Here is a 132876-nt window from a genome sequence, read left to right on the forward strand (position 1 = left end):
CAAGCGATATCTCATTCTCACAAAGTTGTTAAATCTATTTCTCTTATGGTCAACACTCTCTTTATGTAAAATTAAAAATTCCGCGAATTGTTGATCTACTTGTTTTGAACATTTCAGTATGAAACATTTGGCAAAAAGAAGATTGTCAGGTGAAAAGTGTGAGTGTTTTGTATATTTTTGAAGAAATCACATATGTCCCTCGACATGGACGAAATGTACATTATCTTACCCTTCTAAAGTCATCATCGAATAATCAATTAAAATGCCTTAAAGTCTAGTGATGCTGGTTAAGTCAATCAAATTAACGCAGTTTTTCGTATCACACTCCATGCAGTGTGAACAAAGAAAATAATATGTATGCAAGAAATCGATCACATGCTACAACCATAAGAGAAAGACTTGCATTGTACGTTCCTCTTACAGATCTCTTAGTTTCTTGTGTATAATTTGGAGTTTAGTATGACGTCCATTATCACTTTTCTAGTATACATATCTGTAAGGGGCCATCTGAAGGACGCCTACGGGTGCGGGAATTTCTCGCTACATTGAAGACCCATTGGTCGCCTTCGGCTGTTGTCTGCTCTAAGGTCGGGTAGTTGTCGCTTTGACACATTCCCCATTTCCTTTCTCAATTTTATTTGTATATAGAGAATGCAAAGAGTGAACATATTATAACGTTTTCGCTCAGTGTTGCTATGGCGTTTTCGTTACCCTGAAGTGAAACTATGACCCACTGACAAAACTAGACAATCCGCCAGACAAAACTAATACTTGGCAATAAATACTGTTTCAAATGAATGCTCCCTTGGGTTAACTCAACCTTGTAATTCAATAGGTATATTAAAAGATGCGTTGTTTCCGAAGATATAAATAAATAATTCTTTTAAAGTTAATGATTTAATGAAGTGTTACTATGAGTTATAGTTATAGATATGTAATTCAGACAATTTCAATATTGTATCTCTTTTTGCATCAGAACAACACAATAAATAACACTTAAATAGTATGCAAGCTAGTGAGTACTCTGGTCAAGTTCTATATACACATGTATTAAATAAAACAATCTTATTAACAAGTAATTATAGAAATCTCTATAATTATATAAGTTATGTCGACTTCTCAAATGTATAAGTTGCGACTCCGGGTTTTACTGTACTTTTTGTGAATATTCGACTTCGTAATATATATGTAAAGAATCGTTAAAAATAACAGTTTCTATACTATTGGTATATCAAGTAAATAATACAAGAATAACTTTAACTGTTACTTTCTCTTAAGAAAAACTATATTGACGTCTTATTTGAATAGCGACTTTAAGACTCGAGACTGCGTCGGTGAGTCTCTGTATAAAATATGGAATATTTTATATTTCTGACTTTTCTGTACTTTTCGGTATATAACTTTTTGTACGTCTAATGATCTCTAATCTTTATAGTCTCTTATAATATAAAATTATAAATATATGTTTTACAAAAAGAAAGGATTTATTATAAGGCATGTGATTGTAAGCAACCTTTTGCCACGGTAGTTCGATCACGACTAATGCGCTCAATGGTAGTGCTATATATATGTAGGACTCTAAAGTGCGATGGGGACGCTAAAGTACGATGGTCACGCTAAAGTGCGATGGTATACGCTAAAGTACGTGGTTCCATACGCTAAAGTGCGATGGTCCGGGAAAATATAGACGTGAAAACGTAGTTCGATAGTGACGTAAACAGTTGTTTATACAAACTAAAATATTAGGAATATTTGATTAACAATTTTTACACCGTATGTCCATGACTTACGAGTACATTTTTTTGTACATGTAATTGATTGAATTTAACCGTTTTTTGTCGGCTGAATCAATGTTTATTTTTTTCGAGTGCTGGAAAAAGGACTTGTGTCCTACAGTCGACCATTTTACTATATAAATACAAAACAGTATACGCATGCTTATCCTGCTTCTATTTGAAGCAAACGGATACATTCTAATCATTGTTTATGTGGCAGTTTACTTTGTGATCCACGTTAAAATTCCATCGATTTTAATGAAAAGTAACGTCGGTAAAATAGAGATACATGTTTGCATGCGTTAACTATAAATTGTCTGCTAAAACATAAGTCCGTACTGTATATTGTAGGAAAATACGGAAAAGGAGAAAGCTCGGCGAACATTGCATTTCTCTCCAATAGATTTAAGTTTATGCAAATAAATGTTGCATTTCCCGACAATGAACGAATTTGGGATTTTTAATTTTCAATGACAAATGTAAGGGAGGTTGTAACATAAGTGTGAACGGCAATCTACACCAATTATCCAAATATTCAAAACGCTCCAAATTGTTAAAAAAAATATTTTACATGAAATATAATTTTAGCAAAACATAAATAACCTTTATAGCAATTATTACTTGGTCGAACTTGTTAATTTAGAAACAATTCCTTACGCCTACCGGTAAATTGTACAGCCTATCACATATGTTATATCTTAGCATAATAGCTTTTGCAAAAAGTCTTTTTAAACCTCTATGTTTTAATACTTCGAATCTTACCCTTTGGACCATCACACTTTAGCGTGATACACCATCGTACTATAAATAAATTTGGTGTTTTTACTGTCTTCTGATTGGTTAAAATCATTAGTTTTATTTTCAATGTTGTCAATTTTGATGGCGACACGCCCACTCTGACGTTACATGTATATTTATACGCCAACATGTGTGTACGTTGTTATTGTTAATATAAATAATATAAAAAGTTCTTTGAGCCTTATTTTTGATAGAAATTTATTTATAATAAATGGCAATAATTTATTTTGATTTTATTGAACCATAAAACTAATTTTTGACTCTTCACATTTTACATAATCCGCTTCGCGGATTATTCAATGTGAAGAGTCAAAAATTAGTTTTATGGTTCAATAAATTCAAAATAAATAATAGCCATTCATTAATTAGCGAACAAACAACCAACGCACTTTAGCGTGAGACACCATCGTACTTTAGCGTAGACCATCGCACTTTAGCGTGACCATCGCACTTTAGAGTACCATCGCACTTTAGAGTCCTACATATATACATCAAAAAGACTTAAAAGACCTCATATTGACGTCAAAAGCGACTCGAAAGACTCTATTTCAACGTAATATTGCCGTTCACGACAGTGCACTTTGACGGTTTACGGTAAAGCGACCCCAGTAAACATGGCGGACATTACAAGGAAAAAGGGAGCCTCTGAGTCTCTAGAAACTTGACCAGGTTAAATAATTCACTCAATATAATTATCTATAGAGATTAAAACAACATAATACAATCATCAACAAATATATAAAGGTAGGTCCAATATAAGAAAATTCTGTATTTACACTGTACAAAAATAAATAGAAAGGCGACTCAGTTTCGAGTGGGACTTGACGTTATTTTTATTTTTGCTCAAGTTACTGTTCATAATAAATATCTAAGATAAGTATCCAATACGGTTTAAACAGAGATTTAACTTGATAAAAAGTGAAAACGGGGAGGGGACACAAACTGTTGAACAACGAGGCCGAAATCCGTTATATTATTTTAAACAAACTAGTTCCCACGCATAGTTGCAACTTTGTATACAAGCAAACTAATTGGGTAATTTTGGTATCAAATTAAGGCTTGAGGACGTGTAATCACTATAGAATCAGCAATGAACGTTTCTTTTGAATACTATATAATAATAGAATAATAAGTACAATTTGAATAGAAGGACATATGTGTCCTGTTGCTCAGATCAGAAGTACCAGATTTTGTACCATAACACTAAGTGTGGTCTTTTTAGATGTATGTAGACCGAGTGCTCATAAATTCATTACCTTTTGTATTCGGATTATATATTATATTCAACTATTTCATTTATTATAGAATAGATAGTAGGGTTGGTTCTTGTGCAATTTGAGTGCACGTCAGTAAGTCATTATTATCTAACCTTTAGCAAGTTGAAATCTCAACATTTTAGAAAATATAATTACTAGAGACAGAACATCAAATTATGTTCATTTCTAAAAACAGAAAAGTGGCCTTTTTAATTAAATTGACAACGGGGGAGGATCTCAGGTGCTCCGGAAGGATAAGCAGATCCTGCTCCACATGTGGCACCCGTCGTGTTGCTTATATGATAACAAATCCGGTAAATAGTCTAATTCGGTAGGTCAAATTCATGAAAGGGAATGGGATTGTAGTTACGACTTAAGGAACATATCCGATATCATTTGTGAAGCGGTTATTCCATTATGGTCAACCAACTCGTGATGGCGTCCGGAAAATTTACGAAGGGATGACTTTAACTTCACCATTTGGAACTCTTGGTTTAATAGCTTCCTTGTGGGCAGCAACCCTCTGTCAAGAAAATCATGATAGGAAATGCAAGCACGGGAATATCGTATCAATTGGGAGATATATACCCCGTATGCAGGTGCTGCTGGAATGTTGCTACTTAGAAATGGAAAGTTCACAATTGGAAAGCTGAAATCATCTCTTTTGTCGTAAAGTTTTGTTTTCAACCGACCCTCATTGTTAATTTCTAGACGTAAGTCAAGATATGAGGCCGACTTAACTGTATCTGTAGTATCCTTTATCTCTAGTTCGATGGGATAGATGCTTTCCATATAGTCATCAAATTTTGAATTATTTAGTGAAAGAACATCATCTATATAGCGGAAAGTAGAGTTAAAGGATATTGCTAACTTCTTTTCTTTCTTCCGAAGAAGTTCCTGCATAAAGTCATCCTCATAATATTAAAGAAACAAGTCGGCAAGTAGACGGGCACAGTTTGTTCCCATTAGAATGCCTACAGTCTGTTGAAAAACACGTCCTCCGAACGTAACAAATATGTTGTCAATCAAGAAATAAAAACCATCTTGATAATATCAGTTTCAGAGAATTTTTTGTTTGAATCAGAGTGATCCATTACAAAGTAGGATTTATCCCTCCCTAAGACAAGATACTTGTATCTACGTTGGCCATTCTTTTTTATGAAGCAAAGCAATACCAACTATTTCAATTTGTCTTTTAGTTTGGAATGTGGAATACTTGTGTAAAGAGTAGAAAAGTCTATACAGTTAAGTCGGCCTCATATCTTGACTTACACCTAGAAATTGACAAGGAGGGTCGGTTAAAAACAAACCTTTACGACAAAAGAGATGATTTAAGCTTCCCAATTGTAAACCTTCCATTTTAAGTAGCTACATAATCATGATTTCCTTGATGGAGATTTGCTGCACACAAGAAGGCTATAAAAACCAAGAGTTCCAAATGGTGAAGTTGAAATCATCCTTTCGCAAATTGTACAGACGCCATGACAAGTTGGATGACCGTTATGGAATGACCATTTCACAGATGATATCGAAAATGTTCCTTCCCTTTTCATGAATGGGACCTAACGAATTAGACTTTTTACCTGGTTTGTAATAACATGAGCAACACGACGGGTGACACATGTGGAGCAGGATCTTCTTACCCTTCCGGTGCACCTGAGATCACCCCGAGTTTTGATGGGGTTCGTGTTGCTTAGTCTTAAGTTATCTTTGTTGTATCACGTTTTCTTTTTTTTGCCTGTGTGTCTTTTTCATTTTTAGCCATGGCGTTGTCAGTTTTTTTTTATCTATGAGTTTGACTGTCTCTCTGGTATCTTTCGCCCTTCTTCTATGCCTAGGATAAGAAAATCCTTAGCATTTTGAATAATTCATACTTTTGCTGACAGTCGCATATGCTAAAATGGTACTCACCAGCAAAATTGGATTTGCACAACACCAGAAGTGCGACTTTATGGGACAGAAACCGAACAGAAATCGATGAATAAGTACTCTACGTAGTTCAACTACTGATTCAATAGCCTGTCAATTCTGATGTTGTAATTTTATTCCTCGCATGGTACTTTCGAATCAAACCTTAATTGACTTGGACTATAAATTTCCTGCCGAATGTCTGTGTATTTTTACAGGCACTCAAAATTGGTCTTTCAATAAAAAAACCACGAAAGAGCAAATATTGATGAAAATAATGTAAAACACCAGCAGAACAACCAATTAATCAATCAATCTTTGACATCGATTTTGATTGCCTCTTGATATCTTCTCTCTGGTTTTGTTGTTTTATTATCAAAATATTTGATTTCTTGATTGACAACATATTTGTTATGTTTGGATGACATGTTTTTCAACAAAATATCGGTATTCCTACGGGTACCAACTGTGTCCCTCTTATTCTGACTCATACTTTGATTTAAACCTAGTAACTGACAATGAGGGTCGGTTAAAAACAAAACTTTACGACAATTGTGAACTTTTCATTTCCATGTAGCAGCAGTCAAGTAGCACCTGCATGCGGAGTATATATGTCCCAATTGATACGTGTATAAGTTGAAATCATTGCTTCGTAAATTTGACGGACGCCATAAGGATTTGGTTGGCCGTTATAGAATATCCGCTTCACAGGTGATAGCAGATATGTTTCTTAAGTCGTAATTACAACCTGTCTCCTTTTCACGAATGTGACCTATCGACTTATTTCCGGATTTGTACAAAGATGAGCAACACGACGGGTTCCACATTTGGAGCATAAACTGCTTACACCAGGAGCACATAAGACCATCTCCAGTTCTTGGTAGGGTTCGTGTTGCTTAGTCTTTATTCGTCTATGTTGTGTTTTATGTTATATTGTTTGTCTGTCTTTTTCCTTTTTTAGCCATGGCGTTGTCATTTTGTTTTCGATTTATGAGTTTATTTGTCCCTCTGACAAATTTTTCCTCTTTTTTTTTATCGTCATCTTGATGATATTTATTTTTCATTAAACAAGAATTCTTTGAATATACTGCCGAAATTGTATCTACAGGAACCTAAATTTAGATATTTCAGTTTTACACCAGAAAATCAACAAAAAATTTACGACAAAAGAGATTTGTTTTTCTTTCTCTGGTCATATTAATTTCTCTTTTTTGTATTCGACCCAGGTAAACTTATCAACATTTTGAATAAATTTATTCTAAAAATTAACCAATTAAACACTGTAATTAGATTTAAATATTGTTTTATTGGTATAGATATTAATTTTCTATCAGTAAATTAAAATCATTACTAAATAGTTTTGTTACACAAAGATATACTTTAACGGTATAACAATCTGTTTATACCTTTATATTAGCCATGTTTTTTCTGACTTATAATGACGTTTTCACACTAAATTCATTGGATGTTGAATCTGTACTGATAGATGTTTTAGTCTTAGAAACAGGATGTTTTTTTTTATATAAGTTGTTATTGGCTTTAAACTAGCTGCCAGTAACTGCAAGTACTCTCAGATCTGTACTTTGTGTCATTTTTGGTGATCAGACTGAAGGAAGGATAAATGCCCTTCCATGTTCGGTTCGTATTCATGTTTGATGTTTTACTACCATGTATTGATCTGATGAGTGAATCCTTTTTTAAGTTATTTTTATAGTTTGTTCTTTTGTTGTGCTGTCATTAACAGTCAGAGAAAGCATGACATCGTACAGTTGCTCAAATAAAGGTATCAACAGGTTATAGATAAACTCATCATAGATACCAGGATCAAGATTTTACATTTACGCCAGACTCGCGTTTCGTCTAAAAAAGACTCACCAGTGACGCTCGAATCAAAAAAATGTTCAAAAGGCCAAATAGAGTACAAAGTTGAAGAGCATTGAGGACCAAATATTCATAAAAGTTTTGCCAAATACGGCTAAGGTATCTATTCCTGAGGTAGAAAAGCCTTAGTTTTATAGAACCGTGAATGTGCATATGTATATGTATAAAACAATTAATTAGTTTGATTTAATGTATTGATAACACAATCAATATTATATCAATAAAAAGAGAATAAAAGAGAAGTGTATTACTAAGATATCAAAGGGACATTCAAACTCAAAAGTATATTATAACTTGACAGATCCATGGCTTAAAAAAAAGAAAAGACAAACTGACAACCAACAGTATACACAACAGAGAAAAGCAAAGATTGGGAAAATGCCTTTGAATATTCAGATTATTGTATTTGGTAACTACGAAAATGTTAAATTGAATTCTGTTAAAATTAAGAATATTCTTCCTACAAAATACACATTATTTTTTTTAAAACAGTTGTTGGCATGACACGGGTTATGTTCTTCTCATATATGTTATGATGGTATGATACTAAACCCCTAACGGGAAGGATTGTGCCTGATGTTCATATGATGAAATCATAATCTTTCAGTCAGTTTAATTGAAGTCTGGAGCTGGCATGTCAGTCAACTGCTAGTAGTCTGTTGTTATTTATGTATTATTGTCATTTTGTTTATTTTCTTTGGTTACATCTTCTGACATCAGACTCGGATTTCTCTTGAACTGAATTTTAATGTGCGTATTGTTATGCGTTTACTTTACTACATTGGTTAGAGGTATAGGGGAGGGTTGAGATCTCACAAACATGTTTAACCCCGCCGCATTTTTGCGCCTGTCCCAAGTCAGGAGCCTCTGGCCTTTGTTAGTCTTGTATTATTTTAATTTTAGTTTCTTGTGTACAATTTGGAAATTAGTATGGCGTTCATTATCACTGGACTAGTATATATTTGTTTAGGGGCCAGCTGAAGGACGCCTCCGGGTGCGGGGATTTCACGCTACATTGAAGACCTGTTGGTGACCCTCTGCTGTTGTTTTTTATTTGGTCGGGTTGTTGTCTCTTTGACACATTCCCCATTTCCATTCTCAATTTTATTCCTACAAAATACTATTTTTACCGAAAAAGTTGCAAGAAGTATTGCCAAATCTAAATGCTTTAAAAATTATTTAAAGGAACACAATGTGTCACCCGTTGTGTTACGCTCATGGTATTATTAACCCAGTGATGCGTATTATTCGGTAGATCACATTCGGGGAAAAGGGGACGTGATTAAAGTTACGACATAAAAACGTAATAGTTGTCAGCTGAGAAACGATAATTCCATAACGGTCAACCAACTAGTAAAGGCGTCCGTTAAATCAACTTTTGCCAATACATCATTAAAACATATTTCAAGATTTACAGTATTGAATAAGTAACAATTTAGTGTAAGTGTATTAAAAGGATATATGGCCTGAGTAAAATTAAGATTTCGGTAAAACATTCTCTGTAACATAAGTTTGTGCTATTCTGCTTAAAATTAATTTTGAACCAAACAAGCTAACCAAATATTAGTTTATATGGGAGGTTAAAGTTATAAGTAACTTCTGGTAACGAAAAACCTTCATAATTTTCCAGTTAAACATAGATAACATTATCGAAATCTAAAAAAATCCTAAAAGTTCATTATAATATAAGAATTAGACTTGTTTTAATCGAAAAACATGTGTGTAATAGATTTTCTTTTCCTACTGCTGACATCCTTCTATTATCAATACTTCATCATTTTGAATTGGCTGTACATTAAAAATAAACTGATACCGCCATGGTTAAAAAAGAAAAAAAGACAAACAGACAAACAAAAGTATAAAAACATAAAAAAAGGAAATATTAAGCAACACGAACCTACGAAAAATTGGGGGGTAGCAGATCCGGCTTCACATGTGTGACATGTTGTGTTACGATCACGTTACTTTTTACCCTTTGATAAGTCTTACTCAGTAGGTCATATTCGGGGAAAAGAGACATAAGGAACATATCAGTTGTCAGCTGTGAAACGATTTTTCCATAACGGTCAATCGACTTGTGATGGCGTCCGTAAAATTAACTAAGGGACAATTTCAACTTCTGCATATAACATCATTAAATCAATATTTCAAGATCTAATCACAGTATTGAATAAGTAACATTTTATAATAAGTGCATCTAAAGGATGGGTTAGTTCACCCATATTGCATCTAAAATTCCGGTATCGGTAAATCATTCTTTGTAAAAATAAGTGTGTGCTATTCTGCTTATAATAAGTTTCCGACAAACAAACGATGACATAATATATAAAAGTACAATGCAGAGGCTTACTTATTAATGAGTTTGTGTTGTAAGAAATGTTAATTGCTCTATTCGTTTTATAATTAGTTTCCTAATGCAGCTTATAAACAACGTTTCATGCATATTATAGAAAATCATTTTGTTAAAAACACTGTTGAATTAGGCATTTTAAAATAGAATAATGGTTACAGAATAAATATGAAAGACAAAACAAACTGATATTTACTCTGCAGAAGTTAATTCTATTTGTTTAAAGGTAACAAACTAAGGTCGTCTCATCATCATTGTTGTCTTCCGACCAATATACGTATTCCCCCGGTAATTATCTAATTGATCAGGGTTTAACCTTGAATCGGAACCACCTTTGTACCACCATGGTCCTATGACTGTATTGGTTCCTCCATCGTTGTCGCGATCTACTGCTGAGAATTGTGCAAATAATTGTCGTTTTAAAGCGTCACCTTAAATTAAAAAATACCTTTATACTTGTTATTCTGTAACATGCCGAACAATATTTATTGGTTTGCTTCATGGTCAGTGTAAAATATTTCATCTACATTCAGAACGGTTAAATAAAAATAGAAGTTTTACAAGGTATGTAGACCGGGATGGAGGGAAATTCAATGGACAATAACCTATAGCGGGACAATAGACCAAGTGAACAACAATAAATATAAGTAAAAAAAAAAAATACCATGACAAAAAGACATACAACAGTCCACAAAACACTACGTAGATATCTAAAGATTAAAAAAAAACCTTACTTATATCAGGAATTAAATCAGGGGCGCAAGAGGGTAGATTAGTTCCACCAGTGGTTGTCTCGTCCTGGAACACAAGACAAGCACGATGATAAGTCGCATTCAGGGGTGTCACAATGGAGAGAAAGGAGGATAGGATTATGGCAACGACATGTGCAAGACATCATTGGGCATCTATGTCACATATTTTACATTACAGTCAACCCAATGAAGGGATGTCATCAACTTAGCGTCTTGTATCTAGAACTCTTTGTTCAAACGCTTCTCCGTACTCATCAACACTCTATAAAGAATATCATGAAACGCAAGCTCTTGATATTGTAGCAAATGTGAGATATGCATTCCATTCGAGGGCCTGCTGAAATATTTTTACACAAAGTTAACAATAACAAATCATCTATTTGCTTGTGTAGGTAATTCTCAAGCTACCACCGTTGTTAATTAATATACAAGCTAAAGAAAACAATAATACTAAGTAATTGATAGTATACATGCGTTCAAAATAGTCACCAAACTTCAAATTATTCATTGCAAGGACTTTATTTTTGTATCGGAACGTAAAGTTAAATGAGAATATCAGCTTCTTTTCATTTTTAGTAGCTTTTGAATAAAGTCTACATCATTTTAATAGCAGTCAGAGGATAGGAACAGTATATTCCAATAATAATAATAATGATAGTCTTCAAGATGTAACAAATGTATTGTTAATGAAAAACAAAGGTTGTCATCATTTCAGATTCAGAGAACCTTCGGCGAAGTTTATAATTAATATTTAATCCAATTATGAGAGTTGATATCAAACGGTAGCCCATTCTTACAAGATGTTAAATCTATTTCTCTTATGGTCAACACTATCATTGTCTTAAATTAAAAAAATCCGCGACTTGTTGATCTTCTTCATTTGCACATTTCAGTATGAAACATTCGGCAAAAAGAAGATAGTCAGGTGAAAAGTAAGAGTGTTTTGTATATTTTTGAAGAAATCACATATGTCCCTCGACATGGACGAAATGTACATTATCTTACCCTTCTTAAGTCATCATTGACCTAACGAATAATCAATTGGAATGCCTTAAAGTCTAGTGATGCTGGTTAAGCCAATCAAATTAACGCAGTTTTTCGTACCACACCCCATGCAGTGTGAACAAAGAAAATAATATGCATGCAAGAAATCGATCACATGCCTCAACCTTATGTGTTCAAGAACATGAAGAGGATTAAGTAAGTAAGTATATTCACCTACTTTATTTATTATAAAATAGATAATTTGGTAGGTTCTTGTTCAATTTGAGTGCACGGTAGTACATCATTATTATCTAACCTTTAAATAAAGGTAACAGTAGTATACCGCTGCTCGAAATTAATAAATCGATAGCGAAAAAACAATTGAGGGAAACGTATCAAATATAAGAGAACTACGACATAACAGAAACACAACACTAAAATGTAACACACACAGAAACTAACTATAATGTAACAATGGCCATTTTCCTGACTGGGTACAGGGCATTTTATGAAAAAATGGTGGGTTGAACCTAGTTTTGTTGCATGCCAAACCTCCCGCTTTCATGGCAATGTTAATTATAGCATTAAAATGACAAAATTACACGACAGGGCTAAAATAAAAAAAAAAAAAACGTGCATTACGTCCACACAAAACTATGCTCAGATGAAAACAGTTTGAAAGCCAAAACAAGTACAAAGTTGTAGATCGTCGAGGACCAGTTGATACCTCAACATTTTAGAAAATATAATTTCTAGAGGCAGAAAGGTAAATTATGTTTATTTCTTAAATCAGAAAAGAGACATTTTTGATTCAATTGATAACGGGGGAGGAACTTTTCTACAGGTAAAGTCAAACTTTCAAACCAAATCTTTATATCTAATTAAAATTAATTTGTGGTAACAAAATTCCTGCCTTTTAATGTTCCATACATACTTAATTATGTTTATTGAAATCTACAACCAAATACAGACACGGACACGGACAAAGCGAGCAACTTGTGAAATATATTATCACACCGTCATACGGGGCTTAAGGAATATGCTTCTTACGGTCACACCTTCATTCAATTTCAGCATATTGTTCATATATATATATATCTTTTATTGAAGAAGATGGTAGATTTACTTAAGATAACAAATACATTACTGGGAAAACAGATGTTAAAACTTGGGAATATGCATCTTAATTTTGAGCACAGCGGAGCGAGGCGAAAAAAGAGTTTTGTACTAAAAGGTTACCCCCTTTTCATTCATAAAATTTTTTAAGACCCCTTTCCTTATTGTCCTCCCACACCCTATGGGTAACATATAAGCAGTTCCCTATCATGTAATCATTTGCACTAACTTAATCAGCGTTATCGAAGATTTTTATTTCTATCAGAATAACACATCCCTCTTTAGCAAAAAAAAAAGATATTCACCCATTTGTACGTACTCTGAGGTTCACTGATCACGTTAAAGTTGCGATTTAATGTGTTTTGCCATAGAGTTGTGGTCGTTCAATTCATTTTTTAAGTTTGAAACTGATGCGCATACTCATTGTAATAAAACCTTAAAACAATTATGCCAAAGAAGGGTTTTGAACTCGATTTCGCTGTTAATTGAAAATAATTATGTGATGATTTTACGGGGCATATGCTGAATGGACACACATTCTTGTTTTCCGTTTCTGAGAAAATTCGTTTTTTATCGGTTTATTACTCCATATGATCAATTATAGGTTGTCTTCTTAAATTATGACGATTGAGTTCGCCGACCAGAACGTTTCGAAGTTTCTTCCATTTATATTGAATTGAAACCTCTTGATAGCTAAAATATAAACCATTTTCTCTACTGAGACTTCTGTTTTGTAAACTTACTGAAAAAAGTATTGTATTGATACCCTGTTTGTACGATAAATCTATATTTACAAGTATATGCCACAGCTTACTCTGTAAAAAGAGTAGCTAATAAAAGTCTGGTAATGGGTCTAATACCGACGATATGAAATCTTCATACAGTGAAAAATACTACTAGTATACAAATGTAAATCTGTATGTAAAGATCATTGTTATAACAGTTCTAAACACTTACTATTTAAAATGAAAGAGATCTTGCTTTACTGAATCAAATTAAAAGGGCATTATTCTATAAAATAAAATAAGTCTAACCCATAATAATGATTGATGAATTAAAACATCGATAAATGGATGGATTTGTGTCTAATATGAACAAGACGAACACAATAAGCTGCATCTTAAACTTGCAAGTATAAATGTAACATCCCAAAGAGAAAATTCAAGCACACGAACACCAACAACAAAAATATTAAATCCAAATCAACACTGCATTTTAAGATAAACACTTACCAAGCCAGTGTTCTCCAGCTACCTTTTTCATATTGGTTCCAAGTTCTCCCAAGTTTGACCTTGCGTTCTGAGCGTCTTTGAATTACTTTTTAAAAGTACAATGTAAATAAAAATAGAAAAAAACAAAAATGCTGAACTCCGAGGTATATTGTAAACGTAAGCCCTTAAGCAAATGACAAAATCAAAAGGTAAATAAACTCATCATAAAACAAATCAAAATTAAACTGTCATATTCTTGACTTCATTTTCTTATTTAAAAAGGTGGTTTAAACCTTGTTTTATAGCTACTAAACCGCTCACTTAAATGTTTTTTTTTTGTTTAAATGTCAAATGATGAAAAACCAATATTACTCTGCCTTATGATGTAATTAGGTTTTTTTGTTTTTTTTTACATTTGCATGCTTTCCATAGCGCCAGTTTAGTTATATTTTATTTTTAAGTTTAGATCGATATACATATATACAAAATCTTTAGTAGAAAACTTTAAATCAGTTAATGAATATAATAAAATAAGAACTGCAAATTGATTTGCATTGATGCGCGTTTCCACACTTTTTGTCCCTTCGATTATTTCCGAGAACAAAATATTTGAAAACCAAAAATCTAATACCTTCTTAATGTGTTTTTTGTTTTTTTTTATCAATATATTGCTGTCTCACTGACGTATACCTTAAATTTCTTTTCATTGACAATATCGGACTGTAAAAAATGATATTCCTTTTAAGAGGGTCCTTAACATCTATAGGAGCTTACTCTTTAAAAATAGCTGAATGTTTTAGTCCTTTACAATAGAGAAATCAAGCGTCTCTAAAATAATAATAGTGGTTTTCAATCTGCTATATAGCATATGAAATTATTCCGATAGATTGTGTAATCCAAATTTCTTGAAATGTTTAAATTTTTGGACAACAGGTCAAAATATATTTTGTGATTTTGTTTTCTCGAAAATTACACGCCAAAGATATTTAAGTCATATTATTGGGTACCCCCCCCCTTAAACCAGTAAACTTTCAACCCATCCACCTCCATATCACAATAGACCTGTTTACCATCAACAGTATCTATAGATATTGTATAAACGCCACTCTTCGAATTACTTTCTTTTATGTTAGTACAGTCTCTTGGTAAATTGATAGGTCTGTTTTTCTCTGTTGGAAAAATACAGTTCCTTAATTTTGCGACAAATATACATACAAATATTGATTTTTTTAAAATAATGTAACGGTACCTTAAATTGAAAATGCGACATTTACTTGTAAAAAGTATAAAATAACAAAAATACCGAACTCCAAGTAAAACTCAAAACAGAAAGTCCTTCGTCAAATGGCAAAATAAAGTTCAAACACGTCAAACGTAACAGCAAATATAACTCCCAAAATTTAACATAAGGACAAATTCTATTGCAATATTAAAAATAACTTTACTTACCAATATAAAAAAATAATTTATCAACTTTAAGGTATTTTAAAAAAGGTCCATAAAAACTTAAAATTTTCTTCTTATTTTTACCTTGGTTTAAAAAACCTTTAAATTGTCTGAATAGTTTCTCATTTTTTTTTCATTATGAAATTCATGAAAGTAGTATGTTCGGTAAGGTCCTAAAATGGCCCCCTTTTTAGCGTAAATTTCAAATTCCGATTTATTGACCAATATCACAAGAATTTATAGCTAATACAGTGACTAGATAGGAAATAACCCATTTTGTTGAAAATTTTACGTTTCTGCGTTTCATTATGACGTCACAAGTTGTACTCATATCGATTTTTCACGAAAAAATCAATGAAAATGGGTAAATTTCCAAAGATTATTGGACAGGAAACATGGAGCGCATACGTCGACAACAAAGATCTTTTAAAATAATGTTTGTGAAGACATTTCACATGTCTTATTTCAATATTAAGTTTGTCGACGTCTGCGCTTTATGTTTCCTGGTCCTTAATTTGGTTGAAATCCAGCTGATTTTGTCAAATTTCACCAAAATCCCTCATCTTGACCTTATTGGGATGTAAAAATCAACGTGTTAGAATTAAACTTTGACAAAAACAGTTCTGTCTTACTTTCTCACATGTCTCTAAGGCAACTTAAAACATTTATTGTCTTGTAACTATGAACTTTATAATTGGGGCCAAATATGACCCTTACCGAACTCACTCCTTTTCAATAGATACAATTGATTTCACGATATCTTCGGAGATGTTTCAACTTATTGTGTATATTCTGACAAATTAGCGAAAAAAAAACTTTACCTGAAATTCTTTGAGTATAGTCTTTCTTCCATTCTTCTAAATTATCTATCAAATCTGTAACGTTTTCCGTCAAATCAATGAATAGACTTTCTAAGCGAGATTTAAATCCGCCAACCAAATGAGCGAAAGTCTCCTCATACACAGCCTTTGATTCCTGTAACCTTTCCTTATAGGTGTTCAACATGGAAGTTTTAAGTTCATCTTGGCTATATTCAACAATGTCCTTAACTTTACCATTAAATGTCTTAGTAATAGCTGTATCTATATAATGCTTAAGTTGTTTGTTTAAAGAGGAAACATCGAGATCCGCCACCAGCGGTGCTTTCAGGCAATTTGTTACTAAAGGCACCTCCACCACAGCGTCATCTGATTTATTTAATGGCATTGTCAGAACAAAATGAAGTGTCGTTAAATGCAAAAAGAAGGTCAGCAATAACGCGACAGTCTTTGACCTCATTTTCTGTTCGTATAAGAACATACTTCTAAAGTAACTATGTGATCAGTTGTTATTTTCTCCTTTTTCTGAATAACCAGTTTCGGCTGAGGATTTAAGGTGACGCCTTCATTTGGCTGATATCCACTTGAATGCCAATTAAATGATATGATTCCTAACCTTTCCATGTTCATGTTGATAACATATCATATCCAATTTAAACCTCCTCGGAGATTTATCTAACATGAATTAAACACATCTTTTTTGTTATTTGATAAGACAATAATAAGTGCAAAGCAATGTTTAAATAGGCTAATCAAATAATTATGTAAATGGTTATTCATGAAAAATTTGTAAAAATAATGAAAGCAACACTTTTTAAAATTTATGCAGTTGAACCATTTTTCTTAATTAACCTTCAACAGGAACGCTCAAAGTCGAATATTTGAATGCCTTCGATGTATAAGAAACACAGCAGTTGAATAGCTTAATGACCGAAAAGAACTTTAAAATAATAGCCAAATCCTGTTATTGGTTGTTACATGAATTTCACTGCACAAATGAGATATTGATATTCAATGTTTAGCTTTAAAAAACCCAATTACAACCATCTGCTCTTTCTGACAACTTAATAACAACATAATTGTCAACATTCACTACTATATCAAATCTTACATTTTAATGGAGCTGAGCCATTTTTTTTTATCCTTTATGTCACTTTGGTTTTTTGTGTTCTCCCACATTTTATATGTGACGTAACTGATGAAGGTTAGTCGAGGTACACATTGTATGCACCTAGAATGGTTCACACTCCGCTTGTGTATGGATTAAAGATTTCTCAAATATCAGTCATAATTACATTTCTTTGTTTGTTAGATAATTGTCGTACACCACTGGTGGTTTATTATGAGCATCAGAGAATAAAGCTACGGTGGAAACAAACCAATCTCATTGAACAATGTAGCCTTTATAAACATAATTTGTCAAGTACATTCTAAGTATATGAAAATGATGATGATCATAATAGTTCTAATATGGAAACCACAAAATTATTTTTACCATCAAGTACCATTGCTCTACAACGATAGAAAACCAAATGATTAAAATAGAATTCTACCTTTCGTAAGTGGTTCAAACCCTTCCACTCAAATATTGATCAATTTCAACAAGGATTTTTCATTTGTTATCCAGAAATCCAGAAACCATATTTAGATTTTTTTCAACAAATAAGATCTATAACTCTTTAAGAGTAATAGTAAAATTCACGAACATTTACAAAACTCTTTTGTGCTGCTAAACATATCCCATTTTCATAAAAATCTTCTTGATCCAAAGATGTATATCAGATAAGTCAGCACTCATTTGAACAAAGATTTCTAGACAATGCCAGCTATATTTCTCTGTTCTTGCAATTATTTGGCCTGTCCCGCGTCGAAAGCTTGTGATTCAGTGGTGAAATTTTTACATTTTTCATTTTAGTGCCTTATATAGCTGATTATGCGGTATGGGCTTTGCACATTGTTGAAGGTCGAACGATGACCTACAGTTGTAACATTTTATATTATTTGGTCTTTGGTAGAGAGTTGTTTCATTGGCAAGCATACCGTATCTACTTATATTACAAATTATTTAGTTTCTATAAATTGAACAAATAAAAACAGTATATAGAGCAGAATGTCTTGTTTCAATTTACTATTGATAACACAAATTGTAGAATACAATTTAAACAAATGTTTGTCCCAGATAAAGAAAATCAATCAAACTTTTCCAGTCAATAGAAGTTGATGGACTTCTGCAAATTATTTGTTAGATTATAGTCCTAGCTAACATGGAACTCCCACATAAGTAGAATTTCAAACGAAGTTCATGCAGCACAATTATTGATCAAGAGAAAAGTAAAAACAAACCAACAGTAAACAAAATAAACGTATGTCAGGTATTGTACTGTTGTCTGGGACCCTTAAAAAACACAAATAAACAGAGAACATCTGTAAATAAAGGCAACAGTAGTATACCGCTTTTCGAAAGTCATAACTCGATTGAAAGAAAACAAATCCGGGTACAAACTAAACCGAGGGAAACACATCAACTATAAGAGGAAAGCAAAAAAATAAGAAAACATTAACACTACCAAGACCTTGTTGATAAATATTTCGTATCAACTTCACAAAAAATACACGATGGTCTTGATGTATAGATTCTGCGTACTGATGTTGTTTATCATCTTAACAACGTGTTTTATAGTTCTTTCATTTGTCTTTGTTTTGTTCTATTATTAATATTACTTTTACTGTTGAATGGTTTTATGTGATATCCGTTTGACGTGGCTCGGTACTTATACATCTCGTCAATGTGTTTGTATTGTCTTTCATTTTTTGGTGGCGTGTTTCGTATATGCGACTTTTTGTATTTCTTTGGTTCTTATAATGTGAATCTGTACTTTAGTATGATATTGTTCTATTTTATGTCATTATGATATATTTCTATTATGAATTACAAAATATGTTGAACCATAAACGTCAAAATCATTCAATCGAGTAGTGGAATCAACTATTTGTGGATTCTTATAAATTCTATATATTACTTTTGGACTGTTTTCAATCTCGGTCTATTTTTGATATGTATTCTTACATACTGTTGATTTTTTACCCCTATTTGCTAACATTGCCTATGTAAATTTTAAAATTGTTTGTATGCACATTGAACAACAAATCTATGTGACGTATACAATTTTCTGACGTCAGACACACAAATCAATGAATGTGTTTGTAGATAGATGTTTTTGTGTTCTGTTAAATTGTTCCTTTTAAAATTGTTATACGATGATGACTGATGTACCCATATTTTGACTGTTTTATTTATTGTGTCTGTTTAGTTAACGCATTAATGTAAATATAACGGAATTTGATGAGACTGTCATCAAAGTGAGAGAGTTAGCGCTTTAAAACCAGGTTTAATCCACAATTTTCTACATTTGAAAATGCCTGTACCAAGTCAGGAATATGACAGTTCTTGTCCATTCGTTTCTGATGCGTTTTGTTATTTGATTTTGCCATGTGATTATGGACTTTCCGAATTGATTTTCCTCAAAGTTCAGTATTTTTGTGATTTTACTTTTTAATGCAACAAAAAAAAAACAAATGACAATGTAACACACACAGACACGAACTTTTAGATAACAAATGGCATTTACTTGACTTGGTGCAGGACATTTTTAAGAAACAATTGTGGGTTGATCCTGGTTTTGTGGCTAGCCAATCCTCGCACTTTTATGGCAATGTTCAATATATTTCACTAAAAGGACAACATTACATGACAGGACTATAGAAATACACAAATAAACATTACAATAATACATTTCATTAGTGACGATCAAATAAAAAAAAAAGTCAGAAAGCCAAACAAGTATAAAGTTATGCAAGTGCATGTCTCAACACTTAGTCTGTCCAACTCTACTATACAAAAGAATAATTCTTACAAAGGTTAATTGTAGGTATGTCTAGTTCTCCTAGAATGTGCCTTTTCACGAGTATAATTTTCATCATAATGAATTAAGAAGTATCTTTTATATGAATGGATACTATAATTTGGTTTTTGCATTTCGCAAAATGATTTAAGAAAATAAGAAAAAATGATACACCGATATTATAACAACAAAAGAATACCATAGGTAAGATAACAATCTTTAAGTAGAAAAAATCGTTTCTGTCTAAGTAAGTTCAAATAGGAACATTACTTTTCCCGATTATCTTTGTTGTTCTGCTTTTTATTTCGAATTTTTCTAAACTAAACTAGCATTTTCTTGAACTATAAAAAAATTTAATTTACACAGATAAACAGAAACGAAAAGATATCTCAATTATCTAAAACCATGTTTATAAAAAAAAACAAGTTTACACAAGTATACACGTTGTGTATTGACAATATTGAACATGCTACTGGTTTGCACTTGATTTGTGTAGTTAACATTTTGGCACCGTAAGCGTAAGGTAAGCTGTGAGTAAACGGGATAACAGAAGTGTAAGATCTATGGTAGTGATATGATTTTATAAGTCAAGTAGTTTATTTATGAAACTCTTCTTATGATCATAGATGTCTTTCGGCCGATATATTTTCCCCAGAAGTTTTCCCTTTGATCATCAAGAAGCCAGGTACTACTACCACTTTTATACCACCAAGGTCCATATTCATCGGCTAAATTGCTGCTTTCACCGTCATTGTCCCGATCACGTGTTGAGAACTTTCCAGATGATCTGTTCTCTAAATAGTTCTCTAGAAAATTTAAAAACCATGATCAATAGTGAGTATAACTTTACTTGCTGAGAAACTATGATTAAAAAAGGTCAACAATGCCCAAGAAAATGCTTTCCAATCTTTTCCAATACATTTTATTTGTTGTCTTTGGGCAAATTTGCTGCCTCTAAAGTGTTTTTAGTTTCTGGTAGTTTTGTTTGTCATCTGTGACAACTATCTTTTAGATCAAATGGATTATGATGACATCCATAAAACATTGAAAAGGGGGGGGGGGGACATTTAGCTTCATAAATCAAAACAAAATATATGTCTTTTTATAAAGTTATTCTACTCTACATTTTGTTGATATTTTGGCATTGCTCAAAGTCATGATGATTGTGGAATACCATATCATTACATATACTTACTTAAATCTCCTGTCTTTTGAGTTGGATGGATAGTTGTCTCATTGGTAATCATGCAACATCTCTTTATTTTCATATCTATCATTTAGATTTCATAGTTCTATAGCCGTCTCACATAAGTAGCAACTTTATATCAAGTAATTCATGATATGAAACGAACGCGATTGGATCTCGTAGTAGTGGTGAAATATGCATGCGCTTATGTGTTTTTGCTACTATGAATTTCAAAAGTCAAATGTATTTACACATTTCAATACAAAACATTGAACGTAAATATCCCTAAACGTAAAAAGGTTATTTAGACGACTATGTTTTAGGATTTTTCCTATAATACTGTAGCCGGTATAGCAATGCAAATTAGAAATATTCTTTGTCATTCTGTGAATTGTTTGTCAGTGTAATTTATACAAATGTATCTTCATAATCCATAAGCATTTATTTTTCACCTACCATTATCCGCTGTTTTATGAACATTTGTCCACAATTCAAAAGTTTAAAAATATATCTCTTTGTTCCATAATAAAATTAAAGTATATAAAAGTATATTAGAAGCAAAAGATTGTAAATTAACTATATTCGAGATTAGTATTGACTGAATTAATGGCTTCAAGGCCGTTGTTAGTTAAAGAAAGCTTTACAAAGGATCGTTTCTTTGTTATATATTTTCCTATGCAAACCTGCCAGAAATGTTTGTGATCGACAATATCCGAGATGATAGCTGAAAGTAAGTTTTTGAAAAAGGGCATATGTATCAGGGGTATTTCATAATGGGCTGGCGGTTTTATATGTTTTCACACTAGCCTAAAACAAAATGTTTTCATCAGCAAAACCTCATTATAAAAAGCAGACAAAAGACGTTGGATATATTTGCATTAAATTCATCAACAACAAATGCTATATAGGTAAAAATATATGTACCGGCTGTCCCACTGTAATTATCGATTGTTATCTGGTACTGAGATGCAGAATCACCAAGTTTGAATGACTTGTATACAGCATAGATTTCCGAACCTCCTTTTGTCTCCATATTCACTCGCAGTTCAAATTTTCCCGAATTCGTAAGAAGATGGATATATTTATTGCCTATAAGGTAATAGAAATTTTAACATAATCAAAATCAGTATCTTAATGAGTATTCTACCCACCACCCGACTATCGATCACTACAAAATACATTCTCGAAATAACTGTTACAGTACATTTACACTACCGAAACAATAATATTTCAGAATACAGTGGCGTAGCTTGGTCATTTTAACGTGTACGCCCGAATCTCGGCGGGGATTCTTAGGACCTTACTTTCATATAGGAGTAAAAAGAGCTGTTGGGCCAAGCATTCTATCAACATCAAAATCGTTAATGAACTTGAAATAATCAATTTTCAGAAATGTTCAGATGCAATATTAAAATTTGCATTTTTAGGGTTCTGTAGAACCCTGGTTCTCGCCTGGGATTTCCTGTAGCAAAAAGTGATTCCATTTATCAGTCCCTGACAACAGTTAAAATGATCAATCATTATTTAAATATGTTTTTTTTTAATCTGGAATACTGACTTCTGCACAGGTATCAAAGTGAAAGAAGCTACCATTTGAATTATAGGCAGGACAGGAGTTTTGAGTAAACAGTTTTGAGATGATCAACTTCATCTTGGCGAAAAATAAGAAGGCAGGATGTCAATTTATGTTTCATCATTAAGCTCTGGATAATCTTTTGATATAAACAGTTTCTGTGCAACTTCCTTAAAATTTCACAAAGATTTGGCAAAGTTATTGATATTTAAAAAAACGAAAACCACATACTCAACCTAAACTGACGCCGCCGACGAAATTTGGGGTCGCTAATATCCCTTTTCGCGACATAAATCATTGACTGGACAAAAATGCAAACCACATAAATGATCGAATCTCATCAGGGTTGCGTTCAATGTTGTAGCAGCTACATAGGGCTACGTAGATTTTTGACTACTGAACGTGTAGCTAGCCTAGCTGCTATCTAGATTAAAAATCTACGTAACCCTATGCAGATTTATGTAGCAGCTACGATATTGAACGCAACCTAGATACATTTTTGTAAATGCATTTTTTTTAGCAAAAGAAAAGTACACAGAACTTACAGTAGATTCAGACTTTTAGTATTACAGAAAATGAACGAATATATTTGATACAATATGATTTGGATAAAAAAGTATATTTCGTCCCTTTTATTCGCATACTTTTGTTTGCTTTTTTTCCATCTAAATTTAAGTGTACGCCCGGGCGTTTTGACGTAAACCATGTAAACGTAGCTACGCGCCTGGAATAATTATAACACAATTATGTTCCATCCTGTTTAGACGAGTTGTATATAAACAAGTCTAAATTGAATGCTACGTTCAAACCTATGATTGCGTTGGATTATACGTGTGCATGTAAAACAAATTTCGTTGTAGAAGGGTCTAAATACAGCACAAACAACATTTTCCAAAAGACAAAAAAAGTGAAAAAGTATATTTTAACAAAACGCATTTGACTAACAGGTCGAACAACTGATGTTCTTAGACCCTACTGACTGCCATTGGCGATTGTCAAATAAATGTAAAAAATTGGATCTTAATTTTAATTTTATATTTATCAGAAAACAATAAACTTGCGGGAAAGATGTTATACCACTAACATGAGGTGTCAAAAAATTTTGTACACCAGATCCGAATTTCGACAATAAATGTTAGGGATCGAAACGGTATTTGCAAGGCCATATAATTCACCTCAATTTAGGAGAGACTGTTGAATTTAAAGAGTCAAAATAGGATGAACGGATTAATTAATTAGGATATATATATATAACGTCATCTTAATTGGCTTATAGCAATCTTGTGATATTCTGAAATTAACTCTCATTTCATAACATTCATGATGGATAAAGTGCACAGGGAAATAAAAGAAAACTTGAAAGAAATTTTGTTTTCATTATCCTAGCCAAAATAAATGAATGAGTCTGATATTAATTTTATAGGGCTGTAAAAGCCTTGACCGTACGCACATTTTAAGTATGAAGCGCTTCGGCGGTTCATACAAAATGTACTTCGGTTTTACGCTTTTATATCCCAATAACTTATCAAAAAGAAGCATTCAATTCTTAAATAAATGCTAGTGTAGCAAATACAGCATAAATTAGTACAACAACCTCACATACTATACATGTATAATTATTAATTCGGGAAACAGACCTTGCCTTCTTCCTTTTTTTTTTAAATTTTAGACCTCTTCTTATCACAAAGACACTACAAAAGTTCAATTGCATATGGCATTTGCACCATATGTCGTACAATGTTCTTCTTTGACTCATATGAAATATATTGATCGCGTATTTTAGAAAAATTTAAATTGAAGATAAATCGTCATTTTTAGGTATCTTTCCAATAATCACTTGATAGAAAAATTTGAAGAAAAAAAAAGAAATGCATTGGTGAAGTGATGTATAGACATAATGTTGTTCTAATATGGTATAGTTGTGGTGGAAACTCATTGCCCCAAGTCTGTTAGAGAGATACAAGTTGTCATAATAGTATTAGAAAGAGGACATACGTGCTATATGCATTGAAATATTTATGTCAATAACGTTAAAAAATAACCGATTTCTGAAGCTTTTTTCTGTTAAAATCAAATCTTACAGATTTTTTTTCGTCCAAATCGTGTTAAGTCAAGCAGAAAACAAAATATGTCTTTACTACGGAAAATTCTTTGAATTACCATTGATAACTTAATGTGGCGCACCCTCGACCGATCCCAATGGAACAAAGAGGAAACTAGGGGGATGCAATTGCGTACACAAACTCTTTTTTATCAGCATAGTAAATATTTTTGTATTTAATTGGTTTTCTTTTTGAAAATAAAAGTTAAGTTAAGTTTAGTTACATTTAATATAGGAATTGATTTTTCCCCCGAGTAGTAAGAATTGAAAAGGCAATATTTGGGTTGGTTCAGCATACCCCTGCACTATTGGCACCCTAAGAGTAATGCACATTTTATTAGTTAAATCTTCTATTGAAGACGTGGGAGAGAAAAAATAGAAGATCGTCAGCCAGCTTGTTTTCTTTTAGTTATTATATGTTGAGCTGATATATTTGTTTCTAAATTCATGAGTTTAGGCAAATAAAGAATGAATAAACACCTTTGTTTGCCAGTTTTTCATTAACATAAACATGTTCTTTTATCTAAACAAAAGTATTTGTAACTTTATTATAAGCAAGCACTTACGAAAAATATTTGATTTCAACTTCGCATTACAATTTCAGGATAATTATGAAAGCGGGTTTTTGTCTCCGTTTCAATTCATTCTGTAAGAGACTACGAATTTTTAGATAAATGTATTTGGTGTTTAACGTCGAGTATCAAAGTTGAAAAAATAACAATTATATTAGTACGAGAATATGTTAATGTGATATAAATTTGAAACTAACTCCCTAAACGGCAAGACTGACACTCTGAGCTGGATCTTCAACTTGCTAGTATAAAGGTACTCGGCAAAGGTAACAGTCTGAAAAAAAGAAGACATGTCGTCCTTCCTGGACATTCTATTTGTTCTAGAGAATCGACCGTCCGCACTCAAAGCGAGCACGCGAACACTAATACAATGCCGAATCCAAATCACAGAATATTTTAAGATAAGGACTTACCCAACCAATGTTCTCCGGCGACATCTCCGAAACCATTTTCATATTCTTTCCAAGTTCTCTCGAATTTCACTTTCCAATTTGACCGTCTTTGTATTACCTTTGAAAACCAAAAGTACAATGTATCAATTGTTTTCTTTAAGTCTAAAATTTGAATAGTGCTTGAAACTATTTTTTACTACTCGGTCTTATGATTTTATCTGGGTATACATGGGTTTTTTATATGTGGATGCATTCCATGATTTGAAGTTTACTTAACTTCTTTCAAATTTAAACATACATACATACATATATAAATAACCTATCAATGTTTTATTAGAACCAGTCAATGCAAACAATATAATTAACGGTGTATTTTATTGATATTGATGTTTCGTTGAGTCGTTTTAATTGAATGTGCATTACCTACTGATTTTATAAAAAAAAGTAAAATAACAAAAACACTGAACTTAATGTAATTGTATAATTTATTATTATTACATTTGAAAATGCCTGTACCAAGTCAGGAATATGACAGTTGTTGTCCATTCGTTTGATGTGATTTATCCTTTGATTTTACCATTTGATTAGAGACTTTCCGTTTTGAATTTTTCTCGGAGTTCAGTATTTTTGTTAATGTCAAAGTTCTTAAGAACGTGTCACTGTTTATTCAGAATCTAGATAAAAGTAAAATCACAAAAATACTGAACTCAAAGGGAAATTCAAAACGGAAAGTCCCTTTAAACCAAATGGCAAAATCAAATGATTAAACACATCAAACGAATGGCCAACAACTGTCATATACAGGTACAGGCATTTACAAATGTAAGAACCTTTGCTGTAACGATTCAAATTTCTCCTTACTTTATGTGTCTATCAGCTGAGAAACAGACTTCTTAACCAGCGAAGTTTGATTTGTAAATATTTGTTTTTAAAATAGATCTTTGATTGTTTCTGTTTACTTTATTCCCAACCTTTTGATTTAAAATAAAGACGATTTTGAGCTTATAATAATGTATCTACACATGTCAATTGTTGAATAACAAACGCATTCTAAAAGTCTTTTCTATTTTATAATATGTGTACGTCGCATTTCCTTTAATTGGCAATATCTGACTGTATAGACGATCATAATTAAGGGTTAAACCTTAGATTACTTACTTTTTGAAAATAGCTGAACATTAGATTCCTTACTTCTAGTACAGAAAACAAGTTTCCCAATGATCAAATTGTGTGGTCTTCAACCTGCTATGTGTCTGATGAAATGATTTCTGTAAATTAAGTGGTTCAAATTTCTTGAAATATTTATATTGTTTTTAACATGTTAAAGCATTTTTTTTTTGTGAAAATCTTTTTGTGAGAACTACACGCCAAATCTATTTCAGTCATGGTATTGGGTGGATAGCCCTTTATACAAATAAACTTACGATCCATCCACCGCCATCCACATCCATGTCACAATAGACTTGTTTACCACCAACAGTATCTATAGATATTGTATAAACGCCACTCCTCGTATTACTTTCTTTTATGTCACTACAGTCTCTTGGGAAATTAATGGGTCTGTGTTTCTCTGTTGAAAAAAATACAGTTATCAAATTTAGTGACAAATATGCATGCAAATACTTTACCTTAAAGGTACCTTAATTTGAAAATGCGAGATTTACTTTAAAAAAGGAAAATAACAAAAATACCAAACTCTAAGGAAAATTAAAAACCGAAATTCCTTCATGAAATGGCTACATCAAACGCCCAAACACATCAAACGCCCAAACACATCAAACGTAAAAGTAAGAGTAAATCTTTAAGTTTATGTTATATTGATACAATAGATAAGCGTTGATTCTTAAAAAAGAAACCGTGATCGAGGCCGATGACTATTGTGTTAATGCTTTTTCAAAATTAAAGCCTGTTCTTAATAAGAAGGTAATGCAAATAAGATTTAAATAGGCATGCTTTCGTGTCCAACGATGCATTTATAAATCTAAGATCACAATAAAATGGATAAGATATACAACTATAAGACAATAAGTTTGCCTTTAAAGATCTTTCTATCATTAGGCATCTTAATATTATCTGTTTTTACATAATAAGACATATTCGAACTTATTTCTAAAATATTGAGAATTGAAATTGGGAATATGTCAAAGAGACAACAACCCAAGCGAAGGAGCATATATAAAATATATAGAATAAGTATGTTACCGAAATTTCTAGCAAGAAGGCTTATTCTAGGCACATCACTATTTTCTCGCATAGGAATTTGCGAATTAACATTTGTAAAATTATGCAGTAAAACATATTTATGAAACAAAAATGAACAAATAAAATGTAATCATTTTCGTTTCAAATATGTGTATATATATAGCCAATAATAACCCAAAAATAAATTGTGAAACTCGCTACTATAACAAAAATATCCACAATAACATACAAAACAAGACAAAAAATCAAGTAAAAAAAAAATAATAGGGACAACAAAGAGAATACATACAGGATTCGAAACTAAACCGACAAGATCAACTCATTGATTTGAATCATGCTAACCTCGCGGTTACCAACTTATATTATACGTTTGCTCATTATGTATATATAAAGTTACAAGCCCTGTGTGTCTGTTTTACCGAGGTATATCATATATTCATATATATATAAAATAGACGTTTAATTGTAACCCGTTTGTAGCCGAGAGGTTTTGTCGATATGTTGATGTCAGTCAAACACAAAACTAATATCAAGGACGAGGTCAATTCTCAGTAAAGGCATAGAGAAATGTCAAGAATTAAAGGTAAGTTTTTAAATTAATTTCATTAGCGAACATAAACCAGTAAATAAGCCAATTTTACGGTGGCAGAATGCGGCCATGTAGAGAAAAAATATGTTGTTCCCTCAAGATACTATGTCGTTCCTCAAGATGCTATGTCGTTCCCACAAGATAGTTATCACGTTCCCTCAAGATACTTTGTCGACATAACATAGCATCTTGAGGGAACGAGATAACTATTTTGTAGAAACGACTTACAATCTTGAGGGAACAAGATTACTATCTTGTGGAAACGACAAAAGGAACAACATATTATATTGAGGGAACGACATATTATCTTGAGGGATTGAGATAGCTATCTTGTGGGAACGACATAGTATCTTGAGACAACGAGATAACTATCTTGTCGAAACGACATAGTATCTTGAGGTAACAACTTATTTTTTCATTGCCGCATTCTGCCACCGAACAATTCAAACTAAATGAAATAAGACACACATAGAAAACAATTGAATATTATTTGGTGAGTCAATTGCATATTATTTGGTGAGTCAATTACTACGGTGGCAGAATGCGTCCATGAAAGTCGTTTAAAAAGTTAGCTAAGTTGTTACAATGAGCTAAATAAGATAAGTCATTATAAAAAGTAAGCTTATTCGTTATAACAAATTAGCTGAGTCGTATTTACGACTTAAAAATAAAATTTCACCATGACACTAACAGGCTTCCGTAAAAAGGTTTATTAAAACTAAATAAATCTTTTTCTAGTAATACATACCTTGGTTTAATTAATTTTCATTTCTTATATTTTCAATAGAAACAACTGCTCCTAAGATTAATTATAAATGCCCTTATGTTCAAACAATTTAGCGAATTAAAAAATCTGTACCTGTAATTGTTTGAGTAACGTTACTGCTCCTTTCTTCTAAATTATCTATCAAATCTGTAACGTTCTCCGCCAAATCACTGAATAGACTCTCGACGCGAGATTTAAATCCACCAACCAAGTGAGCTAAATCCTCCTCATACACAGCCTTTGACTCCTGTAAACTTTCCTTATAGGCGGTCACCATTGTAGTTTTTAGTTCATCTTGGCTGTATTCAACAATGTCCTTAACTTTACTAATAAATGTCTTAGAAATAGCTGTATCTATATAATGTTTAAGTTGTTTGTTTAAAGCAGAAACATCGAGATCAGCCACTAACGGTGCTTTCAGGTTATTTGTAACTAAAGGCATCTCCACCACAGCGTCATCAGAATTATTTAATGGTATTGTCCAAACAAAATTAAGTGTCGTTATATACAAAAAGAAAATCACCAATAACGAGACAGTCTTTTCCCTCATTTTCTGTTCGAATTAGAAAATACTTCTGTAGTAACGTAGCGATCAACTGTTATTGTTTCTCTGCTGTAACACTAGTCGCAGCTGAGGATTTTATGTGACGCACAACGTATTGGCTGATATCCACTAGAATTTCAATGTAAATGACATCATTCCTAACCTCTTCCACGCGCTTGTTGATTGCGTATCTTATCCAGGATAAACCTCTTTGAAGATTTACTACTCACTTATTCATTTTTATTATAAGATAAGACATCAAAAACTTCGAGGCAAAATAGTAAAGGGTATCTAGATAATTATGTAGATGTTTATTTATAAAACATTTGTATGAAAGAAGAAAGCAACACTTTATAAATTTTATGCAACCGATAGCTTTTTTGGATTAACCTTTATCAGGAAAACATAAAGCCGATTTGAAAGCTAAGGATGTATAGGAACTGAAACGTTGAGGAGTTTTATATTACAAAAGAACCCAAAATAATAGCCGAATCCATCTCTGGTCAACATTGCTTCAGGGAGTTGCACATTGAGTAATTGAGTAATTTAGATTAAAATCCGATTAACACAATCTATTTTTGCTGATTATTAACTTAAAACAAAATTGTATATGTTAACAGCTTCGTAAAACCTTTTTTTTTAATTATAATTGAGTAGAGCAAGTTCTTGTAGATCCGTTTATATAAAAAGAAGACGTGGAAGGGTTGACAATGGTTTTTACACTCACTAACTTTGAGTCGGTTTCCGCGCATACCTGGTGAAGATTACGTCAGAAACATATATGTATATGTTCCAGACCGTATGAGTATTTGGACCGTACGCGTACGGTCTGGACCGTATGCGTACTTTTTTAAAATACGCATACGGTCGGACCGTACGCGTACGGTCTGACTGATATTAAGAAGTTGGTCAAGCTTATTAGATACAAATATATATAACAGATCAACATGACTTATATCTCCAATTAATATAAAAAGTTCAACAGCATTTGACATAAAAACTTAATATTTTAACTATTTAAAAAGATCACGCTTATTTAAGGAGGTAGACCTCGGTTAAGGGAAATAACTCTTAAAATCATCAGTACGTTTGTGTCAACCATTTTCAAAAATATATTCTAAGATTCTAGGTTACATAGATTATTTTCAATCTGTTTCAGGTAAATGCTTAGAATACATTGATTATCTTGACTTTTACAAACGCTTAACTGATTTAAAGAACTGAACTAAGGTCTACCCCCTTAATCTGTTAATCTCCTGTATTTTGCAGGCCGGTAATTCATTAATTGCAGCTCAGTATGCTCATTGAAATTGAAGTTTTCGGAAGTAAACATAATGTGGGAGGACAATTGTTTTACAATATTTATGAACTTTACAAAAGAAATGCATACGCAAAGGAACATGCATTAACAAAACATGTAAATGTAAAAAATGCGACGTTCTTATTAGTAGCAAGTGTCACCTTCGGCCAGAGTAACAAAATAAAATTCAATTAAGCAAATATTTAATTTCAATTGTTCGCTTATTCACTTTAGCATCGGCCATCTATTTTGTAATAATAACAATTTGTATAACTAAAAATAAAGATTTTGATAAATGTTTGTTTAAATTTAACCCATATGATCCCAAAACGTATGATCAGCTGGACCGTACGCGTACGGTCCAAATACTCATATGGTCTGGAACATATATAAATAAATATTTATGTGACTGTATCCTTCATTAATTTGTAAGATCCATTATGATAGACAATTCAGCTGATCTGTAGTATTCCATCTGAATGTCTTATATATCATGTACTTTGTAATAACGTTAGATAAAACCTGACATGGAAAGTAACAACCGTTCACCGAAAACTTGATTTTTATCAAGACTTGGTGGTCTGTTAGTCTTGTGCGTTGTGCATAGAACAAAACTTTATCTCAGTAGCATAAGTTCGAATTTCAGACAGGGAAGAACAAAAAAATTGCTTCTGCATATTTACAGATATAACATTGATGGCCTGTTTTTTAGACGAATTATACATACTAGTATATAGTACGTGTGAACCAGTGACAACTCTACGACAGATGTTGTCCATCAGATCACCATTGATGGTGATACAAAGCTGAATATATATTCTGTATATATAATTCGTTTGAAGCAATTTGTTGTCAGCCTTATATATATATAATCCGTCTAAATAACAGCCCAACAATGTAAGATCTGTAAATTTGCGGAAGCAGCTTTTTGTTCTTCACTGGCCCGGATTTGAACTCGAGCTACTGAGATATCTTTGCACAATATCGCTTTACACTATGCACGGCGCTAATCTAGCGATAGAATTTTTATAATCAGATGAGCATTCCACAAAAAAATAGTTTTTTTTATTCTTAAATTATAAAAATGTGATTGTAATAAGTCATTTCCAATATGAATAGTTGCACAAACAGTTTAATATAGAGCACACTTAAGTAAATATTCCAAATGGTTTTACAAAACTCGCTTCGTGTTTATCTTTTGAAACAATACTCTTTATCCAATTCTTTATTCAGAGAAACGAAATCGTTAGTAAATGTCTGAAATTTTGACCCCATTTATTTCTAAAAGTAGCAACTGTAGATGAATGTTATATATTTGAATTAACTAGGTGAAATATAGCTTAAGCGACAACGAACACAAACTATGCCAGTTACTCATTCTAAGCTTTTCGTGTGGCAATAAGTGTATTAATAAATGTACTGCTTTGTTGTCATCTGCCACTCGCGCCTTTAGTGGAATAATAGTCATAATCTTCGTCCTTGCGCCGGCATGACCGACCACAACAAAATCCAGAGACTGCATGATGGATAACTTGATTATTTAGTAGGACTATTTCTCATTATAATCTTTTTAACATTTTGACTGGCATAATGGTACTCTGACCATTTTTACAAAAATACATTGTGGCACCTCTTCTGAGATCATTTTATAGAAAGTATTATTTGTTTTTGTAGATTTTTTCAAACATACACACTTGACAGTATAGACTGTATTTTTGTTTTGACCATTTAATACATTTATGGGACTTGTAGTATTTTTGAACAATGTTCGAGGTGTGTGCCCATGTGAACACAATCTTGTACAATTTTTCATAAGAAAGATTCAACATACGAAATTGTCGTTATCATGCCATTATTACGGTTTAAACATTTTTACCGGGGATATAGGACTTTGTTGTTACTCTCACACCTTAATGAACCATGTGGAAGCAAATTCATTGGTCAGTTGTTAGCAAACCAATCGGTAAATGTATATAAAACGTTTGAAAGACACGAACTGAGGAAGCCTTAAACATAATAATGACAATTCAAAGTTAATTTTTACGACCATTTCAAATGCATTACTCAGCATGTAATTACAATGGTTTTTTTTTTCTAATCATGGGTTCGGGTTTCGGTATATTTCGAGAATCACTATAGCATTAGCATGATAAAGGTCGGAATGAGAATCGTATGTGTAATATTTAATGTTATAAGTCGTCATAGACACACCCGTTGCAGCTCAGTCACTATTACGTATTCGTTTATTTAATTTCATTGGCATAGTATATATATTCATGACATATAATATACGAACAACTGAACTTATTAAACCTAACATGTTACAATTTAAAATCGAATGAAATAAAAGAGATGTATCAGCTAAACTTCTTATTCCTATCATGTTAAAGGGGCTTCGGATATTGAAGGGGCACTAGCTTTGGCTGCATGTCAAATTCATGTTCCCCGATTTTACTCAAATTCTCATATTGGATTCATAACATACTAAAACGTATATCCAAATAAAGGCAACAGTAGTATACCGCTGTTCAAAACTCATAAATCCATGGACAAAAAACAAAATCGGGGTAAAAAACTAAAACCGAGAGAAACGCATTAAATATAAGAGAGCAACGACACAACACTAAAATGTAACACACACAGAAACGGACCAAGCATCAGACAAAATCCCACGAGAATAACAAATATAACATCAAAACCAAATACATGAATTTGGGATAGACAAATACCGTGACACGTCTTATCGCAATGTGAATTTCGCTCAAATATAAGAGAAAACAAACAACGCAACGTTAAAATGTAACACACACAGAAACGAAAAATAATATAACAATGACCATATTCCTGACTTGGTACAGGACATTTTTAAAGGAAAAAATGGTGGGTTGAACCTGGTTTTGTGGCATGCAAAACCGCGCACTTTAATGGCAATGTTGAATATAACATTGAAATGACAACATAATATAACAGGACTACAATACAAATAAATAGGAGAACGTATTAGACAAAGAAACACATGATTAATAGATAATAAAAAGCATCAGGTTTAAAATTCAAAACGTCAAAAACGCGCCTCATCCACACAAGACTCCAATAAAGGCAACAGTAGTATACCGCTGTTCAAAACTCATAAATCCAGGGACAAAAAACAAAATCGGGGTAACAAACTAAAACCGAGGGAAACGCATTAAATATAAGAGGAAAACAACGATATAACACCGAAACGTAACACACACAGAAACGGACCAAGCATCAGACAAAACACCACGAGAATAACAAATATAACATGAAAACCAAATACATAAATTTGGGATAGACAAGTACCGTGCCACGTCTGATCTCAATATCTCAAAAATAAGAGAAAACACAAACGACTCAACGTTAAAATGCAACACACACAGAAACGAACAATAATATAACAATGGCCATCTTCCTGACTTGGTACAGGACACTTTTAAAGGGGAATAAAAGTGGTGGGTTGAACCTGATTTTGTGGCATGCCAAACCTCGCACTTTAATGGCAAAGTTAAATATAACATTGAAATGACAACCTAATATTACAGGACAACAGTGACGCCCAGATATAAATGATGAAAAGATTTACAAGGCATCTGTATGATCGTTTTGTTTCGTCCATCTTATTGACAACTCGAGTTGACCTCCGAAGACTTCTGATGGTTATATATTAGCAAAACAAAGATATAAATAGATAGCGAACTCGTTGTCTGTTTTTCTAGGTCTGTTTAATTTCATAGGATAGTTAAAAAATATAGGTTAATAATCATTTTAACCTTTTTTGAGGATCGAATCAATCAACTATAAAATGATTCACCTTTGTTTCACTTTCAATGTTTACATTCTTTTCTTTTTAATAACTGAACACACCATCTAATTGACTAGTCGAGTTGACACCTAAAGACTCTCGACTGTCATATAAGCAATATAAAGATACATATTGATATGAATAGATAGCAAACTGGTGGAAGTGGGTTTTCTAGGTCTGTTAAATTTCATATAATGGCTTAAAACTAAGTCATGCGTAATTAATCTCTAGCTTATGCGTAATTAGAGGTCACATGAATATGGATATAATGAGGTCGAATCATTCACAGGTAAATAATTAATCATCGATGTTTCTTAGTTTATTTGTTAAAATTGAAGCATAATGGCTGCTAAAAGCAAATTATTATTTCACAATTTCACTTTCATAAATTATTGAATAACAACAATTCACTTTACTACATTGGTTAGAGGTATAGGGGGAGGGTTGAGATCTCACAAACATGTTTAACCCCGCCGCATTTTTGCGCCTGTCCCAAGTCAGGAGCCTCTGACCTTTGTTAGTCTTGTATTATTTTAATTTTAGTTTCTTGTGTACAATTTGGAAATTAGTATGGCGTTCATTATCACTGGACTAGTATATATTTGTTTAGGGGCCAGCTGAAGGACGCCTCCGGGTGCGGGAATTTCTCGCTACATTGAAGACCTGTTGGTGACCCTCTGCTGTTGTTTTTTATTTGGTCGGGTTGTTGTCTCTTTGACACATTCCCCATTTCCATTCTCAATTTTATACTTTTTTTATATATATTTCGTAGGTGTTGCCCTTTAACATTCATAGCAACAAACCACTAGATAAATCACTGGCTGCTAAAAGCAAATTATTATTTCACAATTTCACTTTCATAAATTATTGAATAACAACAATTCATACTTTTTTATATATATTTCGTAGGTGTTGCCCTTTAAAATTAAAAGCAACAAACCGCTAGATAAATCACTGGCTGCTAAAAGCAAATTATTATTTCTCTATTTCACTTTCAATTATGATTGAAAAAAAACATATATTTTTTTATATACATTTCAGTTTAAGTTTGTTACCCCGATTTTGTTTTTTGTCCATGGATTTATTAGTTTTGAACAGCGGTAAACTACTGTTGCCTTTATTCGTAGCTAGTGTCCCTTTAAAATTGAAAGCAACAAACAACCAACAACTAGATTTATTAAGCCTATTAAGTTAAAATTCTTATAATTATCTGTATCCGGGTGTACTTACGCGCTATTAATCAAATTGTACAATAGTTCATCTGTCAAGGTTTGTTGTTTCCCTCTTTCGTGGAATTAGATAATTGTCATAAATACCCTTAGGCATATAAGTGTTGCGTTCAATAGGACTGTAAAAAGTCCCAAAACTCTGAAGTGACAAACCAGAATTTGTTTTGAATCTTTACAATAGTGTTACGGTCCGTGTTACACTTATCAATTCAAAGTTTAAAAAAAATTTAAAACTTTAGATTTTTAGAATTTTTATCAAAGTTTTAAAATATCAAAATTTCAAATTCTATAAAAGTTTTGAATTTTGAAATTTTAACCAAATTATTAAAATCTTAAAATATTAAAATTCTAAATATCGTTTATAAATTTGATAGTTAAGGAATTTGATCAAACTCTTAAAATACTAAACCTAACGTGCAATTTTGATTATTTCACTTTTTGAAAGTTTGATTTTTTAAATATTTAATTAAAATATCAAAAATTGAAAAGGGGCGAAAAGAGGGGTACCTGTAAACACTGATGTAAACACGACTCTGACAACAATCATTCTTAGTTATAAATAAATAGCACGAAATTTATCTAATCATTTTTAATAACAAAATAAATAATGAAAAGAAGAAGGCCTTTTTTTATATATATATTTAAAACATAGACATCACATGGGATAACAGTATCCTGAAATTTTAAGGTTGTGCATCTCTCAAAAAAAAAATTGTTAAAAACTTGACGTTAGATATTGCTACTAACACGAAAAATAGCGTTAAGTAAATATTTGACGGGAATTTTTTTTATAGAAATGCTGAAATAAATATTTCAAATTATACATAAAAATAAAGTTTGATTCTTAGTTTTTCACATTATACTAGAGAGCGCATAAAAATACAATGTTCCTCGGCTAAGGAAGACACAGATTATCCGAAAAACGTTTACTTAGCGTTGTCCCATGTAACAAACTCGAAACATAAAACTCGAACAATTCGCGAAATTTTCACGCAACTCTTCGAAATTTTGCATGAACAATCTATGACGTGATATATTTCAGTATTGGTTAACATGGCTGTCTCCATTTAAAAATTTGCATACATATTTTCAAAAGAATATGATACGGAAATGTCCCATCGCGAATTTAATTTGGAAACTTAAAATATTTCAGTTCAAAAATAAAATTTTGACAGAAAATTCATCAAATTGTAAGCACGATCGTTTTGTACTTTAGTGTAAGCTCTCAAAATTCGAATTGAAAAATAAATTGAGCAACATAATCAATTCAAAACAATAGATTTGCAATGTCATGCGAAAATGTCCAAGTTAAATTTTAATGCCTTCACAAAACTTGTACGGCCAAAAATACAGAGATTTGATTTCGTGAAGATTATTTTTCGGCTTTGATAACTATACCAATAAAAAATACTTTTAAAGTTGAAGTTGGTACACCAAATAACATTAAGATTACAGGGTTATTTATAAAAAAAAAACAACATATTAATGAAAATGTCTTGCAAGTTTGTCCGTTATCATAATTTGACGTCGCCACAATCGTATTATGATATGGACGGCATGAACTGCATTCGCGTGTTCCTTCCTCCACTAAATATGAATGTCCTGCTTTCAACAAAACGAAATGATGCACACAATACAAAAATACACACCTATAAGACGATCAAAAAGTAACTGCACTATCATAACTATAAGCTATTGTATGTCACTGCTTGAATAAAATCATACTCGGGTTGAATATATAATGCAGTAATATTCCTCCAAAAACACATAATTACTAGCAGTAGAATTGAATATCCTATATAATTATAAAATCATATTGGATTGGATTCTCACGGCATTTATACTTATGTGTTATACAGTCAAACCTGATTAAACCGGACCCTGAATAAACCGGTTTCCTGTCCATTCCGGCCGAAAATGAAAGTCCCTTATTTTTCCATTCAAAGTCTTTGTTAAAATACCCTTTGTAAACCGGACCCTGTGTATTCCGAATACCGGTCTAATTATGAAGTCCCAATACTCTTAATTACATTAATTATTACCTGTCAAAACCGGTTTGTCTAATTAATTTCAATGATTGATATGCAATCAAAACATATTTGTTTATACAATATGGCTTTTCGTGATAATCAATTAGTCAGGTGTCAAACTGTGAACCTACAATCGTACAGTAGTGAGCTGTATTATTTATTAAAACATTATAAACGGGTCAATTAAACAAAAATACACACCTAATATATCTCGGATTGAACTTACGTTTTAACTTGGATAAACAAATTAAAATCGCGGAGTAAGAAATTCACATCGTGATTTCGAAATCCTGGGTTCCCTGTTGTGAACCCCTAAACAAATGACCTTGATAATAAAAAAAACACCAGGTTGACAACAATCAATGGATATTGTACACTGTACGACAACGTTTCGAAAGTGCTGAAATTACTTTTGATAATATTCTGGCTTTTTAATCGGCCATTCCAACATTTCAAATTATTGATCATGGGAGTAAATCGAAACTCTCGTCTTACAATTTAAACAACGCGAGCATTATGATGCAGATGCAAACAATGAAAAACGAAGTGAAAGTATTTTAATTTATAAAATATAATTTACAATCAGAGAGAACTTTTACATACAAAATGTCGGACGTCACAAGTCATTAACTTCCGGTCAAAACTGAAACCTGAATACACCGGCTCACTGTCCAAACCGGCCCTTTTTCATAGTCCCGTAACCGGCCGGTTTATACAGGTTTTACTGTACTTTGCAATTACCAAAAAAGGAAAGCAGGAAGAATTAGATAGTGCGCGTTTCTAATTTAACGTCATTTTTTTGTTACACTTAATGGTAGCAATATCTGACGTTGCGTCTATAAACCTATTTAAACCGGAATCAAATAAGTTGATTTAAATCTCTTATATAAGGTTAGCGTTTGAGATAAATAATTCAGAGCTATTTGGTGTTCCCAGTGCTCAACATTTAGAAGTAACAGTGAAAACTGACCAACTCGCAGTAAACCAAATAGTATTATTCGCCTTTTGACGTTCCTGATGAAGGTAGATCCAAAAAGGCGCATCGGTCGCATGCAACGTTATGTTTTCTTTTTTATCGATTGCATGACGAACATATATTGCATTTTATGATTTATTTCAGTTCCAAGAAATGACACGGAAGGAATACTTTAAAAATGTATAGCGTCGCAATGAACAACGGTTGTGCTAGGCGTGCTTCAGCTGGCCCCTAGACAAAAAAGTGTACTGGTTCAGTGATTATAGACGTCATACTAAACTTCGAAATATAACAATGAACTAAAAGTAAAATCATACAAGTTTTAAAGGGACAGAGGCTCCTGAATTGGGACAGGCGCATACAATCGACGGGGTTAGACATGTTTCGTGAGATCACAACCCTCCCATATACCTCTAGCCAATAAAGAATGAAAAACACACAGTAATACGAACAGTAAAACGCACTTGAAAAGGAAATACAAGTCCTATGTCAGAATAGGAAACAAAAGAAACTAATCAAAATGACAATGATTTAAACAAAGGACTACTATATATAAAGCTAGCAGTTACTGCCTACGCCAGCTCCAGACCTTAAATAAACTGATTGAAAGGTTATGTCTTCTTATGTACTCTCCCCTTGTTGTATTTATTGCTAATTTGTTCCTGAACATTCATGGAATATGTGTCACTGGCAACAAAAAAATCGATAATTTAAAATAGGTTGTTTACGTACAAATTTATATCGAGCGTCACTGGTAAGTCTTTTGTAGACGAAACGCACGTCTGGCTCAAAAACCGACAAAAATTATATCCCGGTATCCATCTATGATGAGTTTATGTAGATACCTTGTAACAGTATCTTGGCTCCAATCTACTAATATTTGGTCTTAGTACTCTTAATCTCAGCGTAAATAAGATAGATATATATATAAAAAAAAACTCCCAAATTGTAGACTAGCACAACCTTAATTGGGACACCATGCATTCAGTATTCCTACCGTACCAAAAGAATATTAACTAAAATCATTGATACAAGGCAATATAATTATGATCGTCATACAACCGATAAAAATGAAAACATAACGTTAAAAGTTACGACCGAAGCGCTTTTCTGCATCGACCTTCTTATGGAACACTTAAAGCTGAATATTTAGGGCCAACAACTTACAAAGAACAGATTAAATGATATATTATTTAGCCAACATGATTGCAGAAAGTAAGAAGTCGTAGAGCAAAATGGAAAAATCTGAAATCAAAAGAGATAATGCACCGTGTATTGAGCCTTTCTATTGCTTAGAGTTCAGTAGAATATATATATACATGCTCAACCTAAACATACTATTTGATCTACTGCGAGTTGTTCAGTTTTTTACTGTTACTCCTGTTTCTCCTAACACTGATATTGGTGCTAGAAAAACCAGCAAGTAAAATGGCCAATATCAGATCCGTACGTCTTGTTTTGAAATGAATACTCTTCTTTTGAGAAATATTTATTTTGTCATCCAATTTTTTACCGCTTACAATTGTCTGTCTGTGGTTTTAACTTTTAATTATCAGTATGTTTTCAATTCATATTGTTTCGTTTCGTTCCGCTTTTATTTCGTTTTGCTTTTTACAGGTACCCCTCTTTTTGCCCCTTTTCTATTTTTGATACTGTAATCAAAAATTTAAAACATCAAACATTCAAAAAGTTAAATAATCAACATTGCACGTAAGGTTTAGTATTTTAGAAGTTTGATCAAAATCCTAAACTATCAAATTTAAAAACGATATTTAGAATTTTGATATTTTAATAATTTGGTTAAAATTTCAAAATTTCAAAACTTTTACACAATTTGAAGTTTTGATATTTTAAAACTTTGATCAAAATTCCAAAAATCCAAAATTTCAAAACTTTTCAAAACTTTGAATTGATAAGTGTTACACGGGCCCGTTACGTTTGTAGTTATTTGATCGAAACAAACTCGAGCTAGTGCATGATATAAAAAATAATGCCTTACAAATTGTTTTCTATGTTTAACATATAAACCATAATTGATAATACATACACAAAACTATTAGAATGTCGAGATAGTACTGTGCCATTTTTTTATTTGAAAAAGAAATATCGAATCCCTGCTATATAATGCGGAAGATAGCTTTCTATTAATCTATAGTTTTAAAATTGATCAAGGTCGACAGGTCACATGCAAACTAGTAAACTTGTTCTGGTAAATAGTCTGTGCCTTTAATATAAGATTTGTTAAGAAATGACAAACGCAAATAAAAAAAAACGATCTCATATACTTCTTAAGCAATTTGATCCTAATAGATGTTTATGATCATATTGTTTGTGTATCCATTTTGGTTGAGCATTCAAGATAAAGTTAAACCCAGAACAACGTTGTCTGATGCAACAAATTTTCAAAACTATTTATTTAAGTTGCGTTATCCGGTTGCACGTTTTGTATACAAAAGACTTTTACAGAACATTACAGTCGAAAGGCCAAATCAAATAAATAGTTTAAAAGTATTGAAAACCAATAGTTTCAAAAAGTTGTCCGCAATCTTATTTAGGTTATACACGGATTGTATAAACCAATGGGATCCTTCTGATTTTAATATTTAACAAACCGTTGTTTTACAGAAAATAATTCCATCATTATACTTCATTTTAGCAATGAAGATTTGACCTCTTGGCTAGAACGGAAACGAAAAGTTGAATAATAAAATCATATTTTATTTTTTCCAGGGATGTCAATTGGGTGATATTTTAGAAGTAATTATGACCAATGTATGCTTGCATACAATAAAAAAAATCTAGTAAACAGGAAAAGATAATGCAGACTATAGATTTTTATTTTAAAAGATAATTTTTCAAAAATTTACCTATTAATCATCAAATCATTGTGATCAAACTTTTCCGGAAAACATTTACAACTGTCTGTGATATATGTTACAGTACTTAATTCCGTTAACTTTTCATTTATCATTACTTCAAGTTTGTTTACACCATAATTATCCTTTTTTTTTGGTTATATGTTATTTGTAAACGTTGTGCATATGTTATGTACGAAACAAACGAACTAATTTAAAAGCATTCTATTCGCTGAAAAAAAATGTACTTTTATACTTCATAAAGACCTAGATACATGTAACATCCGTAATCCAATATATATAGTAATATTATTCGACGACAACAGTTCAGAATGAACACGTTTTTCATATTTCTTAGTACCTACCATTTGCTTAGACTTGGACTTGGATTTAATATCTTTACCGTTACACCTGAAAGACATGCTGATTTGGTGGCTACACAACCGCAGAGGAATAATTCTGTTGACACATACAACCATTTTTCAGATGTTATGAACGAGTTTGAAATGCTGGGCAACTGGAGTAACCTTTGTAATATATCACAAACTGGTCGTACTGACTTCAACATTATGTGTATCATTAAACGTAATTCAAGTATAAAGTTATCAGAATTTAGAGATTTTACCTATCGAGTCTCATCAAACATCAGATTTGACATATCCGTCACTTGTGAAGATGGTATAATATACTTTCCCTGGCCATTCAGGGCAGACAAACTACATAGAATTTATATCAAAGACTGCAGAATTAAGGATTACAATACTGAATTCAAGAATTCATTGATAGACCAAATTCCCGACACAATCAAATATCTACAAATGGATAACGTAACAACTATCTTACGAATGGAAGAAGTATACGACTCACTGTCAAAAGTTAACTCCCCTATAACAAGAGCTGCAGAGTGTGGACCAGAGAATGCTATTGTCATAATTCGGAGAGGGACAAAGACAACTTTTGAAGATATGCAAAACAATGGTTTGTTTAACTTCAGCACTGCATTGACGAATGATGAACATTACTTTGACATTCAAAAAAGAACCTGTTTGTACGACAATCTTGAGGTTTTTGAAATCAGTGGAATGAATGTAGACAGACAAGTTGTCGATAAAATAGTTCAAGTAGACGTTGCGGAAAATCTCAAAGTATTGAATTTTTCTGGTAATGGCATGTCTGATACTCTTTATAAACTACAAGGATGGCGACTACGATTCCCAGTGATGGAATATATAGACCTCTCAGATAACAACATACGAGACCTTCCAATGATACGAGATTTTGGAATGACCGTTAAAGAGACAAAATCAGTCGGAATTATAGATCTGAGGCGTAATAAGATAACTTCATTAACAAAAGGTATGATAGACTCGTTCTCAACTCACAGATATCTTAAAGTCGACATTAGTGAGAATCCGTTCTTATGCGACTGTGGAATAATTGAAGTGATGGAATATCTATATTCAAAGACTATGCCAAAAGCCTATGATTATCTAGGGTCAATAGAATGTGCAAATCCCTCAAACGTCTGTGGGCGTAAGCTGAAAAGTCTGTCTCTTACAGACCTTAACTGTAACAATGAAACTGTGTTTTTATCTGTTAATTTATTTCAGAAATATGATCAAGGAAAATTCATTTTCTATACTAAATAAAGACGCTACACTCAAAAACGAAAAAAACCGGAACAATTGTTTTGTTGGAGACAATGTAGGTTGGATTAGGAACCCATTTATAACAACCGTAACAACAACTTTCTGTGTACGGTAACGATATGTTCTTAATGTGTTACAATGTATTCTGGGAATAGTTATATAGTATGTCCCATATGTATGAAATAAATAAAAATACAACTTCAAAACCTTTATTCTTAAAAAAACCAAAAGCAATGATACAATATTGCATACAGATTCTATAATTAATTTACAATGACACTTTCTGCACATCTAGTATAAATGGTTAATTACAATAAAAAACGAGAAACGCCGCAATGTGCATGTCGGTTTTTCAAAATAAACAGTTCGAGTCTGTAGTTCCACTTTGTGAAGTTATACTAGCATTCAATGCCTGCCATGCTCAGAGAAAACAGGTTTGTGATTCCTTAAATATTTATATTGTGTCCCAAATTTTTGTTGGAAATATTTTATGTAATTTTATGTTGTCATTTAAAATTATCTCTTCTCTGCGCCGAAATGGAAAAAAAATAAAACATAAAAATGAGAGTAGAGGACTCATTGTGAAGGCAATTGATTTTAGTATTTGCCGACATGTGTCAACAATAGTAAGCTAGAAATGAATCGATTTCATTGTCATCGTCCAGATGTTTTCTTTTCTGTATCATAATTTCGTTTTAATAGACAATAATAGGTTAACTTTAGAACAGTTCATAAAAAAATCAAGATTCTAGTCAATACATTCTGTTTCAATAACATATATTCATTTTCATCATGTTATCTACATTAAACCATTGATTATAGTTCTGTAACCATAATAAATTTTTTTAAACTTTAATGTACAAGAAAAGCACCAATCTATACTGTATATGGATAGATAAGAAAAATGTGCGAATAAAAGACCTAGAGTGGTCACATTGTTGCAATGGAGGGATACCAGAGAGACAGTCAAACTCATAAATCGAAAATGAACTGACAACGCCATGGCTAAAAATGAAAAAGACAAACAGACAAACAATAGTACACATGACACCACATTTAAACGTAAAGAATAAGCAACACGAACCCCACCAAAAACTAGGGGTGATCTCAGGTGCTCCTAAAATAAGGTTTAATGGGCTAACCTGAATCATATAGAAAATAAATGAAGAAAAAAATTGAAATTTACTGATATATATTCAGTAACATGATAAAAAGACACGATTTAACCAAAAGTAGGAGCAAGTAAGATGTCATAAACGACAAGTTAAGTGATTTGTATAAACAGTTGCTAATACAAAATTGCGTCAATCATGAATCTTCTGATTTTTGTCATTTATGACAACGAAAATGTAGATGTGGCCTTCACCTTTTCACATTAAGTAACTTTTACATTGTTTATATTTTACACCGCAGCTGATATAAAGGTAAAAACAAACATTAGTAAACCCATGTTTAATATTCACATAACAGATTTATTTTCTAAATTGTAAATCACCAATTTTTCGGTGTATTTTAATTATTTTTCTTCTTTAAAAAACCCAAATTGTAACACTTAAATAGTAATCAAAGGAATCAGGCTGATAATTTAATACGCCAGACGTGCGTTTTGTCTACATAAAACTAATCAATGACTCTCAGATCAATACAGTTATTAAGCCAAACAAGTACAAAATTGAAGAGCATTGAGTACCCAAAATACCAAAAAGTTTTGCCAAATACAGCTAAGGTAATCTATGAAACCGTGTTTGTTTTACAAATTGCATACACAAGATGAATATTTTGGAGAATGTGTATGCGGTAATAATTTCACATATATCATTTGATTGATGTCAAAAGATCAGTTATAACCCATATTAAAAAGATGCTCAACTGAGGCAAAATACAAGTGTAAATTGATTTGTTGGATCAGTGTAAAACAAAATTAGTTTTATGTCATGAATTCTTTGTTGGATTACCTGTTACAAATGTATAGTCTCATTATTTTTGTTAGCTAAGTGAATGATTATAAATATTTCTTTGGTAATGATTTTATCTGACAATCGTCAAGACCCTTTTATAACTCGTCTACACTAATTAGCTCTTGTTTTCATCAAAGAGTAATTCATGCTTTACACTAGGAAGTTATATACAAGAACCTCGGCTATACGTAAATCTCCTGGTCCTTGCAACATATAATTGTTCAGATGTTGATCAGTGATTTGAGATGAAACTTTACATCAATAGAATTTGTCAGTCGCTGGTGAGTTTGATATGTTCTTCATCTCATCGTAAGGCATAATGACTAGTTTCATCATGAAAGTTTTTTTTAGGAAGCAGTTTCATTTCAATTCAGCATTTAACTCTGCTCGAATGCAGATTGATTGTTCTTGTGACGAACATTGACACACGATGCATAGTTCAAACTCATATTCATTCGTTCCCTTTTTTGAATATCAAACTTTTCCGGACAACCCAAAGTAGCTTTTATCCAAAGGGTTCGGTTAACTATTATAAAAAGTCAAAATTTACGTCTAACAACCCTGGACATTTGTTGACATCTCAACCGGTAGTTTTGACAAATACCTTTTATAAGCATGATTTATTTGTTTACAAACGGGACGAGAAAAGTAAAATCACAAAAATACTGAACTCCAAAGAAAATTTAAAATGGAAAGTCCCGAATCAAATGGCAAAATCAAATGATAAAACACATCAACTGAATGGACAACAACTGTCATATTCCTGACTTTGTACAGTCATTTTCAAATGTAGAAAATGAACGCAAGATACCAGAGGGACAGTCAAACTCATAGATTATAAATAAACTGACAACGCCATGGCCAAAAATAAAAAGTCAAACAGACAAATCATAGTACAGAAGACACAACATAGAAAACTAAAGACAAAGTATCACGAACCCCACCAAAACCTGTGGGTGATCTCAGGTGCTCCAGAAGAGTAAGCAGTTCCTGCTCCACATATGGTACTCGTCGCGTTGCTTGCGTTATAACAAATCCGGTAAATAGTCTCATTCGGTAGGTCACATTCGTGAAGAGGGAAGAGTATTGTAGAACATATCCGATGTCATCTGTGAATCGGTTATTCCATAACGGTCAACCAACTCCTGGTGGCGTCCGTAAAATTTACGAAGAGATGATTTCAACTTCACCATTTGGAACTCTTGGTTTAATATAACACACCAGCCAAAGTGATGCAATTATTGTCTATCGATTTAACGTTTGATTCGTCATCTTTAAATACTAGTAACTATTCTCCCCATTCCCGTCGTTGTATTTGTCATGACAAATTATAGGAAACACATATGATGAATACATTGTGATTGGGATCCAATAATTCTTAGTCTTTTGATTCTAGTCTACATTCTTCGAAAGATTTAGACATATTGCTAATGCCATGCATTTACCTTTTTTGTCTGTTTATTTTGCTCATAAGTTGTTCTCATTATAATTCATTTTATGCAACTGTCATACAAGTGAAAAGTTTAGCTAGGTATAAATCCAGGGTTAATTCCCCTCTTTCTAAATAAAGAAATACCTGTACCAATTAAGTCAGGATATGACAGTTGCTTTCTATTCGTTTGATGTCCTTTTGATTTTGCAATTATGTAAAGGACTTTCCGTTGGCATTTTATTGTTGTGATATCCTACTTTTAATAGTAATATTGCTAACCGATAAACAAATATTTGCAAGTATGACTATAAATATTCATTCATATACAATATTGATGTCGTTTTTTATCGGAAAAGTTCAGCAAACCAGTTTTGTTTAAAGAAATAGGGTGTTGTTTCTCGTGCATGACTTTGTGATTATATCTTAGAGGAAACCCCTTGTTTTACATGCTGCACGTCTTCCGTTGTTGGTAAAAAATTAAGTAAATGAATATCAATAGAATTGAGATTGGAAATAGGGAATGTGTCAAAGAGACAACAACCAGACCACAGAACAGACAACAGAAGGTCACCAATAGGTCTTCAATGTGGCGAGAAATTACCGCACCCGGAGGCGTCTTTAAGCTGACCCATAAACAAATATATATACTAGTTCAGTGATAATGGACATCATTCTTAACTCCAAATTATACACAAGAAAATACAAGACTAACAAAGGCCAATTGAGGGGACTAGTTAAAAAAGTCAAACTTTAAAAAAAAAATCCAAATTAAATTTTATGACTGTGCATGTAATCTATTTATGTTACTAGAAGCGATTTTGCTCGTTACCAGTATATTTTGGTTAGAACTCTACAACGTTGATTTTGGTTTCAAGTTCCGAATATTTTGGCTTCGAAAATCACTGCATTACAAGGTCGGAATACGAATGTTATCTGTGCTTTTATAATGTTATTAGTTCCATACGCTTTAAAGCAGGTCAATCACCATTAACAGTTTATTTATTTATTTAGTTTTATTGATAAAGAAGGAACACAAATAAAAAATAAATGTGTGTTAAAAAATATATTAAATGTAAGAGCTTGAAAAATATCATAAAATATAAAAGCAACTAAGCTTACTATTTCAAGGATTTTGAAATTAAAGAAATAATTAAATTAACTCTTATGTAAACATATCACTCCTACAATGTTAAAATTCAAATAAACAAGCAACAGGATTAATTATACCTATTATGTTATAATTCTTGGAATCTTCTGTTTCAAATCCGGGACAACTCCTCATGTGCTGTAAATTATGAAAATTATGTTATACAATAGTTTATTTGTCAAGGTCTATTGCTGCACTCTTTCATATAAAAACAGTATTGTAAAGTTTCAGAAAATAACTTACTGCACTTTTTAGGAGCAAATAAAAAAGTTAAAGTTGTCTCTTATATGGTTTTATTATAAATTTTAATCAAAATTGTTATTAAGGGCCGAGTAGTTTCTTGAACTTTATTTCGATACATAGATGCTAAAAATATAGATTCAACAACTGCAACACGAGGATTGCGAGCTTTTTAAATAATTAAAATTTAACTGTCGAGAGCGGAGATATATCGTAACACACGAGTTATAGTGTTGGAATCTGTTTCTATAATAATTTTTATCCTTCCTTTTCAAACATTTGAAGAAAGTTGTGTACTTTTTATGTGACGTCATCAGGCATGGTGGCCTTTTTTCATGACGTCACAATAGGAAATCTCAGAAGAAACAAAAAAAAAGTTCGACCAATCTTTAGCAGAGAACAGATTTTTCACTAGCGAAAAGTAATATTTTTCTCACACCGATCACGAATATTATAACTTCCAACATTAACAGTTTCCCGATTTTGTTTTTTGTCCATGGATTTATGAGTTTTGAACAGTGGTATACTACTGTTGCCTTTCTTTATCCATGTAAAACGCAGCTTTAATTGAGTTAACAGAATTTAACCCTGTCATTTTTCTCCAGGGCCTATCGACAACACCTAGTATAGTGGGTAGTCAATCCCCTTAGACATGGACGCTCCGCCACACAACTGGAATGCAGATGGTTCCAGCTTCGTCTCATGGAAGGGTGCTACGAAACGGGGTTGAAATGACGGTGTGAATAGATGAGAAGTAGTTAATTATCTGGGTAAAAGGAGAGAAATTAACCAGTGGTGAACTTCGTAATGATCCAAAGTAATTGAATAAGAAAGTTGTTGTCAAGGGGTGAACATTTATTTTGTAACACCTTGGACACCTTCAATAATTCACTGATAATGAAAGATAGAAAAAATGAAACATATAGTTAATCACATGAATCATTTTTTTTTAAATAAAGCAAGCAAATACATGATTTTTTTAACTACATAAATGTTTAATATCTACAGGTATGTACACTATAGAATATAAAATAAGAATAATAGCAAACTTTATCGTACACACAATATCAAATAAAAGATAAATACAAGTATTATGATGATACATTATGTTATGCCTTTTGAATTACATTTTACGATTCATTTATAATGAAGTTAGTTAACGCCATGATCATCATTTTGTTTAACTTAATTTTATACTTAATGTATTTGTTATGCAAGAAACAAACAAACTAAAGATTTCTATTCGTAGAAAATATAACGGTCGTTCTGCTATTTTAGCTCATAAGGATTTAGATAACATCCGTTATCCCATATATATAATAATATCATTCCTGGAAAACTGTTCAGAATGAAAACGTATCTAATGTTTCTTTATTTGTACCCCTTGCTTGGAATTGGACTTGCATTTATCGTTACAACTGAAAGGAATAATGATTTGGTGCCAAAACAAACGCAAATAAATAATTCCGTAGACACATTCAACCATTTTTCAGATGTTATGAATGAGTTTGAAAGACTGGAGAACTGGAATAGGCTATGTAATATATCACAAACTGATCATACTGACTTTAACATTGTATGTATCATTAAAGGTAATTCCAGTATAAAGTTTTCCGAATTTAGAAATTTTACCGATAAAGTATCATCAAATATCAGATTGGACTTATCCGTCACTTGTGAACAGGGTATCATACACTTTCCCTGGCCGTTCAGAGCAGACAAACTACATAGTATTTATATAAAAGACTGCCGAATCAAGGATTACAGAACTGATTACAAGAATCAGTTGATAAACAGCATTCCCGACACAATAAAACATCTTCAAATCGACAACGTCACTATTATTCTAAGGAGTGAGGAATTTTATGACTCAATTTCAAAAGCTAACTCTGCTATTACAAGAGCTGCAGAATGTGGACCGGAGAATGCATTTTTCATTATTTGGAGGGGAACAAAGGTGAAATTTGAAGATTTCCAAAACTATCAGTTGTATGACTTCACCACTGCATTCGCGCAGTCAAATCATTACTTCAACATTCAGAAGAGAACCTGTTTGTATAACATCCTTGAGGTTTTTGAAATAAGCGGAATGAAAGATATTACTAGATCTACTATTAGTAAAATAGTTCATACAGACATTGCACAAAATCTCAAAATCTTAAACTTTTCTGGAAACGGTATGTCTGATACTATTTATAAACTACAAGGCTGGCGACTACGATTTCCAGTGATGGAATATATAGACTTTTCCAATAATCACATCAAAGTTATTCCAATGATACGAGATTACGGAATGACCGTTAAAAAGACAAAATCAGTCGGAATAATAGATATTAGGCGTAATGAGATAACTTCATTAACAAAAGGTATGATTGACTCGTTCTCGACTCTCGAATTTGTTAAAGTCGATATCACTGATAATCCGTTATTATGTGACTGTGGAATAATTGAGGTAATGGAATATCTATCTTCAAAGACTATGCCAAAAGCTTATGATTACCTAGGGTCGCTAGGGTGTGCAAATCCCTCAAACGTCCGTGGACGTAAGCTTATAAGTCTGTCTCCTACAGAATTAAATTGTAACAAGGATACAGTCGTGAATATTTCAGTAGTTGTTTTGATCATCATAACAATAACATTGGTCATCATAACTTTGTTGACATTTATCTATTTCAGAAATAAGATCAAGGTAAATTTATTTTCTATACTAAATAAAAACGTGGCAACGTAACAATGGCTTCAGTGGAATCTTATTGGTGGAATGCTTGTTCGAGTTACCAATTTATTCAGAACGTAACAATAAATTTCTACAGTAAAGTAGTGTTATTGTTACGTTAATGCATTTCAATGATGCTTGGAATAGTAAAATAATATTTCCTGTATTTATGCAAAAAATAAAAAATGAAAACTGCAATTCTTAAAAAATTCAATGTAACAATATTATATACAGATAACAGTAACAGCTTATATATTTAACTTGTAATGGCTGATTCTGTATATGAAGTATATACTCAAGTCCGACTCATTTTGGAGCAGCCAAGGCATACGAGTGACGCCGCCATATGCACGTATTTTTTGAAAATAAACATTTTGATTCAGCAATTTATCTTTTTGAAGTTTTATCATTATTAAAAGCCTGCCTTGCTTCAGGTGAAAAGTGTTTTTAGTGTTGTCAACGGTTAACCGTCGGAAGGACCGAATATCGAATACCAAAAACGCTTACCGGTGAATCGGACTTTTTTTCAATTTTAATAGATTTGATATAAATGTGTATTGAAATCATTAAATATTTTTGTTCTATCTAAAAATTATCGTTGAAGTAATTAATTTGACAGATCAATTGTACAGTGTATATACTGATTGCTATTGTTAATAAAAAAAATTATAAAAAAACATAAAATTATTTGAACTTAGACATTCTTGTCAGAAACATCTGATGTTGTTTTATGTTGTCACTAAATATTTTCTCTTTTCCGTCCATTACTGATGTCATGCTCAACTCGGCTTTTCATATCTAAGTGAACATTGCTGAAATGAAAAAAAAATATAAATGAAACATAAAATTTCTAGTCAAGTAGATGACTTTTTGTCAAGGAAATTGATTTATATATTTGCCGTCATTCAGCAATAATTAGCTGAAAATGAACCGTCCAGATGTTTTGTGATCAAATGACATTTGCGTCTGGTGTAAATATAAAATTTCAATCTTGGTATCTATGATGAGTTTATTGAAATATCTTCTTGATTTCGTCGAATTGACAATGTCTGCATACCTGCCAACTTTTCAAAATGCGCATGGGGGTTTTACGTGAAAGATGGTTCTTATAGTCCTACAAAACATTCAAAGGGGCCTTCAAATATATTCTAATGTGGTTTTTTTTGGTTTCTTCGTGCTTTAACAAGCTCATAGCCATTGTTAATTTAATTGTTTTCTTGAAAATAGTGGACAAAATTGCTCTAACAAAATTTCCACTGGGGAGCCTCCATGAGGGAAATCCCCCGCGAATAGTGACAGTTGGCGGGTATGTGTCTGAAACCGTTGATTGTTTCATTTTTCTGATATCTCAAACATGACGTGGAGTGTTCACTGTGAACTAATAATGAATCCATTGGATTTTTTATGTGTACTGATTGATAATTTTGTTGAGATGCACTAGTACCAATTCACGTGCACATGTTATTAGGTCTTTCCACTTTTCGTGGAAAGACCTTTTGATTTTCTTCTGATTATTTTTTTCTTTTTTCTTTTCTTTTTCTTTTGCCGTCTGAGATGCTTTTTTGTCTTACAACATATCGAATGGATTTTTGGCCAATGATGTTGTACAGTAATGGGGGTTTCAAAGCTCACCCTGTGTGACCGAACACTTATTCTTATAAGATTTATCCCCCTTTTTCTTGTTATTGCTATATCTCTAAAACCGTAAAAGATTTTAACGAACTGTTTTCACCAAATTGTTCGTCTACTCTTAAGAATGATTTAGTTAATTTTGACTGGAGTGATCGGAAGACATCTTATGGGAGTTATTTCCCTTTGAAAATTTAAGATAGGCGATATGTTGGATCAATTCATACGTTACAAGTCGGAGAGGTCTACAGTCTTTTGATATGAAGTCCTTGGTCATTTTAAAGGAAATTGAGGTCAAGGTCAAAGGTCAAGGTCATGTTATAAATTTTGCTTGTTATCATTATTCAAAAGAAACTGTTACAGTAAATGATATGATGTGTTTGCCAAATAACTGTTTACAATAAGGCGCAACTTCATCCTATTTAAGTCGAAGAGTTTTGGTTAACCCTTATAGGAGTTTTCTCCCCTTATGTACTTGAAATCAGTATTTCTCCACAAACCAAACAAGTGATTGACCAGGGGTCTTTTGATTTGAGATCACTGACCTATGACCTTAAAATTGAGGTCAAGGTCAAAGGTCAATTTGACGTTCTAGATTTTGACCGTTGCTAAAAATTCTTTCTAGTTCATTATAAAACAATTAAGTCTACTGCATAAACTTATTAATCTTATTTTTTTTATATCAGTTTGATTTACCACATTACATCAACACGGAGTGACATTTTCTAAAATTGTTTTTTAAATTTCATTTTTCTTATCGAGGTGGAAAGACCTTCAATTGTTCTTTGAAGAATTGGTTTTAAAATCTTTTATGAATTTGTTTTCATCAGATTACCCTTTTCAACTGATTTTTTATAGTTTGTTCTTATCTAGTACTGTTTCACCACTGTCCCAGGTAAGGGGGTAAAGTGGGGATCCGCCACATTCTGTGTATATGTTCCAAGTCATGAGCCTGTGTTTCAGTGGTTGTTGTTTGTTGCTGTGTTATAAATTTGGTTTTTGTTCAGTTTTTTTGTACATTAATCAGGCTGTTAGTTTTCTTGTATGAATTGCTTATCATTTCTAATTTCGAGGACTTTTATAGCTGACTATGCCGTATGGGCTTTGCTCATTGTTGAAGGTTTGGTAAACTAGGTGAACTATAACTGTTAATTTCTGTGTCATTTCGTCTCTTGTGGAGAGTTGTACATAAGTGTGATATAATTACGAACAAATTAACCTGATTACCCATTTTGAAATCATTTCTGTAAATCTTTTGTATTAGTGTCATTTTAATGTTATAAATAACATTGCTATTAAAGCAGGAGGTTTGGCATGCCACAAAACCAGATTCAACCCACCATTTGTTACTTAATATGCCCTGTACCAAGTCAGGTAAATGGCCATTGTTATATTATAGTTCGTTTCTGTGTGTTTTACATTTTAATGTTGTGTTTATGTTGTGTCATAGTTATATTTGATACGTTTCCCTCAGTTTTAGTTTGTAACCAAGATTTGTTTTTTCTCTATCGATTAATGAATTTTGAGCAATGGTATACTACTGTTGCATTTATTCAATACCTATTTTGATAACAGAACTATGTTGAACACAAAGTAATGCAAATATCTCCTTAATATTCATCTCTCATATAAGTCATGATGGGCTAAGTAAATAAAAACATACTAAGGTTTTTATCTATTTATTTACCATTCGGTTTGTTCACAAGTACAATAGATTTACAGAAGTTCCTAGAACAAATAGTCACATGATCATAACATGGAGGAAGCATACGATCTGTGTAGTCACATGATATTACAATACAAGTCATATAAGAAATGGTTGATCAGCTGCTACCAACAAAAGTTTAGTCAATTATGTTTGCTCTAATCAACAAAACATTTTCAAAATTTCAAAATGCTTAAAAACTGAATTGTCTACCTTGACAAAGGATGACACTAAATATTTAGTTTGGAACTCTTGTTGATTACAATGACACTAAGTTTCATTTGAACTTTTTTAAGAATCAGCTAATTTTTTCTTCTTCAAATAATGGGGAAAATAGGTTGCCTTTATTTAGGACATGAGGTCATCTTTCCTGTTTAGTTAAACAAAAATGTTTAAAACTATTGACAGAGTTGCTTATTATAAATATATATAAGTTTGGGTCTATGTACTTTATTTATCAAATATTGTGATAATTTAGAAAGTGTTCATACCTACTTGAAATGAATTATATTCATACATTTGCTTACTTGAAATTATGACAATTCTACATTTTATTGATTAATTTTGTTGTAATCAAATAAATAGGCAAAGTAACCAGACTGAGCTGTGCTATGTTTTCTTATAAGGGGAGGATAAATTTTATCATGTTTGTCTTAATTTTTGTCTGAAAAGTCTCTATTAAACTAATACTTAAAATAATCATATGAAAAGAGCTATTTTTCAATATCTTAATAAAATCAAGCCAAATCCTAATAGAAGGCAATAAACCAATAAAAAATATATTAAATAGTTTTAAAATAGGTATACTAATTTCATGTGCAATCAAACCACTAACAATAGATATCATATGTGGAAAATATTAAAGACAGATTCAACTTGGTCCAAAAAGCTTCAAGGAAAGCATAATATCTACAAGCAAAATTAACTTGTCTGTTTGATATGTGACTATTTATAAACCTTATGCAATATGACAATAATGAGACTGTACAAGGATGAGATGCAAGCAAAATATATACATAACATTACCATGACCCATACAGCATGAGACAATGGCCTTGAACTTTGAAGATTAGTGACCTTGGGTCATAGGTATAATTCTTTTTACAACACTAGATTATTTACATATAATGAAGTTTTATACAACAATAATTATCTTTGTTACATGATTTACAACAGATTGTCAATATATTACACCATACAATCCGTTATTAAAAATATTGTTTCTCATCAGAGGCTTTTAAAAATCTAGCACTGAAAAAAATAATCTTTATATGAAGAATTAAATGATTGCTGTTGAAATTGCTTTCCCAAATGAAATATGAACTTGATATTTACTATAAAAATCCTTCTATAAAAGATTTTTACCTAAAAGCTTTGTTTTTTAATGAAGATGGTCAAAAATGAAAATTTGTGCAATGCCATTAAGCTTGTGATTGAAATCAAAATTGGATTCTATTTGTAAAATTAGATTAAATGGCTGCATCCTGAAAGTTTCAATCAACATGCGCACTTTCACAAAGACATTGCTATTTGATAGAGGATCTACCTAAATACTCATTGAGACATAAACATACATAAGAGGCAAAAGACCATTAAACAAATGAAGAAACACTCTTAACAACTAAAATATACCAAACAAAATTAAACAACAGAAAATTAGGAATAGAGAAACCCTGTGCATGTAAAAATATCCTATTTGCTTGTAAATATGCAAAAATATTGTAAATAGCATGGACAAAACACCATTTGGCTGACCACGGCAAACACACCTAGCAGTGCAAAAACCTTGCATTCAATCTAAAAGGTATCAGTCTTTTATTGAAAAAAATTGTGATATTTTCAATATAAATAAAATTGAAGATTTTTACACCTTTGAATCTTATGTATTTTTCTTGTGTTAATTTTATACTGAAGCTTATACAAAGTGTGAGCAGTAATGTCTTACAGAAATATTACCAGACAAAGTTTTCTATGTATCAAATTTATAACAATGTAGTGTATCATTATCAAACATTTAACTCTACATTTGATCAATCTTTGATTTTCACAGTTAATATTGGTAAAGGCTACTACAACTAGTACTTTTCAAGTGTGGCCAAAAAACTGCCATTTTGACCCTTAAGCTTCTTACAAAGAAATTAGGCGAGTACAATACAATAAAGCATTTTAATTCCTGATGTCAAAAGCAATTTTTTCCAATTTTCATTTTTTCTTAATGTTTTTTTTTAAAACTATATAAAATTGAAAGAGAATATAAATAAGCATTAATTCTGTAGATTTTTTACTTGCATACAGGGAAATAGTGCAAGATTTCATATAAAATTTAATGTTTAGGAACAAGGTGTTTTACATTCGTCTTGTCATCATAAAATATAAGTTGAAGGTTCAAATACTCAGAAATCACAACTATAAAATAATGCAAGTCTCTAAAGCAACTCACACAGTGTAGGTACTCAACAAGTACAAAAAAGATTTTAAATTGTCCAAACTATTTTCTTCAAATACAACCTTTGTTTAAGTATTAATGGTGCATACACATTAAATATAAAGTTTAAAGACATATGTAGTACATAGAATGGAGAAAGGAGAAGGTATTATAAATTGGACCCTTGGATTGCCAAAATAGTCAAAATTCTTACATCTTTTCAAATCTGTGTAATTTTATTATGAAACGGACAAGCTGATGTAGTCTGGTCAGTTCATAAATGCCATTAGTGACATCACTGTGACTTATTACCGAGTCTAAATGGATATATTTAATATAGCAAAAATAAGTTGAAGGGTCCGCTACTTTTGTTAAATGGGAGCAACAGCTTTACACAAAAGTATATTTTATTCACTATAACATCTTGGTAAAAACGTCTTTCCACAATTGATCATTTTAGGTATCATTGTTGCTGACATCTAATTATTTAATAACAAGATCTCAAATAGAGGCAAATTCGGTAAATTTTGCATTCAATAAATATGTTTGAAGGCCTAAACGCAGAGGATCTAAGACATTTGTATGTCTTGTAAACATCTTAAATTGTAACTTTTCTAAAACTGTGGGTTTTTTTATTAATATTTTTTAATAATTAGGACAAAGATAGTTTTTTTTATACCTTCCCCTTTATCTTAGTATCTGGTTTTCAGAAATAAGCATGTGCATAAAAAAAACCCCATATATTGGTAAATATATATATGTACCTTAACTAACAAATGTTTTATTTTGAGTGTTCATGGCTCACAAAATGAGTAATTTTTACAAGCAAAAACGCACATAAAATTAAAACATGTGAAATAAATAAAACTCTGTAAAGATATAGCACTGAGAAAGAAGTAAGTTATTACAATAGGCCCTATAGCATGTATAGACACATTCAGTAAATGTTTTTATTACAATAGGCCCTATAGCATATATAGACACATTCAGTAATGTTTTTTTTTTAGCAAAGGATCAATTTTCACATCCTATCCGAGTGGTTACTTAAAATATCTGTAGTGCTGTACAAAACTGATATAAAATTTTCCAAATTTAATTTCAAATCATGTACTGGAAGAACATTTTGAATAAAAAATTTCCAAATAATCAAATCGCCTATTAATTTTGCAATGGAAACTTAATTTTCGATTTTTAAATTATCTCCCTTTGTCTCAATTAGTAGGAAAAACCATTTCTAAAAAATCAAAGGCCTTTTAATTTTGCAATGTGAACTTAATTTATATTTTTAAAATTATCTCCCTTTGTCACAATTAGTAGGAAAAAAACTTTTGTTTAATTTTTATAATTATGGTTATTTTCACAAGTATGTGGAACAGGTGATGTGGAATATCTAAGTGTCTTTTGACAATTAATTGCTTCAAAGGGGTATGGATAGGATCTAAAGGATATGCACTTCATTGCATTATGAAGGTAAGGTAGATGGCTGAAATTATCTAACATTTCGAGGACTACAGAGATTTTATTGCACTTGTGCTATCTTTATCTCAATAAAACAGAGATTAAAATTAAACTGTCAAAAAACATTTACTGAATGTTCAATGTATTACACTAACAAGTAACATAAGACTATGAAGGCAACAATTCAAAATCATCATTAACTTGGACCATGGGAACATGAAGTTCCTCTACAACAGGCAGTCTATTCTTGTCACAAAGTCCAAACTCTTTCATTTTACATTCCCAGTCCATCTTCTGTACAGCAAATAAAGATTCAGCCTCATTATGGTGTCGTAGTAATAATGCGTTCTGAAATAATCAATGTGAATAACATTATCTATCTATCCTCTTATTTTTTATGAAATAATATTGATAAAGTTTTAAATGATCGATTGTAGGTTGCAAATATTTCATGCATGTTCAGGACCACATATAGTTAACAAGTATAATTAGAAGCAATAGGGTCAATAAGGTAACCTATTTTCAAATGATATAAAAGTTTGCAACAGCAGCATGTGGTGTGTATTTCAGTCACCTTTATTTGTAAATCAGAAAGTGGGTGTTGGACAGATCTGAAAACAAAATTGAGAATGGAAAAGGAGAATATGTCAAAAAGCATGGTACAGCTATTCACTGTGAAGCTGCTGTAAATATATATCTAATCATTGTGTTTAGTAATTTCTTAGAAAAGTGTGAAGAAAAATATTTGTTGGACAAAGGACAGATTATGTGATTGCAGTATAACCTCTACTTTTAGAGTGTGTGCATAATATACTATCAAATAAAACACAGAAACACTTAAACATGGAATACAACAGTTTTTAACTTTACCTTAATTTTTTCAAATTTGTCCTCGACATCTTTAATCCATGACAAAAATTGTCTACCATTATATCTTGAGCGTGATGTCTTTTCCTTTTCATCAGACTGTAAGAAAATTACATTTTTATAAGTTGAAAATGCAGATTGTGTTACTTTTTTGTCCTAAAATTACACAGAAGCAAACTAAATATTATATTCTCCTAGTTGCCTAATAACAGTCTTAATTGAGTGCCAGTGACAGCAAGTAACACCTTCTTAAAAACCGTCATACAATTCAGAAAAATGCATGAGGACAAGTTTCCATTACTCTCATATTTGTTTTTAGTGAATTGTTTTGTTAAACATTCTACAGTTAGTTTTCTCAATTTAATTTTTTTCATATTTTTCATGTATTGCTGACCATCGTATGTTTTTTCCTCATAGTTGAAGGCTGTACCATTGACTTCAGCTGTTGGGAAGCACTCAACTTGACTTTTTTTATTAAAGAACCAGGTGCTCCGCAGGGCGCAGCTTTATACGACCGCAGAGATCGAACCCTGAACAGTTGGGGCAAGTATGGACAAAACATTCTAGCGTGATACAGCTCTGAATTTGGATTGTGATCAAATTTTTGACATTACATGGTTTTTTTTTACACAAAACAAATGTCAAGATTTTACAAATTTTACAATTAAAGATTTCTTCTTCAAACTTTTTAAATCTAAAATTAAATAGTTGACACAGCATAGGTTTCTGACACAGAATGAATGTGGTCTAATGAACTTAAAAGTTTGTTTTTGCCTTTTAGCAATTCACTATGCTGTTGAATATTAATCCTCTCCAAAAAATGTTTGAAGAAATTTTCTTTTTATTTATGAAATCTGAAATGAGAAAAATTTAACCCCCCCCCCCCCTTTTTTTCACATCCCCGTTTCCCTTTTTCCAAAACTGATATCAATTCAAATTTCTAATGGAGTTTGCAACAATAACTACTCTTTTAAATACATCATAAAATATTAAAATGTAAAATAAAGTGCTTGTTATCACTGAATGGTAAAGATTGGTTGGTAGTAAAAGTGAATATACATTGTTTATTGTATAAAACAATAAAAAAAACTTCATCAGCAACATTTTATATTGGCAAATTTCCAATGAAGTTATTTACATAAAGTTATTAGCAAATAAAAATAGAAAATGACATCATAGTCATGTCTGGCAAATGTCCAACATACATTATCTAAAAACATTTTAGATAAGATAAGGAAATAAGATGTAAAAAAACTGCTTGTTATCACTGAATGGTAAAGATTATTTTAATTTATCAGTTGGTAGTAAAAAGTGAATATACATTGTATATTGTATATAACAAAGATTTAAGTTGATTCTGGACAAAGAAAGATAACTCCAATTAAAAAAAAATCTTGCTATTGCACAATATTTTGCAATTAGATATTTCTTGCTTACTATTCTGGACAAAGAAAGGTAACTCTAATTAAAAAAAAATTTGCTATTTCACAATATTGTGCAATTAGATATTTCTTGCCATTGCGCAATACTGTGCAATTGAAAAGACTTGCTATTGCACAATACTTAATATAATAATTTTAGATCCTGATTTGGACCAACTTGAAAACTGGGCCCATAATAAAAAATCTAAGTACATTTTTGGATTCAGCATATCAAAGAACCCCGAGATTTCAATTTTTGTTAAAATCAGACTAAGTTTAATTTTGGACCCTTTGGACTTTAGTGTAGACCAATTTGAAAACAGGACCAACCAGATGCTCCGCAGGGCGTAGCTTTATACGACCGCAGAGGTTGAACCCTGAACGGTTAGGGCAAGTATGGACACAACATTCAAGCTGGATTCAGCTCTAAATTTGGATTGTGATTAAATAGTTGACACAGCATAGGTTTCTGACACAGAATGAATGTGTTCTAATGAACTTAAAATTTTTGTTTCTCTTAGAGCAATTCACTATGCTGTTGAATATTAATCCTCTCAAAAAAATGTTTGAAGAAATTTTCTTTTTTATTTATGAAATTTCAAATGAGAAAAATTGAACCCAATTTTTTTAATCACATCCCCCTTTCCCTTATTCCAAAACTAATCTCAATTAAAATTTCTAATGGAGTTTGCAACAATAACTACTCATTTAAATACATCATAAAATATTAAGATGTAAAAAAACTGCTTGTTATCACTGAATGGTAAAGATTATTTTAATTTATCAGTTGGTAGTAAAAAGTGAATATACATTGTATATTGTATATAACAAAGATTTAAGTTGATTCTGGACAAAGAAAGATAACTCCAATTAAAAAAAAATCTTGCTATTGCACAATATTTTGCAATTAGATATTTCTTGCTTACTATTCTGGACAAAGAAAGGTAACTCTAATTAAAAAAAAATTTGCTATTTCACAATATTGTGCAATTAGATATTTCTTGCCATTGCGCAATACTGTGCAATTGAAAAGACTTGCTATTGCACAATACTTAATATAATAATTTTAGATCCTGATTTGGACCAACTTGAAAACTGGGCCCATAATAAAAAATCTAAGTACATTTTTGAATTCGGCATATCAAAGAACTTCAAGATTTCAATTTTTGTTAAAATCAGACTAAGTTTAATTTTGGACCCTTTGGACTTTAGTGTAGACCAATTTGAAAACAGGACCAAAAATGAAGAATCTACATACACAGTTATATTTGGTATATCAAAGAACCCCATTTATTCAATTTTTGATGAAATCAAACAAAGTTTAATTTTGGACCCCGATTTGGACCAACTTGAAAACTGGGCCAATAATCAAGAATCTAAGTACATTTTTAGATTCAGCATATCAAAGAACCTAACTGATTCATTTTTTGTCAAAATCAAACTAAGTTTAATTTTGGACCCTTTGGACCTTAATGTAGACCAATTTGAAAACGGGACCAAAAGTTAAGAATCTACATACACAGTCATGACAGTTAGATTCAGCATATCAAAGAACCCCAATTATTCAATTTTGATGAAATCAAACAAAAGTTTAATTTTGGACCCTTTGGGCCCCTTATTCTGTTGGGACCAAAACTCCCAAAATCAAACCCAACTTTCTTTTATGGTCATAAACCTTGTGTTTAAATTTCATAGATTTCTATTTACTTATACTAACGTTATGGTGCGAAAACCAAGAAAAATGCTTATTTGGGTCCCTTTTTGGCCCCTAATTCCTAAACTGTTGGGACCTAAACTCCCAAAATCAATACCAACCTTCCTTTTGTAGTCATTAACATTGTGTTTAAATTTCATTGATTTCTATTTACTTAAACTAATGTTATTGTGCGAAAACCAAGAATAATGCTTATTTGGGCCCTTTTTTGGCCCCTAATTCCTAAACTGTTGAGACCAAAACTCCCAAAATCAATCCCAACCGTTCTTTTGTGGTCATAAACCTTGTGTCAAAATTTCATAGATTTCTATTAACTTAAACTAAAGTTATAGTGCGAAAACCAAGAAAATGCTTATTTGGGCCCTTTTTGGCCCCTAATTCCTAAAATGTTGGGACCAAAACTCCCAAAATCAATACCAACCTTCCTTTTGTGGTCATAAACCTTGTGTTAAAATTTCATAGATTTCCATTCACTTTTACTAAAGTTAGAGTGCGAAAACTAAAAGTATTCGGACGCCGGACGACGACGACGACGACGACGACGACGCCAATGTGATAGCAATATACGACGAAAATTTTTTCAAAATTTGCGGTCGTATAAAAATGAAGAATCTACATACACAGTTAGATTTGGTATATCAAAGAACCCCATTTATTCAATTTTTGATGAAATCAAACAAAGTTTAATTTTGGACCCCGATTTGGACCAACTTGAAAACTGGGCCAATAATGAAGAATCTAAGTACATTTTTAGATTCAGCATATCAAAGAACCTAACTGATTCATTTTTTGTCAAAATCAAACTAAGTTTAATTTTGGACCCTTTGGACCTTAATGTAGACCAATTTGAAAACGGGACCAAAAGTTAAGAATCTACATACACAGTCATGACAGTTAGATTCGGCATATCAAAGAACCCCAATTATTCAATTTTGATGAAATCAAACAAAGTTTAATTTTGGACCCTTTGGGCCCCTTATTCTGTTGGGACCAAAACTCCCAAAATCAATACCAACCTTCCTTTTATGGTCATAAACCTTGTGTTTAAATTTCATGGATTTCTATTTACTTATACTAACGTAATGGTGCGAAAACCAAGAAAAATGCTTATTTGGGTCCCTTTTTGGCCCCTAATTCCTAAACTGTTGGGACCTAAACTCCCAAAATCAATACCAACCTTCCTTTTGTAGTCATTAACATTGTGTTTAAATTTCATTGATTTCTATTTACTTAAACTAAAGTTATTGTGCGAAAACCAAGAATAATGCTTATTTGGGCCTTTTTTTGGCCCCTAATTCCTAAACTGTTGAAACCAAAACTCCCAAAATCAATCCCAACCGTTCTTTTGTGGTCATAAACCTTGTGTCAAAATTTCATAGATTTCTATTAACTTAAACTAAAGTTATAGTGCGAAAACCAAGAAAATGCTTATTTGGGCCCTTTTTGGCCCCTAATTCCTAAAATGTTGGGACCAAAACTCCCAAAATCAATACCAACCCTTCTTTTGTGGTCATAAACCTTGTGTTAAAATTTCATAGATTTCCATTCACTTTTACTAAAGTTAGAGTGCGAAAACTAAAAGTATTCAAACGACGACGACGACGCCAACGTGATAGCAATATACGACGAAAATTTTTTCAAATTTTGCGGTCGTATAAAAATCCATTTAAAAGTGTTACAAACCTGATCGAAGTCATTGATGTTACACGTGTCATCGTATTTCATCAATGTACATACACTAAGTGGTAAATTTTGATTACTAGATGCTCGTGCTGCGCGACCATGTTCTCTTATCTTTTCTTGTTCTAAGGCCAACCTTAGTTTCTCCTAAAAAATAAGATCAACATGTTATAGTGATTTTTTCCTCTTTAAAAGGTCGTTTTAAGTTTCACTGCATTTAATAACATGCATTAAGAATTTTCAGAAAATATTAGGTCTTCCCACGCTTCTGCTTTTACTTTTGTTCAGATTTTTATTCTTCTGATTTTTTTGTTTTTTTTTGTCTAGCACTGTATTGATATTGCAAAAGACAAAGATTTAATTTATGGTATATGCTATTGTATAGTTTATAAGCTTTTGAAACTGGTCCTGTTTAACCAAACACTTTGTAAGATTTATCTCCACAATCACTGTTTTCCTTGTTATGATTCTCGTTAGCAACCGTAGGAAAGTGTTATATCTTCAGAACATTACATCTAATTTTGACCAAACCGTTCCGCAGACTCCACATGAGTTATTTCCCTTTCTATATTTTAAATAAGTGAAATGTTATAGTAACTTATAAACTATAAGTCATAGGGACTTAGGGACTTTTTATCCACTTATTTCACTTATTGTCAGAAACCTTATATGATTGTGACAAAATATTTTTACAATTTTTTTTATAAATGAGGTCAAGGTCATAAGATTTGTTAAGACAGGAACTTTTTCAAAATATTTCTCTAGTCAGAATATAGTTAATCTTTTACTCATATATGCATTATAACCAAAAAGTATAAAACTACTATGGTCTATTTTGATAAATCAACCATGAAAATCAGTCTAATGAGGTCAAGGTCAGGTGTTTCCTTTCCGTGTACACACAACAATTATGCCTATATTGTTAATCTACTGTACACTTTATAAATACAAACCCTTTCTGTCAGATGCTGCAGCCTAAGTTTGTAGCGTGCCTTTTCTTGTTCTATAAATAAATCACGCATCTTCTCAGTAACAGAGTTAGGAGGTGAAAGCTGAAAATGTGTAAAAATAGAGTCTGAATTAATACAAAATACCTCATGTTATCAATACAATATACTTTTACATTTTTATTAATTCTTTTCTGATTTTGTTATCTAGCCAACAAAATAGAGTGGTCAGATCATTGTTTGTGTTTAAAAGATAAAGTGTATGAGAAAATCTGAATCAATAAGTGACTTTCAAAAATATAAATATCATTCATTGTTTACACTGTGATTTAAATAAAAAGAGATTTAATTCTTCAGCTGTTTGGAACTTTTGGTTATTAGATATACCCACCATTGGTACAGACAGAGTACTGGCTGAATTCCCCTGAAGAACATAACTACAGTTCACTAGAAGATAATCTTTAAAACCTTGGGGTGGCTTTGGTTGTACAACTGATAAACTCTTCTGTTGAAATATTATCTTCTGTAATATAGAATGATACAGTCATCATCATGAAGTTATAATAGTTGTTTTATACATTAATGCAAGTCTGCAATGCACAAGTTGAACTGTGAACTATTCCTGCAAACAGGAAGTTGATGTGAGAAGGATGCAAAAAAGCATATTCACATGAACATGATGAAGATTGGTTCCCAATTTTGGAAGCCCTTATAAAATGTACTTAATAATGTTTAAGAATATACAAACATTCAGTAAATCAGAAGTTGGTATGTATCGTATGGATTAGGTGTTTTTTTCATGCTCGACCCCATTTTTTACCCATCTTCAGATAGACAGTTATGTTTGGTATGGATTAGGTGGTTTTTCATGCTTGACCCCTTTATTTATCTGTTTTAAGAAAGCCAGGTATGTTTCGTACGAATTTGATGTTTTTTTTGACCCCATTATTTACCTGTCTTCTGATAGCCAGGTATGTTTCGTATGGATTAGGTAATAGGTAATTTTTTGACCACATTATTTACCTGTCTTCTGATAGCCAGGTATGTTTCGTATGGATTAGATGGTTTTTCGATTTCAATATTTACCCGTCTTCTGATAGCCAGATATGTTTGGTTTGGATGAGATGGTTTTTCCACCCTAATACTTACCTGTTTTCTGATAGCCAGGTATGTTTTGTATGGATTAGGGTTTTTTTTCATAGTCAACCACATTATTTACCTGTCTTCTGATAGCCAGATATGTTTGGTAGGGATGAGGTGGTTTTTCAAACCCATTATTTACCTGTCTTCTGATAGCCAGATATGTTTGGTAGGGATGAGGTGGTTTTTCAAACCCATTATTTACCTGTCTTCTGATAGCCAGGTATGTTTCGTATGGATTAGGGATTTTTTTTCATGCTCAACCCTATTATTTACCTGTCTTCTGATAGCCAGGTATGTTTCGTATGGATTAGGTTGGGTTTTTTTCATGCTCAACCCCATTATTTACCTGTCTTCTGATAGCCAGGTATGTTTCGTATGGATTAGGTTTTTTTTTTTCAGACATGACCCTATTATTAACCGTCTTCTGATAGCCAGGTATGTTTCGTATGGATTAGGGATTTTTTTTCATGCTAAACCCCATTATTTACCTGTCTTCTGATAGCCAGGTATGTTTCGTATGGATTAGGTTTTTTTTTTTCAGACATGACCCTATTATTAACCGTCTTCTGATAGCCAGGTATGTTTCGTATGGATTAGGGATTTTTTTTTCATGCTCAACCCCATTATTTACCTGTTTTCTGATAGCCAGGTATGTTTCGTATGGATTAGGTTGTTTTTTTTTCAGACATGACCCTATTATTAACCGTCTTCTGATAGCAAGGTATGTTTCGTATGGATTAGGGATTTTTTTTCATGCTCAACCCCATTATTTACCTGTCTTCTGATAGCCAGGTATGTTTCGTATGGATTAGGTTTTTTTTTTAGACATGACCCTATTATTAACCGTCTTCTGATAGCAAGGTATGTTTCGTATGGATTAGGGATTTTTTTTTCAGACATGACCCTATTATTAACCGTCTTCTGATAGCCAGGTATGTTTCGTATGGATTAGGTTTTTTTTTTTCAGACATGACCCTATTATTAACCGTCTTCTGATAGCCAGGTATGTTTCGCATGGATTAGGGATTTTTTTCACGCTCAACCCCATTATTTAACTGTCTTCTGATAGCCAGGTATGTTCCGTATGGATTAGGTTTTTTTTTTTCAGACATGACCCTATTATTAACCAACTTCTGATAGCAAGGTAAGTTTGATATGGATTAGATGGTTTTTCGACCCCATATTTACCAGTGTTTTGATAGCCAGATATGTTTGGTATGGATGAGGTGGTTTTTCAACCCCATTATTTACCTGTCTTCTGATAGCAAGGTATGTTTTGTATGGATTAGGGATTTTTTTCATAGTCAACCACATTATTTACCTGTCTTCTGATAGCCAGATATGTTTGGTAGGGATAAGGTGGTTTTTCAAACCCATTATTTACCTGTCTTCTGATAGCCAGGTATGTTTTGTATGGATTAGGGTTTTTTTTCATAGTCAACCACATTATTTACCTGTCTTCTGATAGCCAGATATGTTTGGTAGGGATTAGGTGGTTTTTCAAACCCATTATTTACCTGTCTTCTGATAGCCAGATATGTTTGGTAGGGATGAGGTGGTTTTTCAAACCCATTATTTACCTGTCTTCTGATAGCCAGGTATGTTTCGTATGGATTAGGGATTTTTTTTTCATGCTCAACCCCATTATTTACCTGTCTTCTGATAGCCAGGTATGTTTCGTATGGATTAGGTTGGGTTTTTTTCATGCTCAACCCCATTATTTACCTGTCTTCTGATAGCCAGGTATGTTTCGTATGGATTAGGTTTTTTTTTTCAGACATGACCCTATTATTAACCGTCTTCTGATAGCCAGGTATGTTTCGTATGGATTAGGGATTTTTTTTCATGCTAAGCCCCATTATTTACCTGTCTTCTGATAGCCAGGTATGTTTCGTATGGATTAGGTTGTTTTTTTTTCAGACATGACCCTATTATTAACCGTCTTCTGATAGCCAGGTATGTTTCGTATGGATTAGGGATTTTTTTTCATGCTCAACCCCATTATTTACCTGTCTTCTGATAGCCAGGTATGTTTCGTATGGATTAGGTTTTTTTTTTTCAGACATGACCCTATTATTAACCGTCTTCTGATAGCCAGGTATGTTTCGTATGGATTAGGGATTTTTTTTCATGCTCAACCCCATTATTTACCTGTCTTCTGATAGCCAGGTATGTTTCGTATGGATTAGGTTTTTTTTTCAGACATGACCCTATTATTAACCGTCTTCTGATAGCCAGGTATGTTTCGTATGGATTAGGGATTTTTTTTCATGCTCAACCCCATTATTTACCTGTCTTCTGATAGCCAGGTATGTTTCGTATGGATTAGGTTTTTTTTTTAGACATGACCCTATTATTAACCGTCTTCTGATAGCAAGGTATGTTTCATATGGATTAGGGATTTTTTTTTCAGACATGACCCTATTATTAACCGTCTTCTGATAGCCAGGTATGTTTCGTATGGATTAGGTTTTTTTTTTTCAGACATGACCCTATTATTAACCGTCTTCTGATAGCCAGGTATGTTTCGCATGGATTAGGGATTTTTTTTCATGCTCAACCCCATTATTTACCTGTCTTCTGATAGCCAGGTATGTTTCGTATGGATTAGTTTTTTTTTTTCAGACATGACCCTATTATTAACCGTCTTCTGATAGCAAGGTAAGTTTGATATGGATTAGATGGTTTTTCGACCCCATATTTACCTGTCTTCTGATAGCCAGGTATGTCTCGTATGGATTAGGTGGTTTTTCATAAGTAACTGGAGGTAAGGTTGGAACAGGAGGAGGTTCTGTTGGTTCTATTTTCGGTCGCAAGTTACGTTTCCGTAGCTGCACTGAAGACTGTGTTTCATCCTCATCACCTTTGCCCGTCTTTGAGGAAACTGATACATCGTCTCTCATAGACTGATCTGTATTTAAAATTGCTGAAATAACACAAAGTTTATAGAATATACGCAAGTAAAACATGAATGATTGTTGATTAAATCCAAAACAGAATATTTATATTTTCAAACAATTACGTACATATTCATTAATTGCCAAATGTTGCTTGATAAAAATGTCATTTGTGTTGTTATTTTCAACTTGCTAGCCTGTGTCTATGAAAATCTTCAATAATGGAAACTCTCAAACATTAATTGTAGACAAGAAAAGAATTCATGTCTTTTGCTTTGATCTAGCAATGCTGCATTGCTGGGAATTTTTCTTTTTTTTACTGTTTTTCTCAAACTTGTTAATATTAGTTTATGCCAAAAACACAAAAAAAAGGGTAAAAAAATTTGACATCAAAAGGCATTCATACATTATCGGCCCAAATTTGTAAAGATCATCATCAAAGAGCAAGAAGTCACATTCTGACCTTTTCAGCCATGTTGACTTTTTTGTTAATCTTGTCAAACTTTTTTAACCTGCCACTTGCTGTATGTGCCTGTCTGAAATCAGAAGCCTATGATTCAGTGGTTATGGTTTGTTCCTGTACGTGTGTATACATCATGTGTGTTTATTGTTTTGTACATAAATTTAAGCCTATAGTTTTCTCATTTGAATTGTTTAGTATTTGTCATTTCGTGGCCTTTTATAGCTTACTATATATTGATAAAACGTCTAGAATATATATTTTTTAGAAAAATACAGAAGTCATATTATAGCTTGTCCTTTATCATGTGTATATGGGTAACCAATATAACAGCAAGGGCAGATAATAATATGCCAGTAAAACCTGAAAAAGTGAATCAAATAGGCATTTATTTCAATAATGCATATGAAAATTGATAGGCCCAATCATAGGGGTCAAATTTCAATGGAAAATCAACAACAGATCTCTTCTGTATACATTGTACATGGTATAAGGTCAAAATGAATGTGTATTGTATGGTCCAAAGCTGATGCAGGCTGTTATAACAATATACATGTATAATAAAAACAAAAAACAAAATTCTACAAAATATTTAAAGTATCAATTTTTCTTTAATATTGTAGTCTTATAACCCTTTAATGCTTGCTGTTCTATGACCAAGGCTCCATGTTGAAGCATGTACTTTGGTTTACTTTTACAAATTGTGACTTGGATGGAGAGTTGTCTCATTGACACTCATGTCCCATCTTCTAATCTAGTTAAGCTTATATCCTCATGATCTTTGTACAAAGACTTCATCAAATCAACAACATCAAATATACACAAATAAATGAAACCTCATCATCAGTAGCTATATATAGAACATTTTTCATTGTAATATATATATATATATATATATACCAAACTTACGTATTTTGTTAGTTCTCTTAGTTGATCCTTCATCATTTATTGAGAACATTTGCACGGACTTACTTTGAAAGTGTTAGTTAGTAACAATAAAGTTTTTATGACGGTTATAGTAACAGACAAGTAATATTGCAGTTTTGGCAAAAAACAATAAGTAGATGTAAACATGGTAAATGTCTATTTCTTTCATAATAACAATTGCCTGATATTTTATGTAATCAACTCTATACAAGTATGTATGCACGCTACTCATGCTTCTGTTTATGCAGAAAACACTTTATTGTTAAAACTATTTGTTTAAATAGTTCAGCATCATTGTGCCAGGTTAGTTAAATAACGGCATTGGAGGGAAAAAAATGACTCATGTGCTAATTGTTTTTTTTATTTAACAGCTTTGACGTCATGTGTGTCCTTTAAAAAATACTGCTAAAAAGGTCGTCATGAATTTGTCTGTTTATGGTAATAAACCGAATTCCAAAATCAAATAAATATTTTAGTATACACTAAAACTTTGACATTTGGTTTGTTGTACATGTTGTATGCAATGTACATGATGTAGGTCTATAAATAAGGGTGTGGCCTTACTTTTTTTTAAGTCAGCACTAAGAACAACAGAATGTACATTAATAAATACATGTACAGTGTATGTAGAATCATGTTGATTCATCAAACCAACTTTCTTATACACTTCTGTATTGGTTTGTTAAATCAAACCTACATTGATACTTACATAGTTTTTCTTTCTCTCTTTCTTTGTCCTTTTCTTTGTCAATTTTATCCTTCTCCCCCTTCTCTTTTGGTTTTTCCTGTGCTTTCTGTTGTTCTTTTGTATGTGACCTCAAGGTCCGTGTAGACTTTTGATTTGCTTCATCTTTTTTCTCCTCCTCCTTGCCTTTTTCTGCTTCCTTTTCCTCTTCTGTCATTTCTGGTTTTCCAAGTGTATCCTCATCCGTCAGTCCATCTTCTTCCTCTTTTATAACTTTATCGTTTTCTTTTGATACAGAGGCTGTGTTACTCCCCCTTGAGGATGGTCGTGATGATGTCGGACTGGATGGTCGCAGTGATTCCTGTGATAAGAGTGACAACACAGGGCCACCGACAGCAGACGACACTTGTGTTGTCTCCCCTGGGTTTAACACGTATGGCAAAGCTGCCTTTGACACATGAATTTTTAATGATTCTGATTCACTAGAAGATGAGGATGAACTTTTTTGTGGAATAATAATTTTTAATGGTGGAACTTTTGGTGAGCAAGAGCGACTGTCTTTCTCTTTATCACTTCTTGGTGAATTTCTAATGTCTTTGTCTAACCGTGCAGGGGACGATACCCTATCACTATCAGACTTCCCAGATAGATTACTATCATCTTCAAGACGGGGTGAAGAAGCAGACCTCAATTCCCACTTCAATCCACTGGTTGTCACTAATGATTCAGAGCTATTATCACCAGAAGCCCCGTTACTAGGTCCAACATTTGAAGAGACTACATTACTAGAAATACTATTTCGTCGAGGAAAATTTGAGAAACATTGTAAATTGTTACTTGTATTAGTCCGTTCTGTTGAAGTAAAAGGTAGAACTGAAGTTAAACTATTCACTGAATTAGTAGTGACAGACTGAGATATAGATGAAGACAACGTTCTATGATTTGATGAATTTTGACTGTATAATTTATCTTCTTTTAATCGAGTTGAATCAACAACACTTGGAATGTAATCCCATTTATCACTATTACTTTTAACGTCTGCTGAATCACGATTATTTCCTTGCGCAGTAAACGATTCCTGTTTTGGCATCTCTGATGTAAAAAAGTTCCTAGAGGAATCCATGCTTTGACTGTCTGGCTCTAAGTTATCAAGCCGTTCAAAACTTTGAAATTCCAAATTAGGATTAATCACAGATGATGTCACATTATTTTTTGTTAGCACATTTGTTGATGAAATATCACTTTCATTTTCAACTTGACATGTTTTTGTATTGTTTATTTTTGCCTCAAGGTGAGGGTCATAAAGGTCACTATCCACACTTGAAACATTGCTATCAGCTGGAGAAAAAGATCGCTTGTCACTCATTCCCATAATAACACTGTATGAGGTCACTTCCTTTTGTTTGTCACTTACTTCATCCCCTGTTTCTCGATGAAATTTTAAAAAGAGTCTTGGGGATTCCTGTGCCTTTGGAATTAACATCCTGCGACTACTTGGTCCCTGTGAGCTTCCAAAACCATAAGTTCCATCAGATTTAGCAAGCCTTGATGTGATCAGATCTGTGAAGATATAAGAATTACATTTTAACAGTGTTACTATGATTCTATATTCACAAACATATATATAAGGGCTGTTTCATGAAAAAACATACCTTGGACTTTGAAATCTCTACTTTGGAGAGTGTCAAATACATAATGTACATAATGTATGTATATAAAGTGAAAATGTGTTTTAAAACCCCCATTTTCTACTTGAGATTGGCTATACCAAGTCAGGAATATGGCAGTTGTTTTCCACTAGTTTGATGTGCATGATGTGTTTTTGATTTTGTCAGCAGCCATTTGATAAAGGACTTTCCATTTAAATGATTTTGAATTTTCCTTGGAGTTCAGTATTTTTGCTATTTCACTTTTAATTTCTGTACAGATGTCTCCTTAGGCATGTTATCACATTTATTAGTTGTTTGTACACTTTCATTTTTGCTTGAAAGCCTTTGGAGCTCAATTTAGATAGAATAAGAATTAGTTCAAGAGCCCTTTCACACCAGCCTATCTAGAGGAGATTTTCAAAGATTTAGGAAATATATATTCTATCACTGCAGCAAGTGTTTTGTGATATTCCTTCACTAGGGACATTTAAATTTTAAAATTTAAAGCACAAGGCTTTCCAAGCTTTTTAAATAATTCAAATTTAACTGTTTAGAGTGGAGAAACATCGTAATACATCAGTTATAGTGGTGGAATCTGTTTCTTTAATGAACTTTATCCTTCCTTTTCAAACATTTGCAGAAAGTTAAGTTCCTTTTATTTGACTTCATACCGCAAGGTCACTTTTTTTTAAGACATCACAATCATGACAATAGGAAAGTAAGTGATCTTTTCAAGGAGTGTTCACTCATAATTTAAACATGTTAAATATAATATCATTACAACATTAATTGGAAAATAATGAAAAAATCTTTGATAAATGTAACTAAGGCTATATAGCTACTTTGATCATTTCTCATCTTTTAAATCAAATACTTCTGTTCACTAAATCTTCCTAATTTTTAGTAAGACTGTAATAACTTGTTCATTTTCAGTAGGAAGGTGTCATAAATGACAGACAGTTATAGTGTAATTAACCTTTAACACGTAAAAAATAAAGGTCAGGTAAAATATCAATTTTCCTTTCTTTTCTGGTATTAAATATATTAACAAATTTATATTGTCACTTTCTCACTTGGCTTATTAATAAAGCAAATCTCTCTAAAAGTCTGCTGATGTAAAACAGATCTATTATTATTATTTTTTTTAAAAGTGATACTGAAACTGATTATCATCATCAACACCTTAGTCATCATTTTAAAATATATTAGTTCTCAATCTTTTTCTTCTAATATAGAACTAGAGCTCTTACAACATCCAATAAAATGTTTGCTTTACATGCCTATAATATCTGTAGCTATTAAAATTTGATTTACTAATGTACATGTATACATAATATAATATTATGAGCATGCATGTAAAGTTTACATGTATGCTCATTATATTATGGTATGTATACATGTATATTAGTGTTATAAACAAAACTTCATTTAAGAATTGAATGCTTCTTTTTGTAACTTCATTGGGGTGTAAAAGCATTGACCGAAGTACATTTTGAATGATGCGCTGAAGCGCTTCATTCTAAAAATGTGCGCACGGTCAACGCTTTTACAACCCAATGAAGGTACAAAAAGAAGCATTCAATACTTATAATTACATTTTTTTAGATATGATCATGAAAATACGAATTTTATATTTTTTTATATTTAATTCACCTGTACACTTTATTATGGGACCATGTGTTATCATGAATGAAAAGTTTTATTGAGTAATGCAATTGCATAAGGAATAACACGTGATGTACAATTAGCCAATCAGAATAAAGTATTATAATGAAACATACATCTGATGTAATTATAAGTATGATTAACTTGTGTCTCATCGATTTTGCTTTAATTTAGCAAATAAAATATGTTTAAACTAAACATGTCTTTTTATACAAGTTATATATGTACTGTTTCATAATAAGCATTTTACCCCATAACCTATCTTTTGAAAGAACTACAGCTGATTCCATTAAGTGTGTAGGGAAAGGAAGAATCCTTGGTTAGCTGAATTGTGAAGTCATTATTAGGTAAGGTATACAACCCTCCTTTCAAAGTAGTCTAGTCTTACAGACAGATCCATTAGTTATCTGTCGGACTAGTCCACTATTAAAGGAGGATAGTTTACCTAGCATAATAATGACTTTACAGTTCAGATAACTGAAAGTTAACAAAGGATTTTAACTTTCCCGACTGTAATAACTTGAATATGTGTTTTGTGTCCTTTCATTAAATATATAAGTATAAGTCTTGTACCTTTTTCTTCATTATCAGAGTTCCTGAAATCCTCCTCTTTTAACGAGGAAATACTTTCGGGTGAGGCAGGAGACCTCATATCATCCAGACTGGAACTATCACTACTTGATGTTATGATCTCCTTCCTCAGTAACTTGCCCATATCAAGTGAGCTAGCCAAGTCAACCGGTGACTTCCCAGTAATGTTCTGTTGAAGTGGATTAGCTCCATGTTTCAACAGTAACTCCACAAGCTATAAAAAGAAAATACTAGTTATTTTATAGAGGAACTAAAGCACTTTAATTATTATTCATCTAGCAGGGATTACAATAGACCAAAAAAAAATGTACTGATAAATTCTTATTTTAGCAATAACTTATCAATGTTTTCAGTCAATTAAATTCTAACCTGAGGCATGGTTAGCAAAAAAAAAGTCAATACTAGTACTAGTAATTACCAGACCAGCAATAAATACAAGTAACAAGTGGTAAACGTGGTAAATACTGGTCAATTGAAATTTTGATTGGACATTTTTTTATAATAACCAAAGCATGCCTGGTTAAATGGAAAAGTTTCGTAACAGAACAGAAAGTTACTTGCAACATGTGTTACTACACTTTACACTGTCAACTTTATGATGATGCAATACCAATGGTATCTTTATCAACAAAATCGCTGACAATCGTTGACAATTTTCTAGTGAAGGTAGAAATAATTGTATCTTTAATAACTAAATCACTGACAATTGTTGGACAATAATAATTTTATCAACTGCTATATAAAATCATTTTCATTCTTCAAATAATTTTGAAAATTTGAATCTATGTTAATTGATCAAATTCAGCAGCAACAGCCAGCTGTCTACAAAAATGTTCAGATTTTTTTAAATGATTTACAATACCACAACCAGGCCACTTACTTTATTATGAGCATTAATGACAGCATCATGTAATGGTGTGTCATTTTCTAGACCCTGAACATTGACATTCGCACCAGCTTTCAACAGCTGCTTAGCAACTTGTACCCATCCTCTATTACAAGCTTCATGTAATGGGGTCCAACCTGAATTGGAAAATTGTACATGTACAATGTAACTTTCAATGATAAGTGTGATTAAATAATAAAATGGAGAATGGGGACACATATGATGCCCACGCTTCCATAAAATATTATAAAGGGACATAACTCAAAACAATAATAGTGACACTATCAAAATTTGAACTTGATCTGAGTTTTGTGGTAATAAGTATTGTGTATAAGTTTCTTAAGATTTGGTTGAGGTAACTGAAGTAAGAGAACAAAAACTTTTGCATTTTTATTCTATTTATAAAGATGCATAACTTGAGAAGGGTTAAAGTAACACCACCAAAACTCAAACTTGATCTGTATGTTGTGGTAATAAGCATTGTGTATAAGTTTCATAACATATGGTTGAGGCAAACTTATGTTAGAGAACGATAACTTAACATTTTGCAATTTTTCCATTTATAAAGGGGCATAACTCTAAAATTGTTAAAGTGACACCACCAAAACTCAAAACATGATCAGTGTTTTGTGGTAACAAGCATTGTGTATAAGTTTCATAATATTTGGTTAAGGCAAACTTAGGTTAGAGAATGGTAACTAAACATTTTGCAAATTTTTCAATTTAAAAAGGGGCATAACTCTAAAATTGTTAAAGTGACACCATCAAAACTCAAACTTGATCAGTGTTTTGCGGTAATAAGCATTGTGTATAAGTTTCATAACATTTGGTTCAGGCAAACTCAAGTAAGAGAACAAAAACCAATTTGGAAAGTACTTACATGGGTAAAACTTAATGCCCCCTCAGCTACAGTGGGGGCATAATAATCAAAACAATTTTCTTATGCTTAAAGTATGAAGTCATATTAAATTAATTACCTTTAAAATGAGAAGATCAGAGGCTTTAGTTGAGTTTTCGTTGCTGAAGGCAGTATGGTAGCCTGCCGTTAAGGATGTTGTCTGTTGTTTGTTTAGAGAATTTGTTGATGATGGCATAACTTTGTCTCAGTTTTTTTTAATTAAAGATGTATTCTGGTCATAATCAATTAATATTAACACGATGTACTTAAATGATGTACTAAGCAAGTTAAAAGTGACAAAAACTGAATCCATAACTAAATTGTTCTACCTTCATAATACTTTTTTCATTGAAGCATAAACAAATCTTATGTATGTAATATATGTGTGAGGTCTCTTGTTAAACAAGTTTATTACCTGCGAAATCAGCCACATTAACATCAGCCCCAGCCTTGATAAGTTTCTTTATCTGTTTGACATCTCCTTTAATAGCTGCTATATGTAGAGGTGTCTCTCCTCTCTCATTTCTTTTGTGTACTTTCTTATCTATAGGTGTTCTTTTTGGTACTGGGATGTTTGGCTGTGGAGAGGCTGGTTTATTTGTTGTTGAATCTGAAATTCAATTTAAGATTATTAATTTTAAATGCCAGTTTGCGCTAAGAGTACCCAACTCTATTGCTTTATAAGCTTTTCTTATAAAGTGTTGACATAAACATCCTAAATAGGCCAGAGTCAGTCAACCACATTTATGCCTGGGAAACCATAAGCCCATGGTTTGTCAATCTAAATATTCAAGTGACATATGTTATTTGTTTTACCTTAACAATAATAATAATAATAATTCTTTATTTAAAGAGGGTTACACAGTTAGCTGTAAAGCTAATCTTCCCTGAGGCCCTCATGAAATACAAAGAAATATAACAAACAATTACAAAATATCAAACAGACACACATACATGAATAATGAAATAAAAAATTGTTAATATGAAATATACAATTTTCAAAACAGGTAAAAGTTACAAATTCATATATGACATGTATAGTATTGGCATCAACAATATCATAAGTTTGAGTGAGTGTATGAAAATTATTATGCATATAAAAAACGCACAGCTTCTTAATATTCCATCAAGTAATTTTTTAAATCTTTTTTGAATGAGCTTGTACTTGAGTTTGATTTTTTCAGGGATATTGGTAAGTTATTCCATAGAAGAAAAGATTGATGGAGTAAATGCTTTATCATGTAAAGATCTGCTAAGTACCACTTTAAGTATGTATTGATTGATAGACAGAAAGTGTGTCAAAAGAACTTATTTAACCATTCATGCTTTTTTCTCAAACTTTTGGTAAAAACAATAAACATGTGTATCCAAAAATGTGCAAAACATGTATTCTGCTTATATGAAATTATTTGAAAAAGAAAGAAAACAAGACTTTTTATCCTTTGAAAATGGCTCTCAATAATCTAACTGTATATATAATTCGTCTAAACTTCAGCCAAACAATGTAAGATCTGTAAAGGAGTAAGTTCGGTAAGGGCCATATTTGGCCCCAATTATAGTCCATAGTTACTAGACAATAAATGTTTCAAGTTGCCGTAAAGACATGAGAGAAAGTTGAACAGAAGTGTTTTTGTCAAAGTTTAATTCTAACACGTTGATTTTTACATCAACATAAGGGATGTAGGTGAAATTTGACAAAATCAGCTGGATTTCAACCCAATAAAGGACCAGGAAACATAGAGTGCAGGCGTCGACAAGCTTAATATTCAAATAAGACATGTGAAATGTCTTCATAAACATTATTTTAAAAGATCTTTGTTGTCAACGTATGCGCTCTATGTTTCCTGTCCAATAATCTATGGAAATTTACTCATTTTCATTGATTTTTTAGTGAAAAATCAATATGAGTACAACTTGTGACGTCATAATGAAACGCAGAAACGTAAAATTTTCGACAAAATGGCTTATATCCTATCGAGTCAATGTATTAGCTATAATTTATCGTGATATTGGTCAATGAATCCGAATTTGAAAGGAGTAGGTCCGGTAAGGGCCGATTTCGGCCTCAATTTTCAAGTTCATCTAACGAAAGATTTTAGACACTTTCTAAACACTTAAGTGTCTATTTCAATTGATTCAATTAGTTAATGGGGAAGATTTTAACTTAATAAGTCATTTAAAACGCTCCGATTCAAGCTTAAATGCGAAAAATCTATCAAATATGCCAAAAATCGTCACTTTTCAGATGATTTTTGTCAAAAATGAAAGTGGCCGCATCCGTGTTCATCCTCAACCTTTATATATATTATGTATTATCATCAAATACAACTTACATTTCAATATTATGAATGAACACGAATGCGGCCACTTTCATTTCAGACGGAAACCGTTTAAAAGTTAACTAAAATGCTACAATTGTGAAGATTTCAGTAATTTAGCATGACTTAATGATGCTAGTACCGGATATATGTGCATTGTTTTGTCAAAAACAGTCCATATTTATGTAGTAGAAGCATTCTACTTCGCAATAAATATCTAAACGATTACATTTTCACAATTTTCTAAAACTGCTATATTTTGAGGCCAAAAAGGGGTCTTACTGAACCTACTCCTTTACGCTAAAAAGGGGGCCATTTTAGGACCTTATCGAACATACTCCTTTGCTTTTGCAATTTTTTTTGTTCTTCCCTTGCCAGGATTTGAACCCCTGCTACTGAGATTTAGTGACACCAAATCGCCTTGTACTGTATCCGACATGCTAGACCACTCCGCCACCTAGGCTTCATATATATATATATATATATATATATATATTTTTTATCAATATTAAACCATGAGACTTCAATACATTTAAACTATTCTGTTTAGAAATATTAAAGCTAAACAAAATCATATTGCTCAGTTTTGCCAATTTCTAGGAATATGTCACAGCCTAAGGAAGACTTTTGACTATATTGTTGGATGACTGTCCTCGACATACAGTTTTGATTGCCCCCTTGATATCATATGTAAGTTTTTTGGTTCACCAACGTAGAAACCTGTTTTTACCTTGTGAGTTTTCATCTGTCATACGCATTAGGATCAACATCTGTTGCCTCTCAGACAGAGGGCCTGTACGTGGTGATGTTATCCCACTGGTGGGGGTTTTTGGTAGCTGGACAATCCCCTGGGGTGGTGAGATGTCAGAGTTAAAAGTCTTCTTTCTCTTTGGTGTAACTTTTTTATCTGTAACAAAAATGTACAACATCATTTAAAGGATAGAAATGACAAAAATAACTAGAGGTTCAGTGATTTCCTCTTTATATGATTATCAAGTCCAAAAGTCTGATATTTTCTCCCCAAACATCATGTTTCATAATTTTACTCTGATCTTCATAAATTCTATTTATTTGGCTCTGGATGTTAAGCAACCAACAAACAATCAATCAGATTTAATTAACTGTCATGTCTTTCTATTTTCAAAAATTTGCTGAATTTTAATCCTTTCAGAGAGTGTTCAATGAGTAACAGATGTATGTAATTATCAAATCTTAGGTCAACCAAAGCAATGATCAGAACTAGCTGAATGACAATATATATATTTTCTTAGTTTAAGTACTGACAATATGTTTTTTCTAAGTCTAGGAACTAGCATTATATAATTACTATGTTTAAGAACTGACAAATGTATAGGTACTAACAACATACATGTCATATTTACAAAGTTTAGGCCACAATTAAAAATATTTCACTTTGCCCAAACCGGACCCATGATGACTGGGTGTGGGTAGGTAGGTAGGCAAATTCCTTTTTTTTTTTTATCAGAATTTGCATGAAAATATTAAAAGATCTTAAAACAGTATATCTTTCTGTCCGTCAAACCTTTGTAGAGACAACCAAAAGCCATGAATTTAAAACCTCTATAAATAAATTAGTCTACTATATGATTTGTATCCTGAGATGTTTATAACCCTAACAATTGCTAAATGTGTGAAAGGGCTGGTGGATATATGAAGTGATTTTCAACAGTTACATCAACACGATGCAAGTGTAAACAACGTGATACCAATATACGACCAAAAAAAATTCATTTTTTGCGGTCATATAAAAATATATCAGCTGATTATGTAATGATTAAAATTTGTTTGCAGTTTTTAAATCCTATATCTATTAAAATAGATTAAATGTCCTAAAATATTTATATGAATCATTATCTACCATCCAAAGTTTGTGACTTTTTTATGTTTTGAAAACATATCTTATATTTTATATTTATCACACAGGTAAACTAATTTGGCTATAAATAGATCAAAGCATGTTCTGTAGAATCTCCAATCAAAAAATGTATTTGTTATAATTTTATTTCTTTAAATAATCAAGTTTAAATTTTTGAAAATAATCATTATTGATAAAATATAATTGCATGAAGTTAATGTTTTCTGAAGACTATTTATTTTTAAAAATAAGGTCATGGTTCTAGAGGCTTCCTCACAAATTTGAATAAAAATCCAATATGGCGTCCATAACATGTGTTTACTTTTGCACATGTGAAAAAAATATTTCTGACAAAAGTCAGATTTCTCTTGTCAAAAGGGATTTATATTTATATTGCAATACATTATTCAGAAGGAGTTACATTCAGTTAAGATTATATTTCTGATTCTGTGAGCAATTATAGTTTTATCAAATTCTCCCCAACAGCAACTACTGATCTTGTCTAATGAGACTTGTAAATTAGAACTATTTGAATAAAAGGGCATCTAATTTACATGATAAAGGAAGATTATAATTAAAGACAACAATTTATCAAGAAATAATTCCTTTTTATTCAGTAAAAACAAAATCTTCTTGCAAGAATGTAAATTCGCAACTTCCGAATCCATTTCCAGTCAGAATAACATTGAAAATATTTGATTGCACATGGTTTTGAACAAATCTACCTGAATATTCTTATCAGATATTTGATAACACGATGAAATTAACATTGAGCATATAGGTAAGGGTTTGGTAGTACAGACAACTACAGCGTAAAAAAACTGTGCCACTTCACATGTTTTACTTCTTTACGTTTGCTAAACAGTTAAATCAGAAGATAAAAACAGAATATCAATTAACTGTGTGTCTTATACGGTTTCTTTTATTCTTACTCACAGTTACTTTCAAACGCAAAGACGACAAACATTAAGTTTTATACGATGACTGAGTGGACACGAAAAAAAAAATTTCTTCAAAAAAACGTCAAAAAAAGAATTTGAGTCGGCGGGTTTATTTTGGGTCGGTCGCGTTTGGGCAAACATACAATCTTTTTATTTTGGTCTTAGGTACTGACAGGACCATGATGACTTACAACATATGTTTCCAAATTATATTTAAATCTGACTATCAAATTTATGTTATAACTAGTTCTGGTTACATGTAGTTACCCAAATAAGCCCTAGTCCTCAGCAGAAAGAGTAAGAGATGATAATTATGGACCGACTTAAAAGTCTTTCATATCACAACCTACCTTCTTCGTCGTGTGGGGGTGATTCTGATGATAAGATCTTTCTCTTCAGCGATTTGTTTTCTGACTGTGGTGTCCGTACAAAAATAGGCTTCTCCTTCAAGAAAAAGTTTTTAAGCTTCATAAACATTTTGTAATTTCAGTAATTCATAAAACCTTTAAACAAAACCAACTTCTTAAACAAATGAAATCTAAACAGACATCTATTTTTCATTTGAACATTAATATGATTTGTCTCGTCTCATAATTTGTGTTGGCTGATAAAAATACTCTTTAACAAACTATAAATAAAGAGCTGCTGAACCAAACTGTAATAAATCTACATTAGCACTTTCTAAATGTTGTCAAATGTGATGTTAGTTCTAATTAACCCCTGCAAAATAGAGACAAAGTAAAGGTGATTTCACAGATAAAAATCGTCTAAACCATGTACAGACGTGACAACTTTGTATTACACAGATAAAATAACACTATTCTCATATATGTCTATTAATATAATCTTAATGAAGTTTTTTTGAAGAAGATTTGTAAACCTGATCTGTTCACATACATTCACAGAAAGGCAGAGTTTTCATATCAATAAATTCAGAAACAATAAGATTTATTATGCGCCTGTCCTAAGTCAGGAGCCTCTGGCCTTTGTTAGTCTTGTATTATTTTAATTTTAGTTTCTTGTGTACAATTTGGAAATTAGTATGGCGTTCATTATCACTGAACTAGTATATATTTGTTTAGGGGCCAGTTGAAGGACGCCTCCGGGTGCGGGAATTTCTCGCTACATTGAACTTTGAAGACCTGTTGGTGACCTTCTGCTGTTGTTTTTTTCTATGGTCGGGTTGTTGTCTTTTTGGCACATTCCCCATTTCCATTCTCAATTTTATTAAGTTCAAATTCAAATAATATAACGGAACTGTAAACAACAATCATATAAGTGTGAGGTTGATAATGTTTCATTTTGTCAGTTTGTATGAATCTCCTCTTATTGAATTTACCTACATGTAGGAGTTCAGTATATTTGTTTATTTTTTAGTAAACTGAAAATAGTTACAATAAGCCTGATCATGATAATAGATAAAAGTTCAAATTAATTAGAGAAAATGACTTATTTTCCAAGAACTATTATCAGATTTTATTTATGGTTTGTAGAAAGCTTTTGCCAGTAGAAAAGGTATTCAGCTTACATCAGGGACTATAAAGGGAGAGGGGCACATAGGTAGGACAGAAGAGCACAGAGGAAAGGCAGAGGGGAATTGTGTCTCTCTATTTTGGGCTAGCTAGGTCAATGTAAGAGTAGTCTATAGCCATGATAGCATGATCATTTAATAATTGATATCTAAAATCTTAGCTACATTTGTATACTGTAAATTCAGAAATTATTGCAAGGTTTTTATTATTGCGAAGAATGCGTCTGAGTTGTAAACGCACTAATTCTAACTCGCATTTTGAAATATTTATATGAATTTAACAGGATTTTTCTTCAAAATCATAAAAATTAAAATCGCATTTAAGTCTAAAATGACAAAATCGCAGTAATAAACATGATAAATGCACGCAATAATTTACTAAATTTACAGATGACAAAAAGAAATGGATAAGGTTATAAAAGTGGTGTGAGGTACTTATATGAACTATGTTTTATGTCAATTAACCATATTGGTTCAGTTACATGTAGCTATTACAATAAGATAATTTGACTCTTTATTTTACCTTGAATCTAAAAGACTACACCAAAATTATGTAGTAAGTTACCAACCGTGTTAACAATGGATTTTCAACTAATGATGTGACATTAAGAAAAACCAGATGCTCCGCAGGGCGCAGCTTTATACGACCGCAAAGGTTGAACCCCGAACGGTTGAGGAAAGTATGGACACAACATTCAAGCTGGATTCAGCTCTAAATTTGGATTGTGATTAAATAGTTGACACAGCATAGGTTTCTGACACAGAATGAATGTGGTCTTATGAACTTAAAAAAAAAATTTGCCTTTGAACAATTCACTATGCTGTTGAATAAAAATCCTCTCAAAAAAATATTTGAAGAAATTTTATTTTTATTTATGAAATCTGAAATGAGAAAAACTTTCGCTTATTCCAAAACTGATCTCAATTCAAATTTCTAATGGAGTTTGCAACAATAACTGCTCATTTAAATAACTCATAAAATATTAAAATGTAAAAAAAAAGTGCTTGTTATCACTGAATGGTAAAGATTGTTTTAATTTATCAGTTGGTAGTAATGGTGAAAATACATTGATTATTGTATAAAACAATGATTTAAGTTGATTCAACTACTATTCTGGACAAAGAAAGATAACTCAAATTTACAAAGAATATTGAAAATATCATGCTATTGCACAAATATCTATTCTGGACAAAGAAAGATAACTCCGATTGAAAATTGATTGCAATTGCACAATATTGTGAAATTAGATATTTCTTGCTATTGCGCAATACTGTCAATTGAAAATATCTTGCTATTGCACAAATATCTATTCTGGACAAAGAAAGATAACTCCAATTGAAAATTGATTGCTATTGCACAATATTGTGAAATTAGATATTTCTTGCTATTGCGCAATACTGTCAATTGAAGATTTCTTGCTATTGAACAATACTGTGCAATTGAAAATTTCTTGCTATTGCACAATACTGTACAATTGAAGATTTCTTGCTATTGCTGAATACTGTGCAATTGAAAATTTCTTGCTATTGCACAATACTTAATATAATAATTTTGAATCCTGATTTGGACCAACTTGAAAACTTTGCCCATAATCAAAAATCTAAGTACATGTTTAGATTCAGCCTATCAAAGAAGCCCAAGAATTTAATTTTTGTTAAAATCAAACTTAGTTTAATTTTGGACCCTTTGGACCTTAATGAAGACCAATTTGAAAACGGGACCAAAAATTAAGAATCTACTAACACAGTTAGATTTGGCATATCAAAGAACCCCAATTATTCAATTTTTGATGAAATCAAACAAAGTTTAATTTTGGACCCCGATTTGGACCAACTTGAAAACTGGGCCAATAATAAAAAATCTAAGTACATTTTTAGATTTAGCATATCAAAGAACCCCAAAGATTCAATTTTTGTTAAAATCAAACTAAGTTTAATTTTGGACCCTTTGGACCTTAATGTAGACCAATTTGAAAACTTGACCAAAAATTAAAAATCTACATACACAGTTAGATTCGGCATATCAATAACCCCAATTATTCAATTTTTGATGAAATCAAACAAAGTTTAGTTTTGGACCCTTTGGGCCCCTTATTCCAAAACTGTTGGGACCAAAACTCCCAAAATCACTCCCAACCTTCCTTTTGTGTTCATAAACCTTGTGTTTAAATTTCATTGATTTCTATTCACTTATACTAAAGTTATTGTGCAAAAACCAAGAATAATGCTTATTTGGGCCCTTATTTGGCCCCTTATTCCTAAACAGTTAGAACAAAAACTCCCAAAATCAATCCCAACCTTCCTTTTGAGGTCATAAACCTTGTGTCAAAATTTTATTGATTTCTATTTACTTAAACTAAAGTTATAGTGCGAAAACCAAGAAAATGCTTATTTGGGCCCTTTTTGGCCCCTTATTCCTAAAATATTGGGACCAAAACTCCCAAAATCAATCCCAGCCTTCCTTTTGTGGTCATAAACCTTGTGTTATAATTTCGTAGATTTCTATTCACTTTTACTAAAGTTAGAGTGCGAAAACTAAAAGTATTCGGACGACGACGACGACGCCATCGTGATAGCAATATACGACGAAAAAATTTTCAAATTTTGCGGTCGTATAAAAAATCCTTACAGTCCATGCAGTCCTTTAGATTGTAAATTGACATATTATTAGCACAATTTTGAACAATAAACATGTATAATCAAAACATCTATCTTTCTTGGAAGAATATTAACCTGACAAAGGACATATATAAAAAAAATCATAAGAAAAAAAAGATAAGGTTTTAAGGATAGTTATCTTAAATGAATAGACACATTTATCATGTATTTCAATAAAATACTTTCATTTTTTAAGTAAAATTGAGAATGTGTATTTTAAAGCAAGCAGTACAGGGTACCAAATTTAAAACTTACTAAAATGTAATGCTTTATCATGTGTAGACCTGATTAAGGTGAATTATACATGCTTATTTACAAAACACCTGTCATTATATACCACACTGACAAACACCTGTAATTTACTGAGAATTCGACACAGGTGTGGAAAATGTGTCAATAACATGTACAAATTATTAACATATAAATAATACTTAAGTTTGCATTTATCTATTTACAATGATAAACATGATAAACATTTGTAAACATGCATTGTTCAAACACAAAACAGACCTATCAATATCCTGTTAAGGATAGGTTTGATGGTTACACACACATATATATAATTAATAAGCTAATAACCTGCTCATTCACATTTACCTTAAAATACCAATAAACCTATTTTACCTCATTTAGCTCTAGATCTTAAACTTAGAAGGAATCTTATATAAAATACTAATAAACCTATTTTACCTCATTTAGCTCTAGATCTTAAACTTAGAAGGAATCTTATATAAAATACCAACAAACCTATTTTACCTCATTTAGTTCTAGATCTTAAACTTAGAAGGAATCTTATATAAAATACCAACAAACCTATTTTACCTCATTTAGCTCTAGATCTTAATCTTAGAAGGAATCTTATATAAAATACCAATAAACCTATTTTACCTCATTTAGTTCTAGATCTTAAACTTAGAAGGAATCTTATATAAAATACCAACAAACCTATTTTACCTCATTTAGTTCTAGATCTTAAACTGAGAAGGAATCTTATATAAAATACCAATAAACCTATTTTACCTCATTTAGTTCTAGATCTTAAACTTAGTAGGAATCTTATATAAAATACCAATAAACCTATTATACCTCATTTAGTTCTAGATCTTAAACTTAGAAGGAATCTTATATAAAATACCAATAAACCTATTATACCTCATTTAGCTCTAGATCTTAAACTTAGAAGGAATCTTATATAAAATACCAATAAACCTATTTTACCTCATTTAGTTCTAGATCTTAAACTGAGAAGGAATCTTATATAAAATACCAATAAACCTATTATACCTCATTTAGTTCTAGATCTTAAACTTAGAAGGAATCTTATATAAAATACCAATAAACCTATTATACCTCATTTAGCTCTAGATCTTAAACTTAGAAGGAATCTTATATAAAATACCAATAAACCTATTATACCTCATTCAGCTCTAGATCTTAAACTTAGAAGGAATCTTATATAAAATACCAATAAACCTATTTTACCTCATTTAGCTCTAGATCTTAAACTGAGAAGGAATCTTATATAAAATACCAATAAACCTATTATACCTCATTTAGTTCTAGATCTTAAACTTAGAAGGAATCTTATATAAAATACCAATAAACCTATTATACCTCATTTAGTTCTAGATCTTAAACTTAGAAGGAATCTTATATAAAATACCAATGAACCTATTATTCCTCATTTAGCTCTAGATCTTAAACTTAGAAGGAATCTTATATAAAATACCAATGAACCTATTATACCTCATTTAGATCTAGATCTTAAACTTAGAAGGAATCTTATATAAAATACCAATGAACCTATTATACCTCATTTAGCTCTAGATCTTAAACTTAGAAGGAATCTTATATAAAATACCAATAAACCTATTATACCTCATTTAGATCTAGAAATAGAATTATCATAAATAAGAACCCCTATGATATAGAACAGGGTAAAAATATCAGTTAAATGAAGACGAACTTCTCAAAAAGTACAACTTTCAGAAAATCTTCATAAATACCAACCTTTCTAGGAGGCGATTTTTTGTCAGACATATCCAAGAATGGGAACACTGTGTATTGTAGAGACGGCATGCAGACCCCTTGATTCGTCGTATTAGGTTTTTATACATTGATACGTTGACAGTAAACAATCTCCAACTCTTTTCTTGTTTCTTGTATATTTCATCTGAAATAAAAACAATTTAACTTCGAATGTACTACTTTAAAGGCTTTTACATTCCTTGGTTTTCCAATTTCGGGTTTTGAGCATTTCTGATGTTCAATTTGTATCATAGCTTATCAAGGTGTTTTTCGGGAAAAGTCCATTCACTGCCTTTTGGATAATTATACACCAAATTTATGTCATTTTTTTAATAGGTTAGTGGGATTATGATCAGTCTGATGACTTCATGACATGATTAATAAAAATTTATCATGAGAAAGGGTTCTTTTTATCATCATGATCATGTTTATAAGACGAATGCTAGAAAACTGTTTATGTTCAAGATACATTTGTGATATGTATATATATATATATCATTCCTTTTTAAACATTTAGGAAGTACTATTAATAATCTCCACTATTTCTGTCTCAGTTACAGTTTACAATACTAGGAAATATCATGTATTTTGTATAAAATGGATATGAACAAATCAAATGTCAGGTATTTCGCCTGCAACACGATAGCATTCTTGAAAACACATCTCAAGGTCATAAACAGTCTTTATCATAAATAGCCTTTACAACCGTATACCTGGGGTCAGTTTTACAACAAAAAAGACCATCAAAAAATACCTTGACTGAAAACTTTAACTAGAAGTGGAACAGACAGACGGACAGACAAACGCACAGACCAAAAAACATACATGTGTAATGCCCCTAGGTGGGGCATAAAAAATGTACTTAAAATAAAAATGTTTTTTTGTTTTTGTTAGCTACACCATGTAGAGTTACAATGTAATAATCAATATGTTATGTAACATGTCATATAAGTACATTGTCATGATTGTGTACCTATTGTAATTAATACACCATTTATTTGAAAATCTTTCTTTGTTGTAGGAATCATTTTATACCAATTTAAATGATAAAGAATATAATATTTCAAATATTTACAAAACAACATATTTCAAGAATGATTGATAACAGTATTATGTATATCTGAAGATAAATAGCTAAAAAAAACAACATTAAACTCAAATGACCTAGGCATTAAGAGTACACTAGCTCTAAACATAAGCTATTTACCACTAGTCTATATTTAGAAGGAGATAAAAAATCAATACTTTTTCTATCTTAGTTATTCATGCATTAGAGACATAGATCTTTTCAAAAGAACATTGATTTTTATTAAAATAGGAAGTATGAGCCACAAAGGCAACAAAAATCTGAAAAATCCTAAGCTTTCCATTTGATTTACAAAACTGAACGTGTTAAATGAAATTAGCTTTTTGCATATGGATTTATATATTGTATAATTTCCCCCCTTTTCTTCAATTGAAACCTACAGGTAAAATTGATACTTAAGGAAATCAGTGGAAAACAAATATGTAAATTACTGTGTTAACATTTGGTTCTACATGAACATACAAACAAAGACTCTGACCAAAGTAATTATACAAAAATCTTCTTAGTTCACTCTATCCATCTGAATAGGAAAGCTGCCAAGCAGTATTTGTAAATCAGTGCAACCTTCTTTAATTGTTGCTTTAATTTTTGTAACAATTGAAGATATAGATGAATTATAATAAAAACAAGAATGTGTCCATAGTACACAGATGCCCCACTCGCACTATCATTTTCTACATTTAGTTGCCCATAAACCAGACATGGGATAATCGTAATCAGTAATCGTAATCAGCTGTAATCGATTACATTTTGCAGTGTAATCATATGTAATCAGTAATCATGCCATTTCTGATTACAAGTAATCATAATGTAATTGATTACATTGCAAACAAGAATGTGTCCATAGTACACGGATGCCCCACTCACACTATCATTTTCTATGTTCAGTGGACCGTGAAATTGGGGTCAAAACTTAAATTTGGAATTAAAATTAGAAAGATCATATCAAGGGGAACATGTGTACTAAGTTTCAAGTTGATTGGACTTCAACTTCTTCAAAAACTACCTTGACCAAAAACTTTAACCTGAAGCAAACGGACGCACGGAAGAACGGACGCACAGACGGACGGACGAACGGAGGCACAGACCAGAAAACATAATGCCCCTCTACTATCGTAGGTGGGGCATAAAAACAGGTGTAATCATGATTACTTTTAGATTACTTTAAGATTACATATGATTACTTGCTGATTACAAATCTTGTATATATATGAAAATAGTTTTTGATAGACAAGATGAAAATAAGAAAATGTAAAGCTTGAATGAAAAATCATGAAACTAGTATTCACAATGTTGGGACCTTGTTTCATGTGATAAATTGTATCATCTATATAAAAAATTTATATAACCAAGTGTTTTATTTTGTTAACAGTTTACTAAAGGAAATTGCCTCTCCAATATTTCATTGTGAGACTGAGCTCTTATGATACAAGAATATGCCTTGAAAGCATTTTTTTTCCTTGATTCAAAATTCTAATATTAACTCCAATTTCATATAGGTTTACCCAATACTTTAACATAACTACATTGAAATTAAAATGCAGAAATCATTTAGTTCCAATTTGACATGTACACTTGTCTATAGCTATCTATATCAAATTACACATGTTACACTGTACTTGTCTATTAATTCTTTTTAAAAATAATTTTTGAATAAATTAAGGCTTTTAAAGAAATCACCAAAGTTAGCTTTTTTGTGAGGATAAAAAATTATAAAAAAAACTTTGATATTGCAATATACAATGTAATCATAAGTAATCTAAAGTAATCATGATTACTTTAAAGAAAGTAATCTAATTTAATCAATTACATATGAAAAAGGGTGTAATTGTAATGTAGTCGATTACATTTTATTAGCAAAGTAATTGTAGTTTAATCGATTACATTTTAAAGTAATCGACCCCATCCCTGCCATGAACATGATGAAATTGGGGTAAAACTCTAATTTGGCATTTAAATTAGAAAGATCATATTATAGTGGACATGTATACAAAGTTTCAAGTTGATTGGACTTTTCATCAAAAACTACCTAGACCAAAAACTTGAACCTGAAGTGGAACAGACGGACAAACGAACAAACAGACCACCAAACATAATACCCCTCTACTATCGTAGGTGGGGTATAAAAAGTGCAACATTCCTTCATGTTAAACCCCTCACTAGGGCTCCCTCAGTTGGCAGAAAAAGAGGGGGAGAGGGGGTCATAAGGGTCATCTATCTCTGTAACTATTATATCACTGAGCATAACAAATTCAATAGACCACTTTCGAGTTCATCCGTCACCGGAAAAAACTCGTCAATTATACGCGCCTTCATGACGTCATTTACCAGATAGAGGGGGTCGCCTGTATCCCTGCACTATTTACGTTCATCAAGCGTCTTGGTGATCGTCATTGTGCAGGATAAACTAGAAATAATGGTTGTTTTGTAGGTACTTAATGACAATTCCCTAATGACATCAATGCTGACTGTCAATTTTGAGAATTCAATTTGTCGTATAATTCGTACAATATAGAATTATAGTTTTCCAACCACTCGCTCAACATTGGAATGGAAGTGACGACGCCCCTAAACGCACAAATGACGTTCACTAAAACCAGAGTTTTTGACGGAAATGCATCGAACTCGAAAGTTGTCTATTGAATTCAAATCACAGAATAGACACTCTGCACACCTTTTTTTTTAAATGACCCAAGGGCTGTGCAGGTTACTTAGAATGCAGATAGTCCTTTCCAAATTCATACCATATCAGGAAAGAATGATTGCCTGAAAACATCAGTCCAGGAATCTGTGATGATGTCCCAGAAAGGTGGATGTTAGTGGCATGCGATGAGGGAATAGCCACAGGGTTGTTTTATGATTCTGTACACCATGATGACTTTGATCTTCTTTCATGCACTATCTCCCAGTTAAGAGTTTGTAGCATCAATGATACACAACTGGGTCTGTTGTAGTCATTAGGACAAATTGGTTTTATTTTGATAGAAAATGCCAGTGCTGAAGTTAAAGCATGTAAAATGCCAATAATTAAACATGTTAACTATGCAAATCTTTCAATGTCAATGAAGCATGACCAAAGATGCAGTGCCAAATAACCTCCATGGAATATTTAAATGTGAAATGCTAATGCTCGAATACCATTGATTTAGCATAAGTGGTTCCTTTAAACTAATCTAAACACAAGTTTTAACTTATTAATTATGAAGAAGTTTCAAAGTCAATGGACCAAGATGAGTTCAGTTGGTGGGGCATTTAACCTTTAAGGAAGTGAGATGTTTCAATGCTAATTCAACTGCATACATTGTACATGGCATACTTGTTATTGGACATACTGGGAAATCAAGTATCAAAGGGGTTTCAACAATACATTTTGTTTTACGGATCCTGGTTTTACTAAAGAGAATTTTTGTTGAACTTAAAATAACTGAAGTGAAATTGTGAACTAGATTTCCAGATCCTTGTTCTTTAATATCTTCATATTTAAGCATCAAATCAGTCAATTCATGCAACAACTTGACTACATTTGTAACATGCCTAAAGCATCCAAAGATCCTTGAGGCTTGTCTTGGACAGAGGCATACACTGTATGTTTAACGAGTAATATTATATACTTCTTTGGTCCCTTGCTGATACCCAAAATACATGCAAGGTTAATTTTTATCTCGTGCAAAAGTTACTTAAACCCTTTTATCCTAGCTGAAACCCTGCTTACACCAAATGAAAAATAGCAAACGCACAAAGTGAATGAGTAATCATAAGTTATCAAGGTGTTCTTATTTTGCAAACCTACATGTTTCAGTAAAAGAAAGTATGTTGGAGCATTCAGTTTTCACAATTTAACAAAAGTGCAAGCTTGTAATAATTTAAAAGATTATTATCAAGCTTAACAAAAATGTCTCCAGGGTAAACTTTTCTTTACCACAAACTTTTCAAAACTTTTTTCATTGCTGTAAGGACATCATTAGTAAATATATATTAAGGAGCAGACATCTTGTACATTCAGGCATTTGACATCAAATCCTTTCATGCCTTTATGGTATATACATTTGTATTAAACCAAGAGTTCCAAATGGTAAAGTTGAAATCATCACTTCATAAATTTTACAGATCCCCATCACGAGTTACAATGTTTCAATCCGTTTCACAGATAATATTGGATCTATTCCTTATATATCGTAACTACAATCCAGTTCCCTTTTCACAAATGTGACCTACCGAATTAGGCTATTTACCAGGTTTGTAATAACATGACGGGTGCCTCATGTGGAGCAGGATTTGTTTACCTTTACGGAGCACCTGAGATCACCCCAGTTTTTCGTGGGGTTTGTGTTGCTTAGTCTTTAGTTTTTTATGTTGTGTCCTTTGTACTTTTATTTGTCTTTTTCTTTTTTAGACACAACGTTGTCAGTTTATTTTCAATCTATGAGTTTTAATGTCCCTCTGGTATCTAATGCCATTCTTCTATACAAAGCACAAAAATGTCATCCGTCAACCATATAACTGACTTCATCAAAAGGGATTTAGTTTAGATACTGTTGTAAAAACATTAAGATGGCTGATGGCATCTTATGGAACTAATATTAATTTACTCATAGGGTCTTTAAATTTGTATTGGTAAACTTCGAAAATACACATATCTTTATATTTACAATACAAAATGAAATATGACCAAATATAATTCAAAAATAAAATTAGTTAGGGTGAATAAAAATAAGGGTTTAAAATGTCTTTGGTGGAATAACTTTGATACCAATTTCACAACACATCCAAAAATGTCTCCAGGGTAAACTTTTCTTTACCACAAACTTTTCAAAACTTTTTTCATTGCTGTAAGGACATCATTAGTAAATATATATTAAGGAGCAGACATCTTGTACATTCAGGCATTTGACATCAAATCCTTTCATGCCTTTATGGTATATACATTTGTATTAAACCAAGAGTTCCAAATGGTAAAGTTGAAATCATCACTTCATAAATTTTACAGATCCCCATCACGAGTTACAATGTTTCAATCCGTTTCACAGATAATATTGGATCTATTCCTTATATATCGTAACTACAATCCAGTTCCCTTTTCACAAATGTGACCTACCGAATTAGGCTATTTACCAGGTTTGTAATAACATGACGGGTGCCTCATGTGGAGCAGGATTTGTTTACCTTTACGGAGCACCTGAGATCACCCCAGTTTTTCGTGGGGTTTGTGTTGCTTAGTCTTTAGTTTTTTATGTTGTGTCCTTTGTACTTTTATTTGTCTTTTTCTTTTTTAGACACAACGTTGTCAGTTTATTTTCAATCTATGAGTTTTAATGTCCCTCTGGTATCTAATGCCATTCTTCTATACAAAGCACAAAAATGTCATCCGTCAACCATATAACTGACTTCATCAAAAGGGATTTAGTTTAGATACTGTTGTAAAAACATTAAGATGGCTGATGGCATCTTATGGAACTAATATTAATTTACTCATAGGGTCTTTAAATTTGTATTGGTAAACTTCGAAAATACACATATCTTTATATTTACAATACAAAATGAAATATGACCAAATATAATTCAAAAATAAAATTAGTTAGGGTGAATAAAAATAAGGGTTTAAAATGTCTTTGGTGGAATAACTTTGATACCAATTTCACAACACATCCAAAAATGTCTCCAGGGTAAACTTTTCTTTACCACAAACTTTTCAAAACTTTTTTCATTGCTGTAAGGACATCATTAGTAAATATATATTAAGGAGCAGACATCTTGTACATTCAGGCATTTGACATCAAATCCTTTCATGCCTTTATGGTATATACATTTGTATTAAACCAAGAGTTCCAAATGGTAAAGTTGAAATCATCACTTCATAAATTTTACAGATCCCCATCACGAGTTACAATGTTTCAATCCGTTTCACAGATAATATTGGATCTATTCCTTATATATCGTAACTACAATCCAGTTCCCTTTTCACAAATGTGACCTACCGAATTAGGCTATTTATCAGGTTTGTAATAACATGACGGGTGCCTCATGTGGAGCAGGATTTGTTTACCTTTACGGAGCACCTGAGATCACCCCAGTTTTTCGTGGGGTTTGTGTTGCTTAGTCTTTAGTTTTTTATGTTGTGTCCTTTGTACTTTTATTTGTCTTTTTCTTTTTTAGACACAATGTTGTCAGTTTATTTTCAATCTATGAGTTTTAATGTCCCTCTGGTATCTAATGCCATTCTTCTATACAAAGCACAAAAATGTCATCCGTCAACCATATAACTGACTTCATCAAAAGGGATTTAGTTTAGATACTGTTGTAAAAACATTAAGATGGCTGATGGCATCTTATGGAACTAATATTAATTTACTCATAGGGTCTTTAAATTTGTATTGGTAAACTTCGAAAATACACATATCTTTATATTTACAATACAAAATGAAATATGACCAAATATAATTCAAAAATAAAATTAGTTAGGGTGAATAAAAATAAGGGTTTAAAATGTCTTTGGTGGAATAACTTTGATACCAATTTCACAACACATCCAGTAATTAGTCATGCTAATGCTTGCATGATGGTAAATTTGTAATTTATAATCATGTGATAATGTTCTCATGACCAATGTTTCATGTAACAAATCTATATTATTGAAAGTCAGAATCATTTGATCTAGACTCCTGTAGCAATGTAGGAAATCAAATATATATATAGCATGGTTGATTTGCAAAAAATCTTTTCCATTGGCAGTCAGAGCTCAGACATAAATAAGTCTGAATCTGCTTTTGACTCATAGAGGTCTAATTTGTAGGTTTTATGATCTGTCTCCCTTTTATACAGTGGTCTCGCTAGCCCAAAATAGAAGGGCGCCGCGCCCTGGGTGCCCTCAGATGCGCCCTGGGTGCCTTCATCCGCGCCCTTCTGCCCTGACGTCTTTTTCCAAAATTATCTTGTGCCGTTTTGGTAAAATTTTGTTTCATCGATTTCTGATCTCCAAGTTAATTACACATATGACACCTGTGTGATTGCCCCCAGGTTAATCATGTCATTACAATCAATTACAATGATAAAGACTTCAAAGGTGTTAATAACTAGGTAATTTAATTAGGACAATGTATCTTTTTGTCATACTTTTGATGAATGTGTCAGCGAGTGTGTTTAGCTTGGGTCGGCATTTTCGATCTCCAAGTCACAATGGAAGAGTGTATATAAATGAAGACTTTCATGACTTTAGAATTGAATTTAAGTCATCAAAATAAAACTATGCCTTTACAGAAATGCCTTCCATCTCAACTTGTTAGCAACAAGCACAGTTTTTAATTAACCCAAACTGGTGGAAATTGATTTTGGAGTTACTTCCCCTGTTTTAGCTTATTACAAATTTGTGCTCTAAAAATATTATCTAGTACCAAAAAAAGGAATACATTACCAATTGAATATATAATAACATAATAATGTTACCTTAAAGATATTAACTGTCTTTGAACATATTAAAAAATATATATTGCAATTTCTACTTGATAATTATACTTTTAGCAATCCATGTTCTAAACATTGTTATATTAGTAATGTATTCTGTTTCAAATCATATGATGTATTCAAAGCTATAATTCCTACATAGATAAAAAAAAAACAACTAAAAAAACCCACATATTCTTTGATAATGGGTAGAGTGAAGTTGAACTGTAAAAACGTAATATGTTGATGATGATGTACTATATCAATCATAACTACACAAACAATGAAATAAAGACTATAGTTGAAAAGCATCTTTATTTAAAAAAAACAACATGTACAGTAAAAAAAAAAAAGAGATTCGTTAACTCGTGATACACACAGAAACGTAGACAAAAAAATGAGCAGTGCCTTTTCTTATCATAAAAAGTGCCTTGCCCTCCACTGGCACCCTGCCCCTTTTGATTTCTAGCTAGAGCACTGTTATACAAGACAAAATATAACTTTAATAAGTCAAATATTTTTAAGCAAGACACAGGTCTACCAGTCATAATTGACCAGAATCAAAAAATTGCAAATATCGACTCCTACCGCATGTTATTTCAAGTGGACTTTCCACCGCAGTCACTGAGAGTGAGAGAACGAGTTAATTTTTCTCGACGTAAGTTACTTACGGAAGGGAGACAACTCAAAGCGATAATATGGAAGATTCCATTTTGGCTGAAGGGGTGTTCTAGTTACACCTTTACGTTGTGGACTATATTTATTTTAATTTAAATGATGCATATGATTTAAAATAATGCAACAACAATAACCCTCAATAGCAGACAGACAGAAAGGATATCGTGAGTTTCAAGTTAATCAATGGAGTGGGGAATCCAGAGCAACCATTCAATCTGATACCCCTTTAAGTCAAGAAAACTATACCCATGCGCATAATTACATAAACAAACACTAGAATTGTGATTTGTAGCAAGGACGTATATTAAATGTTAATTAAACGACCTCCATTTCTTTATGGAAGTACAATATCAAATATCTGTTTCATAACGGTGACATATACATGTATGAAAAATCCACTTCCGTTCTTATAAGACAGAAATAAATTTATCGATCGGAATTCAGAGAACTCTAGCATGTTATCAAAACTAGGGAATACCTCTGACATGTTTCTAAATTTATAAAAACACTAAATATAAATACTAATTCTGATTTTCCGTGTTAACAGTTACATGTATTAAAAAACACGCATACAAGTCAAGGGAAATATCAACACATGAAGATTATGAGAAGAACATTATAGGACAGATGTTTAAATTCAATCCTTTTGTTATTCTTATACCATTTAAAGCAAGACAATCTCAAGAATCTGAGATGTTCCTTGGTGTTTAAAATAAAACGGTTGACATGAGGACATGGCCCTGAGTCAATGGTATTAGTCTACAGATGTCTTAAGACAGGTTTTAAAAAATATGACGCTATACATCATGAATCATTATTCAAATTATATTCTGTCATCATAAGGAAATTGAAATTCAGTACATGTAGCTATAGCTACCAAACTATTATTATTTCTAGTATATCCTGCATATTGATGATCACAAAGAAGTATAAAGTACTTTAAGAGAGCAGGGATACAGGCAATCCTGTCTATCTGGTAAATGACCTCCTAAAGGTATGCATATAAATAGACAAACTTTTCCAGGGAAGGGCGTAACTCAAAAGTGGTCTATTGATTTTAGATGGCAAATCATGCTCTCTAATTACATGTTTACATTCTCTTCATCTACATTGTATGATCATTTTACAGATTCTTTAAAATTTATACATATAAATCAAGACCGACAATGCAACTGCCTGTATAATATTGCTCTTAAAGGAATGTCATTAGAGGTTTCCATTCATTAAGACAAAAAGTTACAATATGCATAATAGATATATTTATATAAATAGTATTTACCAGATTTAATGATGAAGTATTTGACTGTAAATTATAATTTTTGTATTTTTAACTTAATGTTAGGATGTCATTTGAAATCGTCCACAGTGTCTGTTGTGATGGTCATCAGTCAAAATACTGTTTTCTTTACACTTCTCCACATATCTTACCCAAAGAAGTAGACATTATGATGTGTTGATGTTATCATAGAAGACATGCCAAGCCCAACAAAAAGACAACAGTGAAAATTAACAATATTTAAAAAATAAATACTCTACTTGTACTTTTTTGAAGCAGTTGTCTCCAGTTTCAATAATCACCAAACTTGTATATGTAAATATTTGCTAACTTTTCTGGGAAAAGGGAAAACTTCATGCTTTCCATGACCTGAATACAGCACATATTTGTAAGCAATGGCAATATATAGGTCAACTGAAATAACATGCAAACAACACTTTATTTCACAAATTCAACGTGGAAAATTGATTCCCTACTGTTCCTTTGTATTAAAGTCACTTTTGATAGTATTGGATTTTATTTTACAGCATCGAAAATGCAAAATATAACGAAAACAATGGCAGGGAGCGTGGGATGGAGGCCTCATTTTGATGATTTTCATGGATCTTTTCCGGCATCACAGAAGATAAATTTGCAAAACTATAGATGACCCCTTCCTTAAAATTCATCGAAGAATACGAATATGGGGATGTTTTAACTCTAGGTGCCACCAATTTTTCTATAATTGGGATTTTTGGAGGATACTCACCTTTGGAGGTCGTGTGGCTTTGATTCTACGCGGGCAAAAGCTTCTCTCTGATTGGATGAAAATACCAGACACCGAAAGCGAAAATGTTACATGCTCTGCGATTGGATAAAAATCTTGTTCTCGATTAAACGCGAACAAAATTTTTAAAGTCTTATTCTTCAATTGTGATGAAATAACGCATAAATAATTTTAAGATACGAATTTGAACGATTTAAAATGAAAATAATCCTTTTTTAAGTAAAAAAAAATAATGACATCCAAAATTTTTATGAACAACATGGCCGCGAACTTTGGAAATATCTCCCATTTTAAGATCAATATTTAGTGACGACTTTGAGGATTACAGCGATCATTGTACGCTCAATTCTAATTTGAAGAGAAGTCTTGCTATGTAAATGCCCACTGTAGTATATTTTTATTTGCAGATAAATATTATATTTGGGAAATGCAAATGCTTTCTGAAACCATTGGTTATCTCCCCTTTGGCCTTTTGTTTACATTTACCTTTATATCGGAACATCAAAGCTGGAAAAGTAATTCTTTTGAATTGAACTTTGTTTTGGAGTAGCATATGACGATCTCTTTTAAGTGTAAACATATTTTTTTTTAAACAACAAGAATTATGTCATGTCTAGCTGTATTCATGGTATTCACCTAATCATAAAAAATCAAACCTGCCAACTTTTGAAAGTGCCCATTGGGGTTTTAGTGTGCGACAACAGTTTCACAGGTTACAATTCGTTACGAAGTATTTTGTGCGTGCTTGCTGTTCTATGGTCTTGAAAAAGTGTCATTATGACTCATATTTGTATGATGAACTTACAAGCCTTTTTCTTAAGTTTATTTTAATTGCATGATTTTAGTTATTATATCAGTAGAAAAGATGAACATGTAGCTAGAAGACCAGGTTTTATTTTGACAGTGTCTGTGTGTTCCCGCATGCGGGTACGAATAGCTAAATTGTTATTCATAGGCTACACATACCCACATCAGGTTTTATAAAAATGCCAACTGATCGGGAATGAAACGTGAAATATAAACGGAAATTATCGATAATATGGGGATTTCTAGTAGAAAGAGTGAAGAGAATGAAAAATGATATTTTCAAATTGTATTTATCTAATAATAATACATAATAAACATTGCAAATTAAATGCACACTGATGAAAAATGAAACTGCAGTACCATGCATGTGTACAGTCCCTGTAAAAAGAAAAACATGATATAAATTGACACTATTATCATGATTATAAAATTTAAATGCAAATTTATAGAATTAAATTTTACTGAATTTGAAAAATACCCATACATTGCCATATCAGATTTAAAAATTATCTTTTAGTAAAATGAAAAACAGAAGATGATCAAAAAACATTTCGCCTCCCTCAATCAGGTTTTGTCCATCTTAGTCACGCCAAGTTTAAAGTGGAAAGGACATTCCATTTGAAATGTACTAAAAGTAGGCATATCCTTTATATTAAGAACGGTTTAAAATAGGAAAACTAGAAGTATTTGACTTTTAAAAAAACTTGACCTGAGACTACAATCATGACAATAACACATAGTAGTCTCAGACTTGACTAATGAATGAATCGCAACAAATTCGATTTAAAACTACACTTTATCATGTTTATAACAAATACCTTGTATTAGGCCTTTTTCCTTTTGAATTTGTTTGGAATTTTTTGCCTCCATGAATACATGAAAAATAATTCTGTTAAACTTCAATTGTATAAAATTAATCGACTGTTCTAATTCATGATACATATGAAATGTTTTTCCCCACATGTATATCACTTTTTTCCATTTTGAGAATATTTATTAACTGAAATAAAAACTGTTCACTTACCTATATATATAAATATTTATAAAACTTTTGAGTAGTTTTAATCAATTTATTCACCAATTGCGACAAATACTGTACATATTTCACGTTTTATTCCTGATCCGATGGCATTTTATTATAAAACTGGTTATTGGTACGCGTAGCCTACGAACGGAAATTATACTATTCGTACCCGCATGCGGATACGCACAGACTCTGCCTTTTATTTTCTTGTGTAAGGATATAAAATGATTGTTGACTTTTCCAATTTAAAATTATGCACATAAAAGGACCTTTATCAGGTTGGGAACAACATCCCAATTGAGGGGTAATCCTTCAATGTAAAAACATTAAAAACCACTTTTAAGTACAAATTAGCACATATTTAAATTCTTTGAAGAAACTTTTCACAAAGAACTATACAGCTATCTGGTATTAATATCATATGGTCAAAACATGTCATAGAATTTTGTTATATTCATGGACTGTTATCTTCTTTATTATTAATAATAATTGGACCCCTCATTTAGAAAAACTGTTCCAAATATAATGAATTCTCCCACTTTTAAGTTAAAAAAATCGAAATTTTTCTTTTTTCTTTTTTTCAACAGTAAAATTACCCCTTGTCTAAGGGACAGTCCCTCATTTATGGGATATATGTGGGGTTGTTAGGAACCTGTTTGTTTGGTCCTTGATAAAAAAGAAGAATAGACTAAAACATTGTACTGTAAATGATTTGGTAATTTAATTGGATACAAAAATGACAGATGTTACAGCAAGTGTAATGTCAATAAATTAGTGAATATACACTACTATTTATTATCTTTATGGTAGTACTGCATCATTGAATTTTGTCAATCAGCCATACTTTCATTCTTAAGCTGTGTAAGAACCTGCTTGCAGATGAAAATTCACCTGCCATGATCATGATTTTACAATTCTGAATAACACACAGAGGAATACAACACAAGTTCAAAATCTAGCATGTTAGAATAATCTTAAGAGAAAACATTTTGATTGGCTTATTAATTTGATCATGAAAAAAACAAAATTTGATTGGCTGATTATGATTGTCTTCCCTTTGAAAGTTCAAAACCAAGAACAATCATATTTTTCGTGTAGATGTTCACAAAATTGTGTTTTTGATGTTTTTTCACGATCATGATCGTGCATTAAAGGGTCAAAATCGTGTAGTACACGCTTAAATTGTGAAGTTGGCAGGTATATGAAAAATAAAAGCAATTCTGAGAGGGGGTTGGAAGGCTCCTGATCCCAAAATCCTGGGCTTAAAAACACAAAATCCCGCGGTTCCAAATGTAAATAAATTTAAATCCTGACATCCAGAATTTCGAAAAAAGAATTCCCGTATCCCGAAAGGTCTGAACCCAAATCCTGATAAGTACTACCCCACACTTCTAGTTCTAAATCCAAAACTCAAAGGGCACATATTTTTGTAATGTAAGAAACAGAAACTGTCCTCTAAAAACTAGACTCTGCTGAATAACTTAAACTAAAACAAAATTGGCCTATCACAAAATCGGACTAGAACAAACTCACCCAACCACTATTAATATGCAGAAATATGTTGAAAAAACTCGGACTACAATAATTAGATAGTTTTGTTAACGATTTTTTTCGGACTTAAAAAAACCAACTTTAGATGTAAAAAAATTATATACATGATATACGAATGTACACATATGAGAAAATGATAAATATTTTTGAAAAAAAAACCAATATATAGAAATGTATAAAAACTTGACAAATAAATTAAGTTCCACACTGAAATATATGTGTTATATATGCAAGCCGACGCAAACATTTATTATACATATTTCTCAAAAAAGGTGGATTAAAACAACAGAGATTTCTTTTTCTCACAAACCACTGGGATTGAACCAATAAAAGTATGACCATAAACATATAATTTACTACACTATCTTATAACTGCTTAAAATTGGAATCAAACTAATAAAAAAAGAACATGAAAACATCAGTTATACCATTGATATAACGGCTATTATATCTATGGTAATACACAAGCTGCAAAGTTATTGGATATTTAGTTAATTACTATTTCATGTAATTACAGGTAGCTATAGTTTTGTTCTCACTTTGGCATGTTTGGGTGATTTAAGTGTCAACAGTACAAGTAAGTAAGTAAGTAAGTAAATGTTTATTATAGTGACATGTGTAATCACATTTCAGTAAAGTACAAATATATTACATACACAATAAAATACACCAACCATCTATCCGGTATTATAAGTCACTTTCAAATCATAAAACGTAATTCTTTTATCACGGATTTCAAACAAATTAATGAAAAGTAAGATTAAGCTAAATTTCGAAAAAATTAATTAATAATGAAAAATTCAAACTTATATAAAAAAAAAATGAAGTTATTAGAAGATCGATTTAGTAAATGTCAAGTTGAATGCATAATAAATTAATATTAGTACAGGTGCCATTTGTTAGTTTAAATCCTGGGGTGGTGTTCTCCAAGCTATCTTAGGATTACGACATGTTCTAAGACCATCTTATACCACGTCTTTGTCCTATGTTGTGTTCTGGAAGCTATCTCAACTTAGGATGTATCACATTTTTCGTCTGAACTTATGACGCCTACATTTTTTTAATTAGGTGTCTCAAGACCATCCTATAAACATTCTAACTTACTACAGTTTGGATTTCACTCATTACTCTATTTTTTAAAGTAAGGATGAACATGAAATGAAATGCATTATCTTCTTTTTTATATATGCAAATAATAATACCGAAAAGACAAATAAGTGGAAGATTTTCATTATTTAATGAACTTATTCTTTCTTTTCTTTTTATACATATCTTGTTAACATAATTTATTATACTTGCTTCTAAAATGTTCAAAATGATCATTTAATTAATTGTAAATCATAATTTATTGCAAATTAAGTGTTTATAATTAATTTCTAATAAAGAAAACAACATCCAACATCATACTTGTATTCTTCTAGAAATCCAAGTTTGTAATAGTCTGATTTGTTATAGGCTGAGATATCAGGGATTTGAACTTGTCAGACATCTATCTGGTATTATATGGTGGAAATATTTCCAGGAATTTTGTAATCATGGTAATATTCATGGACTTATATTTTTTTTGTCATTAAAAATAAGTGGCTCCCTTTTTTCCTATTAGAAAAGTTGTTCTAAATAATAATTCCTGTTGTACATGTTGTAAGGAATTTAAGTTGTGACGTCATTTTAGCATGTTTAGTTATGACATCATTTTCATTGTTCACAAAAAAAAGCTATCATCAGGTAATGTTTTTTTTTCATATCAAATCCTTCCTATATTTTACTAGACTGAAAAATATATAAATTACTTAAAGTCTCATGACAAACCAGACCAGAAGAAAGTAAATAAACTCATCAAAGATAGATACCAGGATTAATAAAATTTTATATTTACACCAGACGCGCGTTTCGTCTACAAAAGACTCATCAGTGAGGCTCAAATCAAAGAGATTTCTGCGCAAATGTGGGAAAATAAAAAAGCTAGAAATTAAAGGTATATGAATGTGAAAGTAAATGAATTCGCTCATGTATGTAACAACGTATTAGATTTTCGTGAGAGAAATTTATGTATAACTGAAAAATTATAACACCAGCGTTTTCGATATCACAAACTAGTCAAAACATATACTAAATTTTATCATCGGTATAAGGAAAAAAAATCTTAAATATAACTAAACATGCAGACATCTTATATGTTCAGGTATTTCACATCCAATCTTTTATGGTAATATTCTTTACAAAGCACAACAATGTCAGTATTCACCTCAAAAGCTAACAAAACCTTTAAACAGACTTATTAAGAAGGGATATAGATACAATACTGTTGTCAGGTCATTAAAGATTGCATATTTTGGCTTTAATATTGATTCACTTATAGGGTCTTTGCATCGGAACTAAACACATTTATTTAAAAAACAGTTGTTGGCATGACACAGGTTATGATCTTCTCATATATTTTATGATAGTATGATACTAAACCCCCCTAACGGGAGGGAATGTGCCTGATATTCATATGATGTAGACATAATCTTTCAATCAGTTTAATTGAGGTCTGGAGCTGGCATGTCAGTTAACTGCTAGTAGTCTGTTGTTATTTATGTATTATTGTCATTTTATTTATTTTCTTTTGTTTCATCTTCTGACACCGGACTCAGGCTTCTCTTGAACTGAATTTTAATGTGCCTATTGTTATGCGTTTACTTTTCTACATTGGCTAGAGGTATAGGGGGAAGGTTGAGTTCTCATAAACATATGTAACCCTGCCACAATTTTGTGCCTGTCCCAAGTCTGGAGCCTCTGGCCTTTGTTAGTCTTGTCTGATTTTTAATTTTAGTTTCTTGTGTATAATTCGGAGTTTAGTATGACGTCCATTATCACTGTACTTGTATACATATGTTTTAAGGGGCCAGCTGAAAGACGCCTACGGGTGCGGGAGTTTCTCGCTACATTGAAGACCCATTGACGGCCTTCCGCTGTTGTCTGCTCTATGGTCGGTTTGTCATGGTTGATGTTGCTTTTACACATTCCCCATTTCCTTTCTCAATTTTATTGAGTGCATTAGTAGATTGTTTTTTTTTAATTATTGATTTGTGTACTAAAACTGTCATGACTGTTATCATTGTAATTGGGGACCACATCCCCATATAATGAATTTTCTCCTTTTAAGTTAAAAAGCTTAAGTTTTTCTTTTTTCTTTTACAGAACAGCTGAATGACCCAGTCCCTTTGCATTGTCTGAGGGACAGTTCCTCATTTAAGGGAAATCAGCATGTTAAGTAAAACCAGAATGAATAATAGAAGGAAAAGTAAAAGAAATACTTTAGATGGGACAAAACAGACCAATGTCATTTCACCAACAAAAAAGGGCAAGAAAAAACTTTCCACAAAAAGAAAGGAAGACAATTATAAAAAAAACCCAAATAAACTTAGTAGTAATGGAAAGTGTTTTACAAAATCTGCTAATGAGCCATTGAAGTGTGATACATGTAATAAGATGTTTAAAACCAAAGGATCTCTGACAAAACATGCTAGAATACACATAGGTATAAAATCTTACATCTGTGTTAGATGTGGAAAAGGGTTTGGCCGTGTAGATGTGTTACAACGTCACGCGATGATTCACACATCGATTAAACCCTATCTATGTCATACATGTGGCAAAGGATTCTGTGAAAGTGGGGCACTCGTAAAACATGAGAGAATACATTTAAATCAGAAGCCTTATTCATGTGATGTATGTCACAAAAGTTTTAGTCAGAGCAGTAATTTGAATGCACACAAACGAATTCATACTGGGGAGAAACCATTTGTTTGTGATGTATGTGGTAAACGTTTTAATAAGAGTAATACGCTGAGTCTACATATGAAGACACACACTGGAGATAAGCAGTTTGCTTGTACTTTCTGTAGTAAACGTTTTGTTCAACGGATTCAGTTACAGATGCATGAAAGAATTCACAGAAAGGAAAAGCCTTATGCCTGCTCCATATGTCATCATCAATTTGTTCAGAAGAATCAGTTACAACGACACCAAAGGTCAAAGTGCAAGAAAGTAAAATCATCTGTTGGTACTCAAACATTCAAAACAAAACACTCTGCGGACAACCTAAATATAACTAGCACTGATGATGAAGATGATAAATCGATATATTCAACAGATCAATCTGCGAGCGACAATGTAAATAAAGCTAGCATGGTTGATGATGATAAATCAATGTGTTCAACAGAACAATTTGCTGACAACGTAAAGAGCGTTGATAATGAAGATAAAGCAATCTGTTCAACAGAACAATCTGCTGACATCCTAAATATAACCAACTTTGATAACCATAATAAAGCAATCTGTCCAACAGAACAATCTGCTGACATCCTAAATATAACCGACTTTGATAACCATGATAAAGCAATCTGTCCAACAGAACAAGCTGCAGATAATCCAAATATAACTAGCATTGTTGACGATGATGAATCGAATTGTACAACAGAAAAATCTAGGGACATCCTAAATATAACTAGCATCGTTGAAGATGATGAATCATATTTTACAACAGAAAAATCTGGGGACAATCTAAATATAACCAGCGCCAATAACGATGATAAAGCAATCCGTCCAACAGAACAATCAGCGGACAATCTAAATATAACTAGGATCGTTGATGATGATAAACCAATGTGTTCAGCAGAACAATATGCGAACAATCTAAATATAACTAGCATCATTGATGATGATGAATCATTGTGTTCAACAGAACAATCTGCAGATAATCTAAATATAAATACCATCGTTGACAATGATGAATCGAATTGTTCAGCAGAAAAATCTGGGGACAACCTAAATTTAACTAGCATCAATGATGATGACGAAACAAGTCTTATTTAGATATGATTTAATAAAACCTAATAGGATATCAAATAATTTATTTACTTCATAGTTCAGTTCAATTTCTTGATAATTATAACGATCTACAAATGGTCTTTTGATGTATATTCAATAGAATATGTATTTTTTTCATTAAAAAAAAAAAGAAAGTATAGGACCATTGCACATGGTGTACCAGTAAGAGATATTGAAAAAGGCATTAAAATTACCTGAATTGATTGTGCCAATTTTGAAAGCAGATAGAGATGTCATCAAAGGTCTTATACAATTCTTGCTAGTTGTTATTGAAATAAAAAAAAATGTTTAAATGCTATTGATTTTTTTTTCTATGTTTCCTGCATTAATTTTTCATTTAAAAATGTACAAAATGTGCCTTACTGAGTCAATATATTATTTAATGCCCAAAAGTTTTGCACCTGTAACTGGTTTCTGATTGTCTTCTATTCCCAATTTTAAATGTGTTTAACATTGGCAATTGAGGTTATCAGTAGGCGGTAATATTGAAGGATGTGTGTTGTTATTGATCATGTTGATATCTTTTGATTAATGAATTGTAGTGTTTCTGTCTTTTTGCCATTAATAAACAAATCTCCTATTTTTAAGTGGGAGATGTTCATGTGCTATATCATTTATAATTCAGTCAAATTTTCAATTATTATAGCTATTGTTAAAGATACCACCACTAACAATGATACCTACAGGTCAAATTTAAGGGGTTATCTAAAAATTAGTATTGATCATATACATTTTCTACCACCAGTTTATAATTGATAATTGTATCATGATTATAACAATATGCTGTAAAACTTTTGTTGAATAAAGATTTGCAAGTCTGTTAATTTTGACCTTTGATGTTTCTATCATATACCCATTACTAAATATTTCATTAATTCACTAATGTCATTGAGATGTTCAACTAGAACTTTGTCACACACATTCCATTTGATTTATACACTTTCACTTCAAATTATTAGTCTATATAACAGTTGATCTGTGGTGTTTCAAATGATGTTACTGCAGAATTGCAATTGAGATTTCAGCTGTATATTCTTATTTTCCAAAGAAAACAGTGTTTATGGAAATATAACGATTATCTCTTCTAATTTGATACACCCATGTTCTGATGACCACATAACCCACAATCTACTAGGCAAATAAATATACCTAGAGTTTTTCATAAACTCTAATGTGGGATAATAAGAATCCTTGACTGATTAGGTATTTGTGGCTCAATTTGCCTACAAACTGTCATATGACCTTGACCTTTGACCATGAAAATGATAATAAAAAAAAAGCTTCCATCCCTGAAAAAACGATAACAAATCTTGGTGGCCTTATGATTGTATAAAATAATGGAATCAGAAGTAAATTGATAGCATTATTTATTTATAGCTTTTAACATGTTTAAAGCTCAATGTTTAGCCAAATTAATGTGAAATGTTTTGAAAAAACACATTATACTTATTACATGAAGAAATAGAGAAAGAGCCATCTTGCAGATGAATTTATTGAATAATCCATGAAAACATGTCCCTGATAGTTTGTCTTGCCTGTGAAGAAAGTCACAGAATGCAAGCCGGAGGAATTACAATCCAGTGACAGCAGCAACAACAGCTCAAACTGTTTGTTAAAAATTATATATTTCAGAAGGTAGAAGACCTGGATATGTTTCATACTTTGTTTTGCAGATACCTTATGCTACTAATAATGTGTCCATCTTATGTCTATTGTCTTTGACTTCATGTTTCAAAGACTAATAAAAAAAAATATGCTTGTAGTCATGTGAATTCCTCACTTATTACTAACCAGACTTTATTTGGTATATGGGTCCCTGACAAGGTCTACACGTCTGATCAAGATAAAGTTTATGTGATGAAGTCCATATCTCAATTACTATAAGCAATAAGTCAACTATATCTATGGAATGATTGTAATGTGTTCATGTCTGGCTTGCAGGTTGGATCGGACCTTGACCTCATTGTTCATTGTTCATTTGTCAATATTTTTTTTCTGATTTGGTCTATTTGTCAGATACTTTTATCAATATTTCAACTATATTTGGTGTATAGAATGATAGAAACATGTATATTTTCGTCTCACAGGATTCATTTGACCTTGACCGCATGTTTGTTGGTCAATGCAGGATTATTTGTTTAGATATACCATGTATACTTTTCCAAAGGATAATGTTAAGTTTTCATGGTTTTGCCTGTTTTTCAAATACTATAAGCTATTCATTGTAGTTCAACTATATTTATTGTACTAGTATGTAAAGATTGCATCAGTAAATTTTCATTTTATGAAGAAAAACAACCCTCTCAAATTGAGGCCGTCATAATCAGAACAAGTACTAGTTAGTCCATCATGGCTTAAGTGACTGTTAACTATATAGAGAAAACTAACTGCCTAATTAATGTAAAAAAAAAATCAATGAAAAACAAATATGTAACACAGCAATAAACGACATCCACTGTATTACAGGCTCCTGACTTGGGACAAGCACATACATACAGAATGTTGCGGGGTTAAACATGTTGGCGGGATCCAAACCCTCCCTTATCATGGACAGTGTTGTAATAGTACAACAGAAAAACGAACTATAAAAATAAGTTAACTGATCAGATGGATACATATATAGAAATACATATAAGATCATATAACAAAAACACAGTGGCGAGAACAGGTACTTTAACATCCCAACAATAGAAAGACACTTCAAATACAGATATGAGAGTACTCAGTTACTGACGGCTAGTTAAAATCCAATATCAACTAATTAAAAAAAATGATGCATCCTAGACTCAATTATCAATCAGTACACATCCAACATCCAATGGATTGAGTGTAAAGACGTAAAAAACAGCCAGAGAAAAACGTGATCTTGTGCAATGCCAAGACACAGTAATCGACAGATTGTAGATCCATTAAAGTGCATATGTATATAACAATAATATTCATATTGCTTTTAATTTTCAAGCCATTTCAATTGATGATTTATTTCTATGTTGTGTTGTTTCACTAATATTTCAGAATAGGACGAATATTTAGAGCCTGTTAAAATATATAAACCCGCTGGGTTTGTTTGCTCCTGTTCTAAGTCAGGACCTGTAGTTCAGTGGGTTTAAAAAAATTGAGATATGAAAAAACCAAAGGCGGCTAGGTGACCAGAAACATACAATTAGAAAAACAATATATTCTTATTCTCCTTCTTTCAATACGGAGTCGTACTCTTCTTTATACCATAATGACTCTTGCTCGTATAACCACGAGGCTTAATTCCTCCTCCATTATCAAACAAAGCAGTAGCTATTTACTATTATTATTTATTTTCAAACTATATGCACATACTTCTGTCAAGGCATCTGGCAGGATGGTAGTAATGGCCTTGAACTCTTCTCATGTAGCTGATGTTGTTGCTTTTTCCGGTAAAGGGTTCCTTTCCAGAGTTGATCTTGGAAAGAAGAAGTACATGTACTGGTCTTATAGAGTACGCCGTTGGTGTATGCAATGACCTGCTATAGTCCGTGACATTCCTACGCAAGATAACACAATCAGTATTGCTTGAAAGGCTATATATGTCATCTCAAGGGTGCCACAGGGGACAATCAATTTAATGTTTTTTATATTAATGTTTTGTTATTCTCGTGGGATTTTGTCTGTTGCTTGGTCCGTTTCTGTGTGTGTTACATTGTAGTGTTGTGTCATATTTAATGCGTTTCTCTCAGTTTTAGTTTGTTACCCCGATTTAGTTTTTTGTCCATGGATTTATGAGTTTGAACAGCGGTATACTACTGTTGCCTTTATTTAATGCTCTCCTCTTATTCCTATTTTACATAAACGACCTACCACAATCTTCAAACTCTCAGGTAATGTTTATTTGTAGACGACTACTCAGTTTATAGGAAGATAAAGAACAAAACGGGACAACCATACACATGTTATTACAAATCCTGTAAAATAGTATAATTCGATAGGTCACATTCGTTAAAAGGGAATATATCTGAAATCATCTGTATCGAAGTCAATGAAACTGGTCTATAGTTTGAAGCGTTGTGTTTTTCACCTTTTTTGAAGACTGGTACAATGATGGCAGTTCGCTAGTTGTTGGGGATGGTTCTGGTGTTGACAGATTTCCTGAAATGTAAAGTCAGGTATAGTGATATTTGTTCAGCTGCTTATTTGAGTATTAGTATATTAGCTGCAATTTCATCAGACTTAGTGGCTTTTTTCCGCATTTGTTTAGGGACTTTTTGGATTTTCTTCGGAGTTCAGTGTTTTTGTGATTTTAGTTTTTGAATGGTCTTAGTCCTCGGAGTAGCCTGGCTGACTGATATCGCCCTAGATGGAAATGACTTTATCCCATGTGTGGCATGTTATATTTGTCCTCTTTAGAGTAGACAGATTGAAATTGCTTGTTTAATATTTAGGATTTAGTTGGTGTATTGCTGTGGAGTAGACCATATATATAGGACGATGTGGTATGAGTGTCAATGAGACAACTCTCCATCCAAGTCAACATTTATAAAAGTAAACCATTATAGGTCAAGGTGCGGTCTTCAACACGGAGCCTTGGCTCACACCGAACAGCAAGCGTTATGTTTTAACATGTTGCATATGAAACGGTCATCGCCCGTAGATTTTGTATTGTTGGTCTTTTAGGAACAATGTTAGGACCGATGATGGTAAATAGTATTGTTAACTAAATCATCGTTCCTTTTAATGGAATGTTTTATTTCGATTTTTATGTTATGTGTTCACAAAGGCAGGTCTTAGTAATCATCACTGGTAGCTTTTGCAGATGTTCCAGCAGTATATCAGATTTAAATTAATGAATTGGTTTCAATAAATTACGAAAAGGGCTAAACTATTCAAAAACTACTTTGAAAGCAAAATGCAGTGTATCTAGCATTTATTTTGCTATTTGAATATTTACGCAGTCAGGATTCTACTTCGTCAAAATTTCCCAATTACGCCAGTTCATTTTCACAATCGTAGAAATGGAAGCCATTGTAGGGATGACGCGCTGCCAATTTTGCTCTAGGAAACCGATAAATTTATCCACATTGCACCATTAAGATCCTTATATGTCAGTTGTATTTTAAAAGACAAATGTATCAACTAGCTAATGGGCATCAGTTAATGATCTTGTCTGCATTGATTCAACTTAAAACTATTGTATGATCGGTTGTCAGGTGGAATTTTCAAAATTCATTAACATTAAAAAAAATTCTAATTAAATATTTCGTGGAAGGGCAGACTAGATTTTTTTAGTGGTTGAAGACTATAAACCCTAGTTTTCACACACCAAAAAATATAATTTTTCGAAGATATGCATTTTCATTATCAAACTTGAAAGACTGTCGTCAAGTACTTTCATTTTTTGGTGTTAGATACACTCCTTTATATCCTACCTTATTAATACTTATTTCTTTCTTCACTCATTAATTTCTGTTCATGGGTATTATTCTCACACAAAAAAATCACGTGATTTCATAAAATTGAGAATGGAAATGGGGAATGTGCCAAAGAGACAACAACCCGACCATAGAAAAAAACAACAGCAGAAGGTCACCAACAGGTCTTCAATGTAGCAAGAAATTCCCGCACCCGGAGGCGTCCTTCAGCTATGTTGTGAAGTTTTTGAACTACATACTTATTTGACCATTGTTTTGTATTATCAATACAATTTCCTTTTCCGAGTTTTTCATTGTTGGCTTATTTGCTAATCTACTTGATGTCCCTATCAAAAGCCTTCATTTCCGGACAGAACTCAGTACTAGTGATAAAAACAATGAGAACTTTGTTTTGTATTTTGCCCTTTTGATCTGAAACAATAAGTTATTGTCATATTCGTTCATTTTCCATTTGTGATTGAGCAAACCTGAAGACAGATATTTCTAAAATGCGTAAAGCAGGTCTAGAAATCACTGGACTCCGGTCATTTGAAAGTCCCGGGACATATTTTATTAACTGATTTCTAAATTGGCTTCAATTGGAGAAAATAGTAAAATAACAAAAATATCGAACTCCAAGCAAAATTCAAAACAGACCTTGCTTCATAAAATGGCAAAGTCGAAAACTCAAACACATTAAACGAAAGGAAAACAACTGTCATATACTGACTTGGTACAGACATTTCAACTGTCATATACTGACTTGGTACAGACATTTCTTTTGTAGAAAATGGTGAATTAAACCTGGTTATAGCTAGACAACCTCTCACTTGTATGACAGTGGTATAGAATTCCATTATTATATTGACAACAATTAATGTATTGGGAATGCAACGATATTTGGTCTGCAGCTTAGTAATGCTTAGTTGTAGCATGTAAGCAATTTTAACATCTGCCGTGCAGCCATTTCTTGTTTTTCTATAGTTTGATTGTTTTCAGCACTTAGTGCGTTTAATTTGTCTAACCTTTAATGAAAGGGAACGGCAGTTACGCTTCAGTATACAAGCAATTACATTCAGCGACATGTGTAAATGCAGAACTATTTCTTTTTTCTCCAAATTTTCTGAAGTTATTGTTAAACGATCATTATTGAATCTACTGGAAATTTATTATGCAGCAGAAGTGTGGACCTATCATCACTTACGATGTGATTTGTAAACCTTTGGATGTTTACAAAACGTCTGGTTACCAATATTTCATGTTAATGTTAATGTTTTATCTGTAGAAATTTCATTTACAACATGCCACTTACTAATTTATCAAAAAGTTATTATTTATTTAAATTTGCGAAGAGCGCAAAAAACCACCGTGGCTGCGAATTTATTCATCCCACACAACCAATCGGATGCCCCTCTTCGGTCAGGTTTTTACTGTGGGTTGTTCAGATGACCATTTATCTATACCCCAATCAACACTGTAGGAATTGCTTCTAAAAGTGTTGATCGTTGTGAACGTATCTGTCTTATAAAACAGCACTGACGATTAAATTAGTATGAAACACATAAACATGATAAAGGTCAGTTGAATGTTTAATCCATCATTTTCTACATAACGATATATACCTGTACCAAGTTAGGAATTCAGTGACAGTCGTTATCCATTCGTTTGATGTGTTTGGGCTTGATTTTGCAATTTGATTACGGTCTTTCGGTTAGAGCTCTCTTTTGGTTCTGTATTTTTGTCATTATACGTTTGACTTGTCTAGATTTCCACTGATTCATTTTTATTATAAATGTAAATAAAAATCTTTAACAAAACAAGGCCAACCTTCTGCTTTTGTCTGATACATTATAAGTAAGTCACAAGGGGAATCGCATAAATAATTTTAAACTGTATTTGTCTCTTTTTATTTTGCAATTTAATTACACAAAATATTATACAATTTGTTTCCCCTGACCCGAACCCCCTCTAAATCCGCTAGTGATTCTTTTAAATATGACACAATGCAATTTTATTGTAATAGATATTCTTTCATCTAATTGTTAAAAATAATCTGTCATTATATGTTTTTAAGTCATCTGAGACAGTATTTAAAAAATCAAAAATCAATTACTAGTATGTCACGGAACTAAACAAGGAAGTAAAATGTAATTATGGGACAAGGAAGAATATATACACGTGTATATGTCACAAATATTTAAAGCACTTTAGTACTCATTTAAACTCCGTAAACGTGTTTTATTTCATCAATTTTCCACGTAATATCTTTCTATATACGTAAGATATTTCATTGATTTTGAACCAGGTTTAATCGTCCATTATTACATAACACACAGTTGTTATGCATTCATGTGTTTGAGCTTTTTATTTTGCCACTTGATGAGAGACTTTCCTTCTTGAATTTTTCTCGGAGTCCAGTTTTTGTGATTTTACTTTTTTCCAGAGAAATTCAAATACAGCATATTTATAGTAAAGAGTATTCTCCTTATTCATCAAGCACATGATGCGGCTTCAGAGGAATGGGTTAGCTATATAAAAAAATGACCATTTTTATTTGATTTGTTGTACTTTAACCATTCTTGGACTAAAATGATACTTGTGAACTCCTCTGATACTATTTAACAATCAGCTTTCATATTAAGATTTAGTTGACTGTATTGCACTGTCATTATGATTTGACCTTTTCTATTGAAATAATGGGACTAACTTTATTTTTCAACCACAATGGTCTACCCATTGAATAACATGTAAGGGTCATTTCGCTATGGCGAATCAATCTTCTTTAGATAACTTTGTTGTTTTGTTGCAGTCTCATTAACATGATTAATTGAAATTACTCATATCATTTCATTCATCTCATGTTATATAACTCTGAGTCTCTATGATAAATCATTGAAAGTATTTTGTCAGAAATAATACTGCACACAGGGCATGTGCAACAGAGGAGTGTAAGACCTATGCCATTAGTATTCAAAAATGCATAAGCCCATAACAGTTTATTTAAGCTTTTGTTTCAAATTAATTGAATACTGACTGAAAAATACATAGCTAGAATACATGACGAAAAGTTAAGAAAAAACTAAAGGAGGAAATAAGAAATTACAATGTAGAAACTAGAGTTAACCTTTTGATCATACATCCTTGTTAATATTGAGCATTACGATGAGAAATGCTACTGTGGTTACTATCATTTTGCTAATAAATCAAATATTTACAAAAAGTATACATGTTACAGATAGAATTAATTGTACTTCGAGAAAAAAGTTCCAACCTTAAAGTTTGGCGAGGGTCGTGTTGCTCAGTTTTTATTTTTTTATGTTGAGATTTGTAGACTGTTGTTTGTCTTTTCCTTGTTTGTCATTGTTGGTCGCGGCGTTATCATTTTGTCTTAGAAAAATAAGTTTGAATGCCCATTTGATATCTGGCGCTTCTTTAAAAAAAACAAACAACAGACTAGCTATTAAATCAAATTAGTTTAGGTTTGTTGTATTGTGTTGAACGGTGTCTGTCTAAATGACGTATATATTTTGTTGATAAATGTATAGACAGTTGTATCATTTATGAACGGACCCTATAAGCATATTTATGTATTTCTGCAAATGATGTAAAACGTATAGAAGAGGAATATTTAAACAGACATGTTACATGTTTATCAATTACTAGTACACCAATTTTATAGTCGTCTTTTTCAACATGACAAAATATGGAACAAAGCAGATTTTTAACAGGAGAGAATCCGTTTGTAATTGTTTGTTTTATGACTCACTGAATAGTTTTATAATTGGCATTAAAATTGTTCTTGCTTTTGATAAAGAAACTCTCCTCTGTGTTCTTTATATCAATGAATGAAAAACATCAAATAGCAACAAATTATGAAAGTTTCACCATGGCCCAACCGTCAATGTCTTCGTAATTCTGGTATCTTTCGCCCCTCTTCTTGTTGTTGAGTTTCGTTAAAGCGTTTAGCGTTAATATCAATACAAAACAAAATCCCGATATAGATAAAGATAGCAACTCGGATATAGACAATCCATGGCACTCTTCATACGTGGGATCAAAATCAACAAGCAATGACCCATTGTTTTTAGGAGAATGACATTCGTAAAAAGGTGTTGATTTGTCCTCAGAAAGCGCATCAAGTATTCCATAATGATCTCTCATCCAGGAACGAAACCAATGGGCGGAACAATCACATTTGAATAGATTTCCATTCAAGTAAAGATGCTTTAGCTTTTCCACAAACTTTGGCGGAAATGATGTTTCGTTTATTATAGTTATAAGATTTTGACGTAAATAAATCTTTTCTAATGCCTTAGGCATATTTTCAAAGCAGTCACTAAACCAACCGACAATATAGTTTTCCGACAAACCGATAAATTTTAAGGACGTTTGTGCTCTTAAAAGATTGCACGGAATTTCTGTTAATGATGTTTTATTTAAATTTAATTCAGTTAGTTCTGTCAAAGGATTTAATAATTGCAGGAGATCATTTTCTGTCCAGTTTACTAGGTTAGTTCCACTTAAAACTAGATTTGATATGTTCCTGGAGATGTTGAAAACATTTATTACGTCTTCCACTGGACTAAAAGAGAACGAATTACTTATGTCGAGTACATTAATCCTTGGACAATTCAATCCTGGAAATGTTGTAAAGGCGAAAAGGTTTGTAATCCAAAGGTTTCTCAGCTTTTGCAATTTGGAGAAAACAGTTCGAGTTAAGCTTTTAACCGGATTATAAGAAAGAAGTAAACTTTCTAGCATTTCGTACTGTTCTCCATGATTATAAAATGCTTCTAACGAAGTTTCATTTATCTGGTTATGTTGCAGTGACAACAACCTAAGACGATTATTAGTTTTGTTTGTTTCCAATATTTTTTGTAAGTTGTTAATTTTACAGCCATCTGCTCGAAATTCTTTTAAATTATGAAGGAAAGAGTATGAGTAATTTTCACTTAATTGGTTACCAGAAATGTGTAGACTGAGTGAAGCTATACTTGACGCCTTTTCAACACTCATGAATATGCTTATAAACGCATTAGTTTGCAGTTCATTGGATCCAATATCGAAAACCATCAGATTTGTTAAATTCTTAAAAATATTTTTGCAGTCAATTGACTTTATTTTGCAGTTTCTAAAATATAAACGTTTTACGCTGCTTGGTATAGGAAAAAAATCTTCGCATGATAACTTCGGTATATTATTATTGTTAAAATTAATACAAGTTGTGTCATTCTTGAAACTTAAATTGCGCAAACGATGTACATGAATACCACTTCTGTTTGAGAGGTCATAAGTATTCTCCGCACATTTACAAGCATCGATGTCTTTATCACACTTTAATCCGCCAAGTATATGAAAGATAGACTGAAAAAGCAAAGCTTTGGAAATAAACAAAACATGTCTTCTATCCATGCTGACTTTCTGATAACATCATTATAGTACTGAAAAAGAAAATACTTTTACGTTGAGCATACGTATAGATTAGTTATTGAGAATAAAATACAGGCATTCCATTTAGCAATTACAACTAAACGAATGCGTATATGACTGACCCAAGTAAAGAACCTTTTAACATTTTAAGTAGTTGTAAAACAAAAATCCATTGAATTTGTCAATTAGAGGACATTAATCCTATATTTCACTTTAGTAAAAAAACAATTGGGCCATAGAAATGTATCTTGATTGTTTCAAAGCATCATTATTGTTTTGGTATTTCTACACTATAATTTGGAATCTTGATTTTACATGGTTACTTAAGCTTGGACACAGAAACATAAGAGGTGAATGTTGATTGGTTATTTTCGTATATGCAATGAAATCCATGTGACATTTTGTCTACAGTTATGTACCAGACAGGATAACACTCATGTCAAGTATTTCTATATTTGAAACAAAGATAAATTCTGCACAATTGTTTGGGAAAAGTGCAAATTTAACTAAAACTTAATGGGGAAAATAAATGGTGGTATCACACATAACAGATTTGACTCATACATGTGTATTTAGTTTTTCGTCCTAATGAACTGTTGTTGTTTGCCTATCTTTTAGTTTTATAAATCAAACAAACAAAGCTTTGCTTTTATTTCACTATTGCAATTGCCTGATTTTCTGATTATAGGAAATAAAACACATTTTTGTACGTAAAATTGGCAAAATTGTCGACATGTGGCATTACATATCATTTTGATTTTATGGAGATATATTTTACTGACAAATGTTATCTTTATATCATAAAATATTACATATCATGGATAACATGAATCACCAAAAGTCACATAAACACAATGACTCTTTTAAAAACCAACAGACATACAAACATAGACAAAGAAGAAGAACAATTCATGATCCAAATAGTCTGAATTAAACGTCTTTATAAAAATAAATGTAAATACAGAATCTCTTGTAATTTTAATTGTCTATTTCCAGTAGATTTCAACGACCGATTGCTTATGACATGGAACGCATACAGAGAAAATTGGCTCTAAGGACTTACCCCTTTCCGTTTTTGTGGTATCTGAATTTAATTGTTTCACGATTATTTAATATGATATGTAGTTGCATTGTCCACATTTTATTCTCCTCCTTTCTGGATATGACAGTTGTTTTCGATTTGTTCCGTTAGTTGGTATGTACTTACGTTTTATTATGCCAGTTTTTATTGACTTTCGCCTTTTTGAATTTAACCTGGAGGTCAGTATTTGTGTTAATACTTTTTTAAGACCTAGAAAATAAACAGACTTACCTACAGATTCTAAGGAAGTTTATGTTTAAAACAAGGAAGTAACTTCTTTATATGGATATACATGTACATACTAATAGATAAATGAATTATTTAAAATCCACCAAGTTTCAATGAGTATTTAAATTATCCACTCTAAATTCCCAATGTTTATATATTTGAATGCATACGTTGAATGACAAAAAAATATCTTCCGTCATATTATGATTGTTTTTTTTTTTATAATTTCCTTTTAGATAACAATGAGTTAAATAATAAGATAACACTGTTGATATATCTACCACAATTATTTTAATGCGATTTAATTAATCCTGTTACCAGGGAAACACGGATTTATTTGTAATCTTTCGATCTATATGCCTGGTTAGGTATGCACTAATCAATGCTTTTGCCATGGCCATGGGTACTGTATTTTTTTTTTTTTAACTTTCTAAAAGTCCTCCATAATAGTTTTTTACTTAAATTTCAATAAACCCATCAAAGGAGTTTATTTTAATAAATATTTATCAGATTTCTTTATATCTAACCATTTTAAACCTCAAGAAAAAATATTAAACTAAACTGGATTTATCTTTGTAGCGGTTATTTTTAGTTTTAATCTTAATATGTTTTCTCGTTTTCAAAGAAAAACGCGTTAAATTTCTATCTAAAAATTAGCCAACTTTAAGTTTGAAAGTTTTACTTGGGGATGGTACTATATTTATGTCTTCATTATTACGATGATCCTTGATGACAGTGCATCGAAAATATTTACGAATTTACGGGAAATTAAACCAAAAAATATTTTTTCGGATTTTAAGGTAACTACCCAAAACCGTAAATTGAGGGGTATCCCCATTAAAGGGATAACATACAAAAATGTGACAATAGAAACTTTTTACGACCAGATGGAAATTAAAATATAGATATGTATGGCAAGCCGTTCTCGTCAAAACTATGTTTAAACCCTTTTTTCGAAAAAAATACACACTGAGATTTAAAAACCTAAAATAACACACTGAGAAATCGAAATTACACACTGAGATTTAAAAAAATAAAAAACACACACTGAGAATTCAAAATTACACACTGAGATTTAATAAAACACACTGAGATGAAATAAATTGTAAAACACACACCGAGAATTGTTAATTACACACTGAAATTTCAAAAATACACACTGAGATTAATATGTAAATTACTAATGAATATTCATGAGATGAATAATTCAACAGATTAATATCTTGATCTCAAGAACTCTTGTCATTATAATGAAATGCGATTCCTTCAACCAACATTCGTAATAAATTTCAAGACTTAACATTGTCATATTCATAAGTTTGTTGCCTATAATTCAGATCATTACTACCAGTAATTAAACATGTGTCCCTTTTCAAAAGTCTTCCAACTGTTTCCCTGATTTCGCTAGTTAATCTTTTATATTTTTGTTACGTTTATATGCTATAATAGACACTTGAGTAAAAATTTCACTGCATTTTTTTGCAGATTGTTCCAATGTTTTCTTATAATTTTAATAAAGTTTTTCACCATTTGGTTATATTTTGTAATAAGAGTAAGTGGGTATTTTTCTTGTTCTTGTATTTCTAAAGTTTTTTTATTAATAATTTGGAACTAAATCGAAAGACTAACGAGTTATGTCCCCTTGTTGTTTTAAGCTTGTAATAGATTCAGATTAAGTATGCTAATTAGATATGTGCGCATAAAAAGTGCGCAAAAATCTCAGTGTGTAATTTTAAATTCTCAGTGTGTAATTTTATATTCTCAATGTGTAATTTCAAATTCTCAGTGTGTGTTTTCAGTTTATTTATTCTCAGTGTGTCTTTTTGAAATCTCAGTGTGTAATTTTCAATTCTCAGTGTGTAATTTTCAATTCTCAGTGTGTAATTTTCAATTCTCAGTGTGCGTTTTTCTTTTTTTTGTAATCTCAGTGCGTCTTTATGAAATCTCAGTGTGTAATTTTTAATTCTCAGTGTGTAATTTTCAATTCTCAGTGTGTAATTTTCAATTCTCAGTGTGCGTTTTGAAGTTTTTAAATCTCAGTGTCCTTTGTTGTAATTCTCAGTGTGTAAAATTTTCGAAAAATAGTTTAAACATAGTTTTGACGAGAACGGCTAGCCATAGATATTATTCTATCATTTAAAACAATTTGCAGCCGTGTGCTATTCCAGACCATTAAACTCGTTAACTAAGCGATTTTTCGATGTCAGTTGCAGTACTATAAGTAGTGTATGTTGATTTCAGCTTTTTATTACCGAAGTTTATCATACATTCTAAACAGATACACTGCAAAAAAAGTTATACAAGATGATAGTAAAAAGACACATAAAAAGATGAGAAGAAAATACGAATAACAATAACGAATGATTCGACAGTAAGTTTAGGCAGTAATAAGTTATAACAATAACGAATGATTCGACAGTAAGTTTAGGCAGTAATAAGTTATAACAATAACGAATGATTCGACACTATGTTTAGGCAGTAATAAGTTATAACAATAACGAATGATTCGACAGTAAGTTTAGGCAGTAATAAGTTATAACAATAACGAATGATTCGACAGTAAGTTTATAGGCAGTAATAAGTTATAACAATAACGAATGATTCGACAGTAAGTTTATAGGCAGTAATAAGTTATAACATTAACGAATGATTCGACAGTAAGTTAAGGCAGTAATAAGTTATAACAATAACGAATGATTCGACAGTAAGTTTATGCAGTAATAAGTTATAACAATAACGAATGATTCGACAGTAAGTTTAGGCAGTAATAAGTTATAACAATAACGAATGATTCGACAGTAAGTTTAGGCAGTAATAAGTTATAACAATAACGAATGATTCGACAGTAAGTTTATAGGCAGTAATAAGTTATAACAATAACGAATGATTCGACAGTAAGTTTATAGGCAGTAATAAGTTATAACAATAACGAATAATTCGACAGTAAGTTTATAGGCAGTAATAAGTTATAACAATAACGAATGATTCGACAGTAAGTTTAGGCAGTAATAAGTTATAACAATAACGAATGATTCGACAGTAAGTTTAGGCAGTAATAAGTTATAACAATAACGAATGATTCGACAGTAAGTTTAGGCAGTAATAAGTTATAACAATAACGAATGATTCGACAGTAAGTTTCGGCAGTAATAAGTTATAACAATAATTAATGATTCGACAGTAAGTTTAGGCAGTAATAAGTTATAACAATAACGAATGATTCGACAGTAAGGTTAGGCAGTAATAAGTTATAACAATAACGAATGATTCGACAGTAAGTTTAGGCAGTAATAAGTTATAACAATAACGAATGATTCGACAGTAAGTTTAGGCAGTAATAAGTTATAACAATAACGAATGATTTGACAGTAAGTTTAGGCAGTAATAAGTTATAACAATAACGAATGATTCGTCAGTAAGTTTAGGCAGTTATAAGTTATAACAATAACGAATGATTCGACAGTAAGTTTATAGGCAGTAATAAGTTATAACAATAACGAATGATTCGACAGTTAGTTTAGGCAGTAATAAGTTATAACAATAACGACTGATTCGACAGTAAGTTTAGGCAGTAATAAGTTATAACAATAACGAATGATTCGAAAGTAAGTTTAGGCAGTAATAAGTTATAACAATAACGAATGATTCGACAGTTAGTTTAGGCAGTAATAAGTTATAACAATAACGAATGATTCGACAGTAAGTTTAGGCAGTAATAAGTTATAACAATAACGAATGATTCGACAGTAAGTTTATAGGCAGTAATAAGTTATAACAATAACGAATGATTCGACAGTTAGTTTAGGCAGTAATAAGTTATAACAATAACGACTGATTCGACAGTAAGTTTAGGCAGTAATAAGTTATAACAATAACGAATGATTCGACAGTAAGTTTAGGCAGTAATAAGTTATAACAATAACGAATGATTCGACAGTTAGTTTAGGCAGTTATAAGTTATAACAATAACGAATGATTCGACAGTAAGTTTAGGCAGTAATAAGTTATAACAATAACGACTGATTCGACAGTAAGTTTAGGCAGAAATAAGTTAAAACAATAACGAATGATTCGACAGTAAGTTTAGGCAGTAATAAGTTATAACAATAACGAATGATTCGACTGTAAATTTATAGGCAGTAATAAGTTATAACAATAACGAATGATTCGACAGTAAGTTTAGGCAGTAATAAGTTATAACAATAACGAATGATTCGACAGTAAGTTTAGGCAGTAATAAGTTATAACAATAACGAAGGATTCGACAGTAAGTTTAGGCAGTAATAAGTTATAACAATAACGAATGATTCGACAGTAAGTTTATAGGCAGTAATAAGTTATAACAATAACGAATGATTCGACAGTAAGTTTAAGCAGTAATAAGTTATAACAATAACGAATGATTCGACAGTAAGTTTAGGCAGTAATAAGATATAACAATAACGAATGATTCTACAGTAAGTTTAGGCAGTAATAAGTTAAAACAATAACGAATGATTCGACAGTAAGTTTAGGCAGCAATAAGTTATAACAATAACGAATGATTCGACAGTAAGTTAAGGCAGTAATACGTTATAACAATAACGAATGATTCGACAGTAAGTTTAGGCACTAATAAGTTATAACAATAACGAATGATTCGACAGTAAGTTAAGGCAGTGATAAGTTATAACAATAATTAATGATTCGACAGTAAGTTTAGGCAGTAATAAGTTATAACAATAACCAATGATTCGACAGTAAGTTTAGGCAGTAATAAGTTATAACAATAACGAATGATTCGACTGTAAGTTTATAGGCAGTAATAAGTTATAACAATAACGAATGATTCGACAGTAAGTTTAGGCAGTAATAAGTTATAACAATAACGAATGATTCGACAGTAAGTTTAGGCAGTAATAAGTTATAACAATAACGAAGGATTCGACAGTAAGTTTAGGCAGTAATAAGTTATAACAATAACGAATGATTCGACAGTAAGTTTATAGGCAGTAATAAGTTATAACAATAACGAATGATTCGACAGTAAGTTTAAGCAGTAATAAGTTATAACAATAACGAATGATTCGACAGTAAGTTTAGGCAGTAATAAGATATAACAATAACGAATGATTCCACAGTAAGTTTAGGCAGTAATAAGTTAAAACAATAACGAATGATTCGACAGTAAGTTTAGGCAGCAATAAGTTATAACAATAACGAATGATTCGACAGTAAGTTAAGGCAGTAATAAGTTATAACAATAACGAATGATTCGACAGTAAGTTTAGGCACTAATAAGTTATAACAATAACGAATGATTCGACAGTAAGTTAAGGCAGTGATAAGTTATAACAATAATTAATGATTCGACAGTAAGTTTAGGCAGTAATAAGTTATAACAATAACCAATGATTCGACAGTAAGTTTAGGCAGTAATAAGTTATAACAATAACGAATGATTCGACACTATGTTTAGGCAGTAATAAGTTATAACAATAACGAATGATTCGACAGTAAGTTTAGGCAGTAATAAGTTATAACAAAATAGTATGAATGCTAATGAAACAACTCTACATCCAAGTCGCAATCTGTAAAAGTAGACCATTGGTGACCTTCTGCTGTTGTATGTTCTATAGTCGGGTTGTTGTCTCTTTGACACATTCCCCATTTCCATTTTCCATTTTATTTTATCATTAAAGGTCAAAGTATGGTCTTTTACACGGAGCATTTGATCACAACCAACAACAAGACACAAAGGGCCTTAAAGATTACTATTATAAAACCATTCAAACGGGAAAGCCAACGGTCTAATGTATATAAAAATCAAAGACCGAGAAACACTTATGAACCACATCAACAAAATTACTGAACGTAAGGTTCCTGCATTACGACAGGTGCAAAACAATGCAGCTTGTATAACTAGTTTCAACTGTCATAAATCTTGTTAGAAGGTGCGTTGAATAGGCAAGTATCTCCTGTAACACATACATTAATTATCCTGCATTCGAAAAAGTAAAATCACAAAAATACTGAACTTAGAGGAAAATCAATTCGGATAGTCCATAATCACATGGCAAAATCAAAAAACAAAACGCATCAAAAACGAATTGACAAGAACTGTCATATTCCTGACTTGGTACAGGCATTTTCAAATGTAGAAAATGGTGGATTAAACCTGGTTCTATAGCGCTAACCCTCTCACTTTAATGACAGTCTCATCAATTTCCGATATATTTACATTAATGCGTTAAATAAACAGACACAATAAATAAAATAGTCAAATTATGGGTACATCAGTCATCATCGTATAACAATTTTAAAAGGAACAATTTAACAGAACACAAAAACATCTACTATCTACGAACACATTCATTGATTTGAGTGTCTGACGTCAGAAATTTTATACGTCACATAAATTTGTCGTTCAATGTGCATACAAACAAATCCACTCTTAGTCAAATTGTCACAATCGAAAAATTCATAATTAATCCACATACATTTGTTATAGCATTATATGTGTAAGGAAGACACCCCTTTGAATGAAGTCTGTATAGTGTGATCAAGCAAGAGAGTACCTTATTAACATTGCTGCATACACACTATTCGATGGACACAGGGTGTATAACTGGTGAATGGAAAGTTTATAATTGTTTTAAACAGTTGTGATAGCCAATTGATTTTAAAAAATAAACTAGCATTTACTCATATTTCTGCGACAACACTATAGTTGCAATTAACTGCTTTATAAGTGCTAACGATAAAGATATTATAATTATAATTATGTCTTGTTAATGATTTATAAAGAATTCACAAAAAACTCAAGTCCTTTTATAGCTAAACAAAATCACTTCCTTCATAGATAAAAACAGTTAAATGTTTAAAATGATAAAATATGTACATTCGTAAGGTAATATTTGAAGATCTTGTTTTGTTTATTAGTAAACAGAATTAAAAAATAACAAATGTATTACCAGGAATATGTTTATAATATTACTAGTAAAAGTACACTATACCCAGAAAATTGATTACCGAGCAACACGAACACAACACAAAAAAACCCTTTTTTAAATCAACCTTAAAATCTTAAATTTGGATAACTCTTTTCGAATCTTTTATATTTTAAATGTCTTCTGTATGCAATAATCTGATGTGTTGTAAATAGTATTTCTACATTTCTGTTTAAATGTCTTCTGTATGCAATAATCTGATGTGTTGTAAATAGTATTTCTACATTTCTGTTTAAATGTCTTCTGTATGCAATAATCTGATGTGTTGTAAATAGTATTTCTACATTTCTGTTTAAATGTCTTCTGTATGCAATAATCTGATGTGTTGTAAATAGTATGTCTACATTTCTGTTTAAATGTCTTCTGTATGCAATAATCTGATGTGTTGTAAATAGTATTTCTACATTTCTGTTTTGCTCGGTTATGTGCAAATGCTTTCTTATAGTCCTGTAAATTCCTGTTAACCAAATTAAATCTTGATGCAAAGATGAGTGGTGGAGCCATTTACTATTTTTTTTATAATTATATCTTAAATACGTTTCTTGTTATTATTGTTTGTTTGTTGTAATATTATCGATCTCATTTTCGCATTCAATTTGTCCTCTTTTAAGAAGTAAGACTTCAAAAGTTGAATTTCTTCATGAAAGTCTGTAGATTTTTTGCAAGATCTAATAGAGCGAATATTTTCTGCAGTTATCAATAATTGGAAATTAACGTTTTGGGTTGATGTTCGTTTAGGAAAACAAAAATTATCAATTGATTTTCTATATAGTGTAATGTTTAAAATTATATTTCTTTTCCCTTTGAAGAAAGTTATATCTAGAAATAGGATACTTTTAAATTCTTCTTCATGTGTAAATCTAATTAATGAGTGTTTTTAAAATATTAGCGATGTTGAAAAAGACGAGAAGAAATTTATCTGAGACAAATATGACGAAACCAGTGTCCTGATAATTTATAAATAAATGATATTATTCTAAACGGAAATAGTGTAAGCTTTTCTTATATCATTTCAACCATTCTGATATTAGCTAAGCTCGGACTCATTCATTCATTCATATCTTTAATTCCCCATAAATGAGATTCAGTAAATTCAAAAGTTCTAAAATTGTATCATTAGGTTGGAGAGGTATGCCATTTATAATTTCAACAATCTTTGGCCAAGCTATATAAACAACTTCAATTTGTTCTTTGTGTGCATGTGAATTATACGTCATCGAGATACTAAAATATCTATTTTTTTTTTGAATACCAAGTCATGAATATGACAGTTGTTTCCATCGTATGATATGTTTTGCCATTTGATAAGGGATTTCCGATTTCAATTTTCCGTGGCGTATTTTTGTTATTCTGCCTTGTTTTTGTGTATGTCCATAGTTTGATTACAACAGCTTGAAAAAATAGTCTATGTATAGATTTAATATACTTAAATGTACGAGTTATCATTCATTGAATAAACAAATTTTAGTTAATTGTATATACATATACATAGAAAATAGGAATTATTACAAAGGATTATAATACACATGGAAGATATATTGGTTTGATCCGTAAATAGTTATCAAAGGTACCAGGATTATAATTTAGTACGCCAGACGCGCGTTTCGTCTACATAAGACACATCAGTGACGCTCATATCAAAATATTTATAAAGCCAAACAATTACAAAGTTGAAGAGCATTGAGGATCCAAAATTCCAAAAAGTTGTGCCAAATACGGCTATGGAAATCTATGCCTGGAATAAGAAAATCCTTAGTTTTTCGAAAAATTTAAACTTTTGTTAACAGGAAATTTATCCCATCCGATCTTAATATATCTAAATATATATCTAAATAAATCAGTTGTTAACTGTATTCTGGTATCTCATTTGAATTGCTGTTGTCTGTTATCAATTTTTTTGTTAATGGATCTCTCTTGTCCCCTTTTGTTACTGCAAAACATGATTTGTTTGATCGTCATAGTATGGCTGATCTTTTTTTTGAAAAATGGTACTAGCATTCGATATGTTTAGGTACTATACCGGGATTTTATAAATATAAATTTCGAACAGTATAATTATACTTGGTTTACCTTTTTAGCAGCAAAATAAAGTTACCCGTGCTTGCATTTCCTATCATGATTTTCTTGTTAGAGGGTTGCTGCTCACAAGGAAGCTATTAAACCAAGAGTTCCAAATGGTGAAGTTGAAATTATCCCTTCGTAAATTTTACGGACGCCATCACGAGTTGGTTGACCGTTATGGATTAACCGTTTCACAAATGATATCGGATAGGTGCCTTACGTCGTAACTACAACACCCTTCCCTTTCATGAATGTGACCTACTGAATTAGACTATTTACCGGATTTGTTATCACATAAGTACCACGACGGATGCAACATGCAGAGCAGGATCTGCTTACCCTTCCGGAGCACCTGAGATCACCCTTAGTTTTTTTGTGGGGTTCGTGTTTTTTATTCTTTAGTTTTCTATGTTGTGTCATGTGTGCTGTTGTTTGTTTGTCTTTTTCATTTTTAGCCATGGCGAAGTCAGTTTGTTTTAGATTTATGAGTTTGACTGTCCCTTTGGTATCTTTCGTCCCTCTTTTACCAAAAACAAAAATTGTTCTACAGAATTTAATCGATAAACCTCAATATAAAATAAGGAAACGTGTTATGATTGCCAGTGAGAAGACATATATATACTCAAATATACGTCTCCATACGGCCTTCAACACTGAACAAAACACATACGTCATATGCATGCTATAAAATGCCCCAATTCTGAAAATATGAGAAAAAATATCTCAAACAGAAATACAAAAAGGTGCACTACAAAATGTGTGTAATCGTCCTGTGAAGTTTCAGGGATCTGGGATGGAAACCGTAGGAGGAGTTGATTACACAGAGCATGTATCCTCCCTCATAGCTGATAAATTAGTAAGTAAATTCTAACAAACTGTGGAAAAAACCCTAAATTACTTCTAAAAATAAAGGCAACAGTAGTATATACTGCTGTTCGAAAGTTATAAATCGATTGAGCGAAAAAAAAAGTTCGGTTTACAAACTAAATAAATTAAACTAAAAAAAAAGCAAGTTCAGACTGTCATATGCAAAATCTTCCTTTGAAGTTTCAGGGATTTGGATTAAAATAGTAGAAAGACTTGATAACACTTCATACTTTTCAACACCGTCCCGCCCATCCGCCCGACACTCTACTATAAATTATGGCGACGGTATTATGTATATTGCTGTTCAATAGTCATAAATCGATTTAACTGAAACAAATCCGGGTAACAAATCAAAAACCGAGGGAAACACATCATGTATAAGAAGTATTCATCATACAAACACTGAACTGCCACATAAAACAAACTCCAACATACATAGACACGAACTGTTTAATAACAACTGTCATATTCCTGACTTTTACAGGACATTTAAAGAACAAATAGTGGGAAACACCTTAGTTTAGTGCTAGCCAAATCTTCTGATTATAGGGCAATGTTAAAAATACTGCTTAAATGACACTATTAAGTGACATGAATACAATAAGAATAAATGCAAGAACACTCAGGACAGCAGCATGATATTGCATTTCAACAGTTTCATCATAGAATAACAACGAACACCTAAAATCAATTTACGACAGTTCACAAATATAAGACCTAAAACTAATGAGTCAGAGTTTTGTCGAAGAACATCTCGTCCTTTTTCTCAAAACAATCATCGGATAGTACAGAGACACAGTAGACAACTATTCGGTATCTTCTTCACAAATAATACAAGATTGTCTTGTGTTGTAAATTGTAATTGCTGACGGTGTGTATTTTTCCCTGATGCAGTTTTCCCTTATTTTTTTATGTGCTATTATGTTCGTATTAATCTCGGCGTGACTCGGTATGTGTGCCTCCAGGTATCTGGGTATGGCAGTGGCGGTTCCTTTTGTAGGTGGGACCAGAGTTGTAATACGAACGCAAGAGGTGCTTACAGTGTTAGTTTCATTTCGTTTACCCCTGTAGTAATATGTTACTAAATGTGTACTTTATCCGGACATTTCATACTATTACAGCGTTATGTAATTATTTACTGTTTGAACTATTAAAATACTGTTTTTGTTGTCGTCTGTGTTTTTGCTTGATTTTTTATGTAGACAGCTGTGTTGCATGTCTGTGACGTATGTGTACGTAGTTTTGGCGGCTGTATCCCATTATTGTCACATTGACAAATTATATTTAATTTGGTAACTTACTTTATTGTGTCAATATAACGGAGCTGGACACAACTATCATACAAATTTGAGCTTTATCTAGCTATCAAACGATTTAAACCGTTAATTAATTCTTTTAATTACAGATCAAAATATTACAAATATGACAATAACTTGGAGCATACAGAATGTTGCAAGGTTAAACTGGTTTTTTTTGGCGCCAACCCCTGCCCCTAAATCTGGGACAGTGGTGCAGACATAATGCGCACGACTGATGGATTTCAAATTTAGTATTGTTTTTTATAAATCTTAAGGTATTTATCAATTTTGAAAAACATTTAGAGTTCAGCTCTCCAAAGTAAACAAGGTATCACCTACCTTATATGTATACATTTTAAAATCAAACTTTATATGCACAATGAATGCCTACATATAAAAAACTACTATTAAAAGAAAATATAAGAACAGTATTAGAAGACTGAAATACAGGTAGGCAATTTTAATATATTTTGACATTTCTACAAGGTTTAATAAAAAGGAAATTCATTCAAATTTGAAAAATGAAACAATAATGCCGACGTGTTATATTATTTTTCAATAGCAGGCTCTTTGGTCAGAGCGTTTGACCACCAACCCAGTAGTCAGCACTTCGGTGTTGACATGAATATCAATTATATGGTCATTTTTATAATTTAACTGTTTCGAAATGCTAAGGATTTTTCTTACCACAGGCATATATTACCTTAGCCGTATTTGACACAATTTATTTGGAATTTTCGGTCCTAAATGCTCTTAAACTTTATACTGTTTGGCTTTATTACTATTTTAATCTGAGCGTCACTGATGAGTTTTATGTAGACGAAACGCACCACTGGTACCTTTGATAGCTATTGCCAATTTGTCTAGTTCATAGTCTAATAATAAAGCCAGCTTTAGATTTTTTTTTACAAAAATGTCAAAGCTTTTACAAAATTCGAACCTTTGCAAAAGGGACATTCAAGCCAATGTAATAAGGTTTATGAGACTATTTCAATTTTGCAAGTTCTGTTCGGAAATGCTTACGATCTAGAAATATAAATTAATTACATATGATTTGTATGTTATGGCGTCACACTTACGTTATAATATTCGCATTCTTGTGTGCAGTTCTTCACCCGTATTTACTATTAGGAAACATCATACGCAGGGAAGAAAGATAAACAAAAACATAAACATATAACCAAAAAATTTTCCAAATTTTCCAAATCTACAAATTTCGGAAAGTAAAAGCACAGGTACTGTAACGTTTCAACTTGCAGTAATAATTTTACCCTATGTTTAATTTGATGATTTAACAAAATTACAAAAATGATAGTACATCATGAAACACGTACATTCCAAACACCCTCTTCCCCCTAAAAACAAAACAAAACAAACAAAATCCATTGGAAAGTTTAACAATATTTTGAAGTTAAGTAAAATGCAGAAAAATTCAAATTATTTAAAAAAATTTAAAATCAATTTGGCCCTTCATCCTTCGCCCCTTGGAGTGCATTACTCCTATGGACTTTCCGAATTGATTTTCCTTTAAGTTCAGTATTTTTGTGATTTGACTTTTTTCCACCTG

At 31.7% G+C, this 132876-nt stretch overlaps 4 protein-coding genes and 1 long non-coding RNA gene across 25 annotated transcripts; 2 read left to right on the forward strand and 3 right to left on the reverse strand.

The window, feature by feature from the left end:
• Positions 1–20762: 20762 nt before the first annotated feature.
• On the reverse strand, positions 20763–30325 carry LOC139522929 (fibrinogen-like protein A). Its single transcript, XM_071316576.1, has 5 exons — positions 29672–30325; positions 27446–27591; positions 26043–26139; positions 22308–22472; positions 20763–21003 (listed from the first exon to the last, which is right to left on the reverse strand). Exons 1-5 carry the CDS (start codon positions 30126–30128, stop codon positions 20798–20800), a joined length of 1071 nt encoding a protein of 356 aa, XP_071172677.1. The 5' UTR covers positions 30129–30325; the 3' UTR covers positions 20763–20797.
• A 12209-nt stretch (positions 30326–42534) lies between these two features.
• On the forward strand, positions 42535–44190 carry LOC139522930 (uncharacterized). Its single transcript, XM_071316578.1, has one exon. It carries the CDS (start codon positions 42668–42670, stop codon positions 43982–43984), a length of 1317 nt encoding a protein of 438 aa, XP_071172679.1. The 5' UTR covers positions 42535–42667; the 3' UTR covers positions 43985–44190.
• A 10579-nt stretch (positions 44191–54769) lies between these two features.
• LOC139522934 (ankyrin repeat domain-containing protein 12-like) lies at positions 54770–99835 on the reverse strand. Of its 2 annotated transcripts, none has more exons than XM_071316584.1 (14): positions 99703–99835; positions 88459–88621; positions 82610–82703; positions 80173–80349; positions 77540–77734; positions 76221–76363; positions 75323–75554; positions 71460–72995; positions 69172–69392; positions 65715–65846; positions 65330–65428; positions 64380–64523; positions 59565–59660; positions 54770–59042 (listed from the first exon to the last, which is right to left on the reverse strand). In XM_071316584.1, the coding sequence occupies exons 2-14, from the start codon at positions 88525–88527 to the stop codon at positions 58863–58865; spliced, it is 3318 nt and encodes a 1105-aa protein (XP_071172685.1). In that variant the 5' UTR covers positions 88528–88621; positions 99703–99835; the 3' UTR covers positions 54770–58862. The 2 variants fall into 2 exon arrangements, with proteins under 2 accessions (XP_071172685.1, XP_071172686.1); XM_071316585.1 differs by lacking the exon at positions 99703–99835 and adding an exon at positions 99215–99409.
• Positions 99836–99934: 99 nt separating this feature from the next.
• LOC139522936 (uncharacterized) lies at positions 99935–108801 on the forward strand. 20 transcript variants are annotated; one of them, XM_071316590.1, is made up of 4 exons: positions 99935–100056; positions 103620–103691; positions 104558–104640; positions 106286–108801. In XM_071316590.1, exon 4 carries the CDS (start codon positions 106352–106354, stop codon positions 107960–107962), a length of 1611 nt encoding a protein of 536 aa, XP_071172691.1. In that variant the 5' UTR covers positions 99935–100056; positions 103620–103691; positions 104558–104640; positions 106286–106351; the 3' UTR covers positions 107963–108801. The 20 variants fall into 20 exon arrangements, with proteins under 20 accessions (XP_071172691.1, XP_071172688.1, XP_071172690.1 ...); XM_071316587.1 differs by having other exon boundaries at positions 103620–103687; XM_071316589.1 differs by having other exon boundaries at positions 103620–103683.
• A 7907-nt stretch (positions 108802–116708) lies between these two features.
• Positions 116709–120392, reverse strand: LOC139522938 (uncharacterized). Its single transcript, XR_011664528.1, has 2 exons — positions 120098–120392; positions 116709–118796 (listed from the first exon to the last, which is right to left on the reverse strand). It is a non-coding gene; the product is annotated as an uncharacterized lncRNA (long non-coding RNA).
• Positions 120393–132876: the final 12484 nt, after the last annotated feature.

This window comes from Mytilus edulis, chromosome 5 (assembly GCF_963676685.1).
Source record: "Mytilus edulis chromosome 5, xbMytEdul2.2, whole genome shotgun sequence".
Classification (NCBI taxonomy): domain Eukaryota; kingdom Metazoa; phylum Mollusca; class Bivalvia; order Mytilida; family Mytilidae; genus Mytilus; species Mytilus edulis.

Bases quoted from the DNA above. Each gene is read 5' to 3' on its own strand.
- LOC139522934 (XM_071316584.1), bottom strand. From the start codon at position 88,527: ATGCCGTCTCTACAATACACAGTGTTCCCATTCTTGGATATGTCTGAC. The intron at 69,393-71,459 runs GTAAGTATCAAT...GTGTTATTTCAG, and splicing joins AAGAGAGAAAGAAAAACTAT to CAATTTTAAATACAGATCAG. The intron at 64,524-65,329 runs GTTTGTATTTAT...CTTATTTTTTAG, and splicing joins TGCAGCATCTGACAGAAAGG to GAGAAACTAAGGTTGGCCTT.
- LOC139522930 (XM_071316578.1), top strand. From the start codon at position 42,668: ATGAACACGTTTTTCATATTTCTTAGTACCTACCATTTGCTTAGACTT.
- LOC139522936 (XM_071316590.1), top strand. From the start codon at position 106,352: ATGTTAAGTAAAACCAGAATGAATAATAGAAGGAAAAGTAAAAGAAAT.
- LOC139522929 (XM_071316576.1), bottom strand. From the start codon at position 30,128: ATGAGGGAAAAGACTGTCTCGTTATTGGTGATTTTCTTTTTGTATATA. The intron at 22,473-26,042 runs GTAAGTCCTTAT...ATTACCTTATAG, and splicing joins CGCCGGAGAACATTGGTTGG to GCAATAAATATATCCATCTT. The intron at 21,004-22,307 runs GTACATATATTT...TAAATTTTCTAG, and splicing joins TAATTACAGTGGGACAGCCG to AGAACTATTTAGAGAACAGA.